Source organism: Nannobrachium achirus, assembly GCF_963921795.1.
Source record: "Nannobrachium achirus genome assembly, chromosome: 4".
Lineage (NCBI taxonomy): Eukaryota > Metazoa > Chordata > Actinopteri > Myctophiformes > Myctophidae > Nannobrachium > Nannobrachium achirus.
The window spans coordinates 65,805,079-65,949,257 of NC_137813.1; the positions used below are offsets into that span (position 1 = coordinate 65,805,079).

At 42.3% G+C, this 144,179-nt stretch overlaps 2 protein-coding genes across 2 annotated transcripts; both read right to left on the minus strand.

The window, feature by feature from the left end:
* Positions 1–2,476: 2,476 nt before the first annotated feature.
* Positions 2,477–23,400, minus strand: LOC308283122 (UNC93-like protein MFSD11). Its single transcript, XM_080723503.1, has 14 exons — positions 23,215–23,400; positions 21,473–21,618; positions 19,051–19,106; positions 16,753–16,860; positions 15,865–15,944; positions 14,285–14,381; positions 13,358–13,416; positions 10,911–10,970; positions 10,450–10,603; positions 6,812–6,855; positions 6,564–6,618; positions 5,151–5,240; positions 4,765–4,900; positions 2,477–2,929 (listed from the first exon to the last, which is right to left on the minus strand). Exons 2-14 carry the CDS (start codon positions 21,566–21,568, stop codon positions 2,780–2,782), a joined length of 1,185 nt encoding a protein of 394 aa, XP_080579629.1. The 5' UTR covers positions 21,569–21,618; positions 23,215–23,400; the 3' UTR covers positions 2,477–2,779.
* A 584-nt stretch (positions 23,401–23,984) lies between these two features.
* Positions 23,985–86,628, minus strand: ccdc171 (coiled-coil domain containing 171; the record flags this gene model as incomplete). The annotated part of the gene is made up of 24 exons (XM_080723504.1): positions 23,985–24,253; positions 24,782–24,934; positions 25,512–25,643; positions 27,737–27,791; positions 29,193–29,317; positions 31,271–31,450; positions 39,845–40,009; positions 43,848–44,029; positions 45,300–45,443; positions 49,508–49,808; positions 51,731–51,919; positions 53,304–53,471; positions 64,915–65,016; positions 65,125–65,223; positions 66,341–66,430; positions 66,843–66,949; positions 68,146–68,251; positions 76,043–76,181; positions 77,858–77,997; positions 79,782–79,874; positions 80,904–81,050; positions 82,384–82,553; positions 85,290–85,440; positions 86,407–86,628. The coding sequence occupies 24 exons, from the start codon at positions 86,626–86,628 to the stop codon at positions 24,125–24,127; spliced, it is 3,489 nt and encodes a 1,162-aa protein (XP_080579630.1). The 3' UTR covers positions 23,985–24,124.
* Between the last annotated feature and the right edge of the window lie 57,551 nt (positions 86,629–144,179).

Sequence of the window (144,179 nt, forward strand, 5' to 3'; positions counted from 1 at the left end):
ACAAAAAAATCCACTTGGAAATCCGTTCAGGCATTCATGATGTATCAGCCATTATGTTTTCTTCAGATGTAAACAAACATGGCTGCCATGTTTGAAAGAATGAGTTGGTATGGGGGTTAAACATGCAATTTCGCGATCGCGATCATGCCTAATACATTTCTGGGGTGGAGGTCCAATTTTTTTTTTTGAAAAAACATTTTTTGAAAAAAAAAACTTTTTTTTTTCAAAAACGGCCCAAACTCGGGAAACTCGGGGTTGGCACAGCGGTAGTACCAATACAAACTCGGGAAACTCGGGGTTGGCACCATATGTGTTAAAATTATTTCATTTACTTCTTTCTGTTGTTTTAGAGATTCTTATTTCAGTGGGGGCATGCGTACAAGTGGCTAAATATGTCATTTTACACAGAATAAGCCCATTCCCAAGATACAACGCAACCTTTCATGGTTGGATGTGACTTATGGGGGCTAAAAGTGTTACTGGAAGTAGCAATAAAGAAACTGCAAACCCGGCCTAAGAATGCATATGCTTGAAATAAAAATAAAAAAAGGAAATGGCTTGAGAATCACTGGCCACTAGGGTTGGAAATTGCTAGACGTACCGACGATTCAATTTGATTCTGATTCAGAGGGCCACGATTCGATTATAAATCGATTACCGATGCATCTCGATTCCATTCCATCTCACTGTGTGACAAATAAAACAAAGTGCTTTCTAATGAAAACAGATTAATTTACTTCCATTATATTTCATTGATAATATAAACAAATAGAAGGGAGTTGTTGTAGTAAAACAATATAACATAATACATTATAACTCAATACTTCTGCTAACCATCCAAAATCAAACAAAAATACTGTACATTAAGCAGCTTTCTTTTCAACATACAAAACATGTATTGGAACATATATTAAAACAAAAAAGAAAATTGTGATTCGATTCATAATCGTCCATGTTCGTTTCACGATTAATCTATGAATCAATCATGAATGGTAAATGGAGCATTTATATAGCGCCTTTAACCAAGGCGCTTTACAGAAATTGGGCATTACATTCACCCATTCACAGATACATTCATACACCAATGGCAGAGGAAACCATGCAAGGCACCAACCTGCTCATCGGGAGCAACTAGGGGCTCAGAGTAGAGATCTTCACGGGGTAGTGGGACTGAGTTACGAGGGCCCAAGGTGGAGGGCCCTTAATTATTTTATACTTTAGCTATTGACAAATAGCATATATACAAGCTCAGCTTGTACATCTGCTATTTTTGAAAAGTGGTGAAAATGTGTGCAAATCTTTGAATGTATGTATTTTTTAAGCGAACATTTGTAACTAAAGTTTTGCTTCGGTCCCCCAAACTAAATATTTTGAGATGGGGGTCCGTGGCCAAATAAATATAATTTTGGGGGTCCTTCACATGAAAACGTTTGAGCACAACTGACATAGAAACAGTTAAAAAAAAAAAAAAAAAAAAGAAAAAAACTTTACGGAACCCTGTGATTATAGTAAATTTACCCCCATTGATTCCGGATGGAGACCCAAATGCATTTGGGTCCCCATCCGGAATCAATGGGGGTACATTTATTGTAATCAAATTATTGCCTTAGGAATGCAACAAATACAAAATAATATTATTGTACTCATGTCTCAATGGCGTGAGAAATCAATAGAACATTTTTCATTCTGGAGGTGAACTACTCCTTTAAAGTTAAAGCTCCAAACAGCCCAGAACAAACTAATTAGTGTCGTGCTCGGTCTTCCTCCTCGGGCCCACCTTAACGATCATCACCACGAAAGCGTGGGGTGGCTCAAAGTAGCTGAGAGAGTACAGCATCTTGCAATGGGCCTGGTGTACAAGAATAAGATACACTACACCTCCAAGAACTACCTGACACACTACTTCCTAAAGGTCAAGGATGTTCACGATCACAACACCAGAGGCAGCTCCACTAATCATGTTTAACGTAGATTTAACACTAAACAAGGCTCTAATTTGTTCTCCTGCTATACCACCAACATGTGGAACGCCCTTCCGCAAGCCTTAAAGGAGAGCAAATCCCTAGCCTCCTTCAAAATTGGAAAATGAAAAATCACTGCTTTTGAAATTGATGTTATCCTAGATAAAGTACTATGTTCTATCCGTCTGTCTTTCAATGTTATATGAGATACATAAAGTGTGGTTCCTGTGTAAATAAGCCGTAAGGCTCTCTAGGATCTCCTTTTAGTTGACCGTGTACCAGTGATTTGTGCTGTCATGAAACTGTACTTCTTTCTACTGCAAACTGCTAATAAATTCTTCAATCAATCAATCAATTGGGGCGTCCGGTGGCCTACTGGTCAAGGCGCAAACCACATAGGCACCGCCACATAGGCATGGTTGCCGCGGCGTCGCCGGTTCGATTCCAGATCCGGACGACCTTTGCCGCATGTCACCCCATCTCTCTCTCTCCCCATTTCCTGTCAGTCTACTGTACACTATCAATAAAGGCATAAAAGCCAAAAAAAATAATTATAAAAATAAATAAAAAATCAATCAATCAAAGGATTAGAAATATTCAAAGACTTGCACAAAGTTTCAAGATTTTTCAAAAATAGCAGGTCTACAGGCTCGATATACAAGTGAGCTTGTATATCTGCTATTTTTCAGTAGCTGAAGCACAAAATAATGCGTTCCCAGTCTATGAAGAACATTCATGGGGGGCCCGCAGTGAACGGCCAGGGCCCAGGATTTGGTGCGACACCGCTCCTTGCGGCCTCCACCAGGTCAGATGCTGTGTTAGTCCGAGTCCCTCCTCGCGGCCTCCACCGTCCACTCAGCCAGGAAGAAGGACAGGGAGCCCATGAAGCCCACCAGCACCAGGATGAGCAGCTGCCAGTGGAGCAGCAGGTAGTTGCTGTAGCCGAACGCCAGCGCCGCCATGATGGACTGTGAGTGTGTGGGAGGGGGGGGAGAAACACAAACACTAATTAACAGTATAGCGCCGTCCAGACATTTGCGACAGCTATCGTGTCCGTATCGTTTGAGAATGAGGGGAGAGGAGGGGGAGGTCCAATTCATTCTCAATGGAGGTCACGTGTTTTTTTTTTGTCTCTTGCAAATCTCTTGGCCAAAAGACAGCCTTCGGTTGAGCAAGAGACACGGCAACGACATGAAACCACGTGACTTAGATAGAAAATGAATTGACTCCCCCCCTCCTCCCCTCATTCTCAGACGAGACGGAGAAAATGTCTCACGCATATATGTGATTGCGGCCTAAGACTCCCTAATCGGGAGATAAGCGACCGTCACGTCGCATACACAAACTTTAGAAGGCAATGGTAGCCAAGCAGGAGGGAATATGGGGAATGGGACAGATCCGTGTTGATGACATGACTTTAGAGATACTGTGTACCGCTTTGCAAAATCTGTAGGAGCAGTGTAAAAAAATGTGTTTTGCAAGAATCGGCCTCATGGTGGCGCTAGAAGAGGGCCTTGTGAGAGATCTATCCATCTATTCATCTATCTATTCATCTATCTATCCATCTATCTATCCATCCATCCATCCATCCATCCATCCATCCATCCATCCATTCATGTATTAATATCTAGAAGAAATAGGGCAAGTTATTTGGTGTCATCACAATTGAATCAAACGATTGTGCTGTAAGTGATGTTACTTGGTTAAATCACAATACTTTTAGTTGAAAAGTTGATAGTAAGCATTGCTATGTTGACTGCTTTGTTCAGAAACAGGGGTTTCTCAAGCTCTTTAGCAAACACCTCTCCTGTGCTCTAATACCGCATCATTTCCAGTTGGCGACAGCTCGACTGTTGCGACGCGTTTTGAGCTTGTAAATCGCCTATTTTTTGACAAAGAGATTTCATAGAGAGTGGAAAAAACTAAAATATGTTATTATTATTTTCCAAGGGGCCACATGAACAACAGAAAATGTTGTGGAGGGCCGGGCCAAAAGGCAGTGCTCCCTGCAAGATGTACTCCCCCAAACTAAACACTCCGAATAAATGCTTAAATTGAAAACACGGCATTCGGCATCAACTTTTCTTTTTTTAGCCACTTAAGCCATTTTTGATGGGTAAGATAAGGCAGGTCGTCTTAACGTGTGACCAGTCTGACCACCTGCTTGTTATTGAGACAACATCCAATGATCACACACACGTGCTGATGTACACATTGCATCCATATGTATGTGAATAAAAATAAAAATAAAAATAAAAGAAATGCAGCTTTAGTCCAAGCATGAGGTAAAATTAGAAAATGTGTTTATTTTGTAATTTCCCATTAACCCTACAAGGGCTGGTCAGAGTGCACCAAAGGGCCACATACGACCCCCGGGCCGCACAATGCCCAGGTCTGAATTAGAGGCGTCCATATCTATATAGCGTCCATATTCTGAGAACTTTAGCCAAAAATAGTAGATCTACAAGCTTTTTTCGGCAAAGAGCTTTGGTGTAGAGGGAGAAAAGAGCAGACTCAGTACAGAGTGAAATGTCAAGTTTTTTTTAAAAGTATTGACGGTTCAAGTGGTTAAATATCTGAAAACACAAATTGACATGAATCCAAAATACACTGATGATTGAGCTGTCAAACAATGAAACGATATGGAATCTATGAAGAGGCTGTCACCGCTTGTGGGGGTCCCTGCTCCATCTCTCTCTCAACTAAGGGGTCCATGCCTGAAAACGTTGAAGACCCCTGCCCTATACTGTATGTCGCCACTGACAATAATGAAGAAAGCTGCCTACTGTAGGCGACGGCGTACCTGAATGAAATAGAAGCAGGCGAAGGCCGGAGCGCTTTCCTCGCGCCACACGAAGCCGATGATGCTGAACAGCTGTGTGTTGAAACAGCTGTCACCCAGACCCAACAGGAAGCTGCACAACAACGCCACCGGCACACTGATACACACACGCACACATGCACGCACACGCACACGCACACGCACACACACACACACTCTCTTTTAGAACTTTTATTATTTTTTTGTATATGCATTTTTTGAATACAAGACTTCAACTTTTAGTACATTATTGAAACCTTTCTTTAAGTAAAACGTTTGTCCTCTTTCTTTCTTTCTTTCTTACTGTATTTAAATTTCTCTATGAAATGTTAACACAGCTACAAAAACTAGCAGATCTACAAGCTCACCTGGGGGTGATGTAGGCCTGCAGGTGACAAACTGGAGGACACATGGACGGACGGACAGGGGCGAAAACATACTCTCCCCCATGCCTTCGGCTGGTGGAGACAATGAACACAATTAGGGCTGTCAAAAATATAATATAATCGTCCAATCGTAATTATTTGAGGTAATCGCAATTATTTTTGCATAATCGTCATAATCGTTTCCATGTTGTTCCTATAGTTTCATACACTTTCAAAAAGTAGTGGCAATAGCAGATCTACAAGCTCACAACGTGTCGCATCGCAACGTCAAATATGTCAGTAATTTCTTTGTACATTTAGGTTATGCGTCATATGTGCAACTTCAAAGCCTCCAAGCCAGACAGAAATGTAATTGTCAACGACAATTAAATCATTAATCGCAATTATTTGAGTCACAATTAATCGTCATGTAAAATGCCATAATCGTGACAGCCCTAAACACAATATGTAGACATATTACGATGTTTAGGTAGTGTCGTTCTTAAGCAGTGATTTCAAGCATTTTGTTTTTAATTATTATTTCAATACATTTTCAAACATTAAAAAAACAAATTCATTGATTTTTTTCCAGTAATATCATACAAAATCAAAGAAAAAATAATAATAAATACATTCTATACGTTTGAAGACAAACGCTCAAGAAGTGGTGAAAACAGACGATCTACAAGCTCACAACGCTGCGCGAAGCGACACAGCTTGTAGATCTGCTTTTTTTCACTAGTTTGGGTCCCGGCGAACATCTCATTTCTGCTCAGTGGAAGAGCGAGCAAAGGTCCCAAATCCACACACTTATCACACGGAACAAAGCTAAATCTCATGACCGAAACATTCTGACAGCAAAGAACTAATCTGTGATTCGCACGAAAAGATCCACACGGTGTAGAAATATGTTATTAGTATCGTTCTAAAGCTAAAGCTAGTTTCCTGCTGCTCCACATCCAGCGCAACCAGTTGAAGAAATCACAGAATGACATTATAATGAAATATGCAAGACCATAGAGCATGGTTTACTGGTGCCACTAAAAATCATTTCCTCATAAACTTTCACAAAAATATTTATAACAATTATGTTAAGCCTAGAACCAAGCCATCCAGGATGGCAGTGAATCATGACCATGAAACCTTTGTTTCTGTGAAAATATATATATTTTTCGCTAAACAAAGGGTATTTATCAAATAATGAAATATCAAAATATGTTTTTATATAGGATCAAAGGTTTTATGGTCATGATTCACTGAGACCCTGCCTGGATGGCTTGGTTCTAGGCTTAACATAATTAATTGTTATAAATATTTTTGTAAAAGTCTATGGGGAAAATGAATGGGAGATTTTTTGTAGCGCCAATAAACCACCGCTGCAAAGCTCTATTAGGGTTCGTGTTTATGTGGACCAACCTGCGTACGCTATAGTGACGCTGAGCAGTAGCATCTCTTTGGTGACCAACAGTTTACAGGCTTTGACTGCAACGAGAGAGAGAGAGAGAGATTGATTAAAAAGTACAGAACAGAACTCATATTTTTGAGACCATCGCTCCATTGTTTACAATGGTTTGTAATGCAAGTGCAGATGTGTTGCCACTCGATGTGGAGACACAATCCAAGATGGCCGCGGTGTGAGCATGGTCAATGCGGGCTGAACTCACCAAAAGCATCCGTAGCCTTGGCACACGTGCCTGCGCTGGGTGTTCTGCAAAGATGAGGAGGAAATGTTTAGAAGAAATAAGACAGAATGGGTAGCACTGTGAGAATCACAGGTCTTCTTGTTTCTTTAGATAAAAATAAAACAAAACGTTTATTTTGCGCTGCCAGCATCTTTGAGTTTCTATGGTCGAAATTTGGTTTGGATAAGTGAAAAATATGAAATATCATTCTACCATGTCTCCCTACAGTGTTGATTTGTACAGCAAAATTAGTCATAGTCTTCTGAATAAAAGTTTTTGTTTAGTTTTAGTCATATATTAGTCATCTGAAAGGTTTTTGTAGTAGTTGACTATATCTCATGAGATTTTCATCAAACTAAATGCCTTTTTTACTGACTTAAACTAAATCAAATCCATGCTATGATGACTAAAACCCCTAGTTGCTCCCGGTGAGCAGGTTGGTGCCTTGCATGGTTTCCTCCGCCATCGGTGTGTGAATGTGTGTGTGAATGGGTGAATGAATGTAATGCACAATCTATCTAAAGCGCATTGGATAGAGGCGCTCTATAAAAGCACCATTTACCATTTAAAACTAAGACTAAATATGTTGACAATTTCGTCAACAAATACAAACTAGACCGGTTCCGAAATAATAATCAAATTACAAAACCAAACCCGAGTGGCCCCGTGACGGTCTCGTCCGATTCCGTCCCGTTCCGACTTTCTTTCTTTTTTTACAGACCGAAACCCGTGACATGTTGTCCCGAAATCCTTTTATTTCCAAGGTTCCGAACTTCCGAGAGACCCGACCATTAAATCATTATTAAAATCCCCTTTCATGTACCGAGATCCCTCACTCACGGCAGCTGTGCGGCGTGAACTTGTGCCAAGGAGGAATCTAATATTAACATCGAAACAAATGCAAGGATAAAGGAATACTTTTAGGCTATTTTCTATCAACAGAGGCAAGTCATTTTCGGTTTGTTTGTCATGGTTTAACTTGTAGACGAGTGCTTTCTCATCAGCCTGGCGGGCGACAGCAGGAGAAGCTGCTACGCATCACGCACACGCATGCATTACGCACGCACCAAGCTCTTTTTCCCCCGCAGTAAATCTGATCTTAGACCAGCATTATCATCTCACAGTTACAGCCATTCTTCATGTCGCTGCCTCGCGGCCAATAACGGACCTGAATCTGATCCTAGGTCAGCCTAAACACAGCACAGCACACACGTTAAACACAACTCCAGTTCGTTCCGTATCCTGATCATAGCGCAGCAGCGCACGCCAGCGCACACACACACATTGATTGATTACTTGCTTTATAGTTTGCATAAAAAGCAGAAAGTACACACACGTCACACACACAGTGCAGGTCCTGGGTCCTCTCGGGTTATACACATGATGATTACAGTCCCGTGTTCCGAAGTGTTCCGAGGGAAATGCGACCGTTTCCAACCCGGCTACGAGTGATTATGACCAGTAAGACTCCCTAATCGTCACACTGCTGACATCAGTATGACATCACACCGTACACAAATGACCCTTATATAAGACCGGCATTATCTACCGACAGATTAGTAACAAGATGTCAAAATCGTTGAAGGTTGAATCTCCAGATATGGAGATAACCAACACATCCCTCCATATATGGAGATAACCGACGAATCTCACTAAGTCTGACCTCACAAGCCCCATATTTGGACACGAACAACATATAACTCCATATATGGAGACATAGCTGCTGACATCAGTATGACATCACACTGCTGACATCAGTATAACATCACACCGTACACAAATGACCCTTATATAAGACCGGCATTATCTACCGACAGATTAGATGCAAGCAGGATCTCGACTCTGACACAACTCATCGGCTCATAAGCTGGTTCTCCCTCCATATATGGAGATAACCGACGAATCTCACTAAGTCTGACCTCACAAGCCCCATATTTGGACACGAACAACATATAACTCCATATATAGAGACATAGCTGACATCAGTATGACATCACACTGCTGACATCAGTATGACATCACACCGTACACAAATGACCCTGACGGCACACACCAAGCAGTGTGATGTCATACTGATGCGGAGATATGAGCAGGGCAAAGGTGTGACGTGTGACGTGTGACCGACGGACGGACGGACGGACGGCCGGTGGAGGTTTTGATACTAAACTGCGACCTGACGGTCGCAATAAAACACTGACCGAACCCGGTACGGGTCTCTCGGGTCCTCGGGTAATTTCGGGGTCGGGGCCCCACAAGCTCACAGCTTGTAGATCTGCTGTTTTCAGCATGCAACCAGTGTACAATCTGACATTATGGCGCCATCAACAGGGGTGTCACACCAAATTCTGGGCCCTGGGTACAAGGATTCACTGTGGGCCCCCCATGTGCTTTAACTATTGAAAAATAGCAGATATACAAGCTCACAGTGCGGCACCGAGTGCCGCGCTGTTGTAGATCTGCTATTTTTGAAAAATGTAACATTTGTGCAAGTTTTTGAATATTTCAAATCCTTCCAAGGTTTTTTTTTTTTTTTAATCTACGTTTCTATGTCAGTGTAGCCTGGCTCCAGCCAATAGACCCGCCTACTCTCTGAGTGAACTGCATCTCTTGGTCTGGATGTGTCATATGACGCGTCTCTTGATACGGTATCTTGGCCTACCGACCAATGAAATCAATGCAATACGGAGGAGGGGTGCGTCTAACTTTTGAAAATCAACAGAAACAGTGGAGGGAGGGGTGGCTCACCAGCGTTCTTAATTGCCTCCTTTGATCTTCAGAAGAGCTGCAACTACAGTGTCGATAGCTCGTTAACATCAAAGACAATGACCTGTTTGGTGCATGTCATAGAGGGGAGGGGGAGGAGGGAATGTTTTGTGTGCAAAAGTCAAACACAACCCCTCCCACCAGATCTCTTGTGATTGGGAATTTCAAATTTTAAACCCCCTCCCCTTTTCAATCAAATAGAATGGAGACAACTTCAGACTCAAGCCCCAGCGTAGAGTCTGAAATCAGGCTAATGTCAGTGGTGCTCAAAATCTTTCATGTGAAGGACCCCAAAAATGATATTTATTTGGCCACGGACCCCCATCTCAAAGTATTTAGTTCTAGGGACCCCCCAGTCAGAAGCAACATTTGAGTTACAAATGTTCGCTTAAAAAATACATGTATTGGAAGATTTGCACACATGTTCACGACTTTTCAAAAATAGCAGATCTACAATCTCGCAGCACGGCACTCGTAGCCGCACTGTGAGCTTGTAAATCTGCTATTTTTCAATAGCTTTCACTAGCTTTTCTAAATACTAGGGCACCTCCACCTTGGGCAACTCAGTCCCACGGACCCTCATCTCAAAATATTGAGTTCCAGGGACACCCCCCAGAATCAAAATTTGAGTTACAAAAGTTCGCTTAAAAAATACATTTGCACACATTTTCACGACTTTTCAAAAATGGCAGATCTACAAGCTCGCAGCGCGGCACTCAGTGCCGCGCTGTGAGCTTGTAGATCTGCTATTTTTTCAATAGCTAAAGTATAAAATACTGAAGGCCCCTCCATCTTGGGCCCTAGTATCTCAGTCCCACTTTCCCCCCCCTTGTGACGCCCCTGGGGCTTTTACTCACTGCTCTGTGGAGGAACTCTCTGACGACGAGTCCACCAGGAGGCCCGGTCCAGACGTCGTCTCCGAGGACGACGTGGGGTCAGGGTCCTGCTTCCTGATGAGGAAGAACAGGAAGCAGCCCACCAGGCTGATGACCGTGGGGATGGTGTTTTTTACTGGTGTTTCAGTCCGAGTGTGGGGAAAGGGTGCGTTCGGAAATGCGCACCGGACTGCGCGGGCGTTTATCGTGGGCTTGCCCAGGCCTTACGGCCTGGGCATAAATATAACGATTGCATTCACCACGGCTTCGTAACTCGCGCGGCGCTCCGCCGGCCGCGCGGCCCTGGCCCGCTCTTCGCGGCCACTCGCGCCTGCGGCGCTCGGGGGCGAAGAGCAGGACCAAGGTCCGCTGGCCTTCGCGCCGCTTGCAATGTCGTGGACAATAAAACGAGCGCACCCTTTCATACACTCTGACTGAATCACCAGTAAAAAACACTCTCTCGATGACCGTGAGCGAGATGAACACCGTCTGGCGTGCTTTGTCTGACACACGCACACGCGGACACACACACACGATGGACACGCATGTGCCCTAGGGTGGATCTTAAATGACCTTTTTTAGATTTTCTTGAGTCTCACCCCCCAATTATGTTCCAATGTACAAAAAACTGCTTTGGTCAAAATTTGGTTGAATTTCAAGCATATTTAGAGGTAGCTCAATCAAGCCAAAGATTGTACATTTTATTGGTCAAAATCGAATTGCACTGCAGGCACATTTAAGTTATACATTACACATTATTCTTATACTAATCACAGAAATTATATTTTTTTAAGCTTACAAATCTAAACACAAATCTGATTACATGTTTGTCATATGTCGAACCAGAATTAATATATTGTAGGAAATAGCAAAGCAAAGAATGACAAATTGCTATTTTTCATTTAACGTGCACAATGACATGTCTTTATTGCTTCAATCATACTCACAACACACAACAAGCACACAGCCTCACTTCCTTGTTTACCCCCAAAACCCCTGAAAGTCACTGCAGTATTTAATAGTAATTCAGTAGTTACTGATCAATTAAAGTTTGTTTACGGCTATCGGGATACTTGTGCCGATGGTTCTGCACAATTTGCAGCAAGTATTGGAGTTGGGACTCATCTTTAGTAATGAGACCACAATATTCTTGTATTAGGGCAACCCCACGCTCTGCATGATCATTGACAACATTCATCGCCTTCACTACAGCCAGAGCTTCTTGGTAGTCCACCCTGGGCTCCCACTCATCGGGATCAACGTCAAGGAAGTCATCTGGGAGATCCATCATTTTGAAAAGCACCTTGGATTTGGGAGACACAAAATCTTCAATGTTCTTCCTTGCAATTGTTCCAAGGTCAACAGTAATTCTCTTCATATGCCCCTGTTCACCATAAGTGATTGGAAAACCTTTGAGAAGCAGCTTTAGACACCTCAGCATTTATTGATGAACCGGATACCTTGAGCAGCGATGTATCTGGTTCAGAGCTCCAGTAGCTACCCATCATGCCCGTTGGATGGCAAAGGTTATTTATTGTTTGAAGATCTGGATGTTTCATGGCCAATTCAAACTGACCCTCAGGGAAGAAAAAGCATGCATGGATTTGTGCATGTTTACAGTTTGCATTTATGTGAAGGCATGGATGATGGCACCTGTTGCTGTCAGCGCTCCACTAAATGACTTGGCAGCTGTTAAAATCGTTGCTGGAATATTCATCAATAAATGCTGAGGTGTCTAAAGCTGCTTCTCAAAAGTGTTCCAATCACTTATGGTATTTGGCTCCAGAGATCGTCAGACTTGCAATGTTTGACAGTCAATTGAGCGCGCAAACGAAGAGGCTGATGGTGAGAGCCATGAAAGATGGAAATGAAGATGATGAACAGGGGCATATGAAGAGAATTACTGTTGACCTTGGAACAATTGCAAGGAAGAACATTGAAGATTTTGTGTTTCCCAAATCCAAGGTGCTTTTCAAAATGATGGATCTCCCAGATGACTTCCTTGACGTTGATCCCGATGAATGGGAGCCCAGGGTGGACTACCAAGAAGCTCTGGCTGTAGTGAAGGCGATGAATGTTGTCAATGATCATGCAGAGCGTGGGGTTGCCCTAATACAAGAATATTGTGGTCTCATTACTAAAGATGAGTCCCAACTCCAATACTTGCTGCAAATTGTGCAGAACCATCGGCACAAGTATCCCGATAGCCATAAACAAACTTTAATTGATCAGTAACTACTGAATTACTATTAAATACTGCAGTGACTTTCAGGGGTTTTGGGGGTAAACAAGGAAGTGGGACTGTGTGCTTGTTGTGTGTTGTGAGTGTGATTGAAGAGTGTGCAATAAAGACATGTCATTGTGCACGTTAAATGAAAAATAGCAAATTGTCATTCTTTGCTTTGCTATTTCCTACAATACATTAATTCTGGATTGACATATGACAAACATGTAATCAGATTTGTGTTTAGATTTGTAAGCTTAAAAAAATATAATTTCTGTGCTTAGTATAAGAATAATGTATAATGTATAACTTATATGTGCCTGCAGTGCAATTCGATTTTGACCAATAAAATGTACAATCTTTGACTTGATTGAGCTACCTCTAAATATGCTTCAAATTCAACCAAATTTGAACCAAAGCAGTTTTTTGTACATTGGAACATAATTCGGGGGTGAGACTCAAGAAAATCAAAAAAAGGTAATTTAAGATCCACCCTAATGTGCCCACGTTAAAAAGTGGCAGTAAATGAGAAAAAAACCTCCCTCCCTCGAGATACGCAAAAACATGAATTTTAATTGCTTTGCATACACCGACAATAAAGTAATCTTCTCCATCCGTTCCATGTAAAAACTGTGATTAAAAAAAGAAACATCTAAAATACAGTACCTGTTATGTGAGTTTGATGGTGCCATGCGAAATATATATAGAGGTTTCCAAAGAATAAGCTGCAAAGACAGACATGGACATGTTCAAAGAGTATTTACACACAAACACACAGCTGTGCACAAAACACAGCTAGTCAATAGCGGCATTTTCATAAAGCTGTTTTTTTCTCTCTTTTTTTTGGCGCATTAAGGCTTTTCCGCATAAATCATTTTGTGGAAACATTTCAAATTTTGCAAAAACTTTCACTTTTCGCAAAAACATGTTTGCGCTTAGGAGGTGAATTTTGCGGCTTTATCGAAAAAACGAAACACGCATCAGTGCAATGGAAACAGGTCGGCCTACTCTGTTCTAGTTGAGGAGGGTGTCTGAAACACAGTGAGCGGTGAGCACACACCGCAGCCCTCCGCTGTTCTCGGAGAGGCAGGGGAGGTATGCCAATGTTGTTTTTGACAGCGAATTTTGATTTAGTTTTAGTCATAGTCTTTTGAATAAAATGCCATTAGTTTTAGTCATAATTTAGTCACCTGAAAAGTTTTAGTTTTAGTCAAATTTTAGTCGATTAAGTTTTTAGGCGACTAAAATGTGTTTTGGCAAGCCTTGATGGCATCGTAATGACCGATTTTACACTTGGTTGCGTGCTGAAAATAGCAGATCTACAAGCTCACAACGCATCGCACTGCGACGCGTTGTGAGCTTGTAGATCGTCTATTTTCAGCATGCAACACCTGAGAGCAACCAAACATAAAATGACTCTCTTCTCCACTAGTCCCTCCCTGAGGTTTTAGTCTAAGAATCACATTTTATCATTGAATGGGAAAACAGGCAAAATGCACATTTTCTTTTTTCGATTTAATGATGATTCGCTTCCTATTTTCAAAAAAAGCGTTATGGATACGCAGCAAATGACGGCAAGTAAACGAGAGTCACCTGAACTGCAGCAAGGCCCAGAATATGCCACTGTTCCTGCCGATGGTCGTATCACTGGAGTTGACGGCCAGCACATAGCCCTGGGCCGTCCACAACACTGGACGTATAGATCACATAGATCAGAGGACAGAATCTGAACCCTGGCATATTGGGTACACCAAGGTTTTATGTTAGAAATGTGGAGTATGGGTTCCCAGCATTTAGAAACTGCCGGATGCTAACTTGCATATGTTGAGCAATTTTCATAATTTGCCTAATTCGATTTATTTAGCATAATCCTCCATAATAATGGATAATATGTCAAAAACTGATTGGCTGATTTGAACAATATTGGAGTGGTTTTGGGGGTTATTGAGAATGCTGAATCCATTTCTGACATTTTCTAAATTCAAAATGGCCGTTTTAAACCGGAAATTGCCATATACAACATAAAAAAGTATCAAAATCACCCCACTTTAAGTTGGTATAAGGCCATTTCCGGTTTAAAACGGCCATTTTGAATTTAGAAAATGGATTCAGCATCCTCAATAACCCCCAAAACCACTCCAATATTGTTCAAATCGGCCAATCAGTTTTTGACATATTATCCATTATTATAGGGGATTATGCTAATTAAAGCTAATTATGCAAATTATGAAAATTGCTCAACATATGCAAGTTAGCATCCGGCAGTTTCTACATGCTGGGGACCCTTACTCAACATTTATGACATAAAACCTTGGTGTACTCAATATGTCCGGGTTCACAATGGGGCTCTATGGGCTGGCAAGTAGACTACCAGGGGTCTTCAACATTTTCAGGCCAAGGACCCCTTCCTTGGTTGAGAGAGAGATGAAGCAGGGACCCCCACAACCTTTTCATAGATTCCATATAGTTGCATCGTTTGACAGCACAATCGTCAGTGTATTTTGGATTCATGTCAATTTGTGTTTTCAGATATTTAACCTTATCTAATGAACTTGACCTTTCACTCCGTACTTTTTTCTCTTCGACACCAAACCTCTTTGCTGTAAATAGACGATCTACAAGCTCACAATGCCTCTCGGGGGAAAGCCTGGTGATCGTTTACAACGGGCCATTTGATGCGGTCTAGGCGGAAACCACAAGCAGAAGAAGTGTTGGTTTGTTTCCCCAATCCCAATTAAAATGCTCGAATAGCCTTGTGTAGTCTTGCCAGTCGCTACCAGTTGGACTAAAAGATGCATATACCAAACGAATTCTCCAAAAGCAAAACTACACTACTTCAAGGGTTTTATTAGGTAGGCCTAAAAAGTATGCTCTTGAGTGCAGGGGAATTATTTTGGGTTAAAACTGTTTCCGGTTTGATAGTTCCGGCCAAAGTGTAGTCCGTCTAGGACTACAACATGACGTAGAGTGGTTTCCGCTCCCGACCGGATCAAACCACCGAAAAGTGAAGGGACCCTCCAAAGGCTAGGAGAATGCTATTTCTCAAACTCTGTTTGAAGGGTCGTAGGCAACCTCGTTCACATTTTATTTGCAAATTGTTCAACCATTTGAATTGATATGCGAGAACAAACAAACAAACAAACAGGCGTGATATTTCATCACTTTCATTTTACCTGCTGCTGCTACGCCAACGAGTACAGAGGCCGTATAAAAGGTCCATGTATAAGGATGTATGAACATGGCAATGTAGCCACTGCAGGGGGGGAAAGAACAACATTCACATGTCATTAGGAGAAACTGGCACAGCTAGTATATATTTGCTGTCGGGCCGAAACCTCCTAACTCCAACATGTTCATTTTCGGGAAAATGAGCTCATGTGTAGTTAAGAGGTTTTGACCGAAGGATCTTTTACTACTTTTCATTGGTTCAATATTATTTTTGTTCAATAGCAAATATTTATGAAAAAAAAAGAGAGGGCCAATCGGGTGGAGTTATAGCTGGTTTGGCAGAAGGTGTGGAGTTCGGAGGTTTTGTCCCAAGCACTTTTGACTACTTTCCATTGGTTCAATATTATTTTAACCAACACTCAGATGTAAAGGGTGTTCAATAGCCCTGATCTATGCCAAAAAATGGAGTTAAGAGGTTTTGGCCAGACAGTGATGATATTTAAAGATGGGGTGCCATTTAAAAAAAGTAGTACAGAAAGTGCTCAAATTGTGTTTGTATGTGGCCACACCAGTTCATTAAGTATGCCTGGTTGTCATGGTGGGTGGTGACCCAGCTGAAGCTACCCACACCCACAGTGTCGGGCCTTTTGACTTGGAGGCTTTCAGCTCTCAGGAAGAAACCAAAAATACACAGGGAAGGCAAATTTTGCACATTATAACCACAACCGGTGGTCTATTAGAGAAGATGTTAACTCCATAGACACATACAAAACAGAAAAAGTACAAAATTACAGCACCACCTCTTTAACTGAAAGACAAGCACGGTGTGTGTGTGTGTGTGTGTGTGTGTGTGTGTGTGTGTGTGTGTGTGTGTGTGTGTGTGTGTGTGTTACCTGTATAAAAGTCCACTAAAGAACATGGACAGCTGTGGTCCTATGACCGCGACCACTGACGGAGCGATCATGTTGGATGCAGAGAAAACGCCATAGATGATGGACATGCTACAAGAAGGACAGGACAGTTAGGCTGGATGCTTGATGGAAAGAGTCCGTTTGTACAGAAGACCACTCCGCCCTAAATCACTTCTAGGCTCATTTTCTTGATCCAAAAAGACTGTCCATGGGGTCAATTAGGCAGAAATGCCCCTGTTGTCCAGTTTCCCCAGATGAGAGCTCCTCCAGTCCCTCAGCTGCTGGGTTCTGCTGGGGAAACTGGACAACAGGGGCATTTCTGCCTAATAGACCCCATGGACAGTCTTTTGGGAGCAATATAAGTAGGAAAATTAGCCTAGAAGTGATTTAGGGCGGAGTTGTCCTTTAACTATTGAAACCATAGTTCTGTGGGTCGGTACCCCCAAGAGGGTCCCCAAATGATAGTGGGGGGTCCCCAGATGATTAACTTAATGTGCAACATTGTTTTCTCACGCAACAGTAAACAAACCAACATACAGTTTAAGTGTAGGGCATATGCACATTTCTAAAGTGACAATTTAAGGACTTTAACCCTAAATTGACAAATTAAACATTGGCCAAATTGTCAAATATTAGAGGCAGAAATTGTGAAAATACCTGATCTACATGCTCACAACGCCTCGCAATGTAGATCTGCTATTTTCACAATAGAACCATAATTATACAAAATTCTCTTAGTGCTCGTCAGCGTGGGGCGGTCCCCAGTTAAAATAGGAGAACCAGTGGTTCTCAAAATATTGAGAACCACTGCCCTAGTTCAGTGGTTCTCAACCTGTGGGTCGGGACCCCAAGGGGGGTCTCCAAATTATTTTGGGGGGTCCCCAGATGATTAGCTTAATGTGTTTTTTCACTGAACAGTAAACAAACCAACATAAATGTATAGACTATAGAGGGTATCTGCACATTTCTAAAGTGAGAATTTTAGTTTTTAATACTTCTACAATGACAAATTAAACATTGGCCAAATTGTCAAATATTATAGGCAAACATTGTGAAAATAGCTGATCTACATGCTCACAACGCCTCACAAACGCGAGGCGTTGTGAGCATGTAGATCTGCTATTTTCACAATAGAACCGTGTTTTACAAAATGTAATGCCTCAACTCTTAGTGCTCATCAGGGTGGGGGTGGGGGGTCCCCAGTTAAAATATGATTATTTTGTGGGTCGCGGCCTGAAAAGGTTGAGAACCACTGCCCTAGTTGACCAGAGTCCCCCAGGGGTTTATGGGGTCCCCCTCCTGTTTCCCCCTCTACACTAGTCTGGATCACTTCACTTTTCGGGTTTGTAACCGGTCTGGAGCGGAAACCACAAAACGTCACGTTGTAGTACTCAAAGGACTACAATTTGCCGGAAAGATCAAACCGGGTTCAGTTTTAACCCAAAATATTACACTGCGCTCAAGGACACACTTTTAGGGCCTACCTAATAAACTCCTTGATGCGGAGTAGTTTTGCTTTTGAAAAATTCGTTTGGTATATGCATCTTTTAGTCCAACTTTTAGTGACTGGCAAGACTACACAATGCTACTCGAGCATTTTAATAGGTATTGGGGAAACAAACGGAGGGAACCAAATCAAAGCGACGCCGCTTCTTCTAGTGGTTTCCACGCTCTAGGCGGAAACCAAACGGCCTGTTGTGAACGAACACCAGGCTTTTTCTCAGAAAGCCTGGTAGGCGAGGTTACCTCTACACTACATAGCCCATCTTTGGTGAAAATAGACAAACATGTAGATCGGCTATATGTGAAGGGATGTTCACCCCAGGATAGGGATGCTATGGTTCTTTTGGAGATTTTCATCTCACACAAACGTTGCCTGACAAAAATAACCACTAGCCCATTTTATCAATTTAGTTTTACTCTGCCAATTGCTCCATGGCAAAAAAAAGAAAAAAAAGAACTATGAAACAAGCTATTTAGGCCTAGAATTATTGCATGCTTTAACTATTGAAAAAATATTTAGTATCATTTTAAACTTGAAGTGCAAAGTTATTTTCAGTCAGTTCTAACCAAAATGGCTATTATCTCAACATTTTCCTCGCAACATAATCACTAAAATATCGTCACTGTCGGGCAGAATCCTCGTATCTCCAAGTTTCAAATGTTTATGTCTTTTGGTAAAGCAAAGCCCTGCTTCATCATACAAGACTGTCGCACAAAACTAGTAAAAACAGCCGATCTACAAGCACACAACGCCTCGCGATGCGAGTCATAAATTACCTTGTGTATCCACTGCCATGAAACTCTGAACTGTTGAAGCTCTTCAACACCGTTTGCTGGGAAGACAAAGAAAATGGACGGTTATGCCTGGTTTATACTTCCTCGTACATCGGTGTCGCGTGCAAATAGCTGACCTTGTAGGTTATTGGCACCATTGCAAAACTAAGTAGAAATTAGGCATTACAGTATAGAGTTTGATTGCTGAGGTTCTATGTAATCAATATGATCAGGACAAAATGAAGAGGTTCTAATCAATCAATACCATAAGGATTGATTGATGAGGTTGCGTGTAAACAATATGATCAGGATTAAATGAAGAGGTACTGTAGGTAGGGCCGTCACAATTATTACATAATCGTCTAATCGCGATTATGTCTTTTTCATAATGTCATAATCATTTCCATGTTGAAAAATGTTTAAATACGATGAAAAATAAAAAAGTGACAATAGCAGATTTACAAGCTCACAACGTGTCGCGATGCGATGCGTTGTTAGCTTGTAGAACGGCTAGTTCCACTATCAATTTAAGTGTAAGTATAACAATGTCAAATATGTCAGTAATTTCTTTGTATATTTAGGTTATGTGTCATATCTACCATGTGTGACTTCAAAGGTTAAAAGCCAAACAGAAATGTAATTAAAACGTCAAAAACTAAATTAAATCATTAATCGGAATTATTTGAGTGACAATTAATCGCCATGAAAAATGTCATAATCGTGACAGCCCTAACTGTAGGCTATACAGTGTGTGTGTTGCTGCTCGCGAGCAAGCCTGGCTCTTTAGTTGAGTGGTAACGTACGCGCCATCGGATACATAGGTCCCGGGTTCGCCTCCCGGCCGAGGCTACATTGGTGGCAGCGGTACAAATAGGTACTGTCGGAGTGCTCCGTCAGTTCCTTGGATATTGTAGACAGACTGTCAGTGGAGCCTAGCTACTAGTGATGCGCGGATAGGCTTCTGAAGTCATCCGAATCCATCCGTGCAAATTCATTATCCGCCCATTATCCAACCGCATTAATTATATCATCCAATTTATAATTCCGCACCATCCTCATCCGCAACTTCAAAAGTATTATTATTATTATTACCATTATTATTAGGCTAATATTATTTTCTGGTAGGCTATTCCCTGTTAGTTTTCTTAGTTGTGCGATCACAGAAATGCATTGATCTAGCCTACGGAATGTCTCCGTTCGTCTTTTTTTCTTTCTTTTTTTTTTTTTTGGAGTCGGTGCAGCGCATCGATGCAGACAGACATGCAGGCAGACAGACAGAGTCTGACACACGAGAGAGAGAGAGAGAGAGCGAGGGAGAGAGCGAAAGAGAGAGGAACAAACAACTTAGTGGGAAGTTTAACTTACCTACTGTACAGTACTTTACAATATGGACTATGGAGCTGAGAGAGATTCACTTTTTAGCAGCGCGACCAGAGGTAATGAGTGAGACGATGCATGCCGTGATGCCGTTTAAGTGGACACAGCTTAGTTTTATCGCGGACTGCACTCATGAAAAATGATGGTTACTTTACAAATTATACAAAATAACACACACTAACACAGACACAAGCATACCTAGATTTCGCTTTTTATTGATAGATATATTAGGCCATAATTTATTTCCTGCATTATTTCATCCGCGGATATCCGAAATTAATTAATAATTATATTTGATTGATCCAAATCCGACTGCACCGCGGATCACCGCGGTCCACCGCGGCTAAAACCGCTATCCGCGCATCTCTGCTAGCTACTGACTGGCACGTGTGGACGTGCTTCCAGGTAGGGGGGGGAAGACTGTAGGCTATACAGTGTGTGTGCGTTGCTGCTCTTTAGTCAAGTGGTACGCAACCGGCCAAGGCTACAGTTCTACTGTACTGTATGTATATGAGGTTCCATGTAACCAGTAAGACTCCCTAATCGGGAGATAAGCGACCGTCAGATCGCATACACAAACTTTAGAAGGCAATCGTAGCCAAAATGGGACAGCTTCAGGTTGATGACATGACTTTAGCTTTGTGTGATTTTAGGCCAAAATCTGTAGGAGCAGTGTCCAAAAATGTGTTTTGATTTGGCCTCATGGTGGCGCTAGAAGAGGGCCATGTGAGAAATTTGGGGTGGATGATGATTTGCCATCCAAGGAGTGTGTTGCAAAGCTTGGCATTGATAGGGCCAACGGTGGCAGAGATATGACTAGGGCAAAAGTGTGACGTGACGGACAGACTGACAGACAGCTGGTGGAGCTTTTCATAGTAACTGCGACCTGGCGGTCGCAATCAAAATCAGGATTACATGAGGTTGTGTGTGATCAATATGATCAGGATTGACTGATGATGTCCTGATCAATATGATCAGGCCTAAATCAAGAGGTTCTATGCAATCAATATGATCAGATGTGTGTAATCAATGCTATCCAGTTTGTTACCTCTATGTTGCCACATGTTGTAAAAGCAGTGAACATGAACATGAAGGCAAATCCCAGGATGATGATGTTCAACAGCGATCTCCCCTCTGGAGACATGATGACGTGTAGTGTGACAACAAGTCAAGTGTAATCAGTGTCTACTCCTCCTAAATGGAACAGAAAAAGACACACATTTATATAATCAACTCATCAACTGATTAGGTGAGTGTCTTTGGTGCAAGCTTCACACAAATATTGCAAGCCCACTAGCCAAGTTCCATTTATTTGTATAAACATGCCTTAAAACAACAGGAATTGCTTTCCAGTCAGGAGAAAGATGACATCTAGAAGGCATATGAAAAATGCAAGGTGATGATTTTTCCTTGGCCTCTAGGCAGTGCGCATACAAAGGTTTACACGCCACCATGAGGCTGATTTGACAATATCTAATTTCCTTCCTCTGCCTAGTGGGAATGTGTGTGTGCACGATATCACCAAAATTGCAGGCTGTGTTCGTGAATTGAGGCATTTTGTTCAAAACAGAGCAATCCTGCAAACTTTGGAAGCCAGTCTTGGCCAATGAGGATGGAATATGGACAATCAGACAGCCCGTAGAGCTACTGTCTACCGATTTGCGTGATTTCTGTACTAAATCTGTAGAAGTACTATCATAAATTGTGTTTTGCAAAAATCGGCCTCATGGTGGCGCTAGAACAGGCCCATGTGAAAATAAATGTGGGGCAGAGGTTCTGAATTGGCATTCAGGTAATGTGTGTGCAGTTTGGCAGCGACCGGGCCAGCGGTGCCGGAGATTAGTTGGTAGCTAAACAAACACATTCCCTGGATGCCACACAGGGACACATGGACGGACAGACAGGGTGCAAGACAGTCTCAGCCATGCCTTTCGGCCTGGCGGAGACAATCATGACACATTACAGCAGGGGTGCCCAAAGTGCGGCCCGGGGGACAAATGCGGCCCGAGGACAAATATTATACGGCCTGTGACTTTATTCCCATAAATTGTTTTATAAACGGCCCGTCAGCACCGCCAAACAAGAATATTTTCCCAGCGTATAATTTGTCAGGATTGTTCCCTGTTGTCTCGAGTGAAGGGGTCAAAGAAAGGCTATTTTATAGTCATTTTTACCTGGCACATCCGGTAACATTTTGGTAATGTGAGTTATTTGTGTTTTGTTCAGAGCACACACCTGACAAAAGAACATTGATATTAAATATTGATGATAGTTAAATACAGTCGTTTAAACGTGTACATTATGCCTAGATTTAGTCGGCCCTTAGTGTGTTTTTATATTTTCTAATGTGGCCCGCTGGCCCCCTTTGAAAAGGTTTGGACACCCCTGCATTACAGGGTTCAGAGAGAGCCACACGTTAGGCAGACATACTAAAATCAGAAAACACAATGGAAGCAAACCCAGAAACAATGATCAAAAGTATTTTAAATAAAGTATAGGGCCTAATGCCAAAGTAGTAGCCTATGAGTAAATACAACAATAAATGTCAAAGTGTGTGACAGTTTCTCATTCTAAAACCAAACAGCAGCAGATCAAATACCCATACACAATGTATTGCATGTACAGTAGGCTATCCATAGCATTGGACACAAAGTAGTAAACTAGAAGGCTAAATTAATTCATCCACAAGTTGTCAGCAATCCCAGAAGTACACGGTTTGACCTTTGATCACAAGGAGAGTCATTTATTGCAGTGTTTGTTTGAGTTATTATCATATGAAATCAAACTCACCTTCTGTCTGCATGTAGTTCAACCCTGTGGCTGCTATAGTTTGTGACAGGCTGACAGCTCATAGCGACCTCATCAACATGGTACTTTAGCTGAGTAAGAAATAATACATATGTTATGATAATAATTCAAGAGCTAAGAAACAACTCTTTGATTAGAGTAGGACAACGAATGAAGTAGTCTTTCCACTGTTTCCAGGCAGCTCTTCTTCTGTTTTTCCTTCCTGCACCGTAGACACAATGCACAGCGTATTACTGCCCTCCACAGGTCGGTAGTATAACTCATTTGGCATTATCCTCAGTGAACATTATTTATAGCAGTGGTGGAAGCCTCTAGTAATAGCTTACTCATTATTTTTAAGTAAACTGCTATGTAGAAATACTCTGTTACAAGTAAAAGTCCGGGATTATGAATAGACTTTACCAAAAACAATTTCAAATGCATACAACTTTTGAAAATAGCAGATCTACAAGATAAGACGCATTGTGAATGTATTTAGATGAAAATGAGAGACTGTGAGAGAATTACGAGATCATAAAACTTTATTCAATCAACAGAGTATAATACATGAGTTTGTATTTCATCAAGTCAAGCTGCCTATCAGATCTACAAGCTTGCAGCGTGGCACTCTGTGCCGCGCTGTGAGCTTGTATATCGGCTATTTTTCAGTAGTTAAAGCATAAAATAATAATACACCATAATGTGTACCCGTTCTGAATGAAAAGAATGTCCATCCACCCACCACACCCTCCTGATCCATTCTTTGGCCTATGTCTTCTTAGTGCTACGACTATGTCAGTCAGTCCATTGGTCCATCCGTCTGTCTGTCCAACACTTTGGTCCCAATTGAACAACAATGTCCTCATAAACTGTGGTCTTCTTCAGTGTAACTTCACGGCCCCCAGACAGAAAGCTATGAGGAGGCGCCGGGGTCTGGACAGGGCTGGGCGGAGCTACGGCTGATCGGCAGCTCCTTCGACAAATCGGAGAGCGGGCTTCGATGACTGGCTTTTGGATCAGCCAATGGGGAGAATTCAGCCACCTGAGAGAGAGAGAGAGAGAGAGAGAGAGAGAGAGAGATTTTTTCATAATCAACTAAATCGATTATATTAGCCACTTGAACCCTAGTGTCCATATTTTGAGAACTTTGGCCAAAAACAGAAATTTAATTTATCATGATATCATCCTCCATCATGCACTGGGATTAATTCACCTTTTATTTGCCAGGCTGTCAGACCAAAATGTACGTTTTCAGGAAAATGAGCTCAAGTGGAGTTAGGAGGTTTTGACCGAAGGGCTTTTACTAGTTTTTCATTGGTTCAATATAATTTTAACCAACACACAGACGTAAAGGGTGTTCAATAGCACATATTTATGAAAAAGAGAGGGAAACTAGCAGATCTACAAGCTCACAACGACGCGTTGTGAGCTTATAGATCGGCTATTTTTGGCAAATGTTCTGCCCCAGGATAATGGATGTTTTGATTATCGCGATAATATCGTAAATTGTGATTTCTTTGGTCACAATAATCGTGATATGACATTTTCATATCGTCACATCCCTACTTACGGGGACGTAGGCCAGGTTGTCGCGGAGGCAGGCGTCCTGCAGCTCGCCACGCAGCGCAGTCACATGACTGCGCTGGGCGGAGACCTCCTGCTCCAGCCAGCCAATCCGAGAGCCCGCTGCCTGGTAGAGATCAGCAAACGTGGAGACCAGCCTCTAGAGGGAGATGGAGAGCCGGAGAGACAGTTACCTTTTCTGTTAAACCAGTGGTTCTCAAACTTGGGGTCGGGACCCCAAATTATTTTGTGGGGTCCCCAGATGATTAGCTTAATGTAATTTTTTTTCCTCACTCAACGGTTAACAAACCAACACACAGTATAAGTGTATACAGGGTATCTGCACATTTATAAATTGACAATTTAAGGACTGTCAAGACTGTTTTAATACCAAACTGGCCAAACAGTCAAATATTAAGTAAGCAAGAGGCGGACATTGTGGAAATAGCCGTTCTGCAAGGGTTGTGAGCTTGTAGATTGGCTATTTTCACAATATTTATCTGCAGAACCAAGTCACATTAAATGTAATACCTACAATTCCAAGTGCTTGTCAGGGTGGGGGTCCCCAGTTCAAATATGTTTATTTTGGGGGTCATGGCCTTAAAAGGTTTGAGGGAGATGGAGAGCCAAACGAACAAAACAAAAAACGCACGGGTACTCCGAGGCTACTTTTCACTTTTCACGAATAAATAAGTGAATGGATGAATAAATGAATGAATGAATGAAGAGATAGTTACCTCACATGCAGTGACCTCCACACCTCCCATCATCCTCTCCGTTCCCGACAGCTCCGCGTGCACTCTGGGTAACTGCAGGGGGAGGGGCTTAACCGTCACAGAGCAACGTGACTGGACCAGACCGTCTCTGACCTGGGAGAGGGGACAGATTTTTTTTTGAAAAACTAAGATACAGTAAAAAAAAATCACACCCGTGTGAACTGAGCGGTGGTTTACCCACCTCATAGATCATGTGTACCGATTTTTGTGACATTTGAAGAAAAAGGAGCAAAAAGTGTGTTTTGGAGAAAATTCAAGATGGCGGAAAATCTATCCTGGCGCAAATGGGCGTGGCCTATATGGGAAGATGCGTCTTGACCCAAGGAATCCAGGGAAAAAAGTAGATCGAAAAATTTTAATTTTCCGATCTACGGTTCAAGAGTTACGGGGCAAAACGTAAAGTGGGACGTTATAGCGCCACCATGAGGCCGAGTGATATAATTATTTTTCGATTCATTCTTAAAATCATTATGAATCTCCTCTCCGAGGTTTGAAACTGTAGCTCCTATGGTTTACGAGAGAAAAATACTTGAAAGTGATTTCTTGCATTGTCCCATTATAAGTCAATGGGGACAATTAAGCGTAGTTTTTTGCAGATTACGTCGCCATGGTAAGGCGGATCGGAACGAAAGGTAGCACACCATTCCCGGCCGAGCCGCACATTTTGATGTATATATTGCGCGAGTGGCGTAAATGGTGCGGCACTAGTTACGCGCCAAAGTTTAGGCTACATACAGACACGGACGGAGACAGACCCACACACACGGCCACGTATAGGAGCGTTGTGACCACCGCTCAAAAAAAAAGCCTTTAACAGAATCTATTGCATTCAGAATGAACTCTTTTGCACCTCTTGGTTCTCCAACATTTCAATGCCACTAAAAACTAAGCTTCAGACCTCCCAAAACAAAGTGATTTGACTACCGGTACGACTACTACTCAGCCTACAGCCCACGACCCACCTAATTCCAACACACGTTGCTAGTCTGAGCTGGCTCAGGGTACTAGAACTAGAAGACAGGGATAATCAAATAAAAATGAGATTGGTATTTACTGTAAGATGGTCACTGGGGCAGTGCCCTCAATACCCTCATACCTGTCAAACTACTTCTCCAAAGTGAGTGACAGCCACAGCACTAGACCATGATTTGGGTGGAAACCTTACCTTCTATGTCCAAAACCGTTTTGTATTTATCACTTTAAAAATGATTTAAACTAGTGAGCGCGAGGCGTTGTGTGCTTGAAGATCTGCTATTTTCACTAGTTCTGTGCAGTGTTAATTTTGTTGATTATAACTAAGACAAACGACTAAGTCGACTACGATTTTTATATTTAGTCGACTAAGACTAGACTAGACTAAAACAATTTCAGAAGACTAAGACTAAATGTGTGTTATTAAAAAGTCTAAGACTAAAGGCCCATTCCCACTGGGCCAGATAACAGATATCTGGAGATATTTCTCCAGATATTTTTCCATTCAAAGTGGATGGTAGATACAGATAAAAAAAATATCTACCACAGATATTTGCCACAGATACTTTTATATCTCCAGATATCTGTTATCTGGCCCAGTGGGAATGGGGCTTTAGACTAAATGGAATTAAACAAATACAAATACATCTTTTAACTTTACATTTGAGAATGTATAGGCACTTGTCTGTTCTTTTCAAAACGTGTTGGTTTTGCACAGAGAGTAGCAGACAGTGTCAGATGTGATTGATACCGTTACTATATTAATTGCAGAGTAGAGATTTTGTACCTGGCAGTGGCACTGTGGCACACAATAGCCATTGTAGTCTAGCCATAGCAGTTTTACTTGAACATTTTAACAGAGCATGTGCTTATATTTAGCCTAAAAGACTAAGACTAAAAGACTAAGGCTAATCCCAAAAGACAAAGACTAAAAGACTAAAACTAAATGTTTTGATATGTAGTTGACTATACTAAGACTAGACTAAAACAATTTCAGACTAAGACTAAATAAATAATGTCCGACAAAATGAACACTGGTTCTGTGCGACAGTCTTCTGAGATGAAGCAAGGATTCACTTTGCGAAAAACGCACACATTTGAAACTAGGAGATACAAGGTTTCTGCCTGACAGCAACGATATACAATAGCCGACATAGTAAAAAATACCTAATATATTGTTATACTACCAAGTACCATACATGCATGCGTGTTACCTCTTTGTAGGTGTTCTCTACAGTGGTCATGAAGTTGACAAGAGACTTTTTACTCCTAGGATAGAGGGATGAGACAAAGATATAAAGAGTCACTGATAAATTAACATGTCCATATGTTTTAGCGTGTATGTACATTTTATTTATATAGCACTTCTTACAGCAGGGGTGGGCAACTTTGATGATGGCAAGGGCCACTATATTCCCACCTTCACTCCAGAGGGCCACATTGCATATTGTTACGTCCTACTTTGTCATTCTAGTATCTCATACAAAAGAAGCAAAAAATAGCAGATCTACAAGCTCAAAACGCATCGCGCTGCGATGCGTTTTGAACTTGTAGATCGGCAATTTTTTGCTCCTTTTGAATTGGAATCCTGAATTCTTTTTTTGTTATTTTTGAAATGGAATCCTGAAATGTAACATTTTGATTTAATTTCAAACACATTTAATTATATACTCCTGTTAAATTTATGAACTTGAATACAAATATACATTGGACATAAAAAAATATATATATATTTTAATACTACTATACTAGTCATTAAGCTACTAATATAGACTGAAGGAATTAAAGCAGGTCATGTTTGGAATTGTAACAGCTGAAATCAATAATATATCAGTATTCCTATATTAACCTGCGGGCTGCATTAAGTGAAGGTGGGGGCCGCATGTGGCCCCCAGGCCGCCAGTTGCCCATGTATGCCTTACAGAGAGAACTCACAAACTGCTTTACATACAGAGATACAAAACTAAACGGGGTACTAAAGCAGTTAGAAAAGAAAAAAAAAGCCTGTATAAATGTTAAACAAGACAGCAAATAACACAAACAAGAAAATATAATCATGTAACATGTGCAAATGCTTGTTCAAAACAACATATCTACGAGCTCCTTTCACTCAATGTGGTGAGCTTATAGATCTGCTATTTTTGAGAAAATCGTGAAAATTAGAGTTTTTACCCGATTCTATAAGTGTCTTTTGAATCCTTTTCATTTTCATTTTAAAAAAAAAAACCTATGTTTCTATGTCAGCAATCTGGCCAGCCATCGTCAAAGAAAAGGTCCTTTTCACTTAACTGGAGCTCAGTTAGTCTGTTCTTGAGAGACTACTATGTCAGTGGTTCTCAAACCTTTTCATGTGAAGGACCCCCAAAATGATATTTATTTGGCCACAGACCCCCATCTCAAAACATTTAGTTCCAGGGACCACCCAGAGGCAAAATTTGAGTTACAAACGTTCGCTTTTAAAATACATTATATTCAAAGATGTGCACGCATTTTCACGACTTTTTCAAAAATAGCAGATCTACAAGCTCGCAGCGCGGCACTCTGTGCCGCGCTGTGAGCTTGTATATCTGCTATGTTTCACTGGTTAAAGCATTCAATAATAATTCTAAACATTTAGGAATTATTTTCAATTGATGAAACGTGGTGGTGTGTGTGTGTGCGTGTTATTACCTGTGTGTGTTTGTCAGTGAATCCTCCATCTGTCTCAGACGGTCCTCCAACTCTCTCTTCTCTCGCTGTGCCGCCGACAAACGTTTACCCAGAATCCTTAGCGACTGCTCCTTGCGGCGAACCTCCTGAGGATGTGTGCACGTGTGTGCGTGAAAGAAAGAGAGCTTGTTAGTAACACTGATGAGTAGAGCCTTTAGCACGAATCTAATCTGTGTGTGTGTGTGTGTGTGTGTGTGTGTGTGTGTGTGTGTGTGTGTGTGTGTAAGAGAGAGAGAGAGATGGGAAGATAATCATTATTATCGTTTATCGAGATAAAAAACACGCACAATAATCGTATTGTGGAGATTTAAATGTATCGCAAAATTGTCCTCCGTCATGCACTGGGATCAATTCACCTTTTATTTGCCGACCTGCATATCTGGTACCACTTAAACCCTCTGTAATTGGTCAAAAAGGACCTGTAAATAACATACTTGATACAGTCTTTTTTCCCACTCTCTACCAAATCTCTCTGCCAAAAAAATAGCCGACCTACAAGCTCACAACGCGTCACAATGCGACTAGGGTTGGGATCCGGAACCGGTTCTTCGGGTACCCGGTTCCGAAATTGAGGAACCGGAGCCGGTTCCATCATATTTTCATGACCGGTTCCTATAACGGTTCCTGGAATTTTTCATGAGCGTTCATTTGGACCAGCTGTGTGCATTTCAAGCGACTGTGGTGACGTCTCGCTACATGTGTGAGTGAGGTGGATACGCCCACTCAAAGCAGAGTCTACAACAGCTGATCCAGGATCAGAATGCTAGTATCCTTCGAGACAGACGGAGCTAACGTTAGCGCAGCAGCAAAACTACTCACGATTGTGGTTGCACTTTATAAGAGAGGAAAAAACGAATGCAAAGTGAACGAAATGCAGTGCAATCCTTTCCTGCAAATGTGCAGTCTCCTAAACTCTGTACCAGTGACTGCAGCTGACGCCTGCCGTTTCACTTTCTTCAGTTGCCTAGCAGCTAGCTGCTAACCACGTAGCGCAATGTACAATTCACTCGGCTCGGCTGGTACTTCATTCATGGTGTTGCATATGACGGACGCGACGTTTGTCTGAGGTTCAGCTTTCACACTGGTAGCAGCTGGGATGATGATGACAACGAAAGACTAGCCGATCTACAAGCTCACAGCACGTCGTGTGCGACGCGTTGTGAGCTTGTAGATACCAGATCAGCTATTCATTGTTAAATAACCATGTATTCTCCACTATTTGAAAGTCCACCCTTAACCATGCATTTTTATTGTGGTTAAGTTGAAATAGTAGTTATATAAGTTGCTGTAGTAAACAGGGAATCACTTTATTATAATAATTATGAAAGATAGATCTATATCTATATAGGCATATACACATATGCCTATATTAATTGATTGAATAATTTATTAGAAATTTGCAATAGAAAAAAAGTACAGTTTCATGACAAATCACTGGTACAAGGTCAACTAAAAGGAGATCCTGGAAAGCCGAGGCTTATTTCCACTGGAACCACACTTTAAGTATCTCATATAAAAATATTTATACACATATGCCTATATATATACAGTATATGAGAACTTCCGGAACCGTTTTAGGAACCGGTTCTACCCGGAACCGAAAAGGGGTACCCGAAAAAGAATCGGTTCAAACCAAACGGATCCCAACCCTAAATGCGACACGTTGTGAGCTTGTAGATCGGCAATTCTTTTGGCAAATGTTCCGTCCTAGGATAATAGATGTTGGAGGATATTTTGATTATCGCGATAATATCGTAAATTGCAATTTGTTTTGGTCACAATAATTGTGACATGACATTTTCATATCGTCCCATCCCTAGTGTGTGTGTGTGTGTGTGTGTGTGTGTGTGTGTCTGTGTGTGTGAGTGTGTGTGGGGACTGCCCCATATGGTTCGAACTCTCGTTGGTCCGAACACCGTCGGCAGGTTAGCTACTCAACAGTGTTAGTTTTACTGAGGTTAGGGTTAAGGTTTAATTTAGGTGGTCGGACCAAAGGGAGTTCGAACCAAGGACACGTTAGCGTGTGCGCGCGTGCGTACCTGTGCAGCCTGGCTCAGTGTGTGTTGCGTGCGGGTGGTGTCAGCAGTGTGCGTGTGGAGTTGCGCGGTCAGCGTGCGTAGCTGAACGGACTGCTCCCTCAGCAGACCCTGGGCCTCCTGCTCCCTGTTCAGGGCCTGGCGCAGCTCCGCGCACACGCTCTCAAAGCGCTCCACCGGCACCTAGCAAAAGCAGGGGCGTCACAAGGGGGAGGGAAGTGGGTCTGAGTTACTAGGGCCCAATGTGGACTGGAGTAGGGGCCTTGATTATTTTATACTTTAGCTATTGAAAAATAGCAGATATACAAGCTCACAGCGCGGCACCGAGTGCCGCGCTGCGAGCTTGTAGATCTGCTATTTTTGGAAAAAAGTTGTGAGAACGTGTGCAAATCTTTGAATATATGTATTTTCAAAGCGAACGTTTGTAACTCAAATTTTGCTTCTGGGTGGTCCCTTGGAACTAAATATTTTGAGATGGGGGTCCGTGGCCAAATACATATCCTTTTGGGGGTCCTTCACATGAAAAGGTTAGAGAACCACTGACACGGTAGTCTCTCAAGAACAGACTAACTGAGCTCCAGTTAAGTGAAAAGGACCTTTTCTTTGATGATGGCTAGCCAGATTGCTGACATAGAAACATAAAACCTTAGAAGGATTCAAAAGACACTTTATTGAATCGGGTCAAAATTCAAATTTTCACGTTTTTTCAAAAAAGGCAGATCTACATGTACATCTTATATATCTGCTATTTTTCAATAGTTAAAGCATAAAATAATGATACACAATAATGTGTACCCGTTCTGAATGGGTTTATCCAAAGCAACTTACAATAAGCAGGTAATACACATCACTATAAGCAAGATAAATATGTCAGTAGTAGTACATCAACAACAATATAACAAATGCATAGGAATATCAATCTAGAAAAACAATAACATAGGTAGAGCATGCGCCTAATCAGTAAAAACACTTAAAACCTGAAAAATGCTATCTAGATTCATGTATGGTCATTGAAGGAAGGGGAGTGTTACAGTAGTGCTATGGGTTTAGGTGGAGTCTGAAGAGGTGAGTCTTCAGTCCACGGCAGAAGCTAGGGAGTGAGTCTTTAGTTCTAAGTACGACAGGGAGTTTATTCCACAGTTTGGGGGCCAGGAGGGCAAATTGTCTAGGACGAGTGAATTTTTGTCCTGGGGTTTTTAGCCAGGGTTCTGTCAGCATCCCTGTGTGGGTCTGAGTTACTAGGGCCCAAGGTGGAGGGGCCTTGATTTGATTTTGATTTTATACTTTAGCTATTGAAAAATAGCACATATGCATTTTTTTTAAGCGAACATTTGTAACTAAAATTTTGCTTCTGGGAGGGTCCCCTGGAACTAAATATTTTGAGATGGGAAATATATATTTAAAAAAAAAAGACGTAGAAGGATTTGAAATATTCAAAGACTTGCACAAATCTTCATGATTTTTTCAAAAATAGCAGATCTACAAGCTCGCAGCTGTGAGCTTGTATGACTGCTATTTTTTCAATAGTTAAAAGCACAAAATAATGCGTAATAATGCGTTCACAGTCTAAATGGGTTAAACCCCCTCCCCTATGAAGAACATTCATGGGGGGCCCGCAGTGAATCCTTGTACCCAGGGCCCAGAATATGGTGTGACGCCCCTGGCCAAAAGTAAAGGCACTCATTGTGCACAATGTGCCCGTTTCACACACGTGGGGCCTGACATGATTATGATATTTTAAGTGGCGATTAATTGTCAAACGATTTAATTGTGTTTTTGTCGCTGCACACTGGAGCATATGAATAAAACAACATTACATTTTTCTGTTTGGCTTTGAAGTTGCACACGGCAGATATGACAAATAACCTACATATACAAAGGAATGACTGGCAACTTTATTCTTTATGCATTTATAGTGGAAATAGTGATGCGATGCGTTGTGAGCTTGTAGATCGGCTACTTTTTGAAAGGGTTTGAAATGATATGAACATTTCTCAACATGGAAACAGTTATGACGATTATGCAAAAATAATTGCGATTACCTCAAGTAATTGCGATTAGATGATTATGTGATAATTAGCCCTTCGCTATGCCCCTCCCCAACCCGTCCTTGTCCAATACCACGTTAGCAACGAGTTACTAAGAGAGGAGCGATGGAGGAACGCCCATAGGCCTTGCATGTTATATAACAGCTCTTGTCTCTTTCACATGTAAATAATCGATCGTTTCAGGAGGAAAAGCTTCAAAATGTCCCCTAAATCTAGTCACCAAAGCCTGCCCTGTAGTAGGCTGTGCACAGGAAAAATGTGCATGACATTATTTCAATGAGTAAAAACACAGGGAAATGTTAGTGACTAGGGCATTCATCAATTATTCGAATAGTCGAATATTCGAATATCAAAGTCACTATTCGACATTGTTCACCAAAGTCGATTTTTTTTATAGTTTTGTGTTTAAAAAATATATATATATTTCTTCATGGTTTATAAAGCTTGGCTAGATAGGATGTCATAAAAACCCTGACAAGCACTTGGAATTGTAGGTATTACATTTAATGTGATTCGGTTCTGCAGATAAATATTGTGAAAATAGCCCATCTACATGCTATTTTCACAATGTTCGCCTCTTGCTTACCTAATATTTGACAGTTTTGCCAGTCCTGTCGAATATTCGACTATTCGAATACTTTGAGGTTGAATCATTCGAATACTAAAAATCACTATTCGTGAATGCCCTGACACACACACACACACACACACACACACACACACACACACACACACACACACACACACACACACACACACACACACACACACACACACACACACACACACACACACACACACACACACACACACTTTATTCATTTGATGTTTCTCGCGGGACAGTCCCGAAATCGGACCCCCTGTCCCGCAAAACTTCACAATGTAGCGCAAATCAAAGACATGGGGGAAAAGAGGGGAAAAAAATGTTTTGGGGGGGATTTCTTTTCACAATAATGTGAAGCATAACATTCTCTCGGTTACACACCGAAACATTGCTATTCAGAAGATTGACTTCCATTATTCTAAATGGAGGTGTCACCTAAACTTAACCTAAACCCTCACCCTCAGTGGGGGTATTTCTGAATGGGGATGTTTCTAAGTAGGGGTGTTTCTGAATAGAGGTCTGCTTAGTTATAGAAATCCATCGTATTCTCATCTACTGCTGTTTTACTGATATTTTGTGTAAGTGCTTGTAAATAAATTAAATTGTGCGGTCTTGTTGAATTTTTTGCACCATACAAGTACGGCACACAGTACAAGTTAAGACATATGCTTCAAAGTACAGGATTATATAAAAGCATCCCTCTGAAGACCAATTATTTCCCACAATTGATTGATTTAAAACTTTATTAGAAGTTTGCACAGGAAAAGGTAGTTTCATAACAGATGGTACAAGGTCAACTAAAAGGATAAACACCTCCAAAGAGCCTTGGGCTTGTTTCAATTGGGGTCCTTTAAAAAAAAAACACAGCACTATGAAGAAAACCTGCAGCTGTTTAGGTGATGAGTGGAGAGAGAACAAAACAAACAAACACACACCTCGCTCTACTGAGAACGGATCATGATCTTTTTTATCTAGTGCCTCTGCTGGAACACTCCACCATGGCAGTTCCTGTTAACACTGCGCATGTGCAATACCCCGGTACCACGCTGGGACACACCCAGTGTGATATCCTTCCTTTTTATTCTAGATCACAGCTACCTGCATGGTTGACATCACCACATAGTGACAGCACAGCCTGCCCACATGATGAAGGAGATCCACATGGAAGCAGGCCATCATCAGACCATATATGGTGTTGTCTATGTCGGTTTTGTTTAAGTGCTGAGCACAGAGTCACTGGGGCGGAGCTAAGCTCCAACATCTGGCTTTGTCCGGGCTCTGAAGCGTGGCCTACATCTGGTCTACATCTGGCCTACATCTGGTCTACATCTGGCCTACATGGGGTCTACATCTGCCCTACATCTGATACATCTGGCCTACATCTGGCCTACATCTGGTCTACATCTGCCCTACATCTGGCCTACATCTGGCCTACATCTGGTCTACATCTGCCCTACATCTGGCCTACATCTGCCCTACATCTGGTCTACATCTGGCCTACATCTGCCCTACATCTGGCCTACATCTGGCCTACATCGGGCCTACATCTGGTCTACATTGGGCCTACATCTGGTCTACATCTGGTCTACATCTGGTCTACATCTGGCCTACATCTGGTCTACATCTGGTCTACATCTGGTCTACATCTGGCTAAGCTTTGAGATCTAGCTTTGCGGGAAACTACTACACTCATGTCTTCAACATGGATCTGTCCCATACAGCGCCACCTTCAGTCCGATTTTTAAAACACATTTTTGAACACTGCTCCTACAGTCTTTTCCCTAAAATCACGCAAATAGGTACACAGTATGTCTGACTCTACACTCATGTCATCAACATGGATCTGTCCCATATAGCACTAGAATTAGGCCGATTTTTTTTAACACATTATTGGACCTAAAATCACGCTGCGTCCTGATGGTCGCTTATCTCCCGATTAGGGAGTCTTACTAGTTCTCATCCTCTTTTGTTCTCATGGCCGCCAGTTCCCACCTGATGTTGTGTGGGAGTCCAGACTGCTCCAAACCGTACTGAATAACTGCTAGATTACATAACGTCTTCAGGCTAGGACTCAAGTCTAAGACATACAGGTCATCAGGTGCGTCGACTCCTCCAAAGAGGATGATACGATCACCCATCATGCAACAGCACATCCTATCCATCGAAGATGGTCCTTTCCCCTTGGGCTCAACCTTCTTCCAGCAGAAGGTCTCTGGACTGAATTTCCACAGATAAATGACATATTTATGGTTCCAGCTAACAGGCTTCCATTCGTATTCACCAAATACATACAGCTCTCCATTGTACGTAAAGGCTGAATAATAATGATCCCTGCGTTCTTTTGGAGGAGGCTGTGCAACTGTGTTCATCCAGCAGTTGGTCTCTGTGTCAAACACTCTGATGGTGTTGTTGTAGTGACCCCCCCACGAGCCCCCAAATACAAACATCTTTGTCCCGATGATGGTGGCAGAGTGACCATCTGAAACAGGAGGTGGAGTTCCTCTGGTGTTAATTAAGGACCAGACCATTGTGGTGGTGTCCAACTTGTAGTCATTAGTGAGCCCAGTCTGGGTCCATCCTCCGTGAATAAACATGACCTTCCCCAAGATGCAGGCTGAGTGGTTCTGCCTCTCCTCTGGAACAGTCCCTGAAACCCTTGGTTTGAACCATCTGTGGGCGCCAACGTCAAACCCATAAAGCACATTGCACCAAGGATACCCTCCCCAGAGGTAGACAGTATCTTCAATCAGCACAGCTGTGTGGCCCTCACACCCGGAGGGAACCTCAAGGTAACGTTTTCTTCGTCCAGACGCCACCGGGTACAACGCTGTCCAGCACAAAGACACTGTGTTGAAGATGTGCACACCAATCTGATCACTGTCCTCGTCACTGACTCCTCCAAAAGAGAACACCTTCTGTCCAACTGTCACCGCAGCGTGCCTGCATCTCTTTATTCCTTTCAGATGGATCGTCCAGCACAACATTATTTACACACCGATACGCTTTGGTTCGGTTGCCACTTATATTTGTTCGTGGCACAAACGTCCCGCAAGGTCTGACCAATCCACAAAGCCGATGGGCCGGGGCTCGGCCAATCGAGGAAGCTTGTGCCTAATCAAATTATCATCATAGCAACCTCAGCCAGAGGCAACATCTATCTATAAACTAGACGTACTGTTCCTACGAAACGGTGTGGGCTCGCTCGTAAAGAAATCATTTAAAAAAAATAACTAAAGGGAAACTCTTAATCAAACTAGACCAGGTCAACCTGGTTGTGCCAGACCCCCTGTCTGTCATCATCATTTATGACATCATGCCTTTTGTAGGCATGTCATCATCATGTCATCATCATATATACCCTTTATATAGAAAACCCGGACAGACATTTGCTTATGTAGGCCTACCCATTTCATGGGTCTGGCAATAAATTGTTTGCCAACGTGACTATATTCTGCAGCGTGCTAACTGTCATGTGAAGCTCAACCAATACTCCAGCTAGCACCACTCCCAGATGTTTTTCCACCAATTTCCAATTGCACCTCATTGGCTAAGGGCCCTGCCTTTGTACTGTCGGGCGGAACTTATAAATAAATAATGAGGATAAGATGTTCTTGCCTTTCAGGCGAGCCCACAATTTGGGAAATCTACGTCTGCCTTTCTGCGCTGACGTCATGCAATGGGAAAACCGTTAGCCAATCAGAGAGAGGTAAAGGGTGACATCATAATATCGAGGCATATATAAGAACCAACAGCAGCAGAGGAATCCATAACAGATATGGTTGCTATGGATACAGAGTATGGGCTTCCATCTGAAGGCCCTGCCGAACTACCGTATTAGCCCGAATATAGTACGACTCTGATTATAAGACGACCCCTATTTTTCAATTATCATTTTTGGGGAAAAAATATATTACCCTATATATTATATATATTAACTCATTGAGTGCCAGCCTATCACCACTAGAGGGCGCCCAGTGACCAGAGAATAATAGAGATATGCTGGTAATGCATGCCCAAGCCCTGGAGCCATGACTTTTTTTACAAAGGAAAGGACACTTTCCTTTGTGCATGTACAGGAAGAGGATGAAGTTAGCTTGAAGTTAGCTATTGGCTACCAAGCATTTTAGAAGCCTTATTTTCGTCAACTTAGCCATGATTAAACCTTGCACACCTCATGCATGGGAAAAAAACAGAGAAGAATGAGCTCTAAAAAATCCAATGCAATCCTGGATTGCATTGGAGTGGATTTGTGCAGTTTGTTCACAGCTTTCAAACAAAAAAATCCGATTGGAAATCCGTTCAGGCATTCTTGAGATAATCGCCATTATGTTTTACATGTAATGTAAACAAAAATGGCTGCCCTGTATGTTAGATGGGGTTGTATGGGGGTGGAACATGCAAAATCGCGATTGAAATCATGTTCACCAGATTTGATGGGGTCCAAAAAAAAAAAAAAAAAATTCAAAAAAATTTTTTTCAAAATTTTTTTTTTTTTTTTTTTTTTTTTTCAAAAGCCGAACTTGTTCGGGATCGGCACACTACGATACGCTAATAAAGCCGAACTAGTTCGGGATTGGCACTCAATGAGTTAAGTTATTTATAAAGAAAAACGTTTTTATTGTAAAATTATTATAGAAAAGCTCATACAGAGATAACATTCTGACTTTGCCAAACGGGACGTGAAATGAGCGGCGTCCAAATGTCGCTGCGCAATCTGTAGACAGTGTACGGTCGTAACAGCTCGCTTGGGCTGTGGGTAGAGCAGGGAAAGGTCCTGAAAGATACATAACGGCGAACATCTCTCCGGCGAAAATGTCTAGACACCGAATATATTACGACTCAGTATTTTGAGGATGTGTTTTATAGAATAAAATATCGTGGTATATTCAGAATATATTGTCATCCAAATCAAGCCCATAGTAACCACATTTTAGAGGATAGCCTACAGTTATAGGGAGAAATAGCCCTGAAACAATTCGGTCGTATCTCACAACCGTCATGTGTCCACCTCAACCTGGTGTTGAGCAGTTTAGCCAATTTGCCACGTACGTCTACACAAACGTTCAGATTTCAAAAATAAAGTGCTTAGCGAAGGCTCACGGATGGTACGCTCAAGCACAATTACTTTGTACTCTTCAGTATTGTTTGATAAAAAGCATTTTAACTCATTGATTGCCAAAGCCCGAGTTTCCCGAGTTGGCAGCCATTTAAAAAAAAATAATAATAATCTTTTTTTATAAAAAAAAAATCCAAAAATGCCTAAAATGTATTAGGCATGATCGCAATCGCGAAATTGCATGTTTAGCCCCATAACAAACACATCTTTCAAAATGGCAAAATGTTTGTTTTGTCGGACTTTGAAGGCTTCTATCTCATGAATGCCTGAACGGATTTCCAAGCGGATTTTTTTGTTTGAAAGCTGTTAAGAAGTACTACACATATGGTGCATGATCTAGGCATGGGCGTGCACGATCCGTGCACTAAACATTGATCCGTGCACTAGAAATTTAGGAAGGTGGCAGTGTTTGTTTTGTCTGACTTTGAAGGCTTTTATCTCATGAATGCCTGAACGGATTTCCAAGCGGATTTATTTGTTTGAAAGCTGTTAGAAAGTACTACACATATGGTGCATGATCTAGGCATATGCGTGCACTAAAAATTGATCCGTGCACTAGAAATTTAGGAACGTGGCATCCTGGTACTTGGCGGCCATCTTGAAAAGGGCAATCAATGAGTTAAACCGATTGGCGGCCATGTTCTCGCATTTTTCTCACTACACGACCGCATCGGTTGTGAGGTGTACTGCACTCTGATACTTAAGTACAGTACTTGAGTACATGTACTTAGTTACTAAACCTCACGCCATATTAGCTCTCATTCAACATAAAGACACATAATTTCAGGCAGTGTGGTGGGCAGCCTCACCAAGTCACAGGGGTCCTTGTGGCCGTGGCGGTGGTTTCCACGGTTACCCTTGGATGCTCGTTTCAGATTGGCCAACTCCAGCCTGAGGGACCGCCTCTCTACCTCGGCCGAGTGCAGCCGTTGGCTGAAAAGCAGGAAGTGCTGCTGCAGGGAGGAGACCAGCGTCTGGAGGAGGACAACACATTTATAACTTGGATTATCGCGATTTACGATATTAATGTGATAATCAAAATCCATTATCCTGGGGTGGAACATTTGCCAAGAATAGGCGATCTACAAGCTCACAATGTGTCGCAACAGATCTGCTATTTTTTGGCAAAGACATTTGATAGAGAGTGAAAAAATGACTGTATCAAGTACGTATATTATAAGTAACTTTTACCAATAGAGGGTTTAAGTGGTACCGGATATGCAGCTCTGCAAATAAAAGGTGAATTGATCCCAGTGCATGACGGAGGACGATATCACGATACATTAAATCTCCACGATACGAATATCGTGAGTGTTTTTTATCACGATAAACGATAATATCGCGTATCGTCCCATCCCTACACCCCACTTATGCGGGGGACTGTAGCTGAGTGGTGTACATACATTCTACAGCAGTGTTATCATAATATGATAACACTATCCTAAGATCATATTATGATCTTAGGACCATAACCGGCTGCCTGAAACCCACCCCTGTGTTCCACCTGCCAGTACTAGTGGGAATTGCCCTGGCCGGCCTCCGACAAGAGGATGCTATACCCTCACCCTAGCAAGGAAAGCCCAGGGACATGACTGGCATATGCTGCACAATACCACCACAACAGTGCTAAATAGACTCAAGTCCCTCAAGGCCTATGATTGGCCAGCTAAAAAGCTAGATACCTCATGCAGTTCATTGGCACGACCTGTAAAAAAGTATTGGCAGAAGTTTGGAAAGCACGCTGCCACTCAAAGTGGCCAGTCACAGCGCATCTTATCCAGGACTTCAATTCAATTCAAAGGAGCTTTATTGGCATGCGGAGACACACGTTTGCATTGCCAAAGCAAGTGCCTCTGGGAAAGAGCGAGTCCTGCATCTGATTGGCCTACCGAACGTCCCCTTCTTTGAAGCACGCTGAAGCGTGTTTCAGAATTCCGGAAGCTTGCCCCTAAAAATTGCCAATACCTTTTTACAGAGGCCCAGTAATCATCATGTGTATAACCCGAGAGGACCCGATAGGACCCGTACTGTGTGTGTGACGTGTGTGTACTTTCTGCTTTTTATGCAAACTGTAAAGCAATCAATCAATGTGTGTGTGTGCGCTGGTGTGCGCTGCTGCGCTATGATCAGGATACGGAACAAACTGGAGTTCTGTTTAACGTGTGTGCTGTGCTGTGTTTAGGCTGACCTAGGATCAGATTCAGGTCCGTAATTAGCCGCGAGGCAGCGACATGAGAATGGTTGTGTAACTGTGAGATGATAATGCTGGTCTAAGATCAGATTTACAGCGGGGAAAAAAGAGCTTGGTGCGTGCATAATGCATGCGTGTGCGTGATGCGTAGCAGCTACTCCAGGCTGATGAGAAAGCACTCGCCTACAAGTTAAACCATGACAAACAAACCGAAAATAGCCTAAAAGTATTCCTTTATCCCTGACATTTGCTTCGATGTTAAAGATTCCTTGGCAGCCTTCTTCTGCCTGTCAATCAGTTAACAGCGCACGCCGCACAGCTGCCGAGAGTGAGGGATCTCATCTCATCATCTCGGTACATGAAAGGGGATTTTAATAATGATTAAATGGTCAGGTCTGTCGGAACCTCGGAAATAAAAGGATTTCGGGGCAACATGTCACGGGTTTCGGTCAGTAAAAAAAGAAAGAAAGTCGGAACGGGACGGAATCGGACGAGACCGTTACGGGGCCACTCGGGTTTGGATTTGTAATTTGATTATTATTTCGGAACAGGTCGGAATCGGTCGAAATTTGACGGTACATTTCGATTTCGGTTCGTTTTTTTGGACCCGTGAAGACCTCTACTTCCAATCCCAGCACCTCGGGATCGAATCCCTCTCCCAGTTTATTTATCTAATATGTGTCACAAATTATTTTATTGGGATTAAAGGAGTAGTTCACCCCCAAAACGACTTTAAAAAAAAAATATCATTGTAAATTTACCCCCATTGATTCCGTATCGGAATCATATTGTACATTTATTGTAATCAAATTAGGTCTGTCTTAGGAATGTGACAAAAAACTAAAAATATTCTGAACTCAAGTCTCCATGGCGTGAGTAATCAATAGAAAAAAAGTCATTTTGGGGGTGAACTACTCCTTTAAGGTTAGGTTTAGGCATAGTTTCTGTCGCCAGGGTGTGCATGCACAAATCCATTCTAGCCCAGGTGCTGGACAAATGGCAATACAAGAGAAGAATAGAGTCCGCAACGTATTGCTTCAGCGTTTCCATCCGCTTAGATACTATTCCTGAAGAAGATCCTGAGCATGTTAAAATCAGCATCTTGTAATAAAATAGGTCTTAAAATACATGAAGTGCATTCAGTATAGTGCATGCCAGTATCATGTTGCTTTTAAGTCATTAACATGCATCAGTGAAAGATTTGGGTTTTGTTCAGAAGCCTGATAGCTGCTAGATAAAAACTCTGGGTCGGGGCCAATGTTGTTTTTGACAGCAAATTTTGATTTAGTTTTAGTCATAGTCTTTTGAATAAAATGTCATTTAGTTTTAGTCATAATTTAATCAACTGAAAAGTTTTAGTTTTAGTCTATTTTTTGTCAACTAAATATAATATTTTAGGCGACTAAATCTACAGTTGATTTAGTCAACTGAAATGCATTTTGGCAGGCCTTGATAGCATCGTAATGACTGATCTTACACTTGGTTGTGTGCTGAAAATAGCAGATCTACAAGCTCACAACAAGTTGTGAGCTTGTAGATCGGCTATTTTCAGCACGCAACACCTGAGAGCAACCAAACATAAAATGACTTTCTTCTCCACTAGTCCCTCCCTAATGTTTTAGTCTAGTATTTCGTCAATTTTGTTGACGAAATAGTCAGTATATTTAGTCTTAGTTTTAGTCATCACAGCTTATTTTTTATTTAGTTTTCGTCAGTGAAAAAAACGCAGTCGACAAACATTTTTCATCATAGTTTTAGTCGACGAAATCAACACTGGACGGGGCGGGGGTGCAGCAGTGGGGGGCAGTTTTTGGACAGGTGAAATGACAGCATCGAAGGTCCGCTGCTCCGGTGCTCCCTGTCTTTTCTTTTTCACTGAAGTGTCCACTTCTCAGATTCATTGTCTCGCTAAGCGTCAACAGCTCAGGACACCTTGACGTCTCAATACTGCCATCATCCAATGCTGGGTACCGAAACCCTGAACGCGTCAAACAATGCCACACGCCGAGCAAGCACATGCCAGGGTGTGAAGTGAGAGGAATTCTGCTTGTCTATCTAAACTAGCCCTTACCCGTTCAAAGATATGAGCTCCAAAATGATGTGCAGTGTGTGGGTTATGGGATGTGCACTGTGCATACAGTATATGAGGGATGGAAAGTAACTTTAACTGGTGCTTGCATGATAATATGTAGGAGCATCAATGTAAGAAATACCCGTTTCGTTTAATGGCTAACCCCCCCCCCCCCCCCCCCCCCCCGCCTGCCCGCCTGCACACACACACACACACACTCCCCCCCCCCCCCCCCCCGTGTGTGTGTGTGTGTGTTTGTGTGTGATTGTGCATGGCCTGAACAACAGCGCCCCTCCCTTAACATGTGTGGTCACAAAAGGTACTGTAGGCTAAATAGATATAGATACACCATAAAAATGCTATTATACAGCATACGATTTGTGAAAGTGACAAACGGGCTTCACAGTTATGTCAGGTGTGTTCATATGCTGATGGTGATGCGATTTCAGATCAATTGCTCCAGCCACCGAGGAGAAACGCTGTTTCATACAGACAGACACTCACTCAGACAGACATTCGCAAAATTATAGTATAGATATGAAAGTCTTACCTTCCTATTGACCGGTGGAGCTGTCAGTCGTGCCAGGCCCCGCCCCAGCCTCACCACCAGTGGACACTGCTTTCCTCTGTAGGGGGCGGGACCAGAGACCACATCCGACTGGCCGAGAAGATGTTCCAAGAGGTGGGACAAACCTTCCCGAGCTGCTGACATCACTTCTGGAGGGGTGGAGTCTAAAGAAGACCAGATGGGAGGAATAGAGGGTATGCGCGTGACATCACTGTTGCTGGAAATTATGTGGGAAGGCCTACTGAGTGGCAAAAAACTAATTTCTGCCATTGACAGCCCATACATCCAAACAGAAAAGCCCTTTCTGATTGTATTAAACAAAGTTAAACTCACCAACATTGCAGCTGTACTAAAAGCTTGAATTATCCTTTTCTATCTGCAAAGTTTTTGTTTCATAAAAATTCACCATACGCATGTTATGAGCTTCTTTCTGTCAAGACATTCTGTGCAGGGGATTATTTTTTCCAAGTGTCAGAGTTTGGAAGCGCTCGTTTTCAACAACACAACATCCTGCTGCCTCCTACATATGTGCAATTTAGAAACAGGTGCTATGCAGGGCCGTTGAGTGATTTGCAACTAGCACTTCCAAACTACAATGCTCAATGCTGCTCAATGTTTTGCCACTCAGTCTAGATTAGGGGGGCGGGTCCCAGTGGATATGCATACCAAAGATATTTAATTAATGAAGATAGCTCAACCTCACTGGATCCACTACGACATGGTACACAAATCCTACAAATAGACTCCTAAGTGGGCGCTGGCTCTGACTGCAAATCTCGCACACGTCCTGTTTACTGGTGCTATAGATCCCGCGAGAGTGTGTTGCTGGGACAGATAAAGAGCAATAATAAAGTTGATTCTCTCCTTTGTTGTGTGACTGAAAAAAGCCACTTTAGTATGACAATTTTGTTAATATTATGTGGCTTGTGATGATCGGGTCGAATATTTAGTTCAGTGACCATAGCATCTGAACTATTATTTTGCTCTGTGTTCACGTTAGCTCTCTCATTGTAAATGAATAGACTCCAAACATGCTTCTGCCTCCTAAAAAGGTATCCACCTACGCCACGCAGAAACGGGAAGTACGGGTCTAATCCCCCCTCTTGCTATCGCCCTCTTGGTGCATACTCTCTATAGACATTATTCACACAGCGGCCATCTTTGACCACATGACCACGTCGGGTAGCAAGCAGCCAATCAGAAGCTCAAAACAGCATTTTGGGTAAGGCAGGATTGGCTGCTTGCTACCCGATGTGGTCATGTGATCAAAGATGTCCGCGGTGTAAATAAGGTCTATTGTGTGGTGTGAGAGAGTAACCAATACACGTGGCTACTTAGAATACAATACAGTACAGACGTGGCTCTAGTGTGTTTGTGTAGTTACCAGTGTGTGTGTGTGTGTGTGTGTGTGTGTGTGTGTGTGTGTGTGGTTACCAGTGTGCGTTTGCGCTTCCTGCAGTTGTGTCATGGAGGAGAGGACCACAGAGGAGAAATGTTTGGACCGCAGCCAACGCACAAACCCTGCTGCACCACCTTCCTCCTTATCATCAACATCATCAGCATCATCATCCTCCTTATCTGGAACATACATGCCGCACGCACGCACACACGCACGCACGCACGCACGCACGCTCGCACGCACGCACGCAGATGTACATTTTTAAAATACACTGAAAGGTTTTATGACAATGAATATCAAAAAGAGAGACAATGACCAATAGCGGAGGCCAACAGGCCATCATCATTAACTGTTCTACAAGCTCTCAACGTGCCATTTTTTGACAGGTTTAAAAATGTCTGAACATTTTTCAACATGGAAACGATCATGATGATTATGACGATTGTGAAATAAGCCCCTTTTCCACTACAGGGCCGGACCAGAACTAGAACAGTGAATGATTCGTTTATTTCCTGAATGATTTGTTCATAAGAATGAATCACAAGAAAGAACCGTGAACGATTCGTTCATTTCCTTAAAATATTACGCTTTCATTCACCCCTCTGCCTACCCATGTCCAGTAGTGGAAAAAGTACTAAAATGTTTACTTAAAGGCCCACTTTTTTTTAATGAATGAATGTTTTTTATTTCGGTTCAAGCTTAAAATCATTGTAAAACAATAACAACATAAAATAAAAAATTCAACCGAAAAGGACTAGGCAGAAGCCGAAGCTTATAGTGCCTACCCTTTTTGTCCTTTCTATAATTTTAAATTCTTAAATCATAAACAAAGTCCTTGTAATGTTCAATTGACCTCTGGTACAACCAGTTCTTATTTTATTGTTGTTTGGGACACGATCAACATCAGCATTTTGCATCATCATGCTGCATCATATGATGCAAAATGCATCACTAGTCATGCTGAAATACTAAAATATCTCAAAACACAGATTGAACACAAAAAATTACTCAGGATTGTGTTGATCGTGTCCCAAACAACAATAAAATAAGATCTGGTTGTCCCAGAGGTGAAGTGGCCCTTTAAGTAAAAGTATCAATACTGGAATGGAGAAATGCTCCGTTACAAGTAAAAGTCTGGAATTCAAAATGTACTTTGTACAAAAGTATGGTTATCAAAATGTACTTAAAAGTAGCAAAAGTGCAGAATGTCCTACTTGAAGTTTTCAAATGTATAAATCATTTGAAAATAGCTGATCTACAAGCTGCGACACATTGTGAGCTTGTAGATCGGCTATTTTCAAATGGTCAAAATGTATATCTTTGCGCGAGACCCGGCAGGGAAGCACCACTGAACACTGAGCGTGAACGAATCATTTGAACTGATCACTGCTGTGTGAACATGAACGAAATGACTCGTTCAACGAAATGAATGGTTTTGCCCACCACTAGTGTGTCTGTGCGTGTGTTTGTGTTTGTGTGTGTGTGTAGAGCTGTCACAATTATTACATCTAATCGCAATTTCTTGACATAATCGCAATTATTTTGTGATAATCGTCATAATCGTTTACATGTTGAAAAATGCTTATATATGTTCAAACATTTAATAAATAGTGGATCTACAAGCTGGATCTCCAAGATCTACAAGCTCACAACGTGTCGCGATGCGACGCGTTGTGAGCTTGTAGGTCGGCTATTTCCACTATCAATGTTCTTTTAAAAGTGCAAACTTGTCAAATATCTCCTTCATTTCTTTGTGTATTTAGGTTATGTGTCATATCTACCATGTGCAACTTCAAAGCCTACAAGCCAAACAGAAATGCAATTGTCAACGACAAAACACAATTAAATCGTTAATCGCCATTATTTGAGTGACAATTAATCGTCATGTAAAATGTCATAATCGTGACAGCACTATGTGTGTGTGTGTGTGTGTGTGTGTGTGTGTGTGTGTGTGTGCGTGCCTACCTGTTGTGGGTGTGAGCGTCCTCTTGGCTGGTGGTGTCTGCCCACAGACACACACACACACCGCCGGCCTCCAACCATCCTCCTCCTCCTCCTCTTCTTGCCCTCCTCTCCTCCCTCCCTCATCCTCTCCTCTCCTCATCCCTCCATCCTCTCCTCCTCCTCCTCCTCTCCTCTCCACGCGGAGCGCCACGCACGAGCTCCTGGCTAACGCTAGCAACCTGTTAGTAGGGATGGGACCATAAGCGAATGTATCGTTTATTGTGATAAAAAACACTTTTATTGTGGGATTTAACTTATCATGATATCGTCCTCCGTCATGCACTGGGATCAATTCACCTTTTATTTGCCCGAGCTGCATATCCTGTACCATTTAAACCAGGGGTTCTTCAATGTTTTCAGGCCAAGGACCCCTTAGCTGAGAGAGAGATGAAGCAGGGACCCCCAGATTCCATATAGTTTCATCGTTTGATGGCACAATCATCAGTGTATTTTGGATTCATGTCAATTTGTGTTATCAGATATGTAACCACTTGTACAGTCAATACTTGATAAACTTGGCCTTTCACTCTGTACTTAGTGTGTCCTTTTTTCCGCTCTACACCAAAACTCTTCGAAAATAGACTATCTACAAGCTCACAACGGCGTTGTGAGCTTGTAGATCTGCTATTTTTGGCTAAAGAATAGTGACGTTAGGGTTCAAGTGGTTACTATAAAAAAGGAGAAAAAATGTTTCTATCACACAAAGATTTGGAGGACCCCCTGTAGTAACTCTGAGGACCCCCTAGGGGTCCCAGACACCATGTTGAAGACCTCTGATTAAAACGTACTTAATAATATACGTACTTGATGCAGTCGTTTTTTCCACTCTTCAACAAATCCCTTTGCCAAAAAGTAGCCGATCTACAAGCTCAAGTAGATCTGCTATTTTTTGGCAAATGTTCTGCCTCAGGATAATGGAGGTTGGGGATATTTTGATTATCGCGATGATATCGTGAATCCTGATTTCTTTGGTCACAATAACCGTCATATGAAAATGTCATATCGCCTCATCCCTACCTGTTAGCCGCCAGCACGGCACACACCGCTTTCCTCCACCGCCTCAGTCCGCTCCCCGTCCTCTGCTCACCGCCTGCTAGGAGTACAAATAAATAAAATATATGGGTAATCATCAGTAATCGATAATTTCATGACATAATCGGTTAATAATCGACATATTTTGGGCAAGTCATAGGCAAAAACATTCTGAGTTGTGTTACAGTACGTATGGCTTTGTGTGCCTAGTTACAAATATTAGCTATTTTTCTGAGCTTTTTCAAACTTACGTTTATTTTTGTTCTTAAGAAATATATTCTTTTACATTAAGATGTACTGTAGGCATAATGATCATCAGACTGAAGCAATAACCCACTTATCTCCTAGACTCTCTCCTCAGTCAAAGTTATCAGTTTGAATTGTATGCAGGATTTAAATTGCATATAGATATGAGTGCACTCTCTCACGCTCAGTGTGCCAGTGATAACCCACCCCTATGTCAATGTTGGCACCCGCTATTTCCAAACATTTTGGACTTTTACTTTTGGTACTTTAGGTACATTTGGATACCAATACCTTCGTACTTTTACTCATACATTTTGAAATGTTTTACTAAAGTAAAACATTATGAGTACCAGTGTTGTTTTTGACGGCACATTTAGATTTAGTTTTAGTCATAATTTAGTCACCTGAAAAGTTTTAGTTTTAGTCTAATTTTAGTCGACTAAATATCATAGGATTTTAGGCAACTAAATCTACAGTTGATTTAGTCAACTAGATCTGCAATTTTCAGCGGGAGGCTCTCTCCATTCCGACATGTCGCCACTCCGAAATTGACTTCTTATTGTCGGAGTGGCGACACTCCCATGGGGTTAGGTTTAGGGTTAGGGTTAGAGATAGGGTTAGTGTCGGAATGGAGACATGTCGGAAAGGAGACATGTCGGAGTGGAGAGATTAATTCATTCACATTCACTCATTTTCAGCATGCAACACCTGAGAGCAACGAAACATAATATGACTGTCTTCTCCAGGGACTAGCCCTCCCTAACATTTTAGTCTAGTTTTTATCTTGTTTACAAAATTGTCAATATATTTAGTTTTAGTTTTAGTCATCACAGCTTATTTTTTATTTAGTTTTTATTTATTTTTCGTCAGTGAAAAAAATGCAGTCGACAAACATTTTTCGTCATAGTTTTAAGTCGACAAAATCAACACTGTTGAGTACTTATTCCACCACTAGCCCTACCTCCGGCCTCCTCTTCTCCTCCCAGTGCGTCCACCAGTCTCCTGACCTCGGTCTCCACTCCCTCCCTCTCCACCAGGAGGCGGTAGAACAGCGCCCGCTGGGCCGAGAGGGCTCGCGCGCGGCGGTAGGTGTGCACAAGCGCGCCGGCCAGGAGCGTGCACGCCGAGAGGAGCGCGGCGCGCGCCCCCCGGCTCCGGGCCAGGAGACCCCGCAGGCGGGCCAGGTCGGAGGCGGCGGCGGCGCGCTCGCGCTCCAGAGAGGAGGCGCGCAGGCGGAGAGACTCCACCTGAGAGTGATACAGCTGAGAGAGAGAGAGAGAGAGAGAGAGAGAGAGAGAGAGAGAGAGAGAGAGAGAGAGAGCAGTGGCGTCAGTTCAGAAAAAGCTAAGGTATGGCAACATGACACGATTATGGAATTTTACATTACGATTAATTGTCACTAAAATAATTGCGATTAACGATTTAATTGTGTTTTTGTCGTTGACAATTATATTTCTGTTCGGCTTTTAGGCTTTGAAGTTGCACATGGTAGATATGACACATAACCTAAATATACAAATAAATTACTGACATTTTTGACAACTTCATACTTAAAAAAGAACATTGATAGTGGAAATAGCTGATCTACAAGCTCACAACGCGTAGATCTGCTATTTCCACTATTTTTTTACATGGAAACGATTATGACGATTACGAAAAATAATCACGATTATGTCAAATAATCGCGATTAGACAATTATGTAATAATTGTGACAGCCCTAATGACTGGTGTCGCACACGTGCAAGACACCAGTCATGTTGCCATACCTTAGCAACAGGCATGATACATTTATTTTAAGAAGTACATTACATTTTTCCCCTGTTTCTACGGTTTCTTGGGCTGGATATGGCAGCCTTGAACGGTTGTTCAAGTGCAGCTAAAATTGGCATGTTAGTAAACGTGCCACAATTAACAATAATGCATTGCACCTGTGCAGCTGACCTGGGAATATAACATTTTGTCAAGTGACCATTTTGTTAAATTTTGCATTTGTAGAGAGAGAGAGAGAGAGAGAGAGAGAGAGAGAGAGAGAGAGAGAGAGAGAGATACATTTATGATAAATACAGTATAATAACAAGGAATTTCATGGAGGCCATGAAGGCCTTGGCCGCCGCTGCCCCTCAGTTTGGCCTTTGGCCTAATTTTCTATAACATCGCAAAGGTAAGCTGCTTTTTGCTGGCACCAGCCCCAATAAATAAATAATACATCTGGCAGTAGAACTGTTAATTTTTATCCCACAATTTTGTAACCCATTTTTCCACCCAGTGCCAATTGCCTAAGCTGTAATCCTGGTTTCTGCTCTCCCTCTGCCACGCGTGGGGAGCCCCGGCTGGCCAGGGGTAGGCGGTATAGAAACCAGGCCTACTGCATGTTTTTGTGAGGGTATCAACCCTAGGAGACACGGGGAGAACATGCAAACTCCACACAGAAAGGCCCCTTTGCCAAACCCACCTAGGGTGTGGGCGCTGATGACACGGAGGAGGAAATGTGTAGATACCTTCTGTACACTTAACTCATTTGTAGCCGATCCCGAGTATACTCGCGAAATATACTCGGGTATTTATAGTGCCGATCCCGACTATACGCAAGATATTTACTGTATATACAGTAAAGCTGGCAAGGGCTACGTACCGTCCGTTGGAAAGTGCTGGCACGGGTGGACTCGCCGATTCATCATCATTGCGCATCCACGTGCACACAATAGTGATCCCCTAACATGGAAGCCAACGGTCTTTCTCATCTTTGATGTCCATTTTCTCCAAAAAACACTTTTGATGCCAAGGATGGCATTGGATTCTCGCTAAAATAGTACAAGCTGAAAGGCATCGATCCGCCATTACTGTTTACGCTTTGGACGACAACACTTCCGGGTAAATCTCAAACATCGTCAAGTAGGGAATTGTGAGTGCGATCTACTTCCGGCCTTCAAAATAAGAGACTGGCCGCGGACGGAGCAGGCAGCCGGCAGCTTGGATTTCATGTCTGGAGCACTAAATGGGTTAAACTTTATGTTGGTTTATGTACTGTTGAGTGAGAAAACAACGTTGCACAGTAAGTTAATCGTCTGGGGGACTCCCCAAAATAATTTGGGGACCCCTCTGGGGGGGTCCTGAAACCACAAGTTGAGAACCACTGCTTTACACCACTGGCACGCGCATGCGTGTGTGTGTGTGTTGCGTTACCTGTGCCTTGTTGTGCAGTTGTGTGAGGGCGTGCGCGTGCTGCTGGTCCGTCTCCTTGCGGTGAGCGTCCCAGGCCTGCTCCCGCTGCCTCACGCTCTCCTCCAGGCGAGACAGCACCCCCTGCTGGCTCCTCTGCAGCTCACGCACACACACACTCTTACTGTCACACACACTCTGCAGCTGCACCATCTGGAGAGAGAGAGAGAGAGAGAGAGAGAGAGAGAGAGAGAGAGAGAGAGAGAGGACAATGTTAATCCATCAAGACCTTATTACTTTAACCATATTTTATGCTTTAACTATTAAAAATATAGCAGATATACAAGCTCAAAGCGCAACACCGAGTTCTGCGCTGCATGTTGTAGATCTGCTGTTTTTATTTTATTTTTCTATTCTATTTTCTATTTGCCAGTCTTTTTTGACCCGATTCTAATGTCTTCTAAATATTTTTGAAAAACACATGTTTCTATCATCAGAGGTTTCTCAAAGCTTTTCATGTCAAGGACCCCTAGAATTATATGTATTTGGCCGCTGACCCCAATCTCAAAATATTATGTTTCAGTGATCCCCCCAGAAGCAAATATTTGAGTTTCAAATGTTCGCTTTTGAAAAAATATATTCATTCAAGATTTGCACAGACATTTTTGACCATTTGACCAAATTGTTTTTCAAAAATAGCAGATCTACAAGCTCACAGCGAGGCACTCGGTGCCGGGCTGTGAGCTTGTATATCTGCTATTTGTTTGATTAGTTAAAGCATGGGGTATTAAAGCATTTCATGTTGTCACTGGGGCTTCCGAAATAATTTGGAGCTATGGTTAGGCTGTATGAATTTTTATCACAGAATACATCTTCATCATGCAAACAATTTGAGTGTGATTTGATTTATAAGTGCTTTAAGTGGGCTACTATAAGTGCTTTTATAAGTGCTCTATAATATGTCTATATTAAAATCGCACCTTGGTATCAAACTCTACACACATGCATGTCTCCTTGTATGGGCCGTTTTGTCTGTGACATCAGTCATGGAGATCCGTGCTACACACAAATCCGTGCTCACACACACATAGCCAGACGTAGTAGCAGGTAGCACCGCTCAAAAATCGGCTTGTAGTTCGGCTATTTTCACTGTTTTAATGCATTTTTAAAATGATAAATACAAAACAAACAGTTTTGGACATACAGTACAATAAGGTTTCCACCCGACAACAACGATATTTGAAGACAAGATTGAACACTGGTGGTTTTACTAGCCTGGGATCGCTTCCAATTCCGGGCTTTTGATCCGGTCGGGAGCGGATGACGTCCTACGTCATTTTGTATTCAAAACGGACTACATTTTGGCCGGAACTACCGACCGGAATCAGTTTTAACCTGGTTTTGCGCATGCGCTAACTGGGATAAAACTGATTCCGGTCGGTAGTTCCGGCCAAAGTGTAGTCCGTTTTGAATACAAAATGACGTAAGATATCATCTGGTCTAGACCGGATCAACCAACCTGTTTAGTAAACGAATACCAGGCTTTCTCTCAGGAAAGCCTGGTGAGGCGAGGTTAGGTTTTACAGCCTGAACTCACCGCGTCATTGGCTCTGTGGAGGTCAGAGGTCAGGCTGTCCACATGCTCCACGATGACGTCACACAGCTCCGGCCACGAGAAGTTACCCAGCATGCACTGGGAGGCGTCCAACAGCACGCAGCCCGCCACCAGACGCTGGTACAGAGAGTAGAGGAACGACACGCGCTCCTACACGCACGCACGCACGCACGCACACACACACACACACACACACACACACACACACACACACACACACACACACACACACACACACACACACACACACACACACACACACACACACACACACACACACACCATGTTTAGTGTTGCCACATTTTGCAAGAGAAACAAGCGGCCAGGTTTACGAAAACAAGACAAAAAAAGGGGCTAAGCCACATTTGAGAATAGCCAATCTACAGGCTATTTTATAAAAAAAAATAAGAAATGTTGAACATTTTTGAAACACATGTTGTATGTGGGCCCCTGGCACAAGATAGGGTCCTCGGCAGACAAATAATGCCGTTGACATGAAACTGTTTGAGAACCACTGGTTTAAACAACATTAGACAGAAAGCCCAAACAAGCAACTAAACTTGAGAAACAGGCCAAAAGGAAGGTTTTAGTGGCCACTTGGGAATCGGAAGGTGTTAAGTGCAAAAATGTAGTCAGTCTTTTGAAAAAAAAAATCAATTTAGTTTTAGTTCACATTTTAGTCATCTGAAAAGTTTTAGTTTAAGTCTAGTTTTAGTTGCCTAAATATCACGAAAGCTTAAAATGTGTTTTGGCGTTGTAGGGTCTGATTTATACTTACCTGAAAGCTCAAAACATGTTGCAGATCGACTATTGTGTGAGTGTGTGTGACACCCACACGCAACATTACTGGATCTCTTCTAAACAAGTCCCTCCGTAACATTTTTAGTCTAGTTTTCATTTGTTGACAAAATATATTTAGTCATAGTTTTAGTCATGGGCCTCTTAAGTCTGACATCATTTTGTAGGCGGAGGAGAACTTCTGCTGCCAAATGGCACCAGCGCCTGTGAATCTTTTTACTATAAGCTAATTTTTCTTCTCTTTCTTGTTGACAGGAAAGTGGTAGAATTATACTTTAGTCGTTATTTTTGTCTCGGATCTGTTGAAATAGCGAGGGACACAGCACTGCCCATATTGACAATACGGTAAATCTGCTTGGGGGTCTGACTACAAAATTATGTCACGGCTTAAAAGCCCCATAGCATAGCTCCTATTTAGTGATAGCCGATCTACAAGCTCACCACAATTATTTAAACCCATTTAGAACGGGTACACATTATTGTGTATCATTGTTTTGTGCTTTAACTGTTGAAAAATAGCAGATATACAAGCTCACAGCGCGGCACCGAGTAGATCTGCTATTTTTTTTTAAATCGTGAAAAAATTAATTTTGACCCGATTCTATAAGTGTCTTTTGAGTCCTTCTAAGGTTTTTTGACTGATTTACTTCAACTGGAGCTCAGTTAGTCTGTTCTTGAGAGACTACTATGTCAGTGGTTCTCAAACCTTTTCATGTGAAGGACCCCCAAAATGATATGTATTTGGCCACAGACCCCCATTCAACATATTTAGTTCCAGGGACCCCCTAGAAGCAAAATTAGAGTTACAAACGTTCACTTTCACTGCAAAAATGAATGAACTAAGCAAGATTTGCAATCGTATATCTAGCCATAAATTCTTATTGGTCTAGTTTTAAAAATTATATTCTAAAGAAGATAAAATTGTACAAGATGATGATTTTTGTTTTAAGAAAATATTTCTTTTTTTTCTTACCATGATATTAGATCTTAAATTATAATATTTCACATTTACATCAAGTAAAAATTACCCTCTGAGACAAAGGTTGAATCCACAGTGTCACTTTTAAGAAAATGAGTAGCTCTGAGTACTTATTTTAAGTACCAAACTAGTAAAATACCCTATTGTCTTTATGTATGGATCTCAGTGTTTGATTAGGTCATATGGAAATACAATGACTACAATATGGGCATTCCCAGATATGGGGTTAATATTGATGACACCATATATGGCATATATGGATATGTCCATGGGCTTTGCCAGATATGGGCTTAATATTGATGACATCAGGGATCTCCATATATGGATATGTCCATGGGCTTTGCCAGATATGGGCTTAATATTGATGACATCAGGGATTTCCATATATGGATACATGGGCGTTGCCAGATATGGGCTTAATATTGATGACATCAGGGATCTCCATGCTGCATAAGGGCAAAAAGGGGAGTCCTACATCTTGGTCAGTGAGTCAGAGTGATGTCACAAGATCTGCACGGTTTCAGAGAAACAGCGACCGAAGGTCACAATAACTATTTTCACACTACATATTGGAATGAAAAATGTTGTTCAACATCACGTTTATTCACATTTAATTAAGTACAGTGGCTTTCAAATGGCAAGATCAGAGTACATGGAATAAAGTAAATAATAAAGCAAATATATAGAAATCCCACCTCAGCCAAACCTTTAAATATAACATGTCTCTCGAAGTGGTGTTCAAATACATCATTTTGGGGGACCTTGGCATGACAATGTTTGAAAACTAAGGCATTTGTAGAATCAGGCCCAGGTCGTATGGCTCAAGTCATAACGGGTTAATTACACCACACTCATTCCTTTTGGGTTCTTAAAGGAGTAGTTCACCCCCAAAATGACTTTTTTTCTATTGATTACTCACCCCATGGAGACGTGAATTCATGGAAATGTATTTTTTGTTTTTTTGTCACATTCCTAAGCCAATAAAGCCTAAAGCCCCCATTGATTCCGGTAGGGGACCCAAAGTGTCTTTGGGTCCCCTACCCCTACATTTATTATAATCAAATTATTGACTTAGGAATGCGATAAGGGTAATAATAATAATTATTATAATTATTATTACCCATATATATATATATATATATATATATATATATATATATATACAGTGTTGTACCCGAACGCGTTCAAAGAACGATCGTTCATGAACACGTTCATATTTTGGGCGAACGTGAACTGAACGTAATTGTTTTCGCTTGATGAACGATATTGTCGAACGCGGTCATTCTGACGCCCGTGAACGACGTTCGTCGGCGTTCGTCGGCCGTTCATGCGGCGGTCCGCGCCTCCGCGGTCATCTGTCCTCTGCTCCTCTCGTCTCTCTTTTCATTCACATGCTCCAATAGTAGGCACTGCACGCAGCAGTGCCTACTGCATGTCGTGAACGTTCCTCCGTTGATATGCGGTGCTGTCTGCACTCTGCTGCTGCACGTGAATCTCCTCCTCGTCTCGCAAGCCTGACTGACTATACTTTGTCCTATGTGTGTTGCACGGCGAAAATAGCTGATCTGCAAGCTCACAACGCGTCGCATCCACGAGACAACGTGAGCTTGTAGATCAGCTATTTTAACCAACGCGGAAACATGCTGTGCACGGTTTAGAAACGTCTGCCTTCTAGTGGGGTTCCTTGTACATGTAATTTTTTGGTTTTTTTCTAGTGGGGTTCCTTGTACATGTAATTTTTTGTTTTCATTTCAAATGTGTGTTAAAGTTTCTTTCACTTCCAATTTGTAGATTATGGTTTATAGAACAATTTTGGTTAGAGTGTCAAGACAGTAGATTGAAGAAAAATATATTTTTTGCCCTATTTCCAAAATGACCAAAATCGGAATTGTGTTTTTTGAACAATGTCTTAGTTTTCCCACAACTGCTGTGTAATATATTTTTTTTTTTATTGCTATATCAAGTCAATACTGTGTGGGGAATCAATTGGAGTCAAATATTTGTTTTGAATATTATGATATTTCACACAATGAGACAATAACATGGTTATTACATTCAGCCCTTCACAATAAGGGTGCAGGAAGACTGGGAACTAGGCAGTGGGCACATAAATATTGTGGGCACCTCAATGTTAAGTTGGATGAAATTATTGCTGTGTGTGGTTCTATATGGGCTGAGTCAATAATTTTGACAAATAATAGCATGCAGCAACGTCTAAACATTTATATATATATAGACCTTTATATATATTTTTTTTCCTTTTTTTTTCTTTTTGAATAGCCAAAAGTATAAAAACTAGACCAGGTCAACCTGGTTGTGCCAGACCCCCTGTCTGTCATCATCATTTATGACATCATGCCTTTTGTAGGCATGTCATCATCATGTCATCATCATATATACCCTTTATATAGAAAACCCGGACAGACATTTGCTTATGTAGGCCTACCCATTTCATGGGTCTGGCAAAAATATGGTTAAAAAAAGAACTAAAAAAGAACTATGTAGTTCATTTTGGGGAACCATGAACTTTAGTTCATAATGGGGAATTATGAACTAAAAATGAACTAGTTCATTTTAGAAGTTCTGAACTTGAACTTGAACTAGTTCGTTTTTAAAGTGAACTTTCCCAACACTGTATATATATATATATATATATATATATATATATATATATATATACATGAATTAGAGTCTCCATGGTGTGAGTAATCAATCATTTTGGGGGTGAACTACTCCTTTAATGGTAATTTTTCAGTGCAATTACGTCATCAATGTCATATGGAGCAAATAACGCAATTCAGAAATGACATAAATAAACAATACATTTTCTTTTTGTAATAGCCTGGGCATTATTTTAATGTATTATGTTAGGCTTATTTCCACAGGGCTTATGACGTAAGCACGTAAGCGCACGTTAAGCGCACGTAGATAGGCTATTTGAAAACGTCACATCCGCTTGACTTCATCATCATCATCATCTTCTTCTTCAAACTCCCAACCGCTAACCTATGCCGCTAACGCTAACAGCTGTGGACTTGGAGTGGAACCGAACGCACGCACGGTAAGCTATTATTCTATTATATTCTACTTTGCACACGAATGTTGAGTGCCATAAAACAACAAGACGAGGCCACAAGCCACAAAGCCTAATTTATATTTTGCACGGCGACGGTGTCGCACGCTGAAAATAACAGATCTTGCAGTGTTATACAAGCTCACAAAGCCGACCACGCTATGCACGGAGAGCTTTTAGATCTGCTATGTTCAGCACCGTCGTGCTGCTAAGTACTTAAACATGCAATTGCACCGTGTTTTGAACTTGTGTATGGTTCATTTTTATAAATTAGGGCTTTTGCCACGTTATCATGCAAAGTGGAGGGCCTGTTTATTATGATTTCAGGTTAACCTACAACAATAAAAGAACAATGATGATAAAAAAACGTTTTATTTTTACGATGAATAACAGAACAGTAAAGTTGTCAGAGTTGCAATTGGTCCCTCCTGATGTGATCATTTTAAATGATGCCATAGCATTTCAGTGAATTCACCCCCCCCCTCCCTGTCTGCCAGGTACAATATGTGACAACATGTACTGCATCATGGTTAAGCTGGAAACTACCACACTATCCATTTTACAAGGTATGTTGATATTCAGCTGATTAAATTAATGCATGACAGACCTAAATGTGACCCTTGCGGGTACATTTGAGGACCCCCACCCCAAAAAGCACTTATAATTGTAGGATTTGAGGCATTACATTTAGTTGAAGCTTGTGGATTGGCTACTTTCATCTTGGCCAATGTTGGACCAGTTAGCTGGCGACCACCTTAAAAGGATATTTTACTTTCATAAACAAATGTGGGTAATTGTTGTCGACCCATGCTTTTGTGAACACCCCAGACTGTTTTCAAGTTGTTCAACATAGTATGCAGAGCATGACATCGAAGGCTCTGTTCAATATAGTGAAGTGTTTCTCAACTTTTTTTAATTTCTAGGACCCCCATAACAGTATGGTCAAAAAGAAGCCAATGAGGGTCTACTCACTTAGGTTCTCCTCACTCTGAGTTACACCTATTTACATATTGATATTCATTTGATCAGACACGCCCCTTCCTATTCAATCCCATTGTAACTTAAACCATGGTGGATATTTTTTTTACTATTTTGAAAAGCATTTTAAATGGTTCAAATAGCTGATCTACAAGCTCACAATGTGTCAATGTAGCTATCCATTTGAAGTATTTAAAAACATATTGTTCAAAGTGGTAAAAATATTGTTCAAAATGGTAGAAAAGCCTAAGAAGTTAAGCAAAAAAAATAAAAATAGAAATTGATAAATACTGTATTGAAACAACACAAAACTAGGTATAAACTAGTCCCCTGGGGATTTGCACAGTATATGGGGGATTGATTAAATGTAGGGGTGTAGGAGTCTCAGAATTAATGGTGGAGAACCCAGACATATCAGTGTCATGTCAATGCCCATATTTGGACATTGTTTCATCATGCAGCTGTTACCATGGTGACGACACTGTTTAGTTTCAGTGCAGACAGAGATGGACATACATTCCGTAAATTAATAGTTATTATATTATTGATGTGTTCATTTTGCTTTACATTAGAAGCAGACATGCTACGCACCCTCACCCAAGAGGATTTGATGGAGGTTTTTCCAGGCCAGGCTGACTTTGGCCACAGAAAGCGCTTGTGGGCTCCAATTCACCCAGAGGTATTATAACTGCATTGTTTGGCAAATATCAGTGACAGAGTTTTAAATTGGGTCAGTTATTTACCACTTTGTAAATGTTTTATCTGCTTTACTTAGAATGAGAATCCACAAGACAAATCTGGCCCTGTTGGATCCAGAACGTCTTCCTTCTCTCCACTCCCACGGTAGGAGTACATCCCACCACTCCGACATGTCTCCTTTCCGACATGTCTCCATTCCGACACTAACCCTATCTCTAACCCTAACCTGAACCCCCATGGGAGTGTTGCCACTCCGACAATAAGAAGCCAATTTCGGAGTGGCGACATGTCGGATTGGAGAGAGCCTCCCCCACGGTAGATAATTATGTAACTTTGAAAAAAAAAAAAAAGATCTACAAGCTACAATTAAAATCACACGACACGACAAATCATATTGGGACATGGGTCCAAAAATACATTTCAGTCTTGGGATTTCTTTTTGCTTTTACCTCTACATACAGCAGTTGTTTCAATGTTTTTTTTGTTGTTTTTTTTTTACTTTTTTTCTAGGTTAAAGATGAGCTACGTCGGATCTTGGCAAAGGATAACCCTAACTTCACTGAGGCCAAGAAGAGGTGGGATAGCTTCTGCTGCCAGGTCCAGTTCTACGCTGCCTGGAACAAGGCAAGCACAGCTTCCTTTAGATGGAGGTAAGTGATTTTGCTCTCATCCACTCGTCCTAGACAAGTCGCCCTTCTGGCACCCAAAATGTGTAATATCTTCCTGTTGCTCTTAGAACTACAGACCCACTCTCTAGGTTCTGCCGTGGTCTGAAGACTCACCTCTTCAGACTCCATCATAGCCCATAGCACCTGCTCTTTAACCTTAACTATAAGTTAGATTGCATTTTTGTTTACTTTAGTTTTTTCTTAGATTACAATGAGTTTGATGTATTGACCTTGCTTAATGTATGTCGCTCTGGATTAAGAGCGTCAGCTAAACGCCTTAATTGTTTACAGTAGTACATTTTTGAGTAAACAACACTGAGTGAATAGATTTACTAAGCACTTTTATTTTTGTCTCAGTTGAATTTGCTGTAGGGAGAATCAAGGCACCCTGTTTCCCTCCAGCTCCCCACCACCAAAGAAGCTGGGAGGACCCAGTGAAGCGTTGCTCCACATCCTTGAGGTAGGAGTGTCACACCAAATAGACAAAATAGCTGATCTACAAGCTCAAAACATGTCCGTGTGGTATGTTTTATGCTTGTATATCTGCTATTCTTTTTTATTTTTATTGGAATTCTGAAGTGTATTTTCTAATGCATTTATGCAAGGTTTATTAACTTAAATGAACTTAACTACAAATACATTGGACTTAAAAAAATACTGAAATCAATACTATATCGGTTTTCTGTTATTAAGTGACAAGTCGGTTTGCCAGTTGCCCATTTATGTTTACTGAAATCATTTCTATATTGTTTTTCTTTGTTTTGCTGTAGCCATCTGAAGACCCAAATCTCTACCACCAGAAGAGACCCCTCCAGAGCCCCGTCCTGATCCTGGATAGGCCCCGCTGTTTGGTTGCTGTGGGGAACACTCCCATCACCATCTTTCCAGAGGAGCAGCTGATTGACGGTCTGATCTATTTACTTGGCTATTACTACACCTTCCATCTCACGTACCCCAAGTGCGTGGCTACACTCCTGTCTGTCATGCAGACAGAAATATTATGTGATGACATACATGACCGTGACACCACTCCATCCTACAAAAAGCCTTGGCAGAGTGGAAGACTTTTGTTGATGGGAAGTAGTGAGGTGCTAGTGAAGTGCAATAACGGATGCTGTATTTTTTATTTGTTTTTATTTATTTTATTTGTTGATGTAAAGTAGAGGTGCTTGTAAAGTACAATACCAGGTGCTGTAATGTCAAGTTAACACACAAATCCATTCATTCAAGGAGTTATTGTTTTTAGATATATTTCTAAGCCAATAATTTGACCCGCTCAAATTATAAGCCTGTGAACTGATGAAATCTTCAATGTTGTCATGCCAATTTAAGCACAGAGCCCCTATTGCAGCCTATTGCATGATCAAAATAACAACCTGTAGTATAATGTAAACCTATCACTTCACTTGCATGTTTAAGATCCTTGAAGCAAGGATATGCTTTAAGGATCTTTGCAGGCCTGTCTTCCTTGTTCAGTGTTTCATCGCTGTCTATGAAGACCCTCCTGGCATCGAGCTCCAGCAGTTGTGCCACGTCACTCTGGTTTGGTTTAGGCCTTTTTAGCAATTCCTGAAGCGTCTTGTAATGCCTGGCCTGTGCTTCACGGCTGTCTTCGACAGTCAACCTCCACTAGTTGACTCTCCTCCGCTAAAATCGAGAACACAATACACAAATCATGGTTATAGGTTTGGAGTCTCCCAAAAAAGAAATCATAGAAGCAGAGTGAAATATTTACATTATACTACAGGTTGTTATTCTGATCAAGCAATAGGCTGAAATAGGCTCTGTGCTTAAATTAGCATGACAACATTGAAGATATCATCAGTTCACAGGCCTAGTGGATGCATCTGTCCAATGACCTGGTGAAATTATTAGCTTGGAAATATATTTAAAAAAAGAGAACTCCTTAAATGAATGAATTTGTGTTTTAACTGTGCTACACACCTATATTAACATCAGTTATTATGATGGTACTTGGAAAAACATTTTCTGAGGTGGTACCTGGTGTAAAAAGGCTTAGCCTATAGCCAAATCTACTTGCATGCAACAGGGCCATCAGGTCCATCATCTGGTGCTGGGCTCCCCAAAATCCCCAGAGGTCTCAGTGGTTTGGGACAAAATGATGGTTGAGCCACTGGATTCGTCATCACTGGGAGAAAGGTTGAGGCGACGTCTCTTCTTGGGGACGCCTCGCTTAGGTGTTGGCCCTTGTTTCTTCGGGTAGCAGTGCTTCTGTCCATGTTCACTGGCTTGCAGTATCGCAATCATGCTAGTGACTGTATTTCTCACTGTGGGGGTGTCAAAGATCTCCTGTATTTTTTGTAAAGTTAAAGTGCTGCTATTATGTTAAAGCTCTGGTACCTTTTGTTGTTAAAAGCTCTGGCAGTTTTATTTTTGCTAGTTAAAGTGCCGCTATTATGTTAAAGCTCTGGTACCTTATGTTGTTAAAGCTTTGGTGGTTTTATGTGAAAGCTCTGTAAGTAGTAATCTCTATAGTGTACGTATCTACAGTGTTAAGTCAGCAATCTCCAAATTTAGGCCTATCCAGGATCAGAACATACTCTTAAGATGTTCTGTCCGTCCGTCTGTCATGTCGGTCATCTCTAAATTTGTTAACTGTTTCCGCATGTGGGAGTATCTGATGTGGGCACTGTTTAGTGTCGGTCGTCAGCCATCTCCAAATGCGGGCTGACTTCAGTGACTTGGCAGCCAAATTCAGCCTGAATCAGATCTGGGCCACATCCAGATTGAAATCTGATCGGTATTAACAACACGTGACCATTAAAACCGATTGGATTCCAGTCTGGATGTGGCCCAGATCTGATTCAGGCTGGATGTGGCTGCACTGTAAATGGTGCCTTAATGACGTCAGTCATCTCCAACTTCTGGCATGTTTCAGCATCTGGCTCATATGGTGGTGTAGTGTCAGCATGCATGGCGGATGGACAGACATAGACATTGTGACACTGATCTCTGGTTTGGTTTGGGTCTCTTTATTGTCAAGTGCTGGGAGTGCCCTGACTATGGCAAATTCAACAAAAATAAGTGCTTAGTATGTGTTTACTGAAAAGTAAACACATACCCAGCTTCTTTGGTCGTGGTGAGCTGGAAGGAAACAGGGTGCCTTGATTATCCCTATAGTAAATTCAACTGAGACAGAAATAAAAGTGCTTAGTAAATCTATTCACTCAGTGTTTACTCAAAAATGTACTACTGTAAACAATTTACTGTAACACTCTCACACTTAATTGTTTTATAATAAATTTTGAGAACATTCATTATGCCTTCATTTATTTACTACATTTCAGGATTTGCTTTTTACCGCTTATTTGAGTAGCTTTGGGGTATTTTGGAAAGGGATTAACACTTAAATTTCAAGACCTTTAAAGGAGTAGTTCACCCCCAAAATGACTTTTCTTCTTTTGTTTACTCACGCCATGGAGACTTGAGTTCAAGAATATATTTGTTTGTATTTGTTGCATTCCTAAGACAAAATCCGATTATTGTAAATTTACCCCATTGATTCCGGATGGGGACCCGAATAGAAAATTCATTTTGAGGTGAACTACTCCTTTAATGGCTAGTTATTAGTCTCTTTGACTTGGTATTGTGCTTGAAAGGGGATTTTACCACCGATTTCAAGACCTTTAATGGCTAGTTATCAGTCTTTTTGACTTAAATATAGTGCTTGGAATGAGTCTGAAAAACTTATTTGAAGAGGTTTGCCAACTAATTTTGAGTTTCTATGACTTAAATGACTAGTTACGAGTTTATTTAACTTACATTTAGTGCTTGGAATGAGTCTGAAAATCTTATTTGAAGAAGTTTGCCAACTAATTTTGAGTTTCTATGACTTAAACGGGTAGTTATGAGTCTATTTGACTTGAATATATTGCTTGGAATGAGTCTGAAAAACCTATTTGAAGAGGTTTGCCAACTAATTCTGAGTTTATATGACTTAATTAATTACTTGGAATGGGGTTTAATTAACTTATTTTAAGAATCCCTGACTTCCCTAAAGCATTGATATATTTTCTTATTTCAAGAAATCTTACCGGGAAAAAATTTCTTACCCCACTGGCAGATAATCTTACTTGTTTTTAGTTGATTTATACTCAAAAACATTTTTTTTTTCTTATATTTAGAGTAGGTTTTTTTGCAGTGTTGAAAATACATATTCAAAGATTTGCACACATTTTTACGACTTTTTCAAAAATAGCAGATCTACAAGCTTGTAGATCTGCTATTTTTCACTGGTTAAAGCATTCAATAATTCTAGGCCTAAATGGGTTGTTAAATGTTTGAAAATATATGAAAATGTTTCAACATGTCAACGATTATGACGGTGATGTCAACATAATTGCGATTGTGACATGCCTAGATGTGGCATGTGGGTACCTTGGATTCTTTCTGGAAGACTTCAGTGACCCGCTGGAGCTCCGCCTTGCACTCCTCCCTCTCTCTCTCCGTCTCTTCCCTCTCTCTCTCCCTCTCCAGCCTCTCTCTCTCCTTCTCCTCCCTCTCTCTCCCCCTCTCCTCCCTCTCTCTCCTCCTCTCCTCCTCCGCGCTCCTCCGCTCCGTCTCCAGGGTGAGTTGGGTGCTCTCCACCTCCACCCGGAGCCGGTGTGTCTGCGCCGACGCGTCGGAGCTCTCTTGGCGCAGGCGCGTCACCTCCTCCCGCAGGCTGGCCAATAGCAGGTCGGACTCCTGGGGACAGAGACGTAAAAAAAGGGAAAATGACCCAACATCTAATATTATCCCAAACATTGTTGTGCAAAAAGAGCAAACATTTGCTGATCTACAAGCTCACAACAAGTTGTAGCTCTTGTAGATCTAGTATTTTTTTTCTTCTTCACATGAGCAAAAAGGGGGAGGGAAATGTCAATATACAACTAAGCATCATCAAGCAGGCATTGCCACTAAGGCTTGCCCACCTGCCCCTGGCAAGTAAATACAACTTTGGGGCAGGTGTCTAAACACCAGAACATGGACAGAGCTGTCTTCTGGTCCGTGGAATGTAAAATAAGAGCACTGTTTACGTATAATGTGCTGTTTTCACTGTTGCTACACTTAAAAAATATAACAATAACAAGTGTGAACCCATACCCATTTTTATCGCACAGCCCCAGAAAGTAAAACAAAAAGTTAAATTGAACAGTAATTCAAATTTTACCTATCATTTTGTAATGGACTTATTGGGCAAGTGGGCATGACCTTTGGGCAAGCAGAACATGACCTGTACTTGCACGACGGGCAAGTGCCTCTGAGACCTTAGTAGGGCATATACCAAATATTTATATATATATATTATATATATATATATTTCTTCATGGTTTATAAAGCTTGGCTAGATAGGAAGTCATAAGAATGAGTCAATGCCCCTGGTGGATGAATTTGTTAATGCTCTATACCAGGGGTTCTCAAACCTTTTTAGGCTGTGACCCCCAAAATAAACATATTTGAACTGGGGACCCCCACCCTGACAAGCCCTTGGAATTGTAGGTATTACATTTAATGTGACTCGTTTCCGCAGATAAATATTGTGAAAATAGCAGATCTACATGCTCACAACGCCTCGCGTTTTGCGAGGCGTTGTGAGCATGTAGATCTGCTATTTTCACAATGTTCACCTCTTGCTTACTTAATATTTGACAATTTGGCCAGTCCTGTCGAATATTCGACTATTCGAATACTTTGAGGTCGAATAATTTGAATACTAAAAATCACTATTCGTGAATGTCCTAGACTTTAGTGTCAACCCCTGTCAAATCAGTTTACCGGACTTGTCTTTGTGACTCCGTCTGTGTGCGTGCGTGTGACGTACCTCATTTCGCTTGTGTTGCTCCGAGTTGATGTGTCTGTGAGTCTGGTTGTCCTGCTCCAGTCTCTCTGAGGCACACAGCAACTCCTGGAGCTGGCACACACAATCACACACACACGAAAACACATGCAACACACGCACGCACACACACACACACACACACACACACACACACACACACATACCAAGATGTAGTAAGACATGATATTGTCTGGGATTTTGGATATCGTAATATGGAAAGTAATGTCTCTTCAGGCTCTATGTTATACTCTAGTATTGAAGGAAAGAAAGAAAGAAATAAAGAAAGAAAGAAAGAAAGAAAGAAAGAAAGAAAGAAAGAGTCACAATATGTGTGTAGTGTACACTGCACTGTGTACATACAGTATATGTTAGTGTTGTCTGTATTGGTAGAAGTTGGTAGTAGTGTGTGTGTGTGTGTGTGTGTGTGTGTGTGTGTGTGTGTGTGTGTGTGTGTGTGTGTGTGTGTGTGTGTGCACCTGTGTACCTGTGTGTTAGTGTTGTCCAGTGTGTGTTGGTAGTAGCTCAGTGTGTTCTTCAGTAGCAGTAGAACAGCATCAGTGTGCGTGTGCATGTCCTGTCTGTCTGCAGCCTCTGGAAAACAAACAAAAGTCAACATCACACTCACAGCAACCTGGGAACAGGAACAATCTACTTTAGTGGACATCTCCAAAAGCCCACAGCCACAACACCAGAGGGAACGCACACAATGATCTGATAACCCATAAGACAAATAAATTCTCCTTCTACATCACTGACACCCAGGTGTGGATTCCTTGACTACCTCCCTTATAACATGTAGCTCGCTGGCATCCTTCAAAACTGCCCTGAAAACTAACCTTTCAGGAGGCCAGAGAAGGAGGACAAGGTAGTTATCACTTCTCCCATAGACAGGCGAGAAGTGAGCACCCCCCCCCCCCCCTCCTTACCATAGCCCCACCCCCTTGTTTCCCCTATACTGTACATTGTGTTTTTATAACTGCGATATTATTGAATGTTCTCTTTGCTTGCTATTTGTTATGTCCATGAATTAAATACAGAGGACTTCCAACGTGAAGAAGACCATAAAAGGTCTTATTTGGGATGTTCCTTTTAGGCAGGGTGTTTAACTGTACTTGTACTGTACTACATTTCAATTGTATTGACTATACTTGTACTGTTCTCCATTTTTGTCTAATAAAATAATCAATTAATCAATCAATCAATCAGTGCTTAGAAGAAACTAGGCATAAACTAGGGGCAACTGGCTAAAAAACAATGGTCTTCAAAATGGGGTCCGGGGAGACATGGGGGGTACCAGGAGGGCCCCAGACAAATTTGTTAAAGGACGACTTCACCACTTTTCAACCTATCTTCATATAATTGGTCCTCACTAATGTTCATGATAAAATAGCACAATATTTTCCAACGCAATCTGTGTCTCTTAGGAGGGCTGCGGGCAGTTCAGAAACCCGCCTACCAGTGACATCATTGATGTGGAATCCAAACTAATAGTAACTGCAGGCTTTCTATTCCTGAGACGTTACCATGCTGTAATGGAAGCCATTGTTCTCATGATGATAAATATGTTTTAAAGCGAACATTTTGAACTCAAATGTTTGCTTCTAGGGGTCCCTACTACCTGGCAGTTATTTATGTTATGGGAGGGGGGGGCGCAACCAAATACATATCATTTTGGGGGTCCTTGACATGAAAAGGTTTGAGAACCACTGGTCTAAAACAACATGCAATCTAAATCACATTCTGTACATTTGTGGCCAAGAAAGAAAACGGAATAAAAAGACACTTACCTGTGTTGTTGTGTGTTGTTGCAATGATGTGTTGCTGTAGTGTGTGTTGGATCTGCTTTAAACAGTTCGTGTGAGTCTCTTCTATACAGGATTGTGTCTTTTCAGCCTGCACACACACACACACACACACACACACACACACACACACACACACACACACACACACACACACACACACACACACACACACACACACACACACACACACACACACACACACACACACACACACACACACACACACAATCAAAGGCTTAAAACTTGAATATGAATACGTTCATGTCTTTAAAAAACAAACAGCTCTTGTCACTTTTAGCGCCTATCCCGAAGGTATTGTGCGAATTAAAGAAAGGCGGTAGAGTGCTTATCCCGAATATACAGTATAACATGTTATATTATAAATCCATACAGTGCTGTCTAGGGCAGGGCTTTTCAAAGTGGGTGACGGGGCACCCTGGGGTTCTAACCAAAATGGCTATTATCTCAACGTTTTCTTGTAGATCTGCTGTTTTTCACTAGTTTAGTACATTTTTAGATGAGAAATACAAAACGAAAGGTTTGGGACCCAACAATGACGATATGCTATAAATATAAGGTGCTGGGAGTGAAAATTATAATGTAGGGGTTCCTTGGATTAAAAAAATATTCATGGGTGCCCTGAGCCCAAAACGTTTGGGAACCCCTGGTCTAGGGAGTCTGTGTGTGACCCTACACTGGCGCATCACTTACCGTTGGGCGAAGACGTGCACATGCAGTGAAGATCCTCCATAGAAACCCATTGATCTTGCAACAAAGAAGCCTCTATCTCGAAAAAATACATTTTGATCCCAAAACCGCATTTTTTTTCATGGCAAAATAGAGCTTTAATGATGGAATTCTGCTGGCAATCTAACATCCGGGTTAGAGTTGGAAAAGAAAAAAAAAGTCACCAAAAATAAATGCGTTTTCATTATGGCTTTTTCAAAATAAGAGCACCCACCTATGGGAGGAAATCCCAGCACTCTACGGCTGGGATCCCTTCAAAATAAAAGGTAGCTAATGTGTTAATGAGATTGTGTGTGTGTGTGTGTGTGTGTGTGTGTGTGTTAGAGATGGGACGATAAGTGATATTATCGTTTATCGTGATAAAACGAAAGTTACGTATGTAACTACGGTTCTATGAATCCCGAATGACCGCCAGAGGCGGTGCTTAAAGCACTGAATATCTCCCTTCGCGCATGCGCATTCGAGTATGAATACCAACAAAGTCACTTGTGACCCCTGGATGACCCTACAGAGGGTATATCATCCGGGGTTATCCAATGGATCATTTCCTACAGAATCTTCTCGCGAGACCACGAGGATTCTGAGTGACCCAGTGCTCTGGCGGTCATTCGGGATTCATAGAACCGTAGTTACATACGTAACTTTCGTTCTATTTCATCCCTCCTGACCGCCAGAGGCGGTGCTTAAAGCACTGAATGACTATACCAACAAAGTCACGAGGAATCCTGATTACAAACCTCAAAGAGCAGAATCGAAGGATTCTGGGAAGAGAACCACCCCCAATGGATATGGAGTGGCAACAATCACCCAATAGAACCTGGAGAACGTGCCAATGACTGCCATGAGGCAGTGGCACCAATATCTTCCAGGGGTACTACTCTCAGGTAGCCCATGATGTGGGGGCACTATCATCACCCAATAGAACCTGGAGAACGTGCCGATGACTCCCATGAGGCAGTGGCACCACTATCTTCCAGGGGTACTACTCTCAGGTAGCCCATGATGTGGGGGCACTATAATTAGAGTGGCACCCTATACCAGATAGCAGGGGACGATTACTCGCCTTGTAAGTGTGGCTGATGGCACCCACAATTAAAAATGGGGCAGGCGCTGTCTGGGGAGCGCAATATCTGGGCCATCATAGCCACGGAAGAGCCGTTCTAGCCGCCGAAAGCATGTGGCAGGGCTAACTTAAGCTCTATGGGCCCACACTGGGCACAACAGTTCCAGCTTGTCCACCCACTCTCGTGGTGGAGGTTAAGCTGGGCAAGCCTTACAGGCTGGTTGAGGTGCGACTGAGACAGCACCATTAAGGAGGAACGCTGTGTTCGGCCACATAGCGACACCTCAGCCGTCTGAGTTCTACTTCAGACAAGAGTCACTGACAGGCAGGGCGTGTAGCTCACTGACACGTCTGTTGAGGTAATGGGCAGGATGAATGCCTTCTCACATGACACCAACCTAGACTGCCTGTGTCAAGGGCTTGAAAGGGAGGCCCGCAAAGGGTGTCCGTACCATGGGAAGATCCCATGATGGAAGTTCTCAAGGCTCTTGAAGGATAAAACCTCAGAGCCCCCTCCGGGAAAAGGGACACTTGACTATTGTTCCCCACTATGGCTGTGCCATTGTCGATTTCTACCATGTCTACATGATCTTGCTGCTATGCAAAATTTTTGAGTAGACGAAGAGTGGCCCCAGTCTAGGAGGGACTGGTGAAACTCCAGAAAAGTAGGCACAGAGCAACGCACTGGGTTATCACTCTGACCCATACACCAGTTGGAAACAGCTCCATCTGTTATCCTACTGTAACCTGGTGGATGGCCCCGGCCCTCTATCATTCAGGACGGTATGCCTGCCTGGATCCGCACAGCTACCCGCAGCGGTTCAGTTTAAGGGCTTGAGAATTGGGATGCCAGACCCGACCTCCAAGGTCGAGAGGAGACCTCTCCTGTCCCGGAGGTGCTATGGCTGTGACTTAGTCTGTGCAGCCAGGTAAACAGCCAGAAGGGAGCCACCAGTCGAATGGTGTGACCCTCCTGAAGAACTCTTAAGCACTGGTCGCATCAGTGGAAGCAGTAGAATGCATGTGCAGTGCCTCTGGGCATGTGCACATTTCAAAGGAAGGCGCCCTTTGGGCGGCAACCTACTTGGGGCTTTTGAGGTGCTTCTACTCACCCGGTAGATACATTGCCCGCTAATCGGGCAGGGGACTGCCCAAGTCATGAGGTCCATGGATGCCTGCAGCAGCCGGGCAGACCTGGTTCCGCCCCGGTTTACCCCAATACACGGTCAAGGTGTTACGTGACCGCAAGAGAATGTGCTCGCCTCTCAGGCACGGCAGAAGGCACTGTAGAGCCAAATGCACCACCTGGTGCTGGCTGTTATAGTAGTGGTATTTAAGGCCACAGGCTGCCAGATACCTTGTGAACACCCTCTGGGAGAGGGAGAACCCGAAAGGAAGCATCCTGAGCTTCCAGTGGTGGCCTTGATAGGCATAGCACAGAAACTGCCAGTGTTGACAGGCAGCGGAAACTGTGGGTATCAGTTTGCAGATCATCTGCTGTGGTCAACATATAAGATGACATGACCTTAATATACCTCTTGGGTCCCCCAGACTCAAGGACGTATGTCGATTAGAACTAGCCTAGCACAGCGAAACAATCCACCCATGTTAAAACAAGGTGGGAAAGCTATACTATACTGCAGTTAGCTGCATTAGTATATAGTCTGGCCAAACCAGCCTATATTAGAACCTCCTTGTCTGACAGAGGGTCTACAGCCTCAATGGCACCCTTCGTCAGGAGGACGGATAGCTCCCGGTCCAATGTTAGGATTTTTGCCGGGTCACTGACTGCCTTCTTTTGACCCAGCCAGATGTGGGGGGCCGGTGTCGGAACTGATGCTTATATCAGGCGTTTGAGGTGGCAACCACCAACACGTCTAAGGTGTAAGCAGCCCAGTATCTGAGCTGCAGATGGGAAAAGTATCACAGCTGGCCCAGTAGCCTCAGTTGCCGCCTGGTCTACCTAGCCTGCATGATTCGCTTCAGTAGTTCCATCACTGCTGAACCAAACCCTTCCACTGGGAGACTACAGAGTTCTCCTAGGTGCCCCAGTCAGGCTTAACTGTTAAAGCCACACTCTGGGATGAGTTTGAACTAGGATGGGCATCATCAATCTGAGTTCATGGAAATAAACCCAATGCCTCTGGTGACACGTCACTGAAGGTGATGGAGTCAGCATTCACATTGCCCTTTGCAAAGACGTTGAGAGGGCAAGCATAAGGTATGATAGGGAGTTGCCCAAGCACCTCGCATTCAAACCCCCTGCCACACAGCCCCCTCGGGGAACACAATGCGGACTGTGATGACAGGCTTGATAGCTGGCCTACAACCCAGGCGAGCACTTATTGAATCATTCATGGCTGACAGGCATGAGGAACATAAAAGGCAGTGGAGGGCGGCCTGCGCCTGGCGAGGGTGCTTGGCCTGGTTAGGTGCTGGCATTCCAGGGCTATGCGAATGATAATGCGCATGGAGCTGTACTATGTCTCAGTCAATGGCTCTGAGCTGAGGAGTGGGAGCTCGGCTCTAAGGCCCATGCATCTTCCTTATATTCATGGAAGTGTGTAGCTCAAGCTGCAAGGAAGATCACATCATCCTCTGGAGTCAGCTGTGGCATTGGAGGAGTAGGCACTTAAACATCCTCCAAAGGTAAACGGTTGGCGGGCAATGGCCCTCATGTAAGCCAACTCAGCAAATAGCCAATCCAACATGGTTGAAGTCAGACCTTTTCTTCCTGGTACACAGGGCAGAGGTCATGGCCGGCATCCGGCTGGAGAGGAGCCTCACACGAGGTGCAAAAGTGGGAGATCTCCATTGTGGTGGCACCGGTTTCTCTGCACCGGCCAACACACACCAGTCCCAGCTAGCCCAGAGCGCGGACGCCACTGGTTGCTAGACAATATTGACCATATGCTGGAGGGATGGAGCGTGTACGCTGCATATACCAGCAAAGGCCATAATTTGAGCAGGATAGACAACTCTTCCGCTTACCAGAGCGCGAACGTCACTGTTAGCTGGAACGTCGACATTAGCTAGACTGTAGAACCTGTATGGTGGGGGGAGGAGCGCGTACGCTACCTGTACCACCAGCAGATGCCCACTCATAAACAACCGGCTTGTAGTAGCCGTTAATCAAAGTCTGCTACCATACATCTTTCTTTCAATGCTTTAAATGCTTATTGTTGCACTGCTTGAGATTTACAAGTTAAGTGCATTATAAAACCAGAGCGTGAAAGCTGCTCTTAACTGGACTGTGGAACATGTATACTGAGTGTAGAGGGAGCGCATACGCTGCCTGCACCAGCAGAGGCTGTTAGTTGGTCTGTGGACCACTTGCTGGGGGGAAGGAGCGCTTACGCTGCCCGCACCAGCAGAGGCTGTCGTTGCATAAAAAATGTCTCAACAAAGATTATAAATATATATTACTTTAATGAAACAAAGACTACTGGTAGCTAGCTACACAGTAGATTAGCTGCAGTAGAGGCCATAAACTGGGGGGAAGGAGCGCTTACGCTGCCTGCACCAGCAGAGGCTGTCGTTGCATATAAAATGTCTCAAATATTATAAATATATTACTTTAATGAAACAGACTACTGATAGCTAGCTACACAGTAGATTAGCTGCAGTAGAGGCCATAAGCTGGGGGGGAGCGCTCACGCTGCCTGCACCAGCAGAGGCCGTCATTGCCGAAAATTGTATGCCAACCAAAAAGTTATATAAAAAATATAAAGTTAGGCTATGGAGTACCAGTAGCTAGCTACCAAGTAGGCTAGCTGCAGCAGATGCCGTAAGCTGGGGGGAGGGGGCGCTCACGCCACCTGCACCAGCAAAAGTTTTAATTACAGTATTTAGTCGGCTCTTCAGATAATCAGGACTGTTAACTGGAATACCGCCGTGCTGTTAGTTGGAGCCTGTTCGGTGTGAGAGGAGGAGCGTGTACGCTACCTGTACCACCAACAGAAGCTAACTAATAAACAACCAGCTTACAACCTTCAATAAAGGTTTGGATGCTGCCATTTATGTAGCAGTGTGAGATGCTTCTTATGCCAATGTTTATTGTAGCACTTTGAAATCTATCCAAATGTAAAGTTGTTTACTATGCAACTTACAAACAACAAGTTTATCACCCTCAATAAAGGTTTGGATGCTGCCATTTATGTAGCAGTGAGATGCTAATATGCCAATGTTTATTGTAGCACTTTGAAATCTATCCAAATGTAAAGTTGTTTACTATGCAACTTACAAATAACCAGCTTATCATCACCCTCAATAAAGGTTTGGATGCTGCCATTTATGCAGCAGCATGAAATGCTTCCTTTGAAAGCTATCCAACGTAAAGTTGGTTTATTATTATAAGAAAACGGCAAGTGAACACAGCTTAATATTGACAATTGTCAATTCTTGTTATGCTTGCATTTACCAGGCAGTAAACGCTAATCAAGTAGCAAACTAACAGTACTACATCCAAACACGCTAGTCGTAGTAGTCTGAGTTACAGATCCATGCTGGGATGAGAGAGCGTTATGCAATCTACACCAGCCCAAAAGTTTAATATAAAGTTTTGGAAATTAAGCTACGAACGAACTACTGGTAACACCACCAGTAATGGGCACCTGCTGTGTGAAGGCGCGCACGCTGCCCGTATCAGCACTCAGCAGTGACTGATAAACAAAACAAGCTATACAATATAGTTAAGAGTTTGAGCTACTTGTAGCTCCACTTTACCAAGTACAAACTATCGGTAGATACGATCAATCAATCGTCAATAGAGACCATTTTGCTGAGGGAGGTCGCTGCCTGCCCTGTACGCAATATTCCTATCGTAGGAGACGGTGCTGTACCAGCTGGCTAATATGTTTACGAAAGCTTGAAGCAAGCTTGAACGCTGCCAAAAGCTATTAGACAATGTCTACCAAAAAAGCATAAGTAGGCCGTCATGCTGCGAGCAGGAACGGCATGTGATCTAACCAGAAAGTGAAACAAAAAAGAAAGAAACAACTCGCTAAAACAGCGTGTTTCAACAACAAGGAAAGTAATAATAGTATGTATCCTTGATAATGGTAGAAACGGAGCGCAAACGGTCCGTTCACAGCAAACGAGAATCTCGTATTGGAGGGAGGCAGCGCCAGCAGCCTTTCGCAACAGTTTATTCTCTTATACAAACAAACACAATGTAACTTTAACCTCATCGTAGTGCGGAACTTACCGCTAACAACAGTAACCTACCTCTTGTCCGGAGAGTTAAGACCCTCGTCAAGATCGGACGCTTTCGCGTCCACGTGAAATAAACTCCGCTTGTAGAGGAGATAAAGTCGCAGTTCCTGGAGGGCGAACTCTCGCTACCCCGACCAAAACGGCCACGGAACTACTAGCGACTTCAATAATAAGGTAGGTTGCATAATAATGCATCGTATACTGATGCATATTGTAGCTCAATGCAGAGCTTGCAAACGAAACTCGGCGCGCGAGAAGAAAAAAGGAAATGATCCATTGGATAACCCCGGATGATATACCCTCTGTAGGGTCATCCAGGGGTCACAAGTGACTTTGTTGGTATTCATACTCGAATGCGCATGCGCGAAGGGAGATATTCAGTGCTTTAAGCACCGCCTCTGGCGGTCAGGAGGGATGAAATAGAAACACTCACGATAATCGTATTGTGGAGATTTAATTTATCGTGATATCGTCCTCCGTCATGCACTGGGATCAATTCACCTTTTATTTGTCGAACAGCATGGTACCACTTAAACCATCTATAATTGGTAAAAGTTACTTATAATATACGTACTTGATACAGTCTTTTTTTCACTCTCTATCAAATGTCTTTGCCAAAAAAATAGCCGATCTACAAGTTGCGTTGCGACGCGTTGTGAGCTTGTAGATCGGCTGTTTTTTGGCAAATGTTCCGTCCCAGGATAATGGATTTTGATTATCGTGATAATATCGTAAATCGCAATTTCTTTTGTCACAATAATCGCAATATGACATTTTCATATCGTCCCATCCCTAGTGTGTGAGTGTGTGTGTGTGTGTGTGTGTGTGTGTGTGTGTGTGTGTGTGTGTGTGTACCTGCTGTAACAGTGACAGACAGTGTGTGTGCTGTCTCTCCTCCTCCTCCAGTCTGAGCATCAGCTCAGAGCTCCTCCTCCTCTCCGTCTCCAGGGCCAAGCTCAGCTCACGTCTGCACTGCTCGTACTCCTTCTGCAATCTGTGCACGCACGCACGCACGCACGCACGCACGCACGCACGCACACACACACACACACACACACACACACACACACACACACACACACACACACACACACACACACACACACACACACACACACACACACACACACACACACACACACACACACACACACACACACACACACACACAAACACACACACACACACACACGCACGCACGGACGGACGCACGCACGCGCACGCACACAGACAGTAGTGCATTTTAAAGAACTTCCATTTACAACCGGCATCCACCGTTTTCTAAAACGTTGACAACATTTTTGAATGGTTAAAGTTCAGTTCATGTGTTTATGTTGTATCTAAGTTAGGAAACCTAACTTCGGTCCATTATATCGCCCCTTTAATAAAAAAGTATTTTATTTCATTGATATTGTTGATTCGTCAACTTTACAAAAAGGTACAGCTTAGTAAGCATCAGGCATTCTTGAAATGAGCAGCACAGCCAAACGTGTGGGTAGCAGAGACCAATTTCTTTTTACAAAATGGCCTGCAATACTGTTCTGCTGGCATTCCCTCTCGTTTTGGGCTTCCTTGACACCAAGTTTAAAATTAACAGTGTAAAAATGGCCAATATGTGTTTTGTTTTTCTTCTTTTCCTTATTGTTGTGGGAGAGTGCAATCATTCAATGCACCAAGCAACAAAGGTGAATACCAATACAAAACAGTATTGCAGGCCATTTTGAAAATTGTTTGGGTGGCGCTACCCACACGTTTAGCTGTGTTGCTCATTCCACGAATGCCAGATGCATATAAGCTGTACCTCGTTGCAAAGGTGACTAATCAATGATGAAGATGATATCAAACAATATACCAAATGGTATTATTAAAGGGGAGATATAATGGACAAGATTCTGGCATATTTTCGGAGGGCGCTATCCACACAAGTATATCCAACCTACAGTATATATATCCGACCTGTATACGCGAACTTTAACCCATTAACTAATTTGCTGCTCCAGACATGAAAGGGTTAAATGTCCAGCGTGCCGGCCGCCTGCTCCGTCCGCGACCAGTCTCTTATCTTGAAGGCCGGAAGTAGATCGAGCTAACTAAACGAATTCCTACTTGACGGAGATTCACCCCGAAGTACTTGTGGTCCAAATGTAAACAGGGGTGGAAGATGGATCCCTTTATACTTTTGCTATTTTAGCGAGAATCCAATGCCATCCTTGGCATCAAAAGTGTTTTTTGGAGAAAATGGACGATAAAGATGAGAAAGACCGTTGGCTTCCATGTTATGGGATCACTATTGTGTGCACGTGGATGCGCGATGATGAATCGGCGACTCCACCCGTGCCAGCACTTTTCAATGGACGGTAAGTAGCCCCTGCCAGCTTTACTGTATATACAGTAAATAGCCCACGACATCGCGGGATCGGCACTCTAGTCTAGATACCTTTTAATATTTCACGAGTATTCGCGGGATCGGCTTTAAATGAGTTAAGACCCGAGGCCAATTCTACAAACGTTTTCTGAATCCTTCAAAGGTTTCTGAAAAACGGGTGTGCTTCTATGATCAGAGCTTGTAGATCTGCTATTTCTGAATAGCTAAAGCTAAATCCTAAATAATGGATAAAGTGGTTATGCCAGTTTCCCACAGTGGTCTGGGTGTAAGGAAGGTGTGTTTACTTGTGGTGTGCGTCTCTGTCCAGACTGGCCGCTCGCTCCAGCTCCACAAACTGACTCCTCAACATCTCCAGGCTGGACAGCGCCTCCTGGTGGCCACACCGCTCCACTGACACTGCTGCCTCCAGGTCTCTGATACGCAGCTGCACGCACGCACACACGCAAACACACGCACAAGCGCGCGCGCACGTACAGTCAATAATTCCATGACGCTACAATATTGTAGATCTGCTATTTTCAAATGAAGTTGAAGTGGCTAATGCAGTGTTTCTCAACCACTGTGCCTGGGGACCTTTGGTGTGGCCCTGAGAAGGGTCAAGTGTGCCCCTTGAAACCGCTTGAAAGCCAGTATTGTATTTATCATTTTAAAAATGATTTAAACTAGTGAAAACAGCCGATTCACACACAACGCCTCGCGGTGCGAGGCGTTGTGTGCTTGTAGATCTGCTGTTTTCACTGCTGTTGTGCGACAGCCTGGTATGATGAAGCAGGGCTTTACTTTGCGAAGAAACTTACAAATTTGAAACTTGGAGATACAAGGTTTCTTCCCGACAGTGACGATATTTACACACTCGTATTATGTTGGGTGTGCCCATGGATTCTTGGGACATGAAAAGTGTGCCCATGCAGAAAAAAGGTTGAGAAACACTGGGCTAATGTATGTTTTGCAATAATAATACACATCTACAAAGTAACTAGACTAACTAAAGTGTCATTGTAGTGGAGTAAAAGTACAATATTGGCCTCTGAGATGGGGTAGAAGTACAGGACATTGTACAGTACTTGAGTATAATGTACGTATTTACTTTACACCACTGTATAGCATGTTATTATTGTTTTTCTAAACTTCTCACAGACTGATAATGAAAGTCATTAAGTAGTGCCAATAATAGAGGCAATAGTGTGCAGCCCAGTACACTATTTCCTGTTGCTGTATCCACACAGTGTCCATTCATCCATTTCCATTTGTAACTACAGTAGGGCATTCACGAATAGTGATTTTTAGTATTCGAATTATTCAACCTCAAAGTATTCGAATAGTCGAATATTCGACAGGACTGGCCAAACTGTCAAATAGTAAGTAAGCAAGAGGCGAACATTGTGAAAATAGCAGATCGACATGCTCACAATGCCTCGCAACGCGAGGCGTTGTGAGCATGTAGATCAGCTATTTTCACAATATTTATCTGTGCTATAAATATAAGGTGCTGAGAGTGAGAATTATAATGTAGGGGTGCCTCGGATTAAAAAGGTGCCCTGGCTTAGGTAACTACATTTCTTTGGGGATAGCTTTGCTGTAGCTTTAGCTATATTTAATCTAGTGTAACTTGTAGCTTAGGTAACTACATTACTGTTTAGGAAACAGTGGTCTGAATCAGTGGTTCCCAAACTTTTTAGTCTGTGACCCAAAAGAGAGATCAGATGTTTGCCCGGGACCCAAACTAGTGAAATAGCAGATCTACAAGCTCACAACGTGTACCTTCCCGCAATGTTGTGAGCTTGTAGATCGTCTATTTTCACCACTCTTCAACATTTGTTTTCTAATTCATAGCATTTTATTTATTATTAAATTACTTTTTGAAAATGTTTTCACAAAATGTAGGAAACCAAAGATTAAGGGACCCATAAAAATGTGTCTGTGACCCACAAATGGGTCCTGACCCAGTGTTTGAGAACCAGTGGTCTAAGTGGTCCTCTAAAAATCAGTGCAGTACTATGGTGTTATACTGCCACCTACTGGTGATTAAACTCAATTAAGTCACTCTTGTCTCACCTCACTGGAGACAGACTCTATACCCTCACTGAAGCGTTTTGTAGCGTGGTGTGTGTGTGTGTGTGTGTGTGTGTGTGTGTGTGTGTGTGTGTGTGTGTGTGTGTGTGTGTGTGTGTGTGTGTGTGTGTGTGCGTGCGTGCATTCGTTCATTACCTGTATGATCTCAGAGTTGAACTTGGTCTCGAGGTGAGCAGATCTCTCTGCTTCCACGTTGGATTGTAAACTCTTCACCTTCTGATCCGTCAACTAACAAACAACATTCACACGGCACAGCTGAGTTAAACTGAACAGATCTACCTCACAAAGTATATACATTTGAATAACTTATTTTACGCTACATCTTCTTCCTAATTCGTCCAAACAGTAAAATCAACAGGGCCCAAGAGTTCAGAATGTGTAATTATACTCTATCCGAGGGGATAAGATTTGGATTTTTGGGGTGTTAACCACTTAGCAGAGTCTCACAGTACTACTTGAAAGCAATGCTGCACTTTAAACAACACATTTGGCACATACATGCGGCGTGCCGTGCTGCAAGCTTGTAGATCTGCTATTTTAGAAAATAATTGAAATATTTAGCAAATCTTTGAATATCTTTTTAAAACATTATTTTGAGATGTGGGTCCGCGGCCAAATATATGTAATTTTGGGGGTCATGGACCCCCAAAACATGGAAAAGGTTTGAGATCCACTGATTTAGAAGAAGGGTTTAGAATACCTTTATAGAATCGGGTCAAAAATATTCAAAGACTTATAGCAAAGAAATTAAATCTGTGTAAAACGTGTAAAAAAAATCTATTATTATGGAAGTAAACGCTGTGATAATCTAGCAAATACATGGACATTATATTTCAACACATATGGACAAACCCACCTTGACATGAACACAGAGATTACACACATTTATCGATAGACCAAGAGTAGCTATATGGAATGGAAAGGTAATTAGACCGTAATTAGATCTTAAAATTGCCAAATACAAGGCACAAATACTTAGTTTCCATACAATCAATTATTTGCATTGCAAAACGATTCGATACTGATTACCGCATTTTAAAACGATACGATACAAAGCCAAAACGGTACGATATTTTGTTTTTGCAGACAATATAGTATAAAATCGATTTTTCGATTCAGTTACTATATCGTTGCACCCCTAGTAACCAGGTAACACGTCGCTGGAAGTGATAACGGGGCCGTGGCGACGCACCGCGGTCATTATTATCACGTTCCTGGACGTGAGTGGCATCGGAAGTGTTAAAGCAGCCTCTCTACCTCCAGTGCCTTCCTGCTCTTGTCCTCTCTCTCCATCAGGTACTTCAGCTCGTTGCTCTGTCGTCTGAGAGCCTCGCTGTCTCTCTCTCTCTCCCTCTCCACCTCCTCCAACCTCCTCTTCAATCCCTCCATCACTTCCTCCTGCTCCTGAGAGACCAAGGGAAGAAAGAGAGCCGTGAGAGACCAGAGAGAAAGCCTGCGTGCGTGCGTGCGTGCGTGCGTGCGTGCGTGCGTGCGTGTGCCAGTGGTGTAAAGCAAGCAAGTATATTCACTCAAGTACTGTACTTAAAGACCCAATGAAATGACTATTTTGGGTATTTTATTTTGAAATTTCAGTTTGAAAAGGAAGCCTGTGTGTTTCTGAACCTATCCGAGGGGACCAGCCCTTCAGGTGATGGGATTTAAAATCTGAGTAATGGGAGCCAGCAATGGGAAACAAACAGGTGAATGTAATCAAAGCTTCATTTATATTCAAAAACTCTATCTATGTCATCACTTTTTGAATTTCTGTTCACAGGAAGTAATTAAGAATGGCCTATTTAGGGACCTTTGATATAAATATACACAAAAATTGTTTATTTTCTATTTTTTTGGCATCTAGTGTTAGGTATGGCCATATTATCACTACAGATATGCTCTAAAAGTGTGAAAAACATGTTTTTGATTTCACCCCGTCTTTAACACATATGGTGCCAAACACAAGTTTCCCTAGTTTGTAATAGGCCTTGCCTATTACAAACTAGGGATGGGACAATATGAAAATTTCATATCATGATTATTGACCATTTAATGACCATTCATGAAGCTAGTTATAATTTTTTAGGTTTCTATAGGAACTTTTTTACTGATTATATTGTTTTTCTAGATTGATATTCATATGCATTCGTTATATTGTTGTTGATGATCTGACATGTTGTCTTGTTTATTATAATGATGTATTATCTGCTTATTGTAAGTCGCTTTGGATTAAACACGTCTACTAAATGCCTAAACTGTAAACTGTATTGTGACAAAAGAAATCGCGATTTACGATATTATCACGATAATCAAAAGCCATTATCCTGGGGTGGAACATGTGACACGTTGTGAACTTGTAGATCGGCAATTTTTTGTGTGTGTGTTACAGCAGTGGTTCTCAACCTTTTCAGGCCGCAACCCCCAAAATAATCATATTTTAACTGGGGACCCCCCCACCCTGACGAGCACTAAGAGTTGAGGCATTACATTACACATTTTTTCCTTCTAATATTTGACAATTTGGCCAATGTTTAATTTGTCATTTTAGAGGTATTAAAAAGTCCTTAAATTGTCACTTTAGAAATGTGCAGATACCCTCTATACACTTAAACTTCATGTTGGTTTGTTTACTGTTGAGTGGGAAAACAATGTTGCACATTAAGTTAATCATCTGGGGACCCCCCAAAATAATTTGGGGACCCCCCCTGGGGGTCACAGGTTGAGAACCACTGTGTTACAGTACCTGCAGCAGCGTGCGCAGTCTGTCACTCTCCGTGTTAACGCTCAAAAGGAGCCTGTCTCTCTCCTCCACTTCCTGTTGCAGTGCATGCTGGTCCTGCTGTCTGGACTGCCGGGTGAGCTGCAGAGCTGCCTGCAGGTCACACACTGTCTGCTGCAGCTCTGCACAGCGCACTGCAAGCACACACACACACACACACACACACACACGCAAAATAACAAGTTGTGCACCACTGATGTAATGAGTGTTGCCCATTAACCCCCCATTTAAAGGGATATTACACTTTCAAAAAAACTTTTAGGTCTAATCAGGCTTGTATGAACACCCTGAACAGTTTTTAATTTGCTTCATTCAGTATTTAGATATTTGATGTAAATGTTACCACCTCCAACACGCCCAGGCCCTCTCCACATACACACCCATTGTAACTTCAAACTCCATTTTAACCATGATAGATTCATTAAAAACACACATTATTTTTTCTGGTGACTCATAATACCCTCCTAATACGTGAGCAGACCGTGTTTTTTCAATAACTTTTTTCATTTATTTTCAATAAAATATTATTGTATTTAATGTTTTCCATTTTCCCAAAGAATTATTAAAAATAAAAGAAAAAGGTTATTGAAAAAACACGGTCTGCTCACGTATTAGGAGGGTATTATGAGTCACCAGAAAAAATAATGTGTGTTTTTAATGAATCTATCATGGTTAAAATGGAGTTTGAAGTTACAATGGGTGTGTATGTGGAGAGGGCCTGGGCGTGTTGGAGCTGGTAACATTTACATTAAATATCTAAATACTGAATGAAGCAAATTAAAAACTGTTCAGGGTGTTCATACAAGCCTGATTAGACCTAAAAGTTTGTTTGAAAGTGTAATATCCCTTTAAGCCCGAAATAAGTTTTCTGAATAAAGTCAAATATTATTCAAAAATTACAAAAACATGTACTGTACTACACTAAAATGCGTTCCCGGCCTGAATGGGTTAAAAACCGGGAAATCATTTGTGTCACTTTAGAGTTTATAGGAAAATGGCTCGCACACTGTGGCAAGAGTTACTTTTTTCTTTGTTTTATTATAGGAGGACTTTAGAGTTTAGCCACTTTTAATTTATTTTTATTTTTTACATTTTATATTTGGCTATGTGCAAAACCGAAGCAGTTACTTTTCAGGATTCAAAATCAAAAGTAACAAAGTAGCAGATCTGCAAGCTCAAAGTTCATTGCTTCGCGCCACGTTTCGAGCTTGCAGATCTGCTAAGTGTGATGCTTATGTGTGATCAAGTATAGGGCATTACAGTAATTCATGAATAAAAAACACTTTAATTCATGACCGGCATCTTGTGACACAAAATGGTATAAATATACAGTACCAGTAAATAAATATCCAGTATTTTAGGCAAGTGGAGAAGGGGGTTTTAGACGGTAGTAGTAGAAGTAGCAGTGAGTAGGGCTGTCACGATTAATTGTCACTCAAATAATTGTGATTAACGATTTAATTGTGTTTTTGTCATTGACAATTACATTTCTGTTTGGCTTTTAGGCTTTGAAGTTGCAATTGGCAGATATGACACATGACCTAAATATACAAAGAAATGACTTGACATATTTGTCAACTTAATACTTAACTCATTGAGTGCCAGCCTATCACCACTAGAGGGCGCCCAGTGACCAGAGAATAATAGAGATATGCTGGTAATGCATGCCCAAGCCCTGGAGCCATGACTTTTTTTACAAAGGAAAGGACACTTTCCTTTGTGCATGTACAGGAAGAGGATGAAGTTAGCTTGAAGTTAGCTATTGGCTACCAAGCATTTTAGAAGCCTTATTTTCGTCAACTTAGCCATGATTAAACCTTGCACACCTCATGCATGGGAAAAAAACAGAGAAGAATGAGCTCTAAAAAATCCAATGCAATCCTGGATTGCATTGGAGTGGATTTGTGCAGTTTGTTCACAGCTTTCAAACAAAAAAATCCGATTGGAAATCCGTTCAGGCATTCTTGAGATAATCGCCATTATGTTTTACATGTAATGTAAACAAAAATGGCTGCCCTGTATGTTAGATGGGGTTGTATGGGGGTGGAACATGCAAAATCGCGATTGAAATCATGTTCACCAGATTTGATGGGGTCCAAAAAAAAAAAAAAAAAATTCAAAAAAATTTTTTTCAAATTTTTTTTTTTTTTTTTTTTTTTTTTTTTTTTTTTTTAAAAAGCCGAACTTGTTCGGGATCGGCACACTACGATACGCTAATAAAGCCGAACTAGTTCGGGATTGGCACTCAATGAGTTAAAAAAGAACATTGATGGTGTTAATAGCCGATCTACAAGCTCACAACGCGTCGCAATAGTGCGTTAATGTTTTTCAACATGGAAACCCCAGGACAAAAATCCACTCGTCCTAGACAATTTGCTCTCCTAGCCCCTAAACTGTGGAATAAACTCCCTGTCGCATTTAGAACTACAGACTCACTCCCTAGCTTCCACCGTGGACTGAAGACTCACCTCTTCAGACTCCACCTAAACCCATAGCACTACTGTATCACTCATTGACCATACATGAAGCTAGTTAGCATTTTTTTTTAGGTTTTAGAAACGTTGTTTACTGATTAGGTGCATGGTCTACCTATGTTATTGTTTTTCTAGAATCTAGATTGATATTCCTATGAATGTGTTATATTGTTGCTGATGTACTGACATATTATCTTGCTTATTATAGTGATGTATTACCTGCTTATCGTAAGTCGCTTTGGATTAAAAGCGTCTGCTAAATGCCTAAACTGTAAACTGATTATGATGATTATGAAAAATAATCGCGTTTATGTCAAATAATTGCGACAGCTTTACCAGTGAGTGTGTCAGTGTGTTCAGTCAGAAGGAGGTTTTAGACAGTAGTAGTAGAAGTACCAGTGAGCGTGTCAGTGTGTTCAGTCAGGTCAGACAGTTTAGCAGTGTGTCTCTTCTCCACGGTCAGCTGATACTCCAGGGTTTGTCTCACAGCTTCTCCTCTCTCCACCTCACACCTCAGCTTAGCAAGCCGGGACTGGAGACTGGACGTCTGACAGAGACAGAGACACATCACATAAGGATTAATGGGGGGTAACGCCATTAATTTGGATTAATTTGAATGACGCCATATCATAGTTTAGACAGAGCTGAACCGAAATAAATTAGGCTCTAAAAGTGGAGTAAGAATCGACCCTAAGTGATGTTGTTAAATAATTGTTAAATAGCTCTATACTATGAAAGTAATCATGGCTATAGAGTGTTTGTCCAGTAACGGGAGTGAGTAATGTCCATTTGGAAATGGAGACATAAAACATTTGCAGCAACGGTAACTTCATGTTAGTAAAAGTGGGGTGGTGTCCCCTTTTCGACAAAGACAACACTGTACAGATGGTACAAGAATTACCAAGATTTATGATCGGACATGTTGGTCAAACAGACTAGATCTACAAGCTTGCGACACGGCACAACGCGACATGTTGTGAGCTTGTAGATCTGCCAAGAGGTTTGTTGTAGATGGAAAAAAGTACAGAGCCAAGATTCAGGTCCAGTTTAATAAGTGTTGAAGAGTGATGAAGATGAAGAAGAAGAAGAAGAAGAAGAAGAAGAAGAAGAAGAAGAAGAAGAAGAAGAAGAAGAAGAAGGAAGCATGTTTACATCCTGGTTATGTATGGAGATCAGGTTTAGTTAGAAGAGGGTAAGCTAACCCTAACCCGAATTAAAATGAAGCAACACAGAACTAAAAGTTCCTATGATTGGCCGCTAGTTGTGCTGTTCTGGTACCAGATGGTTCTTCTTCGTGTGCTTTATTTTCGGCAAGCTCAAGACAATGTCCCATGTATCCCTGCGGTTGCACGTGACCGTTGGCAGCCAATAGCATTCGAGATGGTATCATTTCTACCAATGAATGTTGATTTCTACAATGATGGCGTCACCCATACAACGGAATTTGTGCAGCATAGAAACCAATGGCTTTCCACCGTCCATATTTTTTTACAGTCTATGGGTAAGCGTTTACCTCCTGGTTGTGTAGGGAGATCAGCTCTAGCTTGTCCTTCTCCAGCTGGTGAACTCTCCATCTCAAGCCGTCCTCGCCTCCCTCCACACCTCCCACAGTCCTCCCGGTCTCCTGCTCCTCCTGCACACCACCTCCTCTCCTCTCCTCCTCTGAATGTCTCCTGCTCCTCTCCCCCTTCTCCCCCTCGGCGGCTCCGCTTCCGTCTCTTGCCTCCGCCTTCATGTAGGGACACACAAGGTTAAAAACGCTGGGATCGATTCACCTTTTATTTCCCGAGCTGCATATACGGTACCACTTAACCTGTTAACAATCCTGTATAATTTGCAAAAAACGCCTATACACAGCGTACCCAAAGTAAATTGATTGTAGTTTTAAAACCATTTGGAGTAATGCATTGGGCATGGTCTCATTTTGAAGGAAACATTTTGAAGTTTTACCCAGAAATAAATAATCACTCTGTGTGCAACTGACATTGAGTAATGCAAGTTTTAACTTACTGGAATAGCAGGTTTTTAATCCTCGCCTAAATATTTTCAGTAAATAGATGCCTGCATAACACTGTTATTATCATATAGGAGCTGAAAAACACAATGTGGACACATTTTGAAGCCTTACCTTTCAAAGGACATATGAATATTTTACACATGTTTTACTAAGTGTATGTTTATGCGTTTTCATTTGGAGACATTTGCATATATCATATAAAAAGGTCAAAAAAGGGCTAATAGACTGGATTTTTTTTATTTTATTATTTTATTATTTTAATTTATTTATTATTATTATTATTTAATTTATTTATTTTACTGACAGCCCTAACACTCTTGGTCTGACATTCGGCGCCGCTGCTGCGTATTTACGCACGGCCAGTAGTGCTGTTACGCAGGGTTTTTTGGGTATTGTAGTTCACTTCAGCCAAAATAAAGTAGACACATTTTGTGGAGAATTTCATTGGCTATAAGAAGTGCCAGTCATCAGAACAACCTGCTGCCATTGGCTGAATGAGCCAGGAAACGGAGTCATGGACCTCCTCTGAGAACATACTATTGGTTGCTATTGGGCGACTGGGAGACGACTGAGACAGGACTAGAAGCTCCAATTGGGTGAAATGAAGTGTCAATCATTGTGTGGAGCTTGGAGGCTATTTTAATAGTATTCAGTTGTAAAACTGAAAACCTGAACTGGAGTTAGAAGCAAAAACACGTGAAAGATTGTCATACTCTGACATCACACTTGTATCCATGACTATAGTTGTACAGAGGTTTCTTGGCAGAAAATGTGGTTTGGACTTTGTACAAACAATGGATTTTATCATGTTTACCCTTCCCCTACACAAGAACATCATTGTTGTGGAAATATATGATGTTGTTGGAGTACAATCCAACTCTAAACGTGAGTAGCAGCAGATTTATGAATATTTGTTTGTTTGTTTATGTCGGACTTCTGCGTTGTTAGCGGCGTGAGTTTCGGCGCTATAATCAAATGGTTTGCGGCAATTCAAGTAACACAGAGGCTTGTCTAAACGTGATTGTTTGTCAACAAACGGCCGGCGGGCCCGCCGGCGGGCCCACACAGGTAAAACCTACTTAAAATATTTTTTTCACTCTCTAACAAATCTCTTTGCCAAAAAAAATAGACGATCTACAAGCTCACGACGCGTCGCAAATCATAGCGATTTTGATAATTATAATGGATAAGCATAAACAAACCAGTTCACATGAATATATATACTGATGTAAAATAAGCTATCTGAACAGCTACATATATTTCATATGCGCAAAATTACAATTAAAATGTTGCAAGATTTTCTTAGGATGAATGGTTATCCCTTTGTCATCCTAGGAAAGACTATTGTGTCTTGACGGCCGCGGCTTGAGATTGGCTGCATTGGCTGATTGATTGGCTGAACCACAGTATTGGAGGGGTTTTCCAGGCTATTCTTTCTTGAAATGCCAGGATCCGAGGCTACAATAATCGTGACGTGACATTTTCATATCGTCCCATCCCTACCTTTATGGCTCCTCCTTCTCCTCCTCTCCTCTCTCCCTCCTCTGCTCCGTCCTTCCTCTTCTCCTGCACCTCCTCTGGAGCCGCTCTACCTCTTCTTCTCCTCTTCTCCTCCTCCTCTTCTCTCCTCCCAGCCCTCCCCCTCCCTCTCTCCTGCAGTCCTTTGGCTTTCGGGGCGAGGGCGGCGTCTTTCGGCCTGAGGAAACAAGGCAAGCGTTGCGCGGTCACACTTTTTTGTACAAATCTAAAAGGGGGCCCTCATACAGAGTTTAATGAACACTAAACATTGTACAGTGTCTACATCAGTGTGTTTTTTGTGTCCAGGACGGTCAGACCCGCAAAAAGATATGTGCGTATATCTCAAAATGTTTTGTGGTTAAAATGCTATGTTAATGAATCTTGCCGGGGACCCCCCGGGATCCCACTTTGAGATCGAAATGGTCTACATGATATAGGGCAGACAATGGACAAAATCATCATCAACGTTGCGATATCGTGGGGATGATGTCACAACATATTTACAGAGATTTTTGATAAATAATCAGAAGTAATGTAGAAGAACTGGAACAGTCAGGTAAGTTCATGAAATCAATATAGAAAAATGTGAATATTGTGTAAAAGTAGGTTTTCTTCAAACTTTCATATATTTCTTGAAATGTAATCAATCAAATTCGAGATACATTGCACAGTGAATTATTCCAAGCCTTTTTTTGTTCATTTATTTATTTATTAATTTATTTATGTATGGCATACAGCTCATGAATATCATTTCAAAATATTACAATATTACACAAGACCACTCAAAACATGGATTTATAATAGAGAAATGTCAACCTTCTGAAGTAAAAGTTGCTTGAAGTACAGTTGGAAGTTTCCGCAGTCAGTTATGATTAGGGGTGCTATGGCATCTACAATGATTTTTTTCTTTTTTTTTCTTCTTTTTTTTCTTTGAGGAATCCAGGGCAGGAATTTCATGGAGGCCATGAAGGCCATGGCCGCCGTTGCCCCAGTTTGGCCTTGTGCCCTTCCAAAAAATGCCATGCCCTGAGGCCACAGTGGCCTTAATGCCCCAAATGACTGTACCCCTTGTCAGTATGTAAACACCAGTGTCTCTTTCTTGTCATGTAAACACCAGTGTCTTTTGTTGAGTCCCCATTTTTAGGATAAGACTAAACTTCATGTCATATCACATCAAATACCACATTTCGGAAATGCCATATGTAGTCCCAACATGTTAATCGTCACATGTAAAATGTCATAATCGTGACAGCCCTAAATAATACTCATGTTCTCCTCACCTTGCTGTGTGTTCCTCAGAGTGTTTGGCGGTAGAGAGGTTCTGTCCAGCATCGCCAGACCTCGCTCGCTCAGACCTCCTCCTCCGACTCCATGCTTCAGACATTATTCTGTTTGTCAGCACATCTTTATTCCCACTGATGGAATGAAATGACATGTCACTATAGCCTAGTAAATACAGTCATGGAACAGGAAATAGGATCCTAAAAAATAAAACAGCGTAGTTGTAGCAGAACAGTGTAGTCCATAACACTTTATTTATGGGTTGGGTCTGTAATGCATTTATAATCAGTGGTGAAAAAACAGCACGCTTAATACTTCATAAAACAGTATTATTATGCATAATTATAAAACATTCATATAAGTTATAATGCATTAAAATGCTATTATAATGCATTATAGGCAGAACCTATATAGTGTAAACCGTGTTATAAGTTGTTATGTATTTAGAACTAATATTATGCAGCCTTTTAGGTGCATTTTAATGCATTATAAATGCAAGTAATGCATTATAGACGAGGAAAGTGTTACCATGAACTATTTAACAACAGATGAACTTGCATTCCAGACAGTTGACGTACCTGTAATGACTATTAGAGTGCTGCTAATTTCATTTGTAGCCTAATAACCCCCGTCAAAGTATTTAGTTGTTGTCAGTTAATTCCATGTTACAGCCTTCATGCTCAGTAAGATATCTCAACAATTGTTATTTTCATGTAATTATTGTATTATAATAACGTGGTACTGCCAGTGCAGTTCAGTGATTGACTGTACAATCAACAACAGGTGGTTGGTATCAGGGGAAGCTGCTGGTTGCTGGGCTCCCTGTACACTTGTTGCCAGGTGTTACACCCACGTTAGTGACCTACCGAATACCGAGGAGACAGTGTAGTGCTCGTGTCGTGTTTGTTTGAGGTTGTTTGTTTGGTCGAACAAAATGTGTTATGTGCTCTTTATTTACACTATACAGCATCGCCAGGCAGTCTGGCATTATGTACTACATGTACATGGGGACTTTGTAGCAACGAATAAATAGGCTAATAATTAATAACCAGAGCAGGTTTTAATAATATTGAATTTAAGTTGGTGATAGTCGTTGGGATGGCATGATAAAAATAAAATCTCTCGAGGAAGTGTAGTATTTCTGCATTTTAATAGAATTAATCTAAATATATTAATGTGGTGGAAGAGAAATAACTCCGCCAGTCACATAATTCGATAGGTCACCACTTTCCCCAAAACACCAAACCCATCTATGAAGTAGGCTAAACCAAAACAGAGATGCAGCGGATACAAAAACAAAACACAACGTTTGTCTCGTAATAGTTAGTTCAAAACAGCAGCTTGTTCAACTCATAGAGTTATAATAAGAAGGTTCAACTCTACACGTGTGTGAGGACATTGTGACGCAACAGTTTAAGGAATGTTGTAGAAGAAAACACTTTTAAACACTCACAGAGAAACATCAACTCACGAGCCGTTTGAATGTGACGCCATCTTTAGCGTCCTCGGAGACGCTGAGGTGGGACGTTCGCGAACGAATCGAGTCTTTTGAACGGCTCTTTGAAATGAACGATGGGATCCGGTTCACAGTAGGGAGCCGTTCCTTTCTAATGAACAGTGGTGGGAAAAGTACACAATTTCTTTACTCGACTTTACTTTACTTTAAGTAGAAATATCAATAATGCAATCAATGTGGAAATACTCTGCCACAAGTAGACGTTTGGAATGTTAATGTAAAAGTAAAAAATGATTGGTATCAAAATGTGCTTAAAGGCCTACCAACAGTAGAAAGTACTCATTAAACAGGTTTTCCAATGAAAAAATGTAGAAAAAATAATTTCAAAATAGCAGATCTACAAGTCGCGTTGCGACGCATTGTGAGCTTGTACAATACAATAACAGCATCCATCGGAGTGAGGCAAGGATCCCCTACATCCTGCTTCCTGTTTGTGATGTTTGTCGACATGCTCATCAGAAAGATTAAACAACAGTGTGAGGACGATGGTTTCCTAAAATGGCTCCACGGTCTTAATGCTGATGGATGACACTGTTATCCTGGCAACATCAAAAGAAAGGCTGACTGAAAAACTGAAACATCTGGAGGAATATTGTGATGAATATGGCATGCTTGTTAATGAGAGTAAAACAAAATTCATGGCTATATTGGGATCTGATGAAGACAGGCAACCTATTCAGCTTGCTTTGTTTACAGTGAGGCACTGTGACAGTTATACGTACATATCTTGGAGCCATCTTCACCGCTGATGGAAATGCCCGAAACGCACTTGCCCTACATGTAAAAGAGAAGACAAAGCACTTAAACAAACTGATAATCTTCCTGTCCACAAACTATGATGCCCCATTTTCTGTAAAACGTAAGGTTTTTGAGGCTGCCTTTTCATCAGCTATTTTGTATGGGTGTGAGGCTTGGTTACAAATTCCCTTAAAGTCTGTTGAAACTCTCTACATGACTGGAGTGAAATCCCTACTTGGGGTGAGGGTTACTACACCTAACTTAACCTGCTTGTTGGAAGCAGGGCTGCCTTCATTGCAAGCTTTAGTGAGAGAAAAGCAGGCCAGGTTCTTCAACAAGATACAGCAGCGTAATGGCATGCTTGATGACCCCTTGTGGTAGGCTATGTTCTTCAACTGCTAAAGAAGGAGAACCAAGTCATGTATTCTCATATATCTGAGATAATGGAGAAACAAGATCATATTGAGAGTGACCGAAGGGACATGATTCATAAACTGCAATCCAAGGAGGGAACAAGATATAGGACATACCAAGCCATCAACCCAGATTTATCTGTCCATCCACTCTACACAAGCACCAGCAGTACACCTTACATTGAGGACTATTTGAGGATAACCTTTACACGGTTTCGGTTGTCCTCTCATAGACTGCGTGTGGAGATGGGAAGGTGGAGTTGCATACCACCTGAGCAGCGTACATGTCAATGTGAGACTGGTATACAAAATGAAGAGCATATACTGGTGTGTCCCCTCACACAGGACATCAGAAGGAAGTATGGACTTGAGTTTGATGATCTGAGCTCACTCTTTGCGGCAACTAACAGAGAAACTTTGCTTATGCTGCATGCCTGCCTGTCACTTTTGGACAGAGCTGCCAACCCTCACGCAATGAGCGTGAGACTCACGCAAATGACCCTCTTCTCACGCTCTCACGCCACACATCGTATTTCTCACACCGTCATATCACCAGCCGTCACAAAGTGGAAAACTGCGTCAACTCAAGTGTCACTGAGACATCCACTTCGGCCGCGATTTGAGCAACAAAAATGGCTTAAAATACTGTATCTGATTCTGAAGTAATGATTAGATGCGTCGCTGTGTGTGCGTGAGCGTCTGGTGTGAGGAACGCTGCGTGCACGTTCCCTGCGCACGTCATTCTCTACAGTAAGATCGACAGGCGACAGGATCCTAGTCCTAGGATCTAGGCTACAACATTAATTCTACACGTCCAAAATGCCCATTGCTTACTAGCAGGCAGTTTAAATGAGGAGGGACTTTTGGATGGATGCGTGTGCAAAAAGAACAGATCTTCAAGCAAAAGACGTGTTACTTGCAGCTTAATGTAAATATTTATCCATAATTTTCTCATCTTAATAAAGCCAGATAAAAAGTATCAAACTCCCTGTAAAATGCAACAGAATACAGGAAATAACATCTACTCTTTTAATTTTTTTCTTGGGGAGGACCCCCAGACCCCCCACCAAAATGATCCACAGTGTAAGCTTACCGGAAATTGCAACACTAGATTTTTTTATAATCGAATGAATCTAGGGTTGCAATACCTCCCATAGGCAGCCAATGCATCAAAACAGTTTTTTGCTATCTGATTGTATTAAACGACTTCAAACTCACCAATATTGTGGCTCTATGGAAAGCTTGGAATTTACTCTTTCAATCTGCAAAGTGTTTGTTTCAGAAAAATCCACAGTAGACATGTTATGAGTTACTTTCTATCCAAGAAATTTGGTTCAGGTGATAATTTTTTCTAAGTCCTGGAGTTTGGAAGCACTCGTGGAAAATCCCTCAACTGTCCTGTGACCACCTGGTTCTAAATGTCACATTATGCAGGAGGCAGCGGGACATGGCGTTATAGAAGACAAGCGCTTCCAAAGTTCAACACTTAGAAAATAAACCATGTCTGCTCGGATTTCTTGACAGAAAATACATCATAACAATTATACGGTGGATTTTTCAGAAACAAACACTTTGCAGATAGCAAGAGTAAATTCCAAGCTTTCCATAGAGCCGCAATATTGGTGAGTTTGACGTCATTTAATGCAATCAGATAGCAAAAAACTGTTTTGATGCATTGGCTGCCTATAGGAGGTATTGCAACCCTAGATTCATCCGATTATAAAAAGTATCAAACTCCCTGTAAAATGCAACAGAATACAGGAAATAACATCTACTCTTTTAATTTTTTTCTGGGGGAGGACCCCCAGACCCCCCACCAAAATGATCCACAGTATAAGCTTACCGGAAATTGCAACACTAGATTTTTTTATAATCGAATGAATCTAGGGTTGCAATACCTCCCATAGGCAGCCAATGCATCAAAACAGTTTTTTGCTATCTGATTGTATTAAACGACTTCAAACTCACCAATATTGTGGCTCTATGGAAAGCTTGGAATTTACTCTTTCAATCTGCAAAGTGTTTGTTTCAGAAAAATCCACAGTAGACATGTTATGAGTTACTTTCTATCCAAGAAATTTGGTTCAGGTGATAATTTTTTCTAAGTCCTGGAGTTTGGAAGCGCTCGTGGAAAATCCCTCAACTGTCCTGTGACCACCTGGTTCTAAATGTCACATTATGCAGGAGGCAGCGGGACATGGCGTTATAGAAGACAAGCGCTTCCAAAGTTCAACACTTAGAAAATAAACCATGTCTGCTCGGATTTCTTGACAGAAAATACATCATAACAATTATACGGTGGATTTTTCAGAAACAAACACTTTGCAGATAGCAAGAGTAAATTCCAAGCTTTCCATAGAGCCGCAATATTGGTGAGTTTGACGTCATTTAATGCAATCAGATAGCAAAAAACTGTTTTGATGCATTGGCTGCCTATAGGAGGTATTGCAACCCTAGATTCATCCGATTATAAAAAAATCTAGTGTTGCAATTTGCGGCTAGTATAAGCTATTGTTTCTGCCTCAAAATTTACATATTCATTATTGAGGGTTAGATTTGGAGAATTAAATAACACCCACCCACCCAGTGCAAAATAGCCTACTGTACCTGGTTGGTGTAATAGTGACTCCAAGGGTCGATAGAATTATAATAATAACCTAAATTATTGTAATATTTGTTGAACATATAGGGCAGGCCTATATATATTTTTTTTATATTTCTTTTGAGGCACCAAAGCCCCCCCCCCTCGCAAAAAAAGAAAAATCTCACTCTTAGGTTTTCCTGAAAGTTGGCAGCCCTGCTTTTGGAGCAACAGAAAGTTGCGGTTGTTTGATTCAAGGGATTTTGTGTTTTGTGTTGTTTTTTAATGTATTGTAATTTGTAGCCTACATTTTAAAGTTTTTTATTAATGGGTTTTCGATTATTGTTTGGACCCAATGTTTTATACAATTGTGTCAATAAAGTAAACTAAACTAAACTAGATCGGCTATTTCCAAATGGCAGGTAGGTATGTAGGCCTACCTATATTTGTCAGAAATAAATCTATATAGGGTTGAAGTTATTTGTATAAAAATCTACTGTAGAATGAGCCAACGGCCAACGGTCTTTTGAACGGCACTTTGAAAGGAACGGATCACAGAGATCCGGCTCACTCAAAAAAACATAAATCCCATCCCTACGCTGTAACCTCACGTCACCTGGCGTTGTTTCTATTCTGAATGCGTTCCTGTTCGTTTCTGTTTCACTGGTCTAGAGCCCGCCTACTGTATCCGGTGATTTGGCGGACTGTTTCCGTATCCGTTCCAGAGCAGACCGGATCTTCAATCTGTAAAGCAAATTGACCCTTCTGCAGTGAGCGACCTGGCGTTTGCCAACGGGTTTGAGGCAGGGGTATAGTTCCGCCGATTTAAAATGACTCCAATACGGAACTAAAACTTCCTATGATTGGCCGCTAGTTGCGCTGTTCCCCCCCGGCCGATGGCAAAAAGAATTGTTCTCCATTGGACCCCATTCATTTTCCCCTTTCGTATTCTAACCTTAATTAACATTTTCATAAATACTTTATGGTTCCAATCGCTAGTTAAAAATTGCCTTTCAATCACGATTAGGCCTATGCGTTTTGTGAATATAAGGGGGGGGCAACTAAACTAATACCAGCCGATTGTGTTCTTCTTCGTGTGCTGTATTTCGGGAGGCTCCGACCACATTCTCCCATGTATCTCTGTGGTTGCACGTGACCGTTGGCAGCCAATAGCATCCTCTGGTGCTTTTAAAATCTATGATGGCAACACCCATGCCAAGGACCCATATTGTGTAATTTGCGCTGCATAGGAACCAATGGCTTTGCTTTGTCCATCTTTTATACAGTCTATGGTTTGAGGCCTTAAGCTCGAATAGATCAACACAGAGCTAGAAAGGAACGCCCATAAACGTCACATCCGGTTTTGGCGTGGGGGGGAAAACCCAAGCCCCCAGAACCCTGGGGGAGCAGTGTGTTCTAGCCTAGGGAGAGTGGCGTCATGCTTTGAACTCGCCGCAGACCGGAAGTGCCGTCTCATGGATCCGTTCTCATTACTAGCGAGCCTCTGCTCCTCTCCTGCCCCGTCCGCCCCCATTCTAGCAGAGGTATTTTCACTCGCTGGTAAGACTAAATCACGTCTTTTTCACCATGTTAACGCATTCACGGGCCTCTCCAAGGTAGATAACATTATTAAAAGGGTGAAAAAGACGTGATTTAGTCTGCTTACCAGCGAGTGAAAATGCCTCGGTTATAATGGGGGCGGACGGGCTGAAGAGCAGCATAGGCTAGCTAGGAATGAGAACAGGCTCCATGTGTGCGCATGCGTAAGCTTCCCACCATAGAGTAAATAGGCTTTCCACGCTTACTATGGGAGTCGACGTAAGTGACGTAACTCTCTCTATCAATGGGTCTGTGGGGGAGCGCTGAAGCAAAATGGACATGGTGGCCGTTTGAAGTACTGCAGTTGGGGCTTCTAATCATGAACGCGCACTAGGCTTCTTTGTATTGACGCACGTTCATACCGGAAGTGCTCGTTCATGAATTAGAGCCCCAGCGCGTCCATGAACACAAACTATGACGCAAAATGCGTCACAGAAGCAAAATAGAAGCCCCACTACATCACATTTCAGAGGCTTCTAAACCAAGATATATTATTAACAAGGTAGGGGATCTGGGTCGCCGACATGGCCGGGAATCCGCCATTGATGCTCATGGGAGCCAAAACTGGAACCGGAAGTTGTGTGAACTGCATTGGAGTCCATGGCAGAAGGATGACAGCCAGCTGTGGACCATGCTTGTGAATAAATTATTTCTGAACGTTTGTCTCCTTTGTCAGTTAATCGGTCCAGGAATATAAAAAAAATGCATATCACAGGTTGTTTTCCAATCAATTTTATTTTATTTTTTTATGCGCACACTGTATAATTTTATTGAGGCATCTAAACAGCGTCATCCTCCGTCATGTTTCGTTTCTGGTAGTGTTGCCAGGTTCTGAGAAACCAGGCATAAAATAACCAACTAGGGCCAGGCAGGTACTAGGCTTTTAAGAGCACTTACTGCTGTATTGAAAATAACCATCAACAAGCTATAGAACTACTAAGATTTTGATAACTTGTCAAATGCGACATTCTGCATAATGAGCACTTTCTACTTGGTACTTTAATTATATTTTAATATCATTCATTTTTAATTCCTGAGTTTAACTTGTGAGATTATTTCTAAATTGCTGTATTGATTGATTACTTACAGTTTGCAGAGAGGTACAGAGAAGTAGGCTACAGTACAGTACAAGTTCTGCTAAAATTATTTTTCCAAAAAACGGCCACCATTTTCATAAAAGTATGGCTTGTTTCAATGGGGTGCTTTGTACTCAATTGAACGAAACATTGATAATATTGATGATACTTTTACTCAAGTAAAAAACACGTTGTTACCACCACCACCACTTAGAACCACTGGTTAAAACAATAAAAAGCCCATTCCCTTGTTACTGATGATATCCTATGCAAAGTAGCCTACTGTGCTCCATCGGCCTGGAAAACTGTACGTTTTCCAGGCTTCTAATACATTCTTCAATCAATAAAAAATAAATAAATAAGCAACTTGTTCACTTTAGAACAGGGGTCTTCAATCAGGCCAGGGACCTTCAAAATGATGCAGAGATGGAGCAGATCCCCTTAATTACCACCTCGTAGAGGCTACAACATTTGTAGGCTATATTCATGTATAAAATTGTGTTTCATCATATTCATACTCTTATTTTAAACATGAATACATGCAAACCAGGGGAAACCAGCCCCATAATACAGAGCCCTAAGCTCAGGCTAGGGGAGGTCATAGAGGGAGTGTATTACCCTGTCCAGGTATTACAGCCAATGGGATCCTGGAGATGGACTCACCTGCAGCCAGTCAGGCAATCAAGGAACGCCTATAAATAACCGGCTCCCAAGACGCTCGGTGAGTCAGTTTGGAGGAGTGTGAAAGCTGAGAACATCACGCTATCCAAGGAGGTTAGTGGGAAGGACTTCTTACAAGTGTGTACAAGATTGACTGAAGACACTTGGAATCACCGTGGATGTCCCTATGCTATTGTGGCTCACCTGGTTTCTCTCTCTCCTTCCCCTAGGCCAACTGAACTCCAACCCCATGGGGAAAGCAGAGCTTCCCCCATATGAACCAGACAGTCACTTCTCTCTCTCTGCTTGCCCACAGGCCAGCAGAGCCCCCACCTGTGAGTGTTAAAGGACCACACCCCGACAAGAGGACCCCTAAGTTGAAGTTTCTCCCCGATGCCCCATGCCCACCGTTTTTGAATAAAAGGACAATTTATGTTAATTTACATGCAAACCGACTCTGAGCCTCTTATTTTATTGTGAATCTTGCCTGTATTCCCCTGGGTTGCCACAATAGGCATACCTTATTAACTGAGAACCATGTCAATAATACTATCAATGTTTTATTTTTAACATAAATGTGGAAAATGTTTTAAAAGATATTTGAAAATAAATGGACATTTGGGGGAAAAAGAGTAAAAGAAATGTATTTATTTATTCATGTTCATCAATCAAGCAATAATTTCGCGGACCCCCTGCAGTACCTCCGCGGACCCCCTGTGGACCCCCCCCCCCCCCACACACACACACACACACACACACACCCAAGACGCCACCTGCAACAACCAATATTTACAAGCAACTTCACAGACATTAAGCCCAAAGTCGCTTATAATAAGCGAACATGGCAACACAAAATCCCTGGCACGTTCAGAACGTACTTCGTTCACGTTCAGAACGTAATCCCTGCCGTACACATGGAGGGTGGATAAAGTCAGAGGCATGAAGACTTGTACTTGAGAAAAGCCTGCATTTGCACAATGCACAACTATAATTTCTCACTACAGTGCTCAAAATAAACTATGCTAAAAAAATCTTGAAACTGACTTAATTGTACTGTGCTTAATAAAGGGAAAACTTTGTAACTTTGAGAGAAAAACGTACTGAGAAAGCTATTAATTTGTCACTACTGTGCTCAAAATAAAAACTCTTACTGATTATCAGTTAAATTGTTATGGTTTATGGCTTTGGGCCTATTATGCTGCCTGCGTGTATTATTGTAATGGATCAGTAGGTAGTAGGTACTTTGCACTTGAGCGAGCAGCACTAACGTTCATGGGCACTTTCATACTTAAGATTATCGAGAGGAGGCGGGTCTTAACTCAATCCTGGTGGGTTTAGGAATCACGCACTTTGTACTCTTTAGATACCTCTATAAAATTGCACAGTGTGCACATTGAAAAGTAACATACTGTAGCAGAAAAAAATAGTTTTATATGATGTCTTTTATTTTCCAGAAGTGATTATTTGACAAAGGTTTAAGACAATCAGAATAATTGTTTGTTGGTGGTTTGTTCATGAGCTTCTCCACGGACTTCCATGGAATCAATGCAGGCCAACCAAACTTCCGGCTGCAGGGCTGGCTCCCATGGTGAGAACATAGACCATATAATTAACCTCGCCTCACCAGGCTTTCCTGAGAGAAAGCCTGGTATTCGTTTACTAAACAGGTCGTCTGATCCGGTCTAGACCGGATGATATCTTACGTCATTTTGTATTCAAAACGGACTACACTTTGGCCGGAACTACCGACCGGAATCAGTTTTATCCCAGTTAGCGCATGCGCAAAACCAGGTTAAAACTGATTCCGGTCGGTAGTTCCGGCCAAATTGTAGTCCGTTTTGAATACAAAATGACGTGGGACGTCATCCGCTCCCGACCGGATCAAAAGCCCGAAATTGGAAGCGATCCCAGGCTAATATATAATAGAGAGCGGACCAGCCCCGCCCCCAGCTATCATTTCAATGCAAATGCTCAGTGGCGTTTTGAAGCATGCGGAAGTAGCTGAATTCCAGTGCATTGTGGGTGAATAGATCAAGCCCTCACGACGCCCCCCCCCCCCCCCCCCCCCCCCCCGCTCACCTGGTTCCACTATGGCGACCTCAGCGACATCGACAGCCCAGATGAGAAGGAGGAAACGCTGGGAGCCAGCGACGGTGGAGACACCCTCCCCCACGCTGCAGTCTCGACGCGCCGGATGGCTAGCTCCCCCCTCCCCAGCAGTTTCCACGGCTCGATCGCAGTAGGGTCTGCTTCCCGAGCCCTTCCACCCACCCAGTCTGTGGCCCCCGGAGGGTCGAGGGCCCAGACTTCGACGACTTCGACGTCAACCTGGATTTACTGGAGGCAGAGCCCTCCCCCGAGGCTGTCGCCCAGGACTCCGCGGCCCCAGATGCCTGGTCTCTGTTCGAGTCAGCGGCTCGTCGCCTCAGACTGGACATGCTGCTAAACCATCGCCACGAGGCTCCTGTGCGTCTCCTCCTGGAGATGGAGGGCCTCTCCCGGCGCTCCAGGAATCCTGGCAGGGTCATCAGGACCCAATAAGGCTCCCCTTCAACACGGAGTTCAGCGGGGGATGGGAGCTGGGGGTCACCCTATGCCCCCCCCCCTCGGCCACACCCTCGCCTCGACCCTCCAGCTGAAGTTCGAGAGAGAACATATAATCAGGAGATGAGGAGGGGAGACAGACCCCCCTGCGTCCTCACTCAAGGGCAGTGTCCCCAGTTCGAGGACAGCTTCCAGTGCCGTATGGCGAAGAAGAGCAGGGAAGCTTATAGAGCTGCCGGCCACGTTGTCAGGGACATTAACACGGCGGCTCTCCTGACGTCCTCGGTCAAGGGCATCTTCGACGAGATGTCCCAGGGCCTTTCGGAGGGAACCTCGTCGGACGACCTGATGGACTTGTTTTTGTCCCGCTCAACGGAGATCTCCGCCTCTCTCGACCTGGTGAGGGACCTCCACCTCCATGCTATCTCCTGGGCTGGCCGAGTCATGGACCATGCCATGCAGCAGGAGACCACCAGCTGGCTACACGCCTTCAGGATGGACAAGGGATCTGCGGAGAGAAAAGCCCTGCAAGGACTCCCCAGCTCCCCGGTGAAGCTCATGGCACGAGGAATCGACATCCTCAACCTGCCCAGCCCTGCAGTAAGAGGCCTAGGAGCCTGTGGATGCAGCCCCCCCCCCCCCCCCCCCCCCCCCTCCTTCTCCCCCTGCCGGCTCGCTTCCCACCTCCAGCCCCGAGGGGGAACTCTGAGAGCCCCAGGCCCTCCAGGCCCAGGTCGGGCTCCAGGCCTGACGCCCGCCCCCGCAAGTAGAACACTGACTTCCCCACCGTGGGACATTTTCCTTTGTTTAATGTCTAAATGCTGCCTTTACTGTTGCTGAGTGTATCGTCACCTAATGCCAGTTAAAAAAAATTGTTTTGGTAAACTTGTGTGTTTCCTTTGATTTTCACCATGCATGCAAAGAAGGTTTTAAAATGCAATGCGTTGTAGTGTTACCACCCACTCTGCTAAATCTGCCCACACACAGTTCACACATCCCTCCACTAGAGGGTAGCCTAGACCATTTTCTGTATCCACAGTATGCTCCAAGGCTATCACAACACCTCCTTCCAAGGTTACTAGTCCCAGCTAAGGTTAAAACCTATGAGCCCCCTCTGGACTTTGTCAGCTCAGCTAAAGTTAATGCGCTTCCCTGGTGGGTTCGGGGTTGCTTTTCCTAGGCCCGTGGCGGGCAAGGTAAGACAATAAACAGGGTTTACGATGCAGTGCTGTTCACAGCGTGTCACGTGACCCCGGCGCCATTTTTGGAGAGACAGCCGCTGATACGAACGACCTACGGCCTGGTCGCGACCTAGGCCACGACCTGGAGGTCGTAGGTCCCGGTTCTGGAGGTCGTAGTTCGCGGTACATACTTGTTAGGTCGCGGCCGGTCTAGTTTCGCGACCCCCGGCCGTGGTTGCGCCACCTCGGTCGTCCCCGGGCCGTCTTTTTGCAGAATATTCTAGAGCAGCAGCGCTATTCAACCTTTTGAAGCTTGTGATTGGCTGAACCGGAGGTAGGAAGCGCTCCATTGTAGTCACTTGGACCGCGCGAGGTGCACCAAAACCTATCCTTAACCCTAACCCCAACTCTAACTCTAACCCTAACCTTAACCCTAACCCCAACCCTAACCCTAACCCTAACCCTAACCCTAACCCTAACCCTAACCCTAACCTGCCGACACTGAGTAGCTAACCTGCCGACGCTGTTGAAAACGAGCGCTCCTTCCCTTAGCAAGCGTAGAGTTTCTAAACTCGCGTCCCTTCCCTTAGCAAGCGTAGAGTTTCGATCGCGGCGCTCCTTCCCTTAGCAAGCGTAGAGTTTCTAAACTCGCGTCCCTTCCCTTAGCAAGCGTAGAGTTTCGATCGCGGACTTCCCAGGTCGCTGAATTACGACCGAGATCGCGCAAAACCTCCAGAACCGGGACCTACGACCTCCAAGTCGTGGCCTAAGTCGCGACCAGGCCGTAGGTCGTTTGTATCAGCGGCTCTTGCTGCATTTTTGTCCCACGGTTTTGTCCCACGGTGCAACTAAGCTCGCTTGTTGAGCGAGCATCACGTTGGATGTTGTCATTCCCAACTGTTTGCTGTTTGCGCTAATTTTAGGACTTTGGAATTTTTTCCATGGTTAGTCCTACTGTCTTCCTAGTATTTAGGACTACAGGAATTGTTTCCTTGGCTAGTTCTACTGTCTTCCTATGTGTTGTTTCAGCGGAGGGCTAGACTATCTAGTCTCGGCTTTGGAGGAAGAGTCACGCTCCCTTCTTCAGACGGACGCCTTGAGAGGCTCCACTCAGGGAATTCCTTCTGGATTTTACTCCAGCTATTTCCTGGTGTCAGACAGAAGGAGGGGGGGGGGGGAGGCCTGAACCTATCTGGGACACTCTGGGCTGAGCCAGTCTCTCAGGATCCCTGCGTTCAGGATGTTAACCCCTGCCGACTGGCTACGTCCGGTCAGGGTGGACGACTGGTTCTGCCCCCCAGATCTGCAGGATGCGTGCACACACGTCACAATTTTTTTCTCCGCCGCCTTTCCCTAGGCTGCTTGCAGGGGAAGGTGTCTGTGCACATTTTTTCCCCTTCGGTCTATCCTTTAGCCCTCAGGTCCCCCTCTTGATCACCTTTATGGCTGTCAACCCAGTGGGGCAGAAGAACCTTGGGATAGTAGCTTCCTGGACAGCCGGCTCCCTTGCAGGCTCCAGGAAGGGGATGCTATGTCACATCGAGATGATGTTAACGCATCCCCAATTTGTGGAGATCAGCTTAGTCTGAAAGACTGTCCTGCCTCCTTCTCTAGAATTTCTCTTCCCTGGGGACTGATCTCGTCTTCCAGACGATGTTCCCTCTCCTGTTCCAGGACAGGACTTGGGAGTTCCTCTCCTGCGCCGCTGCCTTCCAGCAGGGTCACCTGGCCTTTTTTTATGTGGTTTTGAAGCTCACAGGCTCGACGGCCTCTGCTCTAGACCTGTGGATGGTCAGGTTCCTTGTGGAACCTTCTCAGCGCTGTCTGTCCTTCCTAAACGTCTCCGCCGTTAGGGGGTAGACCTTAGCACAGGTGTCCCTCCCTGCTTGGCGGTCCTGGCTCCTTGGCTGGACCCCGCTTCCTGGACCGGGATGTCCAGAGGAGGGAGGTGGTTTACCGAGGGATGGTTACCACGGAAGCCAGCCTTCGGGCTGAGATGCCTCCTTGGCTGACCGGACGACCAGGGATTTGTGGATCTCTGCTATGCAGAGGTGCCATGTCTTCGGCCTGGGGCTGATGGCGGTGCTGCTGACACTTTAATCAATCAGAATAGAGTGATTGTCAAATGCCTTCTGGAGGTCCATCATGACCATGCCGCTATATTTGCCCAAATCCGCTCTTCTCAAATAGAGAAGGCATGTGTCAGTGGAATGGGATTTTCTGAATCCAGATTGGAACTCATAAATCAGATTTTTCTCATCGAGATATCTTGCAATCTGTTCATAGACAATCTTTTCTATGACTTTGGATATGGAGCTAAGAATGGAAATGGGGCGGTAGTTGCCAGGGTCTAGTTTGCTACCTTTTTTGTGCAGGGGCGTTACTTTTGCTAGTTTGAAGTCCTGGGGGACATGACCCTGTTTGATGGATAGGTTAATACCAGTAAGACTCCCTAATCGGGAGATAAGCGACCGTTGGTCGCTTATCTCCACAAATAGGCCAAAAGTTTGTTTTACCAATTATCAAGACATACGGGCAGTTGACAGTTTGCCATGGTTACTCATTGAAGTTGAATCTCCATATATGGAGATAACCTACGCATCACACTAAGTCTGACCTCACCAGCCCATATTTGGGCATGAGCAACTTATGTCTCCATATATGGAGATATGATGACATCACACAGTCCTCAGCCGATGATGTGGTGTGATGTCATACAATACACAAACGAGCCTTACAGTATAAAGGGGCAATTCTTGCCAGGAAAGAAGCATTTCTTCGACTCAGACCTTATCGCCAGGGTTGGCTTATAGCAGCTGTCGGTAGGACCATATATGGATTCTGTTAGTGTGGATCTCCTAACAGGGCATCATCTGGGATACAATCCCTTTTATGCCCATATATGGAGATCCCTAACAGAATCCCTTTCATGCCCATATATGGAGATCCCAAACAGAATCCCTTTTATGCCCATATATGGAGATCCCTAACTATTATGCCCATATATGGAGATCTCTAACAGCTAACAGAATCCCTTTTATGCCCATATATGGAGATCCTTAACAGAATCCCTTTTATGCCCATATATGGAGATCCCTAACAGAATCCCTTTTATGCCCATATATGGAGATCCCTAACAGAATCCCTTTTATGCCCATATATGGAGATCCCTAACAGAATCCCTTTTATGCCCATATATGGAGATCCCTAACAGAATCCCTTGTATGCCCATATATGGAGATCCCTAACAGAATCCCTTTTATGCCCATATATGGAGATCCCTAACAGAATCCCTTTTATGCCCATATATTATGGAGAAATCCCTGCTCTGAGTATCTGACATCAGTGTGATGTCACCTGTTTATGCCCATATGGAGATCCCTGCTCTGCGTATCTGGTTGCTATGGTAAACAGTTGGTTGCTAGGGTAAAAAAACATGGTTGCTATGGTAAACAGTTGGTTGCTAGGGTAAACAGTTGGTTGCTAAGGTGGTTGCTAACGTACACTAACAGACCAGCAACAACAGACTGTTGCCACAGCAACGTACACAAAGGTTTGTGTACACATGTGGTGTGATGTCATACTGATGCGGAGATATGAGCAGGGCAAAGGTGTGACGTGTGACGTGTGACCGACGGACGGACGGACGGACGGACGGACGGACGGACGGACGGACGGACGGACGGACGGCCGGTGGAGGTTTTCATAGTAAACTGCTCCCTGATGGTCGCAATGATAGAAAAATATTAATATCCAGTCAGGGTGAAGGCAAACATTTATTGAAGATTTCAGCAACAGAGTAACAGCATTCACAAAAGACAGAGCTCTGGCCTCCATGGCCAGCGCTTGGGCCCCGTGGGGCAGAAGCCTCCTGAAGTGTCATATGGGACACCTCTTATACACCAAGGTGCTCTCCCTAGATGGAGATAGAATCTAAACATCTATACTAAGTACCATACAGCATATAATAAGGCTGACTGGTTAAGTTGCAATGACCATGTATAGCATCACTTAGTACAGGTTTTATGCTGACACAGAGGAGAAGACGTAGAAGTCACAGTCCATGGATGTCAGCTGTTGGATTGACAGCTGCAGGCACATCCAAATTAGTACTTTGGCACATAATTTGCTACTATATAAATATTTCTACCACATTAATTATGTGGCATGTGGGTAATGATTGGAGCAATGAGACGGCTGAGCCTCTGAGAAATCTAGCGGGAATTTTATCAAGGCCAGTGGCCTTGTGTTGAGGTAGGGCGCTCAATTTTTTAAACACTTCATCAGTTGTCACCGTGGCGAGTTTAAAATTATCTTTGCTAACCCCTATAGTTTTTTGTACTATTTATTAACAAACACTTCACCATACTGCCCAGATGGGGCGACCAGTCTTTTGACCAGTGCACGGGCTGTGGTGCTAAAGGTTTTGTTAAGATGGGTAGCCACTTCACATTTGTCAGAAATGAAAGCGGCGACCGTTTTGATGTTTATGTCATGGCATATGGTTTTAACTTTGAAGCCTAATTGATTGCTAAGTAACTTACATAGGTCACGTGGTTTGTTGTTTGTATTCGTCAATGTTGTTGTCAATTCAGCCAGCCAGCCAGTCAGCCAGTCAGTCAGTCAGTCAGTCAGTCAGTCAGTCAGTAAGTCAGCCAGCCAGCGAGCCAGCGAGCCAGTCAGTCAGTCAGTCAGTCAGTCAGTCAGTCAGTCAGTCAGTCAGTCAGTCAGTCAGCCAGACAGCCAGGTGGGTGGGTGGTGAAATATTTTGGGTTCATCCCCTAAGTGTAGGATCCTATAGTGAGGTGAGGTGAGGTGAGGTGAGGTGAGGTGAGGTGAGGTGAGGTGAGGTGAGGTGATGATGTGACATGACATGACGTGACGTGACTTGACTTGACTTGAGTTAGAGTTAGACTCTTAATCCTGTGCATTCTTTACTTCATAAATCTGTCATCAGAAACACACCTGTTTCCATTGTTCGTTGACAAGCCATTCATCATCACACCTATGCTTAAGATTTTCTCATCAACACAGAATAATTAGAATACCTGTTTGTTTTGAAGCTAGCACAACCTGTTCACATGAAACCACAAGTATGAAACTAGCCTAGCGTGAAAACCTGTTGACCTGAATGAAAGCACAAGCATGAAGCTAGCGTGACAAACAAAAGGTTTATCAGGTAGATCTAGATCTGCTCTTGTCCTCTAGTAACCCTGTCCTCTGATAACCATGATGTATATTGACATGGTGTAAAGTAACCAAATACATGTATTCAAGTACTGTATTTAACAAGTTCTGTGAGTTTTTCTTTCTTTTTTACTTTCCAGTTTTCAGTACTTTTACTTCTACTCTGTCTCAGGGGCAAACATTGAACTTTTACTCCACTATTTGAAAACTTTTGTTTGGAGATTTTACTTTGTAGATTTTTATTATTATTACAAAACATACATTAACCACTTCGGCCCTTTTTCGTCAGTCAAATAGAGAAGGCATGTGTGTGTGCAGTGGAATGGGATTTTCTGAATCCAGATTGGAACTCATAAATCAGATTTTTCTCATCGAGATATCTTGCAATCTGTTCATAGACTATTTTTTCCATGACTTTGGATATGGACCTAAGGATGGAAATGGGGCGGTAGTTGCCAGGGTCTTGTTTGCTACCTTTTTTGTGTAGGGGCGTTACTTTTGCTAGTTTGAAGTGACCCTGTTTGATGGATAGGTTAATTATGTGGGTAATGATTGGAGCAATGAGACGGCTGAGTCTCTGAGAAATCTAGCGGGAATTTTATCAAGGCCAGTGGCCTTGTGTTGAGGTAGGGCGCTCAATTTTTTAAACACTTCATCAGTTGTCACCGTGGAAGTGTTTAAAATTATCTTTGCTAACCCCTAGTTTTTTGTACTATTTATTAACAACCACTTCACCATACTGCCCAGATGGGGCGACCATTCTTTTGACCAGTGCACAGGCTGTGGTGCTTAAGGTTTTGTTAAGATGGGTAGCCACTTCACATTTGTCAGAAATGAAAGCGGCGACCGTTTTGATGTTTATGTCGTGGCATATGGTTTGGGTGGGTGGCGAAATATTTTGGATTCATCCCCTAAGTGTAGGATCCTATAGTGAGGTGAGGTGAGGTGAGGTGAGGTGAGGTGAGGTGAGGTGAGGTGATGATGTGACATGACGTGACTTGACTTGACTTGAGTTAGAGTTAGACTCTTAATCCTGTGCATTCTTTACTTCATAAATCTGTCATCAGAAACACACCTGTTTCCATTGTTCGTTGACAAGCCATTCATCATCACACCTATGCTTAAGATTTTCTCATCAACACAGAATAATTAGAACACCTGTTTGTTTTGAAGCTAGCACAACCTGTTCACATGAAACCACAAGTATGAAACTAGCCTAGCGTGAAAACCTGTTGACCTGAATGAAAGCACAAGCATGAAGCTAGCGTGACAAACAAAAGGTTTATCAGGTAGATCTAGATCTGCTCTTGTCCTCTAGTAACCCTGTCCTCTGATAACCATGATGTATATTGACATGGTGTAAAGTAACCAAATACATGTATTCAAGTACTGTATTTAACAAGATCTGGGAGGTTTTTTTTTCTTTTCTTTTTTTTTACTTTCAAGTTTTCAGTACTTTTACTCCTACTCTGTCTCAGAGGCAAACATTGTACTTTTACTCCACTATTTGAAAACTTTTGTTTGTAGATTTTACTTTGTAGATTTTAATTATTATTACAAAACATACATTAACCACTTCGGCCCTTTTTTCGCGTTTGATTTGGTCAGTCAAATAGAGAAGGCATGTGTGGGCGGCATAGCTCAGGGGTAGAGAAACTGGTATTAGAGCACGAAGCGTATAAATCCCGAAGGGTTCCCAGTTCGAATCCGGGCTCCCCCTGAGTTAATGTCGAAGGGTCCTTGGGCAAGACTCTGAACCCCTAATTGCTCCCGGTGAGTAGGTTGGTGCCTTGCATGGCTTCCTCTGCCACCGGTGTATGAATGTGTGTGTGAATGGGTGAATGTAATGCACAATCTATGTAAAGCGCTTTGGATTAAAAGCGCTATATAAATGCACCATTTACCATTTGTGTGTGCAGTGGAATGGGATTTTCTGAATCCAGATTGGAACTCATAAATCAGATTTTTCTCATCGAGATATCTTGCAATCTGTTCATAGACAATTTTTTCCTTGACTTTGGATATGGAGCTAAGAATGGAAATGGGGCGGTAGTTGCCAGGGTCTTGTTTGCTACCTTTTTTGTGCAGGGGCGTTACTTTTGCTAGTTTGAAGTGACCCTGTTTGATGGATAGGTTAATTATGTGGGTAATGATTGGAGCAATGAGACGGCTGAGTCTCTGAGAAATCCAGCGCGAATTTTATCAAGGCCAGTGGCCTTGTGTTGAGGTAGGGCGCTCAATTTTTTAAACACTTCATCAGTTGTCACCGTGCCGAGTTTAAAATTATCTTTGCTAACCCCTAGTTTTTTGTACTATTTATTAACAAACACTTCACCATACTGCCCAGATGGGGCGACCAGTCTTTTGACCAGTGCACGGGCTGTGGTGCTAAAGGTTTTGTTAAGATGGGTAGCCACTTCACATTTGTCAGAAATGAAAGCGGCGACCGTTTTGATGTTTATGTCATGGCATATGGTTTTAACTTTGGAGCCTAATTGATTGTTAAGTAACTTACATAGGTCACGTGGTTTGTTTTTGTATTCGTCAATGTTGTCAATTCAGCCAGCCAGTCAGTCAGTCAGCCAGCCAGCCAGTCAGTCAGTCAGTCAGTCAGTCAGTCAGTCAGCCAGTCAGTCAGTCAGTCAGTCAGTCAGTCAGTCAGTCAGTAAGTCAGCCAGCCAGCGAGCCAGTCAGTCAGTCAGTCAGTCAGTCAGTCAGTCAGTCAGTCAGTCAGTCAGTCAGCCAGCCAGTCAGCCAGACAGCCAGGTGGGTGGGTGGCGAAATATTTTGGGTTCATCCCCTAAGTGTAGGATCCTATAGTGAGGTGAGGTGAGGTGAGGTGAGGTGAGGTGAGGTGAGGTGAGGTGATGATGTGACATGACATGACATGACATGACATGACATGACATGACATGACATGACGTGACTTGACGTGAGTTAGACTTTTAATCCTGTGCATTCTTTACTTCATAAATCTGTCATCAGAAACACACCTGTTTCCATTGTTCGTTGACAAGCCATTCATCATCACACCTATGCTTAAGATTTTCTCATCAACACAGAATAATTAGAACACCTGTTTGTTTTGAAGCTAGCACAACCTGTTCACATGAAACCACAAGTATGAAACTAGCCTAGCGTGAAAACCTGTTGACCTGAATGAAAGCACAAGCATGAAGCTAGCGTGACAAACAAAAGGTTTATCAGGTAGATCTAGATCTGCTCTTGTCCTCTAGTAACCCTGTCCTCTGATAACCATGATGTATATTGACATGGTGTAAAGTAACCAAATACATGTATTCAAGTACTGTATTTAACAAGATCTGGGAGTTTTTTTTTTTTTACTTTACTGCAGTATTTCCAATTTTCAGTACTTTTACTTCTACTCTGTCTCAGAGGCAAACATTGTACCTTTACTCCACTATTTGAACCACTTCGGCCCTTTTTATACTTCTAGCAGATCTTAAAACTTTTATACTTTTATTGTTTATACGTTTTACATTCATTCATTTGAAAACTGCCAAATGGGACATTCTGCATGTTGAGTACTTTTACTTTTAGTATTTTAAGTAGCCTATATTCTGATGACAATAGCCCACTGAATTTTTAATAACGGATTTGAGAGGAATCCACTGGGAAGAAAATTAATTCTGTCTCACCATTTGAATTACATATTGTGATGTCACATGACACTTTTAATCCAGAGCGATTTACAATAAGCAGGTAATACATCAATACAATTTTCTCAAAATGCGTTTAAAGGTAGCAGCAACCCCAGGGTGGTTTTGTTCCAGTCTCTAGCCTTCTTTCGTCGCAACAGTTCACAAATCTCGCTGTGTTCGCACATTGTTGTATTTCTACCAGTAGGTATGGGAATTTTTCATCATTGGTCTTGTTTTCAAACTCACTTCGGGTGTGTGTAATCTGTGGGAAGTATGTGTCTCAGATGTTTTAGTATAGTGGGCAGGTGGTTAGAAAGTGTAGATCTGTTTCCACAACAATTTTGGGGAGCGTGTCGCTGTTACTACATGTCATCTTTTTGACACCCGACTCTAGCCCTCACCCTAACCCTAACCTCCGTGGAGTGAGTCGCTAACCCTCCGGTCGAAATGATGGGCATTCGCAAAAGCGAGATTTCCCCCAATTGTGTGGGCAGTGGGTGCATAGTCTGTCTTCCCTTAAGTTGGGAGCAGGGTCTGTCTGTGGCGGTCTTTCTCTATTGCAAGGCTGTGTTCGCTGAGTCTGTACCTAGTCAAGGCTTTCCTACGTTTTGGGTTGTTTACTGTGCTCAGATATTCTGCTAATGTATATTCTCTTTTCAGTGCCAGATAGCATTCCATTTTGCTTTGGTTTTGGTTTGTTGTTTTCCTATAATCTGGTTTGGTCCAAAGTGTTGTGCACAGTCCCTGGGACATCTGACTGAGGGGGCATCCTCATAATTATCCATAATTCTGCCCTGCAAGCATTGTTTGTTGTTTATAGATTTGCAGAGTTCGGCAAGGGGACCCCAGATCTCGCAGCCATAGAGGGAGATGGGTTCTATAACAGAGTCTAGTATCTTTAACCAGATTTGTACCGATTCTTGCAAAACATATTTTTGAACACTGCTCCTACAGATTTTGGCCTAAAATCACTCAAATTGATTGTCAAATCACAACTTCCGTCCCTGATTTCTCACATGCCCCAGCGCCACCATCAGACAGATTTTTGCAAAACACATTTTTCAACACTGCTCCTACAGAATTTGGCCTAAAATCATGCAAATCGGATGGCAAATCACAACCTCTGTCCCTGATTGCTCACATGCCCCTCTTGTAGCGCCACCATCAGACCGTTTTTTGCTAAACGCATTTTTAAACACTGTTCCTACAGATTTTGGCCTAAAATCACGCAAATTGGATAGCAAATCACAACCTCCGCCCCTGCTTTCTCACATGCCCCACTTCTAGAGCTACTATCAGGCAGATTTTTACAAAACACATTTTTCAACACTACTCCTACAGATTTTGCCCTAAAAACACGCAAAGCGGTACAGTATCTCAAGTCATGTCATCAACATGGATTTCCCATATTACCTCCTGATTGGATACGATTGCCTTCTAAAGTTTGTGTATGCAACCTGGCGGTCACTTATCTCCCAATTAGGGAGTCTTACTGGTAATATGCATGTGCAAAGGTGAACAAGGAAAGGGGGTTGACATATATTCTGTAGTCCATGATTCTGTGTAACCATGTGGTTAATCTGTAATATGACATGTATTACTGTCATTGTTCTAGCAGCTACAGGTGGAGCCAGGGGCCTATGGTGCTAGTCCAATTTCATTCTCAATTAGTTTGATGTCAGCACCTGGCCGCAACACAGCTTCTCCTAGTTCAATTTCATTCTCAATCAGTTTGATGTCAACACCTGGCCGCAACACAGCTTCTCCGAGTCAGGCAATCCAAATGTTTGGCTCTTAAGCACAGAGCTCTGCTTCACTGTGTAAACTGGCTCTCGAAGGGACTCTTCCATCGGGCAGTAAGCAAAACTCCACTATGTTCTCCTCTGTCGCACATTTGCTCTGTAATTTGCCACATTGCTAATGGTGGTTCTATCTGTATACATTGTAGGCAAATTAGGAGCCGCATCTGAATCTTGGAAGAGAAATGGCATGTGTTTATGGAAGCAACGGCATACTGTGAAATACGTGTTTCGAACGTAACCCCTGTTTGTTAAGTTCTGGAAAGAAGCATATTTTGAGTTAAAAGCCCCGGTTTTGGGAAGAACTTTATTTCAGGTTTTAGGGTAACGCCCCCTTGAATAAAACAAGGCTTATTGCGTTTTCACCTTGAGAACTGTTTCCGTGTGCTGGTTTGGGTTCAGACTTCACAATACTTAATGTTTAAAAACTTTATTTGAAGACATTACTACTTGAATTATTTGAAAACATTGTTTTGAAGACTTGAGTGATTTAAAAGACATGCTTACGTTGTTGAAAATGGCAAGGTTGTTAACCTTCTGTTTTGAAGGTTTACAACCTGATGACCAACTCTTCAACAAAGAAGACAACAAATGAAAACGTTGGAAAATAAAGATATTGAGAGTTAAAACCTTGAGGAGTTATTTGGAACAAAAATCTGTGGTAACTTGACATGCATGTGGCTAAATACATTTATTTATTTGGTGTTCATTCATTGAACTGCTGGGTTGAAATAAATTGACTTGTTTGTGGTTGCATTGAAACTTATTGGTTACAAACATAACTTGGGTACTTTGATTTGACTTGACTTTTGGCATTATCCATTTCGTAAATATAAAAAAAAAGTAAAATAAGTCACACCAGTGTGAACGGAGCAGTGGTGCCCATGCATTTCAAGGTTGTGTATGCATGCACTTACTGTACAAGGCTGCTCAACAGTCACCCAGCAGTATTGCAGGCCAGGCTACAGACACGCATAGCTACACACACGGTCACGCTAAAGAGACGGTGTGACCACCACTGAATATTTCTCTGGTAGACAGAATCTACCTGGCACCCCTAAAATTGGCACCTTGTACGCACACACGCGTTCCCCTGTAGCTTGATCTACCTACGTTTATTGTATTATCAAAGCAATAAGAACATAAACAAATTGGTGATACTTGCTAAGCACTGTCAGGTTTACATTAAAAAGGTGGTACTCTCACTATGGTATCTTTCCTCCTGTAAACGTAATGTGCACAAGATATTTTAGAGGTTATTTTACAGGTTCCAGTCAGTGTTTTATGTGTCTTTAACGCCGATGGTCACCGGTTCAAGTCTCACCTCATGCAGACTATTTAAATTGCATATTATAGTGCTCGGAAGAGAACTGCTTCTAGATTTTCTTTGATTTCTCTTCCCACTTTTCCCTTGCTGCTTTTTTGCTTTCCTACTTTTTCTGGCTTGGCCACTTTATTGCTGCTTGCAGCTATATTTATTATTATTATTTTTACCTACTTTTTACTTTACTTTTCCCCCTAAAATGTTTTAATCACTTGTTCAAAAACTTTATAGCGTTCTTTTTTTTTCTTTTTGCTGCGCAGTAATTTGGCGACAGGGCAGTGTAGGCTATTCTATCACCTCACGTAAGCCTTTCCCCACGACAACACGTGGGGATATATACTATCTTTATTATATTTATATAAGATAGGCTTGAGTTGGCTGTCGAATCATCTTTTACGGTGTCACAACGGCGAGGTTTGGTTTGACAGTTGAAGTTCGCCTTGTATTATTCCAAATGGTCCATATCGTTGGCCCCATTCACATTGGGGTGGATTATTATTATTGTTATTTTTACTACTATACCTGTTTTTGTGAGCCTTACCTGTTTTTGTGAGTCTTTGACTTCTTTATTGTTGTCAAAATCATTAATGCGAGACACCTGATGTGTTAGGAAAGGGGCTGATATAGGCAAGCCGCCACAGATGTGGTCTTCAGGTTGGTTTTGTCCGTTATCCCGGGTAATTTGAGTGTTTCTTCCCTTTTTAATTATTTTTATTATGTAATCACGATGTAGCCTACGGCTGAAATAGGCCTACACTGTGCGTCAGAGCGAGCGCACTCCCTTGGTTTGTATTGACCAGAGCAGTTCTGTGCGCACCGAGATTTGATGATCTACACACAGTACACACTTGTTCAAAAACGTTATAGCGTTCATGTTTTCCAAATGTGAGAGGAATGGTGTTAAATATATCTTTCTTTTTTTCTTTTCTTTCTTTTTGCGCAGTCATTTGGTGACAGCCAGGGCAGTGTATTCTATCACCTCACGAAAGCCTTTCCCCACGACAACACGTGGGCATATATAATATCTTTAAAAGGCTTATATTTAGGCTATATAAGATAATAATACATCTTGGAGTTGGCTGTCAAATCATCTTTTCTGCGGTGGATTTGATTAAAAATACTGGTGTTGGAGATGCGGGACACCGTCTCAGCCGTGTCTCTGGCTGCGCATCACGGCATGGCACACTGCAAAAGTTGGGGTACAAACTGCATGCACTATTGTGCAGATGGAAACTAAAAATAGCCTACGTTGTTAAGGACTGTAAAGTGACTGAACTCATATAGGCTACGGCTGCGTTATTATGCCCTTCTTATACACAATGCGTAATGGAGGTAAAAGTTACACCTTGACCAGAGAACCTTGACAACTTCTGACAAGCATGTTTAATGAGATTTAAATGAGCCTGAACTTATAAATGACTATGGGGTCGGATTTATATTTTTATATCATGTATTTTCTCTCAATGGTGTACTTTCTGTAGCACAAAGGCAGTATGAGTCATAGCAGATAGGATGCGACAACAACTGTGCGTTGATGCATGCTGTATGTTGTTGGTGGAAAAAGTATGCAAATGTTTTACTTAAGTAAAAGTATCAATACTGCATTGTAGAAATGGTTAGAAGTAAGATAGGCCTAGTCCAGAATTCAGAATTTACTTGAGTAAAATTACACAGTAGGCCTACACAGTGGCCGTGTGGAGCTGTGTGGACACGGTCGGAGAGAGAGAGAGAGCGAGAGCAGATGACAAAACTTCCACATTGTTATAGGCTATATAGGCAGAAAGGATCACTGCTTTGACAGCCATGCCTTGATACTCTAGCCCAGGGGTTCTCAAACTTTTTGGAGCTGTGTGGAACACAAGCTCCCCTATACGTGGCCGTGTGTGTAGGTATGTGGGTATGTGGGTATGTGGGTGGGTGGGTGGGTCTGTGGGTCTGTATGTAGCCTGTATGTAGTAACCCTGGGTGACCAGAGAGGTGCTGTTGAGTCTAGCCTGCCCTGAGCATCAACTGCAATACACACACACACACACACACACACACACACACACACACACACACACACACACACACACACACACACACACACACACACAGCTCCACTTCGAACAGAGGTTCGATTTTTTAATACCACGGCCCCATAATGAGGGAAATTATTTGGCTTGGGACAGTCACAGACCGACAGAGTTCAAGTTTAACCTCTCTCGTGCTCACAACACGCACACGCGCACAACACGTCGCTTTGATGTCATGTAGATGTAATAGGCAATTTCCTATATTGATCAGATGCACACCTGAAAGCATTCACACTGATGAGCAGTTAATTTGAGCAGTGATGGTATAGGTACTCCCATACTTAAGTAAAAGTACCAATACTGCAATATAAGCTACAGATATGTCACAGACAGACAGACAGACAGACAGACAGACAAAAAGGTAGCCTACATAACTGCACACGTAATGTTACAGTGCACACAGGATTATTTGGTTATCAAAATGCGCGTCATGGTTATGTTCCCAACATAACAGATCTGTTAGCTGTAAACACGGCCAATGGCACAGTGCATTGTGAGCTTGTATCTCTGCTTTATTGGCTAGGCAACGAACACTTACTCGAAGATGCGGATATTAAATGAAAAAGGTTCACTTTTCGAACGGGCAAATATTGGACATAAAGAAGGATGGTGGAATCCTTTCCTGAAACTGGCTAAAAACCTCCATGATTTTCACCTTCAGCAGATTGGCAGCACTGCGGGACTCATTATGCGAACAGACGATAATAATATGGTTTTGGGAGCATAGCCTAATTACAATGCATGTCTCATTAAAAACAATATAGGCTATATTTTATAGCTGAAGGCTGGGAACGTGTCCGTTCGCTTCACACTGGTCGCAACACTTTTTAAGCGTTTCTTGGTTAAAATATATTCATTCTTTCTTTTTTTGGTCGGCAATGTGCGAGCCCATGGCACCTTCCGTGACCCCACGTTGGGTCGGGACCCATAGTTTGAGAACCGCTGCCCCTTTGTCTTTCCGTGGAGGCTGGAGCCTTGTTTCTTTATTCAATCTGCGCAGAAAAAAAAAAAAAACTTTTTCCCCACTCAACCCCGGCCCGAGATCGCTAGGGGCGGTCAATCCAGGATATCTGGCTCGATTGAAAAGGTATCAGATATTTCACTGGCACAGCTGGATATATCGGCCCCGAATTCAAGAAAGAGGATCTCAGTCATTTGAAATGATCGCCGATCAAACCCCGGCCACGAGTTCTGATCTTATACAATATCGGAATTAATCTGGATGGGCCAGAAGCCGTGTGTAGAGCCCGCCTCTATTCAAAAGGCTTTGAAGTGTGATTTACTTAAGTTGGTGCAGAGCAAGAGATCAGGGTGCTAACCTGATTCGAGCCAGACAGGTTGGTTCCAGATGCGAAGGGCGAAGCTCTGCTCAATATGCTGATATTTCTTTGATGAAAATAAAGTGTGTTGACTGCATTACACAAGCTACCTCTTGACTAACAACAACTAAAGAGATTTGGACAAATAAACAACATGCAAAAGGTCAAGGTGCTGCTGTAATCCTTCTTGGGTGGGAGACAGTAACACCAGTTCATCTGCGAACAGTAGACATTTGACTTCTGTGTCTGCTAGAGGGATGCCTGGTGTTGTTGACTGTTCTAGTGTTTTTTTTTGCCAATTCATTGATGTATAATGTTAAAGAGGGTTGGACTCAGGCTGCATCCCTGTCCAACTCCTCTGCTTTGATGCCAGCCAGCCAGACAGCCAGCCAGGCAGCCAGGCAGCCAGCCAGGCAGCCAGCCAGCCAGCCAGGCAGGCAGCCAGCCAGCCAGGCAGCCAGCCAGCCAGCCAGGCAGCCAGGCAGCCAGCCAGCCAGCCAGCCAGCCAGGCAGCCAGCCAGCCAGGCAGCCAGGCAGCCAGCCAGCCAGGCAGCCAGCCAGCCAGCCAGCCAGGCAGCCAGGCAGCCAGGCAGCCAGCCAGCCAGGCAGGCAGCCATTCAGCCAGGCAGCCAGGCAGCCAGCCAGGCAGCCAGCCAGCCAGCCAGCCAGCCAGGCAGGCAGGCAGCCAGCCAGCCAGGCAGCCAGGCAGCCAGCCAGCCAGCCAGCCAGCCAGCCAGGCAGCCAGCCAGCCAGGCAGCCAGGCAGCCAGCCAGCCAGGCAGGCAGGCAGCCAGCCAGCCAGGCAGCCAGCCAGCCAGCCAGCCAGGCAGCCAGCCAGCCAGCCAGCCAGCCAGCCAGCCAGGCAGCCAGCCAGCCAGCCAGCCAGCCAGCCAGGCAGGCAGCCATTCAGCCAGGCAGCCAGGCAGCCAGCCAGGCAGCCAGCCAGCCAGCCAGCCAGCCAGGCAGGCAGGCAGCCAGCCAGGCAGCCAGCCAGGCAGCCAGCCGGCCAGCCAGCCAGCCAGCCAGCCAGCCAGCCAGCCAGCCAGGCAGCCGTGACGTGAGTTAGACTCTTAATCCTGTACATTTTTCTCTAGTGATGAAGCGACAGGTTGATGTGTTTAGACTCTTAGTCCCGTACATTCTTCTCTAGTGATGAACCGTCAAGTTAATGTGTTTAGGAATCCAGTAGAACAACAAGTATGTCTCCGTCTCTCCTCCCCTTATAGAAACCTGATAATTATCTGGTATCGGATCATTTGTGACGTAGTGTGTGTGCTGCTTCATATATGACGCTCCGCCACTCGAACACTCCAACAGACCAGGAGGACTCATCAACATTAACACTACAGACCCAGACGGGGGACTCATCTGGACAGGTAATATATCTATCTACCGGTATCTTTGAATCTATTCCTTCTTGTGCAGGCATTAGCCAATACAGTAAAGGCTTTCTATAAACTTATTATAACCCAATTGTACCAAAGCGCATCAGTTTGGAATTTTACTCTTTGTAATGTGTGGTGTCAAATATGAACAAAATAAAAAGAAAATAAACAAAACATAAAAATAAAACAATTCACAGGAGGCAGGAACTAGGCAGTGATCACCCCATGTGCACATGCCATCTCTTTATAGGGAAGAACAGGGCAAGATTAACCACGTTTTGCTTAAGTTGCCCTGGAAGCAAGAAAAAGTGAGATGGCAGTAAAATCAAAACATCTAGTCATATTTCAGGATGTCTTCTGTCATTTGAAATTATGAGTTAGCATCTATGACAAAGGGCCATACAAATATGATTTATTAAAAAAAAGTGGTCAAAGTAGTGATTGATTATTCTAAACGTTAACAGTTTAAACTTGAACAAAACATTTATTTAACCTACTTATCAGAAATATTTTACGAACACATTTCCCTTTTGCAAATAGTCTTATCTAGGCCTATTTTCTTATGGTTATTTAAACCGTAAAAAAAAAAAAAACGATTAAAACCAATTAAATAAAGTTTGTTATTCAGAATAATATTTGCAATTATAATATAATATTAAAAACTCTTACTGTAAATGAGTGTAAACATTGAGCAGTAAAGATATGAATGGTGATTCATATTAGGATAGTTTCTTCAATTTACCCCAAGGCATTTCGTTCATCTTGCCCCACGGCCACCATTTTGACAAAACCTGGCTAGTTTAATGCTTAAAGGAGGACTTTGCCACTTTTCATCATCATCATCATCATGTATTTACTCACGACCATGATCACATGGTATGGAGCACAGATTATATACATATATATATATATATATATATACATATATACATATTCAACTATCTTCATATAATTAGTCTCGGAAACCCAGGCTTTTTTTGGTGATCGGAAGAAAAAGAAGCCTGGGCAAACCCCCCTATAACTGTGCTGGCTCATGACATTTTAATTATATAAAATACATGTAGCCGTTCAGATATCTTATTTTACAGCAGTATTGTTCATGTGAACTGGTTTGTTTAGGCTTATCCATTATAATGATAAAATCACTATGATTTATCAGTCGTTTTCTACCGCGGATCACTTCCTCATTTACTCAAAGCGGACAGCAGCAGGAGTCATGTACCCCTCCGCGTCATTTTGAGACGTCGGAGGACGTGGCGAGATCCGCCGGTCAACAAATAATGTCCGCGTTGCCTCAGAGTGTCATATAATAGGTCCTCACTAATGTTCATAATAAAATAGCAAAAAGATATTCTACTCGTTCCAAGTCTGTTCATAATAAAATTGCAAAAAAAGGTTCTACTTAGGAGAGCTGTGGGAAGTTCAGAAATCCATCGTCTTGTGACATGTGACATCATCATCATCAATATTTTTGAGGAAAAATAAATATATATATATATATTTAGATTTTTATTATCGCGAGAACAATGGCTTCCACTTTAACATTGCAGGAATAGAAAGCCAACATTTTCTATTAGCTTGGATTCCCCATCAATGATGTAACAAGACGATGGGTTTCTGACCTGCCCACAACCCTCCTCTGAGGAAAAAAAGAAAAAAATCTATGTTATCATGAACATTAGTGAGGACCAATTATATGAAGATAGGTTGAAAAGTGGCGAAGTCCTCCTTTAAGGCTGATCTTTAGCTAAATGATTCACATAGTTGTATACATTGGAATATCACCAACATGCATGATATGTAGGCTAAGTTTAGACATGGGTACATTTGCTTTAAAATAAAAATCATTATACCATAAAAGTAAAACATGCACTTCGAAGCTCCTGGTGTCTTTGGCAGTGTCTTGCAAGTCTCATTCTCTTGGCTGCTATGTTATCGCTCACCCTTAATATTCCAGCATAAAGATTTGTGTTAGTAACATGTGTACTCTTGCTGATGTTGAGCACTACACGTAACATTCTGGTGTAGCACCCTTCTAGAGACATCTGCAGAGTTGGCTTCAGGGTCCAGCATTCACTGCCATATAGGAGAACAAACCCTACCGCATGAGAAATGTCACAGCTTGTCCGCATGGTGACGTGTACACATACACATTTACGGCCACGCCTAGCACTGTCACTGTTGGCAGCCACCGGCACCGTGGCCACAGCCTGTGTTTACAATTACTTCCTCCTCCACCACTCTTACTCGCGCCGCTTCCATTAATAAAAGTATTTTATTACCAGTAAGACTCCCTAATCGGGAGCTAAGCGAAAGTCAGGTTGCATACACAAGCTTTAGAAGGCAATGTTAGGCAATCAGGAGGGAATATGGGAAATTGGACAGATCCATGTTTATGACATGGCTTTAGAGATACTGTGTACAGCTTTGCGTGATTTTAGGGCAACATCTTTGCTAGAATCGGCCTCATGGTGGCGCTAGAAGAGGGCCATGTGAGAAATGAGGGGTGGAGGTTGTTTATTAAAAGAGGATGGGCCATCACATTGAATGCTGCAGGTAGTGGAGGAGTGTGGAAAAAATGGGCGTGCGTGTGAGTTGAGTGACAGTTAAAAACAACGGTAGCTTCAGTGACAGATCGCCACAACACTTCAGAAACAAGCCCAAACAGCAACCCGCAACTAGAGACTTTACAGGGAAACAAAACCAAAGTCGCTCATAATGAGCAGACCAGAGATCGCTGCAGGGCATTGCAGGCTACCGAGGTCTTCATCTGAATGCAATGTTCGTCGCCCGACTTTTAAATGCCAAGTTTTCCAACTAAAGCCAGCTGACTACAACAGACTAGCAGTTTGGAGCTGTTGGATAGTTAGTATGTGTGTTGTGGAGATGCCTAAGAGAGCTAATGTTTTAATTCTACTTACACAGGAAATATCCAAATCCCCCTGGAAGGAGTAGGCCTACACATCAGAGACAGGGGAGACTTTCAACGTCAACTCCCAGACTAAGGAGTCCACAGTGACCAGACCAAACCCAAAGAGCTGAAGCATCTGGAAGGTACAGAGACAATGATTACAATATAACCTTTAATTTAAAGACTGTGGCGTAACCTTAGTGGGTTAGTGATGGGTATTTTTTTATGGCTAATTACCATTGGCATGTAATTAAGACAAGAATTAAACCCAGTTTCTCAAAGATCAAAAGTAATCCACACAAGAAAGACTTAACACGTGTATACCTGTTTTCTATTACTGTATTAAATCAAAGTCAGCATACAAGAATGTCCAGTGGTACAGCATAGTAATTTCTATCAATCAGTTTCTCTCTTTAAAGGAGAAGTTCACTGCCAAAACGATTTCTTTTCTATTGATTACATGAGTTTTCCTAATAGCTAAGCAGATTAATGAGGGAATCGTTCACTTTGTGATACAAGCATGAAACTTGGCACATATACTCTTCATATCCCACTCTTTTCAAAAATAGCGGTGGCCACACACAATTCCAAGATGGCGGCCCCCCAAATCCAAGATATCCGTCCAAAATGTTGTTTTTCCTTTATAACCCAAATTGCATTGATTTTAAGACCCATAAATGTATTACAGTTGAATATAAAGATGAACATTGCAGATGTTTTGATACCAAGTACATGTCTGTATCTATTAGCAGATTAATGGCAAATTTCATAAGAATCGTTCACTTTGATGCAAGCATGAAATTTGACAAATACTCTCTAAGGGCCACTCTTATAGAAAAAGGCGCTGGCCACTCAAAATTCCAAGATGGTGACCATTTTTTTTCTTTTTCTAAAATGGAAGCCACCTTTTCAGAGGAGATCTTGATATAATAAGAATAAGAATCGTTCACTTTGTGATACAAGGATGACATTTGGCACATTTACTCTGTAAGGGCCACTGGCCACTGAATTATTTGTTCCTTTTTTCTAAATGGCAGCCACCTTAGTGGAGCAATCAGTGATTGTGACCGTAGATCGCAGTTAACTATGAAAACGGGCACATCTCGTCCTGACGTGTCTTGTCCATAACGCCTCAATGTCTATAGCTGCTGACATCAGGTATCTCCCTATTATGGGCATAACGGTCATTGTATGGTGTCAGACGTCAGATTACTACTAAATACAGGTTACATGGTAAACTCAAGGTGGCTTCTGCCCCTTGTGATGTGGGTAGAGCTGTGATAGAGCCTGATCATCGCTGCTTGCGGCTTTAATGATTTATTGTGTATGTATATGTTGTCTAGAGATGTCTTTATGATAATGATTTATTGTGTTTACTTTGTCTACAGAGATGTGTTCTCCAGTTCCTCCAGCAGGATGCAGAGACCGGCATGTCTTCTTAAGACGTGAGTGTGTGTGTGTGTGTGTGTGTGTGTGTGTGTGTGTGTGTGTGTGTGTGTGTGTGTGTGTGTGTGTGTGTGTGTGTGTGTGTGTGTGTGTGTGTGTGTGTGTGTGTGTGTGTGTGCGTGCGTGCGTGTGTGCGCACGCACGTGCACGAGTGGTGTGCATGCGTGCGAGTGTGTCTCCATTTCTATATATACAGTATATATATATATATATAGATAGATAGATAGATAGATTTTAATTTCCATAAATGTAATTAAATCTAAATAAATAATGTTCTACTCAAGGGACCCCTAGCGGGTTGGTCCTCAGAGTTACTACAGGGGAGTCCCCTGTATTTTTTTTGAGTGGTGCAAACCGCTCCTATGTCCCGCTTTTTTACCAAAATTATGATGTCACTAATGATGATGACATGAGTTAGCTAGACCAATGAAACACTTCGATTCTGTTGATTTCTCCATGATGTCATAGGCACAGAGGCACCCGATTGGTTCACCCTGATTTAGAACGCGTTTAGGCCGGAGAAAATACGTCATAAAAAACAATGTCATAGACACGGAGGCACCCGATTGGTTCACCCTTTAGGCCTGAGAAAATAAACATGGTGTCCAATCAAATGCTTACTTGATTATGAATTGACCAAACTGAACAGACCAATGAATTTCAATTTCAAAATTGTATTAAATGAATATCACCCATAAGCAGAGAAAATAACCACACATTTAGACAGACTGTGGATAATTTCACAGGTTATAAATGACAGGCAGCTAATACAAGTTTAAAATACAAATGAACAGCCTTTGAAAAAATCTCTTAGGTCTTGCTCTTGGCCTTAAGCTCTAGAAGCAAATAACGTGATTTATTGTTGTGACCTGGTCGCCTAACTGACGATAAGGACCACCAGAGCCTGAGCTGGTCCAAACGTCTTATAAGGTCTCAGTGTATATGCAATATTATTAATATATTCATCTTCTGGCCTCTTCTGGCCTCTCTGGAGGCAAATAAGATCACTTATCATTATGACACTCTTACAACTTACAATCTGTAGCTTGGTCGACTAACTGACGAAAAATGACGATAAAGACCACTTTGCTCCAAGGCTCAACCATGGTCACCTTGTCCTAATGGCTGGTTGGTGTCTTCTGAATCTTCTGTGAGTATTCTGGGTCTCTCCGACATTGAATGGCTTAATAACTATTAATTATCAATCGTATCTATTATATTATATTATTGTCAAGTCAAGTCAAGTCAATTTTATTTATATAGCACATTTAAAAACAACATCAGTTGACCGAAAGTGCTTCCCAAAAACAATAAAAATAGACCATAGTCTATTTACATACTGTAGCAGTGATATAGGCATATAACATAGTAACAAACAAAAAAACAAAGCAAATACAAAATAAGACAACAAAACACCAAAACATGACCTCATACAATATTAAAAGCGCAAGTAAAAAGATGGGTCTTCAATTTAGATTTAAAAATGTCAATGGTGGGGCTGTTCCAGAGAGTGGGTGCAGCGACAGAGAAGGCACAATCACCTTTTGTCACAAGGTTTGTGTAGGGAACTGAGAGGAATTTCTGAGTGGAAGATCTGAGTGGCTTGATGGCAGGGGGATAATTAATGAGGTCGGAGATATAAGATGGGGCAAGCCCATTGAGGGCTTTAAAAACAAATAGTAAGGCTTTAAAATGAATTCTGAATTTAACTGGTAGCCAGTGCAATCTGACCAGTGCAGGTGTGATGTGATCTCGTTTTCTTGCTCCTGTGATGAGTCTAGCTGCGGCATTTTGGACTATTTGTAACCGGGAGATGGTGGACTGAGGCAACCCTAAATAAAGTGAATTGCAGTAATCTAAACGTGAAGTAATGAAAGCGTGGGTTACTGTGATTAGGTCTGTGTGAGTTAGAATGGATTTTAGTTTTGCTATGGTTCTAAGCTGATAAAAACTTCCCTTTACAACACTACTAATTTGCTTATTAAAATTTAGGGCTGGGTCAAAAAATACACCTAAGTTTTTTATGGAGCCACTTGTTTGGCTCCATACTTTGTTTGCAGAGGGCCGAGGGCTTGGGAGAGGCGTGTGGTATGGGTTTTGGGGCCAAAGATTATTACCTCTGTTTTATTTTCATTTAATTGTAAGTAATTTGTTGCCATCCAATTCTTTACGTCTTCCAGGCAGTTTAGCAGGTTATTAGTCTCGCGTGGCCAGACTGTTGCCTCCGCGATTTGGTCAAATGCTCCCGGCATACAGTCTGGCAGACGGAAATAGAAACGGTGAGTGCGAGATAAAGCGGATGTGACGCAACCGCTCCCTTGGTGCAGTAGCAATAACATGTCCTACTGGAAGCGTTATGTCTCCTTTCAACATTTCTGGGGGCTTTATTTTGTCTTTCTCTGGTGTTATTGGTGTCACCTTCATGATGTTTTCAAACGTTTCTTAAACTATACACTCATAACAATAATAGGCAGCTCGAATGACTTTGTCTGAGCTATTGTGTTTCTGTTATGTTTCCAATGGGACTACAGTTCAGTGCAGCAGTGGCTACTTCCGATACTCGCCGTTCGGGAGCTGCTGTTCCAGACTCTATATAGCATTCGGAGATTGTGGAATAGTTGTCTGGCTACGCGAGACTAGCAGGTTATCGACTGAGCTGGTATTGTCAGGTGTGGCTGGGATGTAGAATTGAGTGTCGTCTGCGTAGCAATGATAGGGGATGTTGTATTTTTTGAAAATGGAGCCAAGAGGGAGCACATAAAGAGAGAACAGTGAATGATGTCACACTTATGTCATAGCTTCTGATATAATATTTTGAAGGCTTTTACCAATTAAATTTTATAATCTGAGAGATGACATTATTATGATATCACAATAAATGTTAATATAAATAAACTCAGTCATAAAAGTGTTATCATTATGACATCATATTATTATTATATAATAGGTTAATCTATACAAAATAAGTAAGTATAATATTATTGTACAAGTAACTGTAAATTGTAACCGCTCCTATGCCCCGCTTTCTATTACAAAAATGATGATGACTGACACTAATGATGATAACATGAGTTAGCCAGACCAATGAAACACTTCGATTCTGTTGATCTGTCCATATCATTAATGTAAAAAGATGATATGAACCATAACAAAATACCTATCAATATCCACCGGCTGGTTAATATTGATCTTTTTATCAAATAGATCAACAAAAGAAAACAAAATAGGCAAACAGTGGGATGAAAGATGGTTAGGGTTAGGGTTAAAACGGAGATGGGCGGAGACGGGTCGGAGATTGGAAGTGGGGTTCTTTAGGTGGGGTTCAGACAGCTCCTACGGACAGAAGCTTGCGGCAGTTCACTAATATCGATACAATGGATTCTTCAGTCATAATTATGGCGGCAATTTCTCCAACAGTGCGATTTCAGAATACTCACAGGCAGGGTCGATGAAGTTTCAATATTGAGCTGGGTGCTCGTTTTTGACCCCGCCCCTTTCTGCCTCCCCCCCCCCCCCCCCCATTTGCATTGTTACTTAAGATTTTATTTTCTACTTTCTTTTAATTCATTTAGAAAATACAGCGCTGCAGTAGGCTAGAGAAACAAAGTTTGCCTTGAACGAATCTCAAACACTAAATACCACAGTAATGGAGCCATGTATGAGGACGCACACACATCGACACATGCACAGCTGTAAACCTAGGTGTTAAAGTAGGCTATATATCCATATGAATAGAGGGGGCTTGAGGACGCTCACACATTCACCACTAGAAACCTGTTATGCAAAGTATAGTAGCCACTGATTAAAGTATAGCTTAAGTTATCGCGGATTCGCGGGGTGGGGGGTTATCGTGGCTCTCGCGGGGGGTATGCAGTTTGGCCAGTTTGGGACAAAGTCAAAGCGAACTTGTGAAAACGGCGGAGTGCTAGGAATTTTCGGCGAGAAATCAATGGGGTCTCATAGCTGTACGCTTGAGCTCCCAGGCGTACCCTAGATTTCCGCCTCTGCTCACAGGCCCGGGAGGCAATGGCCTCCCGCTGTGATGATGGTGCGTTCGCACTGCCCTTTGGCCTCTGGTGGTTCCTCTGCACCGCCTGTCGTCCGTCGGGCCTAGAGAATGACAAGGCTTGGCAGCAGGTCACTTGTATTTCAACAATTTACAATCACAATTTCTCCACCTAGATGTTTTTCTTCACAGTGCATTTCCATTACTCACCGACAACCAGAGCATAGCTCTGGTCCTGCGGTTGATTGGCCCATGCACTGGTGGCCCATCGTCTGTTGGTGGTGCCCCTTTCACTCTCCGCCCTCTGTCTTTTTGTCTCCGCTGTGGTGTTGTCATGGATAGCCCTTAGGTGTTGAGTGGCCAGTTGGACAACGTCTCTTGTGCGTCATACACAACTGTAAGCCATTCTGATAGTCTGTTTGTGTTGGGCTTGTGTGGCACAACAGAAGGATTAATGCACACAACACAAACAAACTCAAAACATACAAAGTTTTAAAATCAAAAGTTTCAAAATCTAAATTAAACGTTAAACAAAACTGAAAATCAAAGCATAAGCATACAGTAAAATTCAAAACATACTCCAAACACAAACATACTCCCCACTCTTGACACAAGGTGTGGCATAAAATGATGTTGATGTTTGGGGCTAAATGGATAAAATAATAATAAATAAAAATACATTTTCAAACCACAGATTTACAATCTGTTCACAGTTCTTCAATTATTCTCAAAACTTTCAAAACAAATTAAAAATGACTTAAAATCATAAAATAGTTACATCTTCAGTCAGTGTCAAATGTTTTTTAGTAGGCCAGTAAGACGCCCCAAAGAGGAATCAGCCGTCCTTCTCAGGAATGGGATGACATGACATTGAAGGTTGTTATGGCAACCAGGGAACAGGAAGTTCCAAACAAGGATTGTCTTTTTCAAATGTTTCATGGAACGTCAACAAAATACTTAGTGTACACTGGTCAAAAGATTTCCATCCGATACAGGCAAAACCTCTGTACTGGGAATCCTCCAAAGACAGGAAAAACCTCTGTCTGGATCAAAATAAGTCCACTTCTCCTCCAAAGACAGGAAAAACCTCTGTCTGATTCTGTGGACTTAATGAAATCTTGAGTTAATAATCAACCGTGACCACCGGCGGCTATGTCCAAATTCTTCAAAACCAGGCAAACCCTCTGATTCTGGTAAACAACGTGCAACAAAAAGCGACAAAACAATAGACTAAAAAACAAAACATTAAACAATCAAAACGCAGCTTGGGTCAGAGGTAGCTAGTCTCTAACTTAGCAGGTACAAATCTTTAAGTACTGGACACCTCTGTGATTTACAGTGCAAAAAGGCATGAATAGCCTACACTCAAAACTGAGAAATAGCTTTAGAAAGTTAAGGTGTAGAAAACCACCTCGGAACTTCAAAGACTTAAAAAGAATAACACGACCGATTTAATGGCTGTTTTTAACAGGGCCGCAGATAAAAAGTAATTTGTAAGGCAAACCTGAACGCCGAAACAACGGAATTTGGAACACATTATTTAGGACACAGCATTATCATGGAAACAGCAGATCAACTTAAACAAGTTTTTTTTTTTCTGAGCCTTTGACTTCCTGGGCCATATTAACCTAGCCTGGCAGTGTGTGAGTTGTATTACCTGGGTGGTGCCCGCTTGGCTCTGCTGTCGGCTTGCCCCTTTCCCAATTTGAGTGACATTTATAATAAAACAGTGAGCTCACATGCCATGGTGGGGAGAAAAGAGTCCTGGGGGTCCACCGACAGCAGGTTCAATCGGGTCCCGACAGCAGGTTCAATCGGGTCCTGACTAACACGACAAATATGCCTTAATACATTATAATTGTCCTCTATAACTACAATGTAAAATTAAAAACACCTCAATTATTTTATTTCTTCTAGAAATAGCGAATCTTTCACTCAATAGGGGAAATGCCCGTCGCAAGTTGATGATGTCATAAATGTCAAGTGTGATCTATCCCTATGGAATTTATGGCATGCATGTGAAAATAAAAACAAACTTAATACTTCCTATGGTTAATATGAGCATCAAATCAATATTTCAAATGTGTTTGTGTTTTGTTTTTTTGCACATGCATGCCATAAAAATTACACATGACATTTATGACATCATCAACTTGCGACAGGCCCTACTGAGTGAAAGATTAGCTATTTCTAGAAGAAATAAAATATTTAAGGTGTTTTTAATTTTACACTGTAGTTATAGAAGACAATTATAATGTATTAAGACATATTTGTCGTATTAGTCAGGGATCACTTTAACATAGAAGGTGATAGGCCTGCCCACATTCCCCCCCGAAGTAAATATACCAGCAGGTGTCCGTGCGTCAGTCAGTCAGTCCGTCCGTCAGTGCGTCACACGTGACGTCACACTTTTGCCCTGCTCATATCTCCGCAACCGTTGCCCCGATCCATGCCAGATTTTGCACACACACTCCTTACCTGCCAAACTACAACCTCCAAGGACCCCCGGAGCTCCAGGGACCCCCAGCTCCCTCGGGGACCCCCAAGTGTAAAAAATTAGCACATGTGCAAAAATTACCAAATGACCACCCCAACGGGGCTGCTCACGAGGAATTCCTGGGGACCACCCACTCCTGGTGCTCCAGAACGGATGCAAAAGTGGTGACGCCCCCAGTGGAGGACCCCCTCCACTGCAGCTCACATAAAATGCCGTAACTCGGCCTAGGAGCGTCCGGGAGAGCCGGGGCCGGTACCTATTCGTCCGCCAAGGCAACGCGGAGACCCCACTCCTCATTTCTCACATGGCCCTCTTCTAGCGCCACCTTCAGGCCGATTTTTACAACACATTTTTGCCCACTACTCCTACAGTTTTGGCCCTAAAATCACGCAAATTGCTACACAATATGTCTACACTCATCCCATCAACATGAATCTGTCCCATATAGCGCCACCTTCAGGAGATTTTTAAAAACACATTTTTGGACACTGCTCCTACAGATTTTGCCCTAAAATCACGAAAATCACTACACAGTATGTCTACACTCATGTCATCAACATGGCCAGTAGCGGCTCTTGGTGATTTTGGGTGGTAGGGCTAATGTAACGCCCGGGATTCGAACTCTGGTATCCCGCGTGTGGAAGTCCAATATCTTAACCATTGATCCAAAGGGACTGAGGGAAATACTAGACTTTTGAGGCTATCAGGCTGAGGCAGTGAGCCACTCTGCTACATCAATAAATCCATCACACTATATACTATTACTAGCCATAGTTCACTCTGCAGCAACAGCATCATATTATACTATATGCTAGCCATAGTTCACCCTGCAGCAAAATCACATTCCAGATGCCAAGTTACAGCAATGACACTACTGTACTTTGTTATAGCAAGAGATGCACATGAACAGAAGTGCCCACAACAAACAGGGGTTCCACTGCTCCAGTGAACATTATGTTTGTATGTGCAGATAACTATCATCATTATTGGTGGAGTTGACAATACTCATCATTTTAAGCATAGGAATAACACAATCCTAAATTAAGGGTCACACAAGAACATCATGTACTTTTTAAACAAAATATAAGACCAGAACCAGACAACTAATGAAAAGGTTTGATTATTACAGCTTGAGGTGGACCTTATATTGCCAAAGCATTACATTATGATACAAAATAATCTCTGTCTCCCTTTCCATATAACTGCTTTTAAAGTGCCACAGTGCCACTCTCTCTCTCTCTCTCTCTCTCTCTCTCTCTCTCTCTCTCTCTCTCTCTCTCTCTTCACCGTGCCACGCCACTGACACAAACCGAAGCACCAAAACACACGCACGAATGCGCGCAATACCGACGCGAACCCACGCGGTACAGACACGAATCAAAACAAACAGACACACACACACTGTGTGACACACTAACGCGCGTGCGAGCGGTACCAACGCAAACGCACGCGGTACAGACACGAATCAAAACAAACACACACACACACACACACACACACACAGGCACGCAGTCATGTTGACAACAGCATCTAAAGACAGGCAGCTTAATCCACAGCACATTTCCAATGTTATTAAAGCAGCGACCATTCTTAACTTTGTCAGATAAATGAAATTCACGATACCTTTAGAATGACTGGGTCCACTGTGCACTCTCCTCCAAAAGGCAAGCATTTCACACCAAATGAATGATTTTGTGGTCTTTCCTTTTGTATTTGCACCACCAGTCTCTTGACTTCTATTTTTTCTCCCACGAACATGACAGAAAATCGATTAAAAAGTAAATAATAAGTCCATTTGAATTGTCCCGCGACATTGTATTTCTCTTCCTCAAACACAGACATCAGACATTGGTTAAAAGCCAGTCACATGGTGGAACTGCAGTGGGCACGTCCTACGGGCTGAATGAAATTAGCCCAAACAGGGACTAAATGAAGCAGGCGTGGCATGCCAGCTGTCAATCACCCAGCTCAACGATAATCACACAGTGATGTCACAGAACTGGGCGTGTTCTTTGGGCTGACAGAAACTAGCCCCACAATGTTAAGAATATGAAGCAGGCGTGGCATGTAAGCTCACTAAGCTGTCAATCATTCTTCAATGATAGTCAATGAAAGCTGGCTTGGGCTAAAAGAACTCAGCCCATTTGGACATATTTGGTGTTTTTTTGTAACTTTTTGATGCTGTTACTGCTTTAGGTTCCACCAGCATATAAAAATAATATTTCTTCTAAAAAAAAAAAAAAAAAAAAAACTTTTTATTTTTGATTTTTTAAGGGATATTTCCCTCATAAGATAGGAGGGGCTAAGCCCCTCTAGCCCATATAGAGGAGCCGCCCCTGAACATGGCTCAGGAAGATTTTGGAAAAACAAATTTTTGCCCTATTTGTGGAGATAAGTGACCTACGGTCGCTTATCTCCCGATTAGGGAGTATTACTGGTGATATTAGGCTCAAGAGAATAGTTTATTCCAGTGTGTTTACATCGCAAATCCAAGATGGAGGACATTTAATCCATGAATTAATCGCAGGTTATAGTTTTAATCACAGGTTAAGGGTTTAATCACAGATTTGTTAAGCAATGCTTAAATCTAAGTGGTGCAACGCACCTCGATTTAAAATAAATCCTAGATCAACAAACCCTTGATTAACCCTAAACTAAGATTAATTTAATCTCTCTTGGTGCAATCGGCTCACAGAGTCCTCCGATTGGTTTACCCTGATTTAGAACGCGTTTAGGCCAAAATAATTAGAATGGTGTCATAAACACGGAGGCATAGATACCTCTGATTGGTTGACTTTAGCCAATATCTACCGTTCATGTTATGAATTGACCAAACTGAACAGACCATTAAATTTGAATTTTAAAATTGTATTAGATGAATATCACCCATAAGTGGAGAAAATAACCACACTTTTAGACAGACTGTGGATCATTTCACAGATTATAGATGACAGGCAGCTAATACAAGTTTAAAATACAAATAGACAGCCTTTGAAAAACCTCTTATATTATTTAATATCTTCAATTTAAAAGGGAAAAGCATATAAGATTATTTAAAGAAAAAAACAAGGCTTGAAAAATATATCATACTCCCTAAATTGGTTTGCACTGCTCACTTCGCACGGGTGCGATTTCTTACATTAACCATGTGAACCCTGAAGAGAACTTTGGCCGAAAATAGTAATAAAACATTGTGAGCTTGTAGATCTGGTAGCTTTCAAATATTTTGTATATTATTGTGGGCTCGCTGAAAGGCGAGACCAGTACGTTATAGCAAAACTTTATTGGTCAAGTGTATTCTCCTCAAAAACATTACAGACAGTACAAAGGCAGGGCCCTTAGCCAATGAGGAGCAGCATTCTTGGTGACATCACCACCAACAAGTGCGACCTGATATAAATAACAACATGTGGGCTTGAGACCAGTATGTTATATCAGTATGTTATACCAAAACTTTATAGAAGGTTATGACTGACAGTACAAAGGCAGGGCCCTTAGCCAATGAGGAGCAGCCAACGGGTAGATCTTTGTGCCCATACATGGTGTTTCATGCGAGTCCACACTGTTTCATAGGAACAGTATTTCTATAGTAATATTATTATTATTATTAGCCTATTCATATTTTATAATTTGAAAATGTTTACTACTTAAACCCCACCATCTATATTGTGGAAAACCTTTAGATGAAAACAGCATATCTACAAGCTCACAATGTGATGCAACATGTAGTTCAGAGCCCCGAGGGACTCCGGTTAACCACATGGGGTTTAAGTGATTAAAATGATGTTTTAATGTGTGTAAATGTTGGTGTATATATTATATAATAACATGTCCAGAATAGAGTCATTGGGTAGAAAGTGTTTCATTAGTTGTGATATTTTATCATGTGTTTTTCTCTCAGATTCCTCTCCTCTGTCATTGGACCCAAACACAGTGGGCAGAACCCTCATCCTGTCAAAGGACAACAGGAAGGTGACGGCTGCAGAACAAGAACAAGACCAAGGTTATCCTGACCATCCTGAGAGATTTACCAATGTCCCTAATGTGATGAGTAGAGAGAGTCTTTCTGCACGCACTTACTTCGAAGTAGAATGGAGTGTGGGTGTTTTTATAGGAGTCAGTTATAAAGACATCATCAGGAAGGCGCAGGAGCTATCAGGATTTGGAAACACTGATAAGTCATGGGTGTTAGCATGCGGGGGTCCTGAAGAAGATGCTAGAATCTATATGTTCTGTCACAACGCCAGTCAGACACCAGTGTCAGGACCTGCTACTTCCTCCAGAGGGAGCTACAGGTGGGGGGTCTTTGTAGATCAGCCAGCAGGGGTTCTGAGTTACTACAGTGTTGATGTAAATAGAAACACAATGAGTCTCCTTCACACAGAGAGAACCACCTTCACACGACCTCTCTATGCAGCGATATTTGTTGATGGTACAGCAGAGGTGTGTAAGATCTGGTAAACATGTTTAAACTCTTAAACCCTCTATACTACAGCTGACTGGGGTTCCTCAGGGCTATGTACTTGGTCCGCTCCTTTTTTCCTCCTCTAGGCTAAAACTCTTTGCCAGAAATAGCTGAACTACAAGCTCACGGTAGTGTTGATTTTGACAGCACATTTTGATGTCGTTTTAGTCATAGTCTTTTGAATAAATTTCATTTAGTTTTAGTCATATTTTAGTCATCTGACCTTTTTTAGGTTTAGCCTAGTTTTCGACAAATTTTGTTGACTAAAATGTATTTTTGCAGGCTTTGATGGCGTCGTGAATTTACTGAATTTACACTTAATTGAGTATTGAAAATAGCCGATCTACTAACATTTTAGTCTAGTTTTTACAGTATTTGCTGGCTAAATTGTCAATTTATTTAGTCATAGTTTTAGTCGTAATTGCTTAGTTTTTATTTAGTTTTTTATTTCGTTTTCATCAGAGAAAAAGGAAGTCAACGAACATTCTTCGCCATAGTTTTAGTCGAATCGAGCTTGTAGATCTGCTATTTCTGTCTGATGTTCTCCCCAGCACAAGGACGCTAGGGTTCATGTGGTAACAAACTTTCACCCTGGTGTTCCTAGTTTATACCAATAAAAACAGACACACATAAATAAATAAGCAAATAAACAAACAAACAAACATGAATGAATAAATAAATAACACTTCAAAATAAATGTAGCAGATCTGTAAGCTCACATTGTATTGCATCCTATTAAGCTCATATTCATAAATTAATATAATAGATCTCATCTGCAGTGTGAGCAGATCTGCTATTTTCATCTATTTTTTATCTGTGGAACCAAAATTTTGTTATAAAACAGCACACACACACAAGCGCACACACACACACACACACACACACACACACACACACACGCACACACACACACACGCAAATGGAACAAATAGCTGATCTAAAAGGTCACAGTGTGTCCCTTTGTGACGTGCTGTGGGCTTGCACATAGGCTATTTTTGCTACTTTTGTGTGACACTGAAGTACAACTAATTAACCAACCAATACAACCAATTAACATAAATAAGTATAAATATGGAGACAGATTGCTATTTTCTATGCCAGGGGTCTTCAACAGGGGACCTCAGAGTTACTACAAGGGGTCCTCCAAATCTTTGTGTGATAGGATGTATTTTCCCCCAGCATCTCTATTGTGAGGAGAACATTCAGCAGATATTTTCAGCAAAGAGCTTTGGTATAGAGGAGAAAAAGAGCAGACCAAGCAGAGAGCCACAGGTCAAGTTCACTGAGTATCGAGGGCTTTAAATGTGTGAAAAATACACATGAACATGAATCCAACAGATTGATAGAAAAGATTAATGTGTGAAAATACACATGGACATGAAGCCATGCAGGGCCATGCATGGTCTACTCGTGCACTAGGCACAAGTTGGCACCTCGACAGAGAGCAGTTCTAGTTTAGTTTTTAGTTGTTTTTTTTTCTTTTCATTTGAGTTCTTATTCGATTTTAAAGCAGGGTTTGCTAGTCAGTTTAGTTTAGTCTAGTCTAGTTTAGTTTGATGAAATGTTTGATCTCAGTTAGTCTTTCTATAAGCTACTGATCACCTGATGTGAATTACTAATCAAATCAAATGTGTTTCATTTTGATTATTCTTTTCACATAAATAATTCCTTTCCGTTCAATGTTTCTGAACTTGTTTGCATTTTATGTTTATCTTTACATTTTCAAGTTTTCAGTTTAGCTTTTATTGTTTATTAAAGCGGGTTTTTCTAGTCTAGTCTAGTTTAGTTTGGTTTAGTCTAGTTTATACTTTTTTGTGACCTTTTTGTGAAACTGCTGTATTCTTATTTTGAACCAATTTGTATGATTTCAGATTTTTATCGTAATGTATTGGTGGTCGGGGACGAGATTCAAAAAGCAAAAAAATAATAATAAAATGAATTGAATAAAATATCAGACCTGGCTTGTTTGACATATTTTTTTTCTGTGTGTTGGCAAATGTTGTGCTGATTTTATCTAGTAATAATACTAAACTTTATTTGTATAACACCGTTCATGACATGAAATGCAGTTCAAAGTGCTTTACCGAGCAGAAAATGAAACACAATGCTTAACAGAAAAAGTACACATGATTAACAATACAGCATAAAAGAAAAGTTCAAACTTAAAACAACATTAAAAACATTTAAAACATCAATAAGGACTACCATAAAAACAAAATGTAGGGTTTGGCACGATTGTAATTGATTTATTTTGAAGAATAAAGCATTATTGCGACCGTAAGTGTTAAGACCCTCGGGCCCAAGGACAGGAATGAGTTGGAACTAGATAGATGCAATTCTGGGGAATTGCATGTGTGGTTGCTTAATGCTTATTAATTGTCTAGATAGCCAGGTCATGTGAAGCTTGACCAATCCTCAGCTAATATCACTCCCCCATTGAACTCTGCTATGTGTATCTAAAACTAGACCAGGTCAACCTGGTTGTGCCAGACCCCCTGTCTGTCATCATCATTTATGACATCATGCCTTTTGTAGGCATGTCATCATCATGTCATCATCATATATACCCTTTATATAGAAAACCCGGACAGACCGACATTTGCTTATGTAGGCCTACCCATTTCATGGGTCTGGCAATAATTGAGTCCATTGAGTTCAAAGGTCTGGATTTCTGGACTAGAACTATAATATGTTGCCACTAGGCAACCACACTAATTAGGGTGTGGAGAGAGGACTAGGTTTCATCACAAAAACAACAAACACGCAAGCAGTTGACTAACTGGGAATGAGGAAGTGGAACATAACAAACCAAGGAATACCGCAATATAAAACAACCTAGAAATACTGTTCCTACGCAACAGTGTGGGCTCGTATGGAACACCATGTATGGGCACACAGATCTACGCTTTTGCTGCTCCTCATTGGCTAAGGGCCCTGCCTTTGTACTGTCAGTCATTTTTGCCAGACCCATGAAATGGGTAGGCCTACATAAGCAAATGTCGGTCTGTCCCTTTTCTATATAAAGGGTATATATGATGATGACATGATGATGACATGCCTACAAAAGGCATGATGTCATAAATGATGATGACAGACAGAGGGTCTGGCACAACCAGGTTGACCTGGTCTAGTTTTAGGAGAATAACCTCTGTCTATAATGTTTTGGTGACATGAGAAAGATCAATTCATTCCACAATGGGTGTCTCCGGAAGATCTGTCGCATATTCTGGCCAGAAAAGATCTCCAATGAGGACCTGTACAGAAAAACAAGCTGTTGCAATGTGGTGCTGGAAATAAAACACAGACGGCTCAGATGGCTCGGACATGTCCTCCGAATGGAACCGAACCGCATCCCTAAAGTAGCCCTGAGATGGACCCCACCTGGAAAGAGGAAACAAGGGAGGCCAAAAACAACCTGGCGAAGAACTGTGACCTCGGAACTGAAGATGGCAAACCTAACATGGGGCGAGGCGGAGGCACAACATGCTGCACAGGATAGGACCAGATGGAAGCAGATCGTCACAGCCTTATTATGTTCCACCGGGAACGAAGAGGATTAAGTAAGTAAGATAATGTTTTGGTATAACATACTGGTCTCAAGCCTACGTGTTGGTATTTATATCAGGTCGCACTTATTGGTGGTGATGTCACCAAGAATGCTGCTCCTCATTGGCTAAGGGCCCTGCCTTTGTACTGTCAGAAAGAATTTTGAGGAGAATAAACTTGACATAATAGATTTGGTATAAAATACTGGTCTCGCCTTTCAGCGAGCCTTCAAACCAATAGTCTTTCCTGGCAGCTCTTCTTCTGTTTTTCTTTACTGCAGTGACAACGCACAGCGTATTACTGCCCTCCACAGGTCGGGAGTATAACTCATTTGGCATTATCCTCGAACATTATTTAGGCCAGTGGTTCTCAACCTTTTCTGGCCGCGACCGCATGCATGGAATCATGGCACTGCGTGAGCGTGCATATCATTATATTCCTAAACTAACTCCACAAAAGCTGTGCGAGGTGAAAATGCGACTTTCAAAAACACATTTTAAAACTAGCAGTTGTAGATGTAAAAATTATAAAGATTCCGCAACTTCATGGCATATTTACCGCTTAGTTTTCTACAAAAAAGGTGTCCGAGATTCGTATTGAGGGTCCAATGCTTCTCCCGACCTCTGGGACGCTTTTAGTGGCCATGTCATGCTGTCTCTTCCCTAGAAGCACCGGAGTGATCTGCGGGTGATGTCCGCGGCACTGTGAGTGTGTGTGGTGTGACAGAAAATAACCGTTCTACAACAGTTGTGAGCTTGTAGATCTGCTATTTTCTGTGAGCGCAGACGACGGTCAGTCTGAGCAGCAGGAATACCGTCTATTTACACAGTGGATAGAGCAGCAGCAGGCCTCAACCTGTGGGTCGGGACCCCCAGGGGGTCCCCAAATTATCTTGGGGGGTCCCCAGATGTTTAGCTTATGTGTTAACATTGTTTTCTCACTCAACAGTAAACAGAACAACATACACAAAACAAAACATCTCTCCACATACAAACCCATTGTAACTTCAAAATTCATTTTAACCATGATAGATTCATTAAAAACACCCATTATTTTTTCTGGTGACTCATTTTACCTTCCTAATACGTGAGCAGGCCGTGTTTTTTCGATAACTTTTTTCATTTATTTTTAATAATTAAAATGAAAAAAATGAAATACAAAATAATTATTATTAAAAATAAATGAAAAAAGTTATGGAAAAAACACGGCCTGCTCACATATTAGGAGGATAGTATGAGTCACCAGAAAAAATAATGGGTGTTTTTGATGAATCTATCATGGTTAAAATGAAGTTTGAAGTTACAATGGGTGTGTGTGGGGAGAGGCCCTGGGCCTGGAGGGCCTGGTAACATTTACATCAAATATCTAAATATTCAATCAAGCTAATTAGAAACTGTTCAGGGTATTCATAAAAGCCTGATTAGATGATAAAATTACCAAAAGTTTTTTTGAAAGTGAAATACCCCTTTAAGGACTTTTAAGACCTTTTACTTACTTTTAGTATCACTGGTTGGCTAAATTGTCCAATAATGGAGGCAGAAATTTTGAAAATAGCAGATCTACTGTGAGCATGTAGATCTGCTATTTTCACAATGGAACAGATCGAGTCAAACTAAATGTATTTGCCAACTCCTACAATTCCAAGTGCTTGTCAGGTCCCCTGTTAAAATATGATTATTTTGGAGGTCACGGCCTGAAAAGGTTGAGAACCACTGAAGTAGACAACCGTGAATCAGCTAATGGGAGGGGCGCTGCCATCTCTCTCTCCGACCGACGAGCGGGGAGAGAGGGGCTCGAGGAGAGAGACCCATCGGAGGGACGGAGAACGAGCAACCAGCGGTCATTGGCAGACCTCCGGGGGGATAGCGATTTTTATCATTTCAAGAAACAAGCATTTATAAACTAACAACTTGACATGAACAATGTTGCTAAAACTAAGACATTTGAGGGGTAATATATATTATATAGGCCTATATCTGCTGTCGGGCCGACAATATTAGAGGATGCCCTGGGCTACATCTGTGCAAAATTTGGCGCCTTTGACTAATTAGCATGAAATTACCATGTAATCTCCCTAACGCCCCCGACTATCAGCGGTGTCTTCTCATTCATTCAGCCCAGCCTCGAGTTCATATTGTTGGCAGTGAAGTCAAGGAAACAGCGGTCATTTGGGAGGGAGACACGCAGACTTCCAAATGCTTGCGTGGCCGTGTATTGACGATTTTGACGTCACATATCGGATACTCTCGCTCTGGCTGGAGAGTGGAGGCGCGCACAGCGCGCGAGACACACACACGCACGCACGCACGCACGCACGCACGCACGCACGCACGCACGCACGCAGGTACAGTTTCATGACGGTGCAGTTCACTGGTACAAGGTCAACTAAAAGGAGATCCTAGAAAAGACTACGCTTATTTCCATATAAAAACCTCATATAAAACCTCATAAAAAACCCTTTGAACCTCAGAAGTCCCTAACTCAAGCCAGGAATCAGCAATTGTGAATAGTGTTTATCAAATCAGGACCACGGTATCTTTAAAAATAAAAATAAAATCACACCTAGTGTGTAGTGAGCGGTGCTATTTATGAGTTAATTTCATTAAGCCCCCGCAAAGATTAGCCAATGTGACCCTGAGCACACAACAAACTTTGGGGGCTTTGTCCAAATCATGTAGGCCAGTTATAGGCCACGCTACAGAGACCGGACATTTAGTGGGTGTACTACAAACTTTGAGCGCTTTGTGCCAAGCTGTAGGCCAGATGTAGGCCATGCTTCGTGTCCTGGACAAAGCCAGATGTTGGAGCTTAGCTCCTCCCAGGAGCACCTCTCAATAACCTTTCTCTTGTTAAATGCACAGACAGTTTAAGAAAGATACATGACAGAACTTTAGTATCAAGGCAAGCAACAATGAGTTTATTGTTTCTGTCATCAAGTATGTACTGTGCAGGGAGGCTATACAGCAGGCAAAAGCAATCATACACAATTCCATAAAGCAATAAACGGATCAATGATGAGTCTAAGCTTAATTTATATTCCATTGCACCGGTGTTGCTTGCCCAAAATATCTGTTGATTTAAGCAAGCAACGCCATTGTCCTCTGTAGTAAATTAGGCTTTACTGTATAAAGCAAGCATGAAGATAGCTGCATAGCTGACATGTTTACATGAAACATCTGTATTTTTAGTGGAAGATACCCTGTGTTGGGTCTACAAAAGATTCAGTTTAATGAACCAAACTAGCTAAACACTGATATGAAAGGATTCATATTGCGACAAGCTATAACAGCTGAAGTTCAAGACTATATGATTTGGAAAGTTGGCGTTTGGCTGTTAAGAGGTGACAGCACAGTGACTTGCACTGGAAACCATTCAGAGATTTTAATAGACAACTGTCATCAAGTCATTAATGAATACACCAGAATGGCTTTCAGAAGCAGTAAAATAATAAGTCATAAAAAGTAGCTAGTCTATTAATTTAGGCCTAGAATTATTGAATGCTTTAACCAGTGAAAAATAGTAGATATACAAGCTCGCAGCGCGGCACCGAGTGCCGCGCTGCGAGCTTGTAGATCTGCTATTTTTGAAAAAAAGTTGTGAAAATGTGTGCAAATCTTTGATTATATGTATTTTTAAAGCGAACGTTTGTAACTCAAATTTTGCTTCTGGGTGGTCCCTGGAACTAAATATTTTGAGATGGGGGTCCGTGGCCAAATAAATATCATTTTGGGGGTCCTTCACATGAAAAAGTTTGAGCACCACTGACATAGTAGTCTCTCAAGAACAGACTAACTGAGCTCCAGTTAAAGGACCTTTTCTTTGATGATGGCTGGCCAGATTGCTGACATAGAAACATAGGTTTTTCAAAAAACCTTAGGATTCAAAAGACACTTATAGAATCGGGTCAAAATTCTAATTTTCATGACTTTTCAAAAATAGCAGATCTACAAGCTCGCAGTGCGGCACTCGGTGTCGCGCTGTGAGCTTGTATATCTGCTATTTTTCAATGGTTAAAGCGTAAAATAATGATACACAATAATGTGTACCCGTTCTAAATGGGTTAAACAGCAGTAGTGTGGTAGTAAATCACTGATGGTGAGACAAATCTGTATCTACTCGAGGCCATTCAAATTTAAACATCAACACTACCTTTTGCTAAAAATCCTCTGGATTCAACCACTCATACTGCATTTTTAATGGCCTCACGTTACAAGCCAGATGATTCATGTCTAATGCCCTTAGCCCCAGAACAACCCACAATTTGTAAAAATAAGTTAAAACATGTTAGTCAAACCGTGTAGTTAGTTATTCAATGGTCAAATTCTCCACCAGTCTAAAACATTCGTGTCACAATGTTGACCCTCACCAACCATCACCTTCATAAACCAAAACATAATCACTTAGAAAACACAAAGGCATCGGTATTGTGGTGTCTCGCTACGAGGAAGGCCGCGAGGTAAGCATGTCACGGGTGAGAGTGAATGGGGGAGAGGCAGAGCCAGGCCCAGAGGACCTCACCTTCAGCTGGGAGGTGTGTTTGAAGGGCGGTACATACCTGCCTACCTGCTATCAGCTTGATAGTCCAGCAGCTGCGGGAGCTGATTAGTTTGGAGACACACCTAAAAGCAGCTCTGCTCTCTGTGATCTGCTCTCCACTCATGCACTCTCTGAGGCCATGGCTCCACAGAGCTGGATATTTCATATATCCCGGTTTTTCAGATATCCACATAGAAAAATATCTAGGTCCACACGACAAAGATATCTAGGTCTAACAAGCACACACACAGTAAAGTATTCAGAGATATCCGGGTATCATGACTACACGGATCCAGTGAAGCGGATATTTTTCAGTGTCTCCACTTATTTATCCGGATTGAAAAATATCCAGATTCACTGCCAAAATATCCAGCTTCGTGTGGCTACAAGCCCCAACAGCACCAAAAAATGTCTAGATTCACAAATATCCAGCTCCGTGTAGCCTTGGCGTTAATCTCTGTGTGAGAAGACCTGTGTGAGAGAGCCCGTACATGCTGGCGGTAAGAAAGCGATATCACCACTCATTCCCTTCCCAATGTTTTATGTGTTGAACTTGGCAGTGACACTGCGTTGTCCTCTCCCCCCCAGGCAAGATATGGAGCATGCTAACTAATGTTTCCCCATGGGCTGAAGCGCTTCTTTTAAATGGCCCAATGTGACCGAGTAATGAAAAAGCCTACCTGAGCTGCTGGTTAACCGGGCCCGTTTCTGAAACCCACCTGACCTCCGGGTTCTCTGCTGTTTCTAAAACCCACCTGAGTACGAGTTCCTCCGCTGATGTCCCGCCTACCTGAGTCCCTGGCGCTCCGGCTCTCTTCAGTACTCTTGTGTGCTCACGGAGCCCGCTTCCCCCCAATCTCTGGGCTGGTAACAAACCAGCCCAGAGATTGCCCTTGAATACCCATGTTTGCCCTATTCTAAGTTAAGCCATATTCTAGGTTACCTTACCTGGCCCGGTCCTGGAAGAAGAAGAAACGTTGAAACCCTGAAAGAAGAAGAAAAGAGTTGATTATTATTAAAAAAGAAATGTGCTTACCTGCTGCTCCATTGCCAACTCCTGCCCATGTTAACTCACTTTTGAAATAAAAGTGCCTGTTGGCTTGCCCTTTACAACTGTGTTTTGTATTGGTTTTGGGTCTTGACACCACATTATGTAAAGCTACAGATTGCAGAGGTATGGGCCTGGGGTTATCGTGATTTGGAGAAGACTCCTATATGCAGCCTTCTTTGTTTTATGATATCAACACCAACTTCTTCGCAGGGAAACTTTGTGAAGCTGCCTTTTTTTTAGTATGACATGTCAGCCGCTCGACATCAACCACTGTTTCTCCTTTCCGAGAAACAGCCGCCACAAAACTGAAAAGTGATGACTCATCACTAAACCATACTTTTATCACTTTTATGGGGTCCGTTTTTAGCCCAAGGAATGTTTTTCCTGCAAAACAAATGCTTGCATTGTATTCAGAACCCGAAACACACCTAGTTTGACCGCTCACATGCTACTTAAAGCATATTTATTTTTTGTATTATTTTACTGTATAGTAGGCCTAAAGTCTGAGAGCCCAACAAGTTTCCCAAGACAAATCTGTGATGTCCCTATAGCCAAAAATGTTCCATATGGGATGTTCTAACTGTGTGCCAAATTTCATGCTTCTTTCATAAAGTGCACGATTCCATCAAAATACTGCCCGAAGCGCCTGGACTATGATTGCCTACCATTGCCTTCTAAAGTTTGTGCATGCGACCTGGCGGTCGCTTATCTCCCAATTAGGGAGTCTTACTGGTATAGTTTCATTTGTATTAATTTATTAGTGAATATGTTTTCTTCATTGACTTGAATGGGAAAATGCAAAAATGACTGACATCATAGATGTCTGACTGTCATAGACCACATGAGACTGACACAATATTGATGATATCAGGGATGTCCATATATGGGCATAAAAGGGACAAGGACTGATACAGAGCTCTAGCAGTGTTTCTCAACCACTGTGCCTGGGGACCT

What these genes read in the sequence shown, in the direction of transcription:
- LOC308283122 (XM_080723503.1), bottom strand. Translation starts at nt 21,568, where the DNA reads ATGTCTCCAGAGGGGAGATCGCTGTTGAACATCATCATCCTGGGATTT. An exon ending in TTTAGTGGACTTTTATACAG is followed by an intron (nt 15,945 to 16,752) that starts GTAACACACACA and finishes CCCCCCCTGCAG; the next exon opens with TGGCTACATTGCCATGTTCA. An exon ending in CCTGCTTCTATTTCATTCAG is followed by an intron (nt 2,930 to 4,764) that starts GTACGCCGTCGC and finishes ACACACTCACAG; the next exon opens with TCCATCATGGCGGCGCTGGC.